The 133,490-nt window shown below is 40.3% G+C and overlaps 2 protein-coding genes across 2 annotated transcripts in view; one reads left to right on the top strand and one right to left on the bottom strand.

Moving 5' to 3' along the window:
- Positions 1 to 29,775: 29,775 nt before the first annotated feature.
- Positions 29,776 to 117,296, top strand: PDE8B (phosphodiesterase 8B). Its single transcript, XM_032205988.1, has 22 exons — positions 29,776 to 29,806; positions 73,339 to 73,395; positions 78,917 to 79,107; positions 80,236 to 80,295; positions 81,396 to 81,453; positions 86,112 to 86,200; positions 90,064 to 90,142; positions 90,622 to 90,762; positions 91,149 to 91,237; positions 91,891 to 91,951; positions 99,656 to 99,707; positions 102,746 to 102,823; positions 103,709 to 103,785; positions 104,711 to 104,875; positions 105,696 to 105,741; positions 106,169 to 106,304; positions 108,279 to 108,477; positions 109,085 to 109,302; positions 109,713 to 109,848; positions 112,807 to 112,974; positions 114,577 to 114,706; positions 115,263 to 117,296. The coding sequence occupies exons 2-22, from the start codon at positions 73,369 to 73,371 to the stop codon at positions 115,373 to 115,375; spliced, it is 2,313 nt and encodes a 770-aa protein (XP_032061879.1). The 5' UTR covers positions 29,776 to 29,806; positions 73,339 to 73,368; the 3' UTR covers positions 115,376 to 117,296.
- A 4,147-nt stretch (positions 117,297 to 121,443) lies between these two features.
- WDR41 (WD repeat domain 41) overlaps positions 121,444 to 133,490 on the bottom strand; it is a 20,426-nt gene continuing 8,379 nt past the window's right edge. Inside the window, exons 4-13 of the mRNA XM_032206681.1 lie at positions 132,464 to 132,595; positions 132,040 to 132,102; positions 131,436 to 131,547; positions 130,568 to 130,630; positions 129,255 to 129,365; positions 127,917 to 128,101; positions 125,294 to 125,415; positions 124,247 to 124,335; positions 122,665 to 122,798; positions 121,444 to 122,018 (exon numbers count right to left, since the gene is read on the bottom strand). Of these exons, the coding sequence (XP_032062572.1) occupies positions 121,866 to 122,018; positions 122,665 to 122,798; positions 124,247 to 124,335; positions 125,294 to 125,415; positions 127,917 to 128,101; positions 129,255 to 129,365; positions 130,568 to 130,630; positions 131,436 to 131,547; positions 132,040 to 132,102; positions 132,464 to 132,595 (1,164 nt within the window). The 3' untranslated portion in view covers positions 121,444 to 121,865. The remainder of the gene's footprint in view (positions 122,019 to 122,664; positions 122,799 to 124,246; positions 124,336 to 125,293; positions 125,416 to 127,916; positions 128,102 to 129,254; positions 129,366 to 130,567; positions 130,631 to 131,435; positions 131,548 to 132,039; positions 132,103 to 132,463; positions 132,596 to 133,490) is intronic.

Raw genomic sequence — 133,490 nt, 5'->3', positions numbered from 1 at the left:
CTCCAGTCATCCTGATGGAGCGTCACTGCCTTCCTGTCCTGAGCATGTCTGTCTTCTGCTTGCTGTGAGATCATGGTGGGGTGTGGGTTGGGGCAATCTTACCTGTCCTGGAGAGCGTTGGCAGCTCTTCCTTCCAGCTGAGTGGTTGTGGGCAGTAAGGGAGGAGACTGTTGTGGTCTGGTCCCATTGTTGTGTGTTTCTGGCTGAAAGAGAAGCAGCAGCAAACGGAGCAGCATCCCCTGTGACCATGGGCAGCCCCTTCCTTTCTGCCCAAGAGTCTCTAGTGTCTCACCGAGCCTGTCTGTGTCCCGTCATGCTGAAGGAGCTCACTGCCATCCTGTCCCGAACGTGTCATCGTCCTGCTTGCTGTGGACCGGAGTGGGGAATGGTTTGGGGCAATCTTACCTGTCCTGGAGAGCGTTGGCAGCTCTTCCTTCCTTCTCAGTGGTCCTTGGGCAGAGCCCAGGAGTGTGCTGTGATCTGGTCCCATTGCTGTCTGAGTCTGGCTTTACTAAGAGAAGGAACAAACAGAGCAGCATCCCCTGTGACCCCGGGCAGCCCCTGCCTCTCTGCCCGAGGGTCTCTAGCATCTCACCGAGGCTGTCCGTGTCCCGTCGTCCTGATGGAGCTGTCCCTGGCCTGATGGTGTCAGCTGGCTGCTTGCTATGGGACCGTGGGAGGGTGTGGGTCGGGGTGATGTTACCTGTCCTGGAGAGCGTGGACAAATGTCCGGCCCCGTGCTGGGAAGGAGCGGCCAGGAGTGTGCGGTGGTTCAGTTCGCTCAGTGTCCTGTAGGGCGCTGAGAGGGCCTGAGGAGGGAGGAGAGAGGAGCTGAGTTCCTCTGGTTGCCTTTGTGTCCAGAGCGGAGGCTGGAGCCGCAGCAGAGGAGCAGGCAGCCGAGCAGCCTCCCCGTCAGCACGGGCAGCCATGGCAGGGCTGCCCAAGCGCCCAAGTGCCGCTGGGGCCAAGGCCGTCCCTGCCCCTTTGTGACATGGGGCACCCCCTGCCTGCTGAGCCATGGGCAGGGCAGCACTGCGGGGGGGTGGGGGGCAGCAGCTGATGCGGAGCCCAGGCCCGGGCCGGGCGCTGGACAAGGTGCCCTGGTGTTTGGGCAGGGCTGCGGGGCCGTGCCAGCAGGCTGTGGGAGCGTGCTGGGGTGCGGCTGGGGCTGTGCTGCCTGCCCTGCAGGGCTCGGAGAGCTCCCCGCCGAGGGGGAGAGGCCAGCAGCGTGCCCCGCTTGGGTCCCATCGCTGCCTGTGCGTGCGGCTGGAAGAGGAGAGGCCAGCAGAGAGGAGCCCCCCATTGCTGCCCCCCATTGCTGTGCAGGGGCACACGTCTGTTCCTGCCCACCATGGAAGCCCGAAGGAAGAAGTAAATGAATAAAAACAGTGAAAAGCCCAAAGCCACGCGTTGTGATTCTGGGGAGGGGAATCAAGTAGCTGCAGCAGCAATTGCAAGAGCAGCTGCTCAGCAAAGGTGAAGTGAGTTCATTGAAATGAACTTTATTTCAGCTAAAGAGTAGAGTTGAGGAAAAACTAAGAAATCCCAAAACTCTACTAAAAGTGAAAGCAGCTGAAGTGGTGTCAGTTTTATACATCATTTGCAGGGACACTTCCCTTAGAAGAAAAGATACTCCTAAAGGACACTCTGAAGGACATTGTTAAGATCAGTCTGACCTTTAGTCTCAGTTTGACCGTAATTAGTCCGATTTGGGGTCAGAATTCTGCCTGACGTCGTGCAGGGTGGCTCTGCTGAAGCCAGCAGAGTTCCCCATGCAGTGGGTTCCCAGCCCGTGTTCCTGCAGAGGGCCAGGCTAGAATAAAGCAGGCAGGTGTAATGGGAATGAGGGAACACTGCCTGGATGGCCTGCTGCCTCCCCGTAAGAAAGAGAAGGCATTACTATACGGAGCGCCCTGTATTTTCTCTTCCTTTCCCTACCCGCAAACGTCAGACGTGTAAGAGGAAGTCAGACATTTCTTCCCCAAGAAAAAGAGGGGGAAAGTGTGCTGAAGGGCATGGCACATTGCAGAGAACAGTGACCGATCTGGGGGCGAGAGAGGCTGCAGCGCGCAGTGGGAGGCACACGCGAGGCTGTCCAACTTGGCCCTGGGCCCCCCTAAACAAAACTGATGTCAGGGACATTGCAGCTCTCTGCAGGGGTGCTCCTGGCTGTGCCAGCCCCGGGTTTGCTCTTGCCTTGCCCCTCAGGGTTTAGCAGGCTGCGGTTTGCCACGTTCTTCGGCTTTCTCCCTGGAAAAAGCATTCCTGGCCTGGCCGTGGCTGGAGAAGCAGAAATCTTAATGACTTTATCGGAGCGTTGCCCGAACAGAGATGACTGGAGACGCTTTTGCGTCTGCAGGGGGAGTCCCTCGTGGCACCTTTGGCCCAGGCTGGGTCAGCTTGGGCACCTCCCCACAATCTGTGGGGCAGAGGGAGGAATGGCAGCCCTCCGGGGGGAGGCTGGCGGTGCTGTGGCATGCACAAGGCTCAGGCGGCTGGAGCGCAAGCACGCTGTGCAGTGGCTGCTGAACCCCTTGTACGCAGTGAGGTGCTGGTGGGTACTGTCCTTGCAAGGCTCTGCAGAGAAGTTCCTCTGAAGCACGTGTGGCTGCATCAAGCCTGCTGTTGTAATCCAGTTAAATTTAACTGGAGTTAAGTCCAGTTGGAGGCCGTTCACTAGTGGAGTTCCCCAATGCTCAGTACTGGGGCCAGTTCTCTTATATATCTTTATCAATGATCTGGATAAGGGCATTGAGTGTACCCTCAGTAAGTTCGCAGATGACACCAAGTTAGGTGCGTGTGTCGATCTGCTTGAGGGTAGGAAAGCTCTGCAGGAGGATCTGGATAGGCTGCACCGATGGGCTGAGGTCAACTGCATGAAGTTTAACAAGGCCAAGTGCCGGGTCCTGCACCTGGGGCACAACAACCCCAAGCAGAGCTACAGGCTGGGAGAGGAGTGGTTGGAGAGCTGCCAGGCAGAGAAGGACCTGGGAGTGATGGTGAATAGTCAGCTGAATATGAGCCAGCAGTGTGCTCAGGTGGCCAAGAAGGCCAACGGCATCCTGGCTTGTATCAGGAACAGTGTGACCAGCAGGGCTAGGGAGGTGATCGTCCCCCTGTACTCAGCTCTGGTGAGGCCGCACCTCGAGTACTGTGTTCAGTTTTGGGCCCCTCGCTACAAGAAGGACATGGAGGTGCTTGAGCGGGTACAGAGAAGGGCGACAAAGCTGGTGAGAGACCTGGAGAACAAGTCCTACGAGGAGCGGCTGAGGGAGCTGGGCTTGTTCAGCCTGGAGAAAAGGAGGCTCAGGGGCGACCTTGCCCCTATAGGTCCATTAAAGGAGGCTGTAACAAGGTGGGGGTTGGTCTCTTCTCCCATGTGCCTGGTGACAGGACGAGTGGGGACAGGATAAAGTTGTGCCAGGGGAGGTTTAGGTTGGATGTTAGGAAGAACTTCTTTACCGAAAGGGTTGTGAGGCATTGGAACAGGCTGCCCAGGGAAGTGGTGGAGTCACCATCCCTGGAAGTCTTCAAAAGACGTTTAGATGTAGAGCTTAGGGATATGGTTTAGTGGGGGACTGGTAAGTGTTAGGTCAGAGGTTGGACTCAGTGATCTTGGAGGTCACTTCCAACCTAGATGATTCTGTGAATCCAGTGGAGGGCCACAAAGATGCTGAAGGGATTGGAGCACTTCCCCTGTGAGGTAAGGATGAGAAAGCTGAGACTGTTCAGCCTGGAGAAGAAGAGGCTCAGAGGCATCTCTTCAATGTCTATAAATACCTGAAGGGGTGGTGCAAAGAGGAAAGAGCCAGCCTCTTTTCAGTGGTGCTCAGTGAGAGGACAAGAGGTAATGTGCACAAGCTAGAACACAGGAGGCTTCCCCTGAACACCAGGAAGCACTTCTGTGCTGTGTGGGTGACCAAGCACTGGCACAGGTTGCCCAGAGATGTTATGGAGTGTCCCTCCTCATAGATCTTCAAAAGCCACCTGGACATGGTCCTGGGCAACCTGCTCAGTGTGCCCCTGCTTGAGCAGGGGGTTGGACCTGATGACCTCCAGAGGGCCCTGCCAGCCTCAGCCATTACATTATTCTGTGATCTTGTGAACTTCCTTGGCAACCTCCTGACCTTTCTGTTTATTCTTTATCTACATAATGGGAATAATAATACATCTCCACCAAAAGTGCCACGAAGAACTGATTAGTAGTTGGATATTACAGAGATGGAGGCTATAAACATATCTAGAGAGGCAGAAAGTAGTCTTGAACAAACAGTTGCAAGAAAACCAAAAAGAGCTTACATGAGAGTGGTCACTTGAAGAAATAACATGCCATCCAGCCTACCCTTTGCTACAGGAACTCAATCCTGCCACTTATTCTTGAGGTTAGGATTTATGACCCAGAAGAGACTAAGCTGTGAGGAGAACAGCAGGCATGTGAAGAGTTTGATTGGTAAGTATTAAGTAAGGATTTTAGGAAGTATACAAGTGTTTAGTCTTTACTGTCAATGCCAACCTTCAGATTAGAAACACTAGAACAGAACTCTGACAGACCTTCCCTGAGGCTGTTTGTGCCACCACTGAGGTACAACACCCTCCTCCAGCTTGGCAAGCTCTGCATTCTTCTGCACAGCAACAAAGAAATTATTAGTTAAAAATAAATAAATAAATAAATACAATGCACAAGTGGCACAGCACTGGACCATTTCAACTTTTAAAAATATTGTCATGTGCTTTGTAAAGAGGAATTCTTCATTGCCTGATGCTGTGCAAACTCATGATGTTACCAAACTCTTGCTCTGAGGCAGGTCTGAACGGGACCCTCTACTCTTAGGCTATTGCTTTGTGTGATGAAGTCGATCCTCCAGAAAAGCAGTGGCAGGGAAAATACAGCTGTGGTATTTCAGAGGTATGTTTTATGTTCAGAGTTATTTTGAGAAGTTTTCTGACTCATGCCAACAAAGTTGTTTGTTGTTGTTGTTGTTGTTTTTTGTTTTTTTTTGTTTGTTTGTTTTGTTTTGTTTTGTTTTGTTTTTTGACCTGATTGCTGTGGGAAAGCAGAGGTTCTAGCTGGTTGGGTTATTTGATCATGGAATGCTGCTAAGCTTTCTGTAGAGGTCTGTGTGATGTGCAAATGGTAAACAAGAAGCATAGTGATGGAGTCCCCATTTTTGTTCTGGTTGAGGACAAAATAATAAAGTAGGCAAGGTCTCTGTATGGCAATTTCGAGTTTGTTCAAAGCACTCCATGAGAGGGCAAACATAGTTGGAATGTTTTTGAAAAATATCATTTCTTTGTGACAATTGTTCCATTTTTCAGTTCACCGTATAGATACTTCATTTTAGGCATCTTCTGTCTTTATAGAAAAAAGACATGATAGGGAAATTGCTCACAGTACCCATCAGGAGGAAATTACAAGTTCTTTAAAATAACATTCCCAAGTACACATCTTTAGTGTCAAATTTTGGAGGGATTTAAAGAATGATAGCTGTTCTGGTGAATTTGCAATACTTGTGCCTTGTTGGGTTTTTATGGTTGAGATATTTGGCATATATTTTGACTTGACTGAGAAATACATGTGGAAGATGAATGGGAGCTTCAGCCTTATCTGCTTTCCCACGTGTCTGTGCATATGGCACCCTGCAGAGACCTTGCCATCGGGCTGAGCATAGAAATCTGTACCTGACTTGCTCCAATGCCCATTGACTTGGAATTTTGTCACAGCAAGAATCCAGTGAAAACCGAATGCAGTTTTAAGCCTATAATCATTCTCACATTGGGTAGCCACAGCTTGTGCTTCCTCACACCCACGAAAACCAAGTTTAGCCATTTTCTCCCAAGGCAGTATATTTGGAGTTATAGAAAATGTGATGTGAGCCTGACGGGCTTCCTAGCTGTCCTGTGACTTGCTTTCAGGAATGTTTTTTCTTTCCCCTAGACGTGGCTAACATCTGGCAATGGTAATAGTGCAATTCCCAGTATTCACCATTAAAACTAATGAAGTGTTGAAGCCTAGATAAATCACTTTAGTCATTACAAATAAAGATTAAGAAGGCTTAACTGAGTGTAAGGCTGATTTTAAAAATGCTGGAGTAGATGCATTGTCAGGAGACCTTTAAGTTTCAGATTTCAATACACTTGAAGAGGCCTCCTGTAACAGCTGGCAGGATTATTAATAGCTGCCACAACTGATTTAGCTAAAGAATTGTTTTCTTGTGGGATTTTAACTAATGAGTCATGTCATTTTGTTCACCTTAGTTTTTATTTGTTTTGCTTTGAAAGGAAGAAGTTTTTATTATGCAGGCTGGATATCGACAGTGTATCCTGTTTTGAAAGCTGGGAAAATCATCCTACAAATTCTGGACTCTAAGGGCAGGAGTCTCAACTGGGACGTCGCTCATGTCTTCAGAGCGTGCATGCTAACCTGCATCAGATAATGATCCTGCCCCTGGTACTCATACTTACATTGTGTTAGTAAATGGATAGTGGACTGAACATTGGTGTAGAAATCCACACATACACATGTCCTAACTCTTAAAACCTGAGGAGAAATTAAAATGTTTATGCCACACATCAGAAGAACAACACAATCCCAAACTCAGAGATGTGTCCTTCTTTCCCAGCACCACTTTCCGAATGCAGTATTACAGCAATTAGCTGAGGAAGATTTTTTTGCTGTCATTCATTTAGGAGCCACGGTATGTTTGCTTACCTAAATGAAGCATTTACCCCCTGCTCGTATTCAGCATTTTGGATGGCAGCTGAACTAATAGTTGGTGTAATCATGATGTCAGCCAAATTGTAGCAAAGTTACAGGTGGCAGGGTGCTTGCTTACTTTCAAAACACTGCACATTTCATATTGCACACTTCTCATTTTAATAATTATGTCTTGTATTCCTTTTATTGTTAAAAATAGTCCAGAGCCTTAAAATTTGTAACTCTGACAGCTGCAGTGCTATGATTTTTTGCTTATTTCAGGTAGAGTGACTTAATCATCTGACAATTAGCAATGATTTTACAAAGCATATTTTGGACTCTAAAAGACTCGTTTGGAGTAAAAATCATTTTCTGCAGAGTGAAGGTAGGAGTCATCACTTCAGGCTTTCACAACAGTATTTTTCACCAGGTACTTGCCACTTTAAACTTCTGTTGATTATGTCAGAATAGGATATAATTTCATAGGTACTTGCATTTTTATTTATTTATTTATTTTATGACAGTGCCTCTCCTAAGTGCAGTTACTTGGAATTTACACTAGTATTAATAATAAGAAAAATATGTTCCAAGCCCTGGATCTCCAGAATGGGAGGCAGTAAAAAAAATATGTTGGAGCACCCTGATGTTTATATCGCGTACAAAATCAGCATGATAAGTAGATTGTTAACATTGCACTCAGGCCCTCAAGTGTAGCAGAAATGCAAGAACTACTGTTGCCTGAACATTTATCAGGATTTTCAGCTACTGAATGCTTAACTGCATGATGCTAACAGTGTTGTTTTAATGGAGTTTTCTTGCCTCATGATTTAATGTATAATTACATTCTTATGCTCTCTTTACTTCCAAAGGTCCTCTACAGCTTTTAGTGCACGGGGGGTAATATGTTTAGCTAGCAAGAAACTGAATTGGAGTTTTAACTTCACTGTCCCGTTTCATCACTCACAGCTCTTCTTCATGAATTCTGGCCTGCACCAAAAATCCCATGGGTTTCCTGTGACTATCCCTGGGGATTGTATCCATGGGGATTCCCACGTTGCTTCCACTGCACCATTTGCACTACACCAGTGCAGTTATGACTAGAGCATGGCATAAATCTGAAGAAGTCACCACAAGTGGTGCTAAAAGCTGAACCTTTTTATGATTTCAAGTTAAAGCAAAGAGTCACCTGCTGTTTTCAAGTGCATTGTTCAATCCACACTTCAGTACTCTGAAGTCCAAAGTAAAGCTTTAAATGGTCTGATCAATACATGGCTAGTGTCTTACTGTGCTGCCGTTTTACAGAAGAGATGAAAAGCCAAGATCTTAACCACTGAGGGCTGTCACAGTTTACAAGCAAGTTTCAGCACACACAGAAGTTTTTTGACCAAATTCTGACCTTGAGAATCCCAGCTCCATGTGACTAAGTTGTCCCTGCACTTTCTGATGGCTGAATTTTCCCTGTATGTTCCATTGTTACTTCTTGTCAGAAGCGGTCATACAGTAGCTGTGCACTGGCATACCGCTGCTTGATTCCTGTAGAGTAGCAACAGTATTACCAGGAGCGCAAAACATGGAGATCACTTTATCTCCAGCATGGCTGAGACAACGGGGACTGTTATCAGAGCGGTGGCAGGGAAGCACACCTGTACAACATGTCCCAGACACAGAAGAGATTTCTGCATTGAGCTGACATGAGCTGTTACAGGGAGCTGAGCCAGAGGCAGATTGAAGGGACACCAGAAATTTCTTCTCAAAGGTCTGGTGGCTTCAGCACCCTTCATAATTGCAGTGGCAGCTGGAAGTGCAGCTACATGTTTAGCTGGTGGTCAGGGGAACGAGCGACCTAGGTTTCCACAGGTTGGAAGAGCATCTTAAAAATCTCTGCCCTTGAGCTTCTGCAAAACCAATACTCTTGGTTTGCATGGAGGAGGAGTGCTAAAAATTCTGCAGAGATTTCACCAAACGAATGGCAGTGGTTTTTCTGCTCATTTATGGCTTCATCTAAGCAGCCTAATCATTTGCTTGGACTCCAAAAAAACTTTTTCTCTGCAACCCCTCCACCTACCCTGTACCATGGCAGAAGTTGGAAATGATTTGTAAGACCACAGTAAAAATGGCTAGAGGACTGGAAAACATGTCTGGGAGGTCCAGCTGAAGAATTGGATATGTTTACTCAAATAAACAAATACATAAATAAATAAATAGGAGTGAATATGCGTTGACACAAATTTTGGAGGTATGGTATTGAAGAGGTTGCTTTTAATCAATTATCTAAAGAAAAAGAAAAAAGAAAAAAAAAAAAAAAAAAGTATAAATGAGCCTAATATACAGCAAAAGATGTCTGAGTTTGGAAAACTTTCCCTTTTCATGGTGGTGAGATCTCCAGGCAGTGTACAAGTTTGTAATAGTGAGTTGAACAGCTGCCCCCAGGGGTCCTTGTCTTATACCAGGTCCAGCCTCTGGCAAGGCAGCAAGGACAGATCTCCTGATACCTCTTCCAGCCCTACCCTCTCTGCTACTTCATGTTGTGGGGAACATGTGCAGGAGCAACCTCGTGATGCTGTTGGATCACTCAAGTAGGGACTAGCTTGTGGGTCAGGTAGGTATCAGGCTGCTTCATCTCTTAAAATGCTCTCTACCATTAATAGTAAATTTTCAAACATTTGTGTGGGTTTGTTTTTTGTTGTTTTTTGTTGTTGTTTGCTTGTTTTATTATTTATTTATTTATTTATTTATTTATTTTAATTTTGCACTTCATTCTGTTGTTGGTACCTTTCTCATGCTCTGCCAGTGCAGACATTTGTAAAAGCTACAGACACTTTTACTTTCCTGAAAACTTTTTCAAAGTTAAATGAATTCACACAATTTCACTGACTTTCATACTGTGCAACCTTTGCATCTTGATGAAACCAGACTCCCTGTTTTGCATTTCATTTCAGTGCTTTCCATGAGACCAACTAGAACTTACTAGGAAATTGAATTTTTCTGAATGATTTTTTTAATCTATCTCCCTTGATCATATTTTCCATTTCTTCTCTGATTTCACATCTCTCCATGTTCTTGGTCACAGTCTTTCCTGCTGAGTGGTGCTGACTGCTGTGCAGCATACATTCTTCTTGCAAAAACAGAGTTAGAATGGTAAGCATTTCTCTTCAGTCTTCTCCTTGCATTAAAAATAAAAATAAAAAATAAAAATCTGTCTTCATATTTATCAAGAGTGAACGTGTCTCCAGCAGCCTTTCTTCAATCTAAGCTGACATGGAGGTTGATCTAACAACCTGCAGTACTGATTTAAGTGCTGCATCTGTTACTGAGAAAGAAAAACCTACTAAGTGAGCATCCATCTCAGAAAAGTTAACCCTTTTCTAAATACCTATTTGCACATCTAAAACATCAAAGCTGCTTTTGGCTGATGTAAACCAGTATCAATAATTTGGGGCTGGGGGAGCAGAGTCTCTCCCACTGTAAGCAAAGAGCAAGTTCAGGACCTCCTGATGTAACTTAACAACTACAAGTCTGTGGGTCCTGATGACATGCGTCCCAGGGACCTGAGGGAACTGGCTGATGGAATTGCCAAGCCTCTCTCCATCATATTTGAAAAGTCCTGCCAGTCAGGTGAAGTCCCCAGTGACTGGAAAAAGGGAAACATCACACCAGTTTTTAAAAAGGGTAGAAAGGAAGGCCCGGGGAACTACTGAACAGTGAGCCTCACCTCTGAGCCTGGCAAGATCATGGAACAAATCCTTCTGGTGGCAATGTTAAGGTACATGCAGGACAAGGAGGTGATCTAAGACAGCCAGCATGGCTTCACCAGGGGTAAATCATGCCTGACCAGCCTTCTGTGATGGAGTAACTGCATCAGTCAACAAGGGAAGGCCAACCGATGTCATCTGCTTGGACTTCTGTAAGGCGTCTGAGAGAGTCTCACACAACAACCTTACCTCTGAATTGTAAAGATGTGTATTTGAAGGGTGGACCACCTGGGGGATAAGGAATTGGCTCAATGGCCGCACCCAGAGAATTGTGGTCAATGGTTCTATGTCCAGGTGGAGACCAGTGATGAGTGGTGTCTCAGGGTCTTGGGAGCGGTGCTTTTCAATATCTTTATCAATGACATAGATGACTATTAAGTGCACCATCAGCAAGTATGCAAACAACACCAAGCTGAGTGGTGCAGTTAATACCAAAGAAGGAAGAGATGCCATCCAAAGGGACCTGGACAGGCTGGAGAAGTGGGCCCATGTGGATTGCATGAGCTTCAACAAGGCCAAGTGCAAGGTGCTGCACCTGGGTCGGGGCAATCTCAGACATGAGCACAGACTGGGAGAAGAACTCATCGAGAGCAATCCTGCAGAGAAGGACTTGGAGGTTCTGGTGGACAAAAGGCTCAGCATGAGCCAGCAGTGTGTGCTTGCAGCCCAAAAGGCCAACTGTGTCCTGGGCTGTATCACCAGACGGGTGGCCAGCAGGTGGAGGGAGGTGGTTGTACCCCTCTGCTCTGCCTTTGTGAGACCCCACTTGGAGTGCTGCGTCCAGGTCTGAGGCCCGCAGCACAAGAAAGATGTGGATCTGTTAGAGCCACAGATCAGAGGGCTGGAGCACCTCTCATATGAAGGTAGGCTTAGAGGGCTGGGTCTGTTCATCCTACAGAAGAGAAGGCTCCAGAGAGACCTCACTGCAGCCTTTCATTACTTAGAGAGGGTCTTATAAAAAGATGGAGAAGGATTCTACTCAGGTAGATAATGATAGGACAAGGGGGAATGGTCTTAAAATAGAATGGATTTAGACTGGACATTAGGAGGGAATTCTTCACCGTGAGGGTGGTGAGGCACTGGCACAGATTGCCCAGAGAAGTTGTAGATGCCCCATCCCTGAAGGTATTCAAGGCCAGACTGGATAGGGCCTTGGCCAACCTGATCTTGGCCATCCCTGCCTATGCCAGAGGGGTTGGAATTAGATGATCTTTAAGGTCCCTTCCAACATGAGCCATTCTGTGATAACCCCAACTATACGGTTATATGCCACCTATTCTGTTTTGTACCAGCCACTTTATTTCCCATTGGCAATCTTGTCTCTAACAATGTAGAACTACAATCAGTAGATCTGTGGTGCCTGTGTCCAGACTGACACCCGTGGATGTGGCCAAGCAATCCCTAGCCAGTCAAAATCTGTGGATCAAGATCTTCTGTCATCTTTCTCCAGACATACCCTTTAACATTGCTCAATATTGTTAATTAGTCTCCTAACATTGCTCAGAGTAAACAAATTGAACAATTTTACCTCCCTATAAAGCTGCCAGTGCTCCTGTTGCTGAGGTCCTCCATGAACCTAATGCCCCATCAGACAGTTTACAGAAATATGGGAGGAAGTGAATTACAAGAAGTTTTGCAGCTGTGGTAGCCTGAAGTCCATCATTTCTTTCAGACCTGGGAGCACATCCTGACTGCACATAACTGAGGTGGGTTGGTTAGAGCATTGTAAACCTATATGCAGACCTTATTTTAGTCTGAATGGCTTATTTCATCTTAGGTTTGTGCTTGTCTGACCTCAACCTAATAAAAATAAGCTGGAGTTAAACTAAAGGAAGACTGATTTTCACTAGCATTTTCCGCTGAATCAGCTACACCAAATTTTAAATCACACTTCAAAAGAAGCCCCTATGACTCCGCATGCAGGCAAGCCTTTAAGCTTCAATTTGTTTGTATGATATAAAGTCCAGAGAGTACAGAGGGCATCTTTGTTCCCCTCACAGCTCTGAGCCACATGTCTGTTTCTTCATTTGTTATTTTCTGCTGGATCCATGAGGTCATCACAGTTTGACTGTTCGTTTGTGACTGCAATAATAATTTTTTGGAAAACATCACCTGTGGTGAAAATGCCCATCCTAATACTGTTAACACCATAGCGAAAGACAGGCAGGTCCTTATCTGGACAGAGCTGGGAGCAGGCTAAAAGTGCTACTTTCCTTACCCGGGACTCATTTCAGTCTCAAGCCTCTGTGCCAATGTGACATGCCATCAGCTTTCCCAAATACTCAGAGGAAAGGTTTACACTTAGAGCTGCACACTGAGGAGTGTCCCCTTTGGTTCCCCTCCCCCAGTTCATTAACATGCATGTCTTCCCTTATTAGTGTTCATCATTATGTGAACAGCTGGTAACTGTTCTGTTTTGCTTCTCTTCAAAAAGAGGGCTTCACAGCCATGAGGAAAATTAGTAGTAGGTAAAAGCAATTTTTAATACTGACTCTAGGTCCATTAATTTTTTCATTATCATTATCATCATCGTCATGGCAAGGGTGGGCAGGTAGGCTGTGGGCCTGATTCTCATGTCACTCAAAGGAGTATAAAGGGAGAGAAAGTCTTCTGAAGGCAGAAGGGTTACCGATGCAAACCCAGGGTAAATGTGGATCAGGGCCTGACTCTCATTATATTTTTAATGGCTGTCTTTAAAATGTGAGCAATTTCTCTTCCAAATCCATTTTAACTGTAATTAACTGTAATGAAGATTTCTTTTTCTGCTTGTATTTTTCAGATATGTGCTCCACCAAAGATTTTGAATGACCCCTCTGGCTGTGTGTCTTACGATCAAGATAAGATTTTTTTCTCTCATGTAATGTAAAAAGATTAAAAAGTACAAGATAATTGTGAATTAGACATATTTTCTAGGATCTTCTCTTCCATTTTCCCCTCAGTAGATGTTTATTTAAGACAGAATGTGCATTTTTTAGTGGATTATGGCTGTATTCTGGGCCCTGAGCAATAGTTGGGTCACAAAACTTTGTGGACTCTCTGAAGCATCCCAGAATTAAGATCTCTACAACCAAGCTGAAGACCATTTTGGAGTGGTATTTCATCCTGGATTTTTTAATTACTTATCACAGCAATTTTCCTGCATACCTTTCATCCACAACATAAGATCTGTTCCATTTTCCCTTCTCCCTGAGAGCTTACTTATTTTCCATAGGAATCAACAGCAATGCATTTATCTACAATTTTACCCTGATATGGGAAACTCAGTTACACAGGGTAAGATGGGAATGGACTGGGTTTTCCATGCTCCCTGTGGGAGAAAAGAAAAAAAGAGAGGGGGAGGCAAGAGTCCTGAAACTGAGGACAAAACCCATTGAGGGGAAGGGACGTGTTCAGTTATGTGATTTAACAACAATGTGTCTCCATCCACACGACTTCACACAGGACAGAAGCGCCTGGGGATGTGATCTGACACTGCCTTCCACCTTCTGAAGTGACCAATTTTTTGTTGTTGCTAGTCAAATCTAGTCACTTGTCAAGCCAGGTACCAAAGACAGATATCTCACCTTTATTAATTTATTTACAGCAATTTATTTTCCAAACAAAGTCAAATAGACACTAAATCTTCCGCTTATTTGTTCCCTGTGGGATCGTATTTTTCATCTCTGGAGCTGTTTATTACCTACTATAAACCACTAGAGGGTGCTCAGATAGCAGTATTACTGGGAATTTATAAATCTCTGGGTTGCTTCTGGGTTGTTTAGATGTTTTTGCTTCTCTGCAGCTCACTGTGGCCTCAATTCTCATCTTCCTAGTTGCTCTGGCTGGTCCGTTTGCTTGTTTGTTTTCCCTCTCTCTGTTTATTTAGAGCTTCTGCAAGCTGAGAAACTGCTTCTGAATGAATTAGTAGTTCATCATCTTGATGCTATTTTAATGGCATTCGTCAGCACAGCACAAATAGTCTCACTGCATCTCTCCTCACGTCACAGCCAAACATGACTTACCACACCGCTAACGTGAAACCAGCACTAAACAACAGCTTTCAAGTGATTAAAATAGATGTGGTAGAATGCGGGAATCCAAGATTGTCTCCGGGTAAGCAAATCTGTAGTACTTTGCCCACTCCCTCCTCAATTCCCTCCCAAAACTACACATATTTGTATTCTCCAGACTTACAAACATATATTTCCTGTACAAGGAGACACTCCATGTCCTAAAGTTGCTCACTCAGTCACCCGTACTAAAAAGCCTAATCAAATACACAGCGCTTGCATAAGTCTCAGGCATGATGCATGTCACAACTGTTACAGTAAGTACACTTCACTGTGCTATGTAATATATCTGAAAGCCTTTGTAATGACTGAAAAAGAAAGAAAGAAAGAAAGAAAGAAAGAAAGAAAGAAAGAAAGAAAGAAAGAAAGAAAGAAAGAAAGAAAGAAAGAAAGAAAGAAAGAAAGAAAGAAAGAAAAACAACAACATCAAAAAAAAAAAAAAAAAAAAAAACCAGCCACCTTGAATGCACACTGTTTATAAACCCTCCAGGGGCAAGGAGAGGAAATTCTTAATTCTTAATCAGAAAAGCTGAATAGCTAGCAACCAGCCTTGTTGCTGAACCAGGTTGATCTGTGGAATATACCTACACAGTACCCAACAAAACACTGACAACATTATGTTTCTGCTCCAGTCTCCAAGACAGGTCAAGACATGGTTAAAAAAAAAATAAATAATAATAATAATTAATTAAAGGTAGGTTTGTGACTTTATACCTAGAACAAACAGTCAAAATCACCTTTCTTTTAGGGGATTCCTAGAGTAAATGGATTGGAAAGAAAGAATAGCAGATGGACAAGAATAAACACATGTGTAACTGTAAGCCATTTGCAATACTCAGAGATAGGTGGGGAAAAAAAAAAAAAAAAAAAAAAGAAAAAAAAAAAGGAGATAAAGCTTCCATAAAAAAAAGACGTCAGGAAAAGTCTGAACAATTTTTGGATACAGAGCTTCCGTATTCTGTTTCTGCTGTAGACAGTTTTGCAGGCATGTTGCAGAAAAAATTGCTCCAAGTCAACCATAGTATTTACTTACTTGGGCTAAGAATATAATCTTTCAGGGAAAAGACAAGGACTTTTCGTAGAGGTTCAATGAAGTCATTCCCCTTGATGTTCAGCTGTGCCTCAGATCCCTTTCTCCATTGGAAAACATGATTGCTGCTTCTCTGTGGAACAGGGTATTACATTTCTGCTGAAGCAAACATATCTATACAATGGTGGTCTTATTAAGTACAACCTGATGCTGAACAACTTGTAGAAAGGATGATGAACACAATCCATCTGCCTTCAGTATTTCCTATGAGTCTCATTTCAGAGCTATGTGAGTAAAAAGTAGCAGTAGTAGTAGATATGATCTTGCAATGGACAGGGAGTATCATACGAATGATATTTTCTTAGTCTAGTTTCAGATTTATTGACCTGCTACTTCTGGCCTTGAAGTAGGTTGAACATGCTATGGTGGTCTAAGGAAGAGACAGAACTGCTCTGGGATGGTTTTGCACTGTTTTTTAATTTTTGTCATTCCTCGTTTCCAATTGGTCTTAATTTTCCTGTATTTAGAATCGTATTCAATGACTGTGCTCAGATGACTGAGCAATCCCAATTACCCTGTGAGTGAATGGTCACTGTCACTATTTACTCTTCCAGCAGAATGGGATATTCAGATAGATGGATAACATGATCAACCTTTAAAAGTGCAATTTGATGGAACAGAGAGAAAGCATAAGTCAGAGGCTTGATTTAGAGTCACCACTTAATTACAGGAAAATTAACTAGAGAGAGTGAACAACATAGTCCAAGATTTTGGAAGTGAGAGAAGAACATGCAAGAGAAGGTAGAAGTTTGAAAATTGGTTATTAGAGAGAAGTTTTTTTTTAAATGGAAGACAAAGGTGTATCCCTCTAGGCAGGTGGACAAAAGGGTAAAATCTGTAAGAGAAAAATGCTTAAAAAGAGAAAAGGAAAAAGATGTGAGTGACAACAAGTAATGGGATGACTTTGGAAGTTTGGAGGCAAACTGAGTCAGGATGATTTCTGCAATAGCACATCTCTTTTTTTAATGAAAATTAACTGGTACTGTCATAAGCCTAAGTCAACATGATTTTTCCTGGAGTTTGTTTCCTTCTTTAGCTGAAGTTGTGGTATTCATTATCATAGGAAATTACACACTATGCAAGAAAAATCATTCTCATACAATGCAGTAAGAAACCCACTATGTCATTTTAAAGGTCAGAATTTAAAATGAATTTGAATTTGGTTTATTGATATAAGCCTGGAAATATCGCACGCAGTCATTCCTGACTGCGAATAAAGAATATTTTACCTACCTGACTTGTGGGTGAAGGTAGTCTGGGTCAGCAAACAAGTTGCAAATGGTGTTGCATGCTGGATTACAATAGAGGGGAAACAAACAAACAAACAAAAAAATGTTTTTTCACACTTGGAGTTAATTACATTTTCTAGAAGGAGTTTTCCAGAAGTCAGTAAGATTGTGTATCCTCTGCCCTGTGATTTCATATCCTCACATTGTTACTAGATGAGAGATTTATGGAGAAGTTGTAGCTTTCGTACCCTTTGTGCTTACATGAGAAGCCTTCGTACAACCGAGTAGTGACTTTGGCTTTCTCTGTGACTTTGAAATTTTAGAACCCACCGCAGCCTTTTATAATCTGCTCTTGTTTGAACTGCATGGAAGACTTCTCTGCCTTGTACGCAGATACCATTTTTACACCCTTACTACCACAGCTGGGAAGAGAGACAAATATTTTGAATATTTTTGTTGTGGATAAACTGTAGTAGATTCCTGAATACTTCTTCACAACACGAGTCATTTTCATTGCTTATGGAAATGAGCAGATTAAAGCTGTGGAAAAAAAAAAAAAAAAAAAAAAAAAAAAGTGTACTTCTGCCACCATATCCTCTCAGTAAGTGGTATGTTTTATTTTGGTTTTTATTTTCAAATTAATATATATATATATATATATATGCATATATATATATTGCTGCTTTTGTGTTCCCACTCTGGATTTTTTTTTATCCAAGTTTTGCATAACTGCAGCTAACTTTGTAGGCACTATGAAATAGGCATAAGTATTATAATAAATGATACACAATTTTATTGTGTTACATAGTAGAATGGTTCAGTAATTTTTTCTGTCAACTGCTGGATCTAGTTGGTCTTCACAAAATTTTCTAAAATTAACTTGTTCTAGTTATCTAGAGTCATCTTATGTTAGTCTTTCTTGTATATGGTTACACTAATTCATCCATGTGTATAATTGAATGCAAAAGGGCCAAGAAGATAACTGAACTTTCTAAACTGAGACTGTTTGTACATAGACATGATTTGCAGATCGGAATACCAGTGATACAGTGGCTCTGGGTCTGTGGCAGGCAAAGAAAAGGATTCTTCTGCTGCATCTGTCTCCTTAATTTTTCAGGAATGATTGTATTCATAGAGGTAGTTAACATGACTGCAAAGAGATGAAAAAATCAGAATATAATTCCCTAAGATGAGGTGAGTAGTGGTTTCTCTGTTGGAGAGATTTAAAACATTTGTATTCATACATATAACATCAGAGAGATTTAAAAAATTGTATTATAGCAGGTGCAGAAGCATTCATATGTAACTATCATATTAACACTATTTTGCCCAGGCATATTGTCTTTTGTCCCATAACCCCAACGAGCTTTACAAACAGTAATGACTCATGTGCAGCTTGTACTCATCATAGCTGCCATAGTCCTGTGGCTGTCCGTTCAGTCACAGGTGTTCCACAAATGCACAGTCTATGATGTAATCTATATATTTGATTGCACCAGTGTGCCGTCTGTGATGTAATCATTGTGTTTGACAAGGATTGCTTACAACATAGCCTGGCTGTAGAGTGATCTAAAAGAGTGGACTTCGTGTTTGTGTGTTTAAAGCATTACTCTGACAATTTATAGGCATAAAATGATTCCTGATACTTCCTTCTTTTTTGCCCTTGCCAAGTAGTGGGGTTCTGCCAACTATTACAGTTCTTGAAAGCCATGCTTTTATCTTTCCAGGGGGACAGATATCTTCAGTAAGCACACATTCTGCCAAAAAGAGTAGAAAGGGGAATTTTCCCGTGACTCCTTAGTTGAATATGCCTAATACTATGTTATAGCAAAATATATATCAGTGTCTATTAGACAGCAAACCCCCAATGCCATTAGTTGATATTTGTTTGTGGGGGAGACAGCAAGAAGAGCAGAGAACCATTGCTTGAACTAGAGAAGATTTTTGTTTCACAATGTTTTTAGTATGAGTTTGCTCTGCAATGACAAATTTCTGAAAAGTGCTATATTTTATGAAGACCGAGCAGTACGAATCAGGAATGACTGTTTTCTTTAAAACTGCATTCCAGTTAGAGAATGCATCCCTCATCTGATCTTAGGTGTGTCACATTTTGTTCCAGAGTCAAGAGAGGACTGTAAGATCCACAAAAGCCCTGTGTTTCCTAATCATGAGAGAACAAGACAATGTCTTAATGTGAACTTCAGTGGCAAAAGGACCAGCCCTTATGAGTCCTAAATTTACTCTAGAGAGCAAAATAGAACCACTGCCTCCTCCAGCAATTTGAACAGCATTTCTGATATACCTTCAGAGGTGTATGTTCCATATTCTAGCTGCAAATGACTTAGTTCTCCTTAATTCTGCTAGACTGGCTCATTGACTTGAGAGTTTCTGTATCTCTAGTTCTTCTTCAAAGTGTAGTATGGTGTTCTCTTTTAATTTGTGGTAAGTCTATAGAGAAGCAATGTCCCCCATGATTGTTTTCTTTGTGTGATTATGTGCTTTGTGGCTTTCTGGGTCGTAGTCTACAAATCTTCTTACACTAGAGTGTTTTTACAGTTCATTACTTTTTATTTACCTCACAAGAACATAAAGGAGACCAATCAGACTTTCAGTCGAAGACACACTTAACAATAAATTGATTGTCTACCAACCAAATGAACCATTCTAAGGCAATACAAGAAGCTACTGTCAACTTACACAATTTATAGCTGACCTAAAATATTATAGCATTGACTGCATACAAATATTACACTTAAAAGATTAACTAGGGCTAATTAAAAGCAACTTGATGCACTTTGAAGCCCATAGATAAAAACTAGATTAATGCTGTATCTTGCAGCCTTTTCCTCATTCTAGCAGTCCCAGACAAGTCAAAGGCTATCAGGACTATCTAAAGCCTGCTGGAAACTCTTTGAACTGAGACCTCTTATTCACCCACAAACAGTGGCCTCTTGCTATCCTCTTGTTGCTGCACACCAGACTCAGGAAATGGGACCACGAGTGACTCAACTCTTTTGTGCTTTTTTTTTTTTTCCCCAAAGTCCATGGAGGTGTATGTCTGTATGGGACAGAATTAGCCCTTCATTTCTCATGAAAGCTTTTGAGGCAGCATGAAGAAGGGAATAGTCTGGAAATATGATGTATATCCATGAACCAAGCACATAAAATGCAGCATAAAGCCCTCAATTTTATCAGCTTTATCTGTGTCTTTAAATGAAGTGGCAATTAACTGATCAGGAGTGCAAATCTGTTACTATTGTAGTTCTTATTGCTATTGTTATTGATAATTGTTATTACTACTATTATTGAATGATGGATGCTTCCTTCTCTGAAGAACAATTCTTTCTTAGCTAGTGACAAAAGCAATGCTTTTTTTGAGTACATGTCACATGACATACCTCTGTCAGGCAGTGTCCTATTCTCCCAGCTGTGTTCTGCCAGAGTATTGTTAGATATTTGCCTCAGCTTCTGATGTCAGCTTTCAATGATTTATTCTGTTTGACCTTGTGGTGACATGAAAACCTGAGGAGAGATTAAGCCAAAGTTTGTGTTTAAGGACTGAGTGAAAATAAATATATAATTAAACAAGGATGAAACAGTATTCTGTGCTCTGGTTTGGCTTGCAGTCTGGCAAATCATGGCCTTTTCGGTGTTAATGTTCTAACCTGTACATAGATTATGGGTGTTGGTTACAAAATATTGTTTGTTTATTTTAAACAGGTAGATTGGAATGATTTATCTATGAATATCTAGCAGTATTTTCAATGCTAGCCAAACATAAATGAAAAAATATTTTTTTTTGTTTAAGAAGCACAGGAATTCTACTCCTGCCTACAGTGAAATCAGAGGAGGAAACTCTAATGGTAGTGAAATGAGTGAATACCTTATTTGTGGGACTAGTTCTGTCTGCAAGACCAGCAATGTTCTACCACCTGCTTTGCTAATGCCAAACAGATGCTCAAGTGCAAATTTGGTTTGAGCTCTGCAGTCTGCTTGAGCCTCAGTCTAGAAGCTTAGTGCAGGAGCAAACCCTGGCCTTTGCAGTCTGGGCTGGAAGGAGTGTCTGAGGCAAGCATGCCTCAGCCCATCATCAGCAGGTGCCTCGAGCCTGGCTTTTCCTACACTGACGGTGGAGGCTGTGAGCTGCAGCTACAGCCAGGCTGCAGCCAGCTAAGGAGGCAGAAGTGGGTTATGGACCGTGCCTGTACCTAGGCCTGTTTTTCTGCTGCTAGAGTTTGTCACTGGATTCTGCAGAATGGTGAACTCATCTCATGAAAAGACCCCATCTTTGGTCTTATCTATGACATGGTCTTAGATACCTCCTTCAGAATGCCCAGAATCAGTGAAGTGAGCATTTTGCTTGCATTGGAAAGATGAGCTCTACTGCTGTCAAGGAAAAGCTTAGGCATGGATGATGTTACTAGGGCAAGTCCACTCATGGTGGCAGGCAAACACACAGTCTCTTACCATTGGCATAAATATAATAACTTCTCAGGAATGAGCTCCTCACAAACTGGTTTGTGGGAGAGATTAATTTGAAGGCAGATTTATGCACAGTGAAGGAAATCAAGAGGGCAAAATGTTTAGCACGTAACTGTCTGGTGTGGAAGAAAGAGCGAAGGGAACAGCATAAGAAAGAAACAAGGGACTCCTAGAGTGATAAAAATGTTGAGAATTACCTTCTTGATAGCAACAGAAGAAAGTCCCAAAGAAATTAATATGAAAATGTAACCCAAAGGAGAGTTGAAGTCCATATACATTACCCACTAGGAGGCACAATGTTTGCATACTAGAATTTAAAGTTATTACTCAGGACACTAGAGTGTACTTACAATGCTCTCAGAACACAGCAGAAGCAAATTAAGAAAGATTAAATAGATTAATAAAAACGCAAATAAAAAGGCTGTAAAGTTCAAATGAAGGGTCTAATTCCACTCCTATTAAAATATAAACAGCCACATTCCCATTAAGTTCAGCAGCAGTAGTATACTGAGCCTGAAGAGGGGTCCTTGCTGCATCCTAAAATCTATATACATGGAAAATGTAATGAAAAAGCACATGATTCACTTTTTATTTTGCTTCTACATCTGAAAGAAAAGTAGGTGGAATAATGGCCTTTACTAGGGCTGATTCCCCAGAAACAAAGACTTAGTTACTTTTTGTCTTCTAAATCACCGAAGTTAATGCCAGCAGCCCAGTCTCAAGTCACAAGTAAGTAAGAAGCAAGTGGCCTTGTGCCTGTGTTCCTTGCTCACAAAATCTGCTTGCTGGCAACAGAGCCACTGTAGGATGGCATCTTACGTTTCGAGCACACTCAAAATGCCATTTGCCTGCCACACACCGAGTGTGGCTGTTAGCGATGGGGCTAACCATGACGTGTTTCTTGTGTCAGCTTCTCAGCGTCTGCATGGATTTGACACTCTGGCTGCTCTCAAGTCCTCTTTCAAGTCCTGAAAAACTTTATCAGCCTGAAGGTGTGAGGAGAAACGCAGTGAAAGGCCTGGTGGAAACTGCCAAAGATCTCTGCAGCCTTACCTAAAACTTACTTAAAACAGTGTGAGCTCTTCTGAGTCCTTGTGTCCAGATAAGCACCTTGCCCTCATCCTGATGCCTTGTCTGGGTAAGATCTGAGAAGATCCCAGCCCTTTCTTTCCCTCATCCTGTGTCTCAGCTGGGAAGGCAGCCTGGCTGTACAGACTGGCAGGAGTAAAAGCCATCTTTTGATTAGTCTGTAAATCACCCACGGGAGGAGACCAGGGTCCCAGGGCAGGCTGCGATGCTTGCTTGCTGCAAAGCAGCCAGTCTGACAGCCCTCTGAAATAACGGTGTAGAGCTGACTCTGAGGTTTGCTATTAAAGTCTGGTTCACACCTGGCACTTGTGCAGAGGTGCTGAAGAGGAACATTTATACCACCGCTGAGACCATACAGGGGCTGCAGACCCAGGAATCTGACAGCATGGTTGCAGCTAACCTCCTGTCCACCACTCTGATCACTCTGCGACAGTGCAAAGGGCTTTGGCTCCCAGACAGCAGCTCTTGCAGATGTGTGGCTACAACAAGGTGGGTGTTCTGACCTCCTGTTAAGGACATTTTGATGTGTGCCCTCTCTGGGGTTTCTGGGGAGCTCCAAGAGGATTGTTTGCTGACTGTGTTTCTTCTCCCCTAGAAGTAGGGCAGCTCTTCACTATCCCTGGCCTCAATCTGACATAACTTGCTGACCCACACTTGTTCTTTTTTTTTCTCTGTAGAAGTGATTTACTGTACAGGTTCAGTGCTTTGGGGTTATTTTGTGTAGTGGTCTGTGGTTTTGTGGGTCTCAGGCTGGGTGGCTGCTGTGACTTGACCACCATTTGCCCCACGACTCCCAGTTGCCTTTACTGTTGCTTTGCTTTTGTGACATCCACACCTCCACTGTCTTGACTCTTTGTTGCATTTGCTGTGCATCCAGTACAGCTCCCTTGTTGAGGCATTTGGCTTCACTACCAAGCAATGACAGTGCTAAACATACTCAGAAAGTCCCAAGAAACAGCAACACTCCAAAAAAAAAAAAAAAAAAAAAAAAAAAAAAAAAAAAAGCAATAAGCTGTTCTTAAAGCTTGAAGGAGAGAGCAATGACGTGAGAGCTAAATCCAGTCAAGCCCAAAGATGTCATTCCCAAGGCAACGCATTCTGCCAACCTGGTACTTGTTGCAAACTAGCATATCACAAAGATGAAAACATGCCGTTTGAGGCATGTCTCAGGTCACACCTCTGACATTTGTGATTTGCTTTAGGTCATGGTAATGCTGCCTTCTCTCAACCCCAGGCAATTTGTCTTTCCTGTCCTTTGTTGCGAGGCTGGATTTTCTCTGAGGATCCTGGGTATAATCGCTGGCCACATGCTACCTGCTCCCTGGTGGGTGGATTTTTACCTCTCTCTAGGGCGTGTAAGGGTTTGCCTTTTCCTCCAAAGGCTACATAACTGTTAGCACATTGAAGCAAGCCCTGCTCTCGATTCACCATACTTTCCCCAAGCGGTTTTCCCCATTCTGAGCGTTCCCAACCAGGGCAGAAAACGACCCAAACCTGGCAGAGGACGGCGAGCGCGGGGAAGCCCCCTTCTCCTCCACCCTCATCGGAGCCCCAGAAGCCAAACTCTTTTCCTGGGGCTCTCGTGTGGCCGGGATCTCGCAGCCCAGCGGGACAAGGGCTTACTCGGGAGCGGCCGGCCCCCGGGGAGGTGCCTTGGTCGGAGGGCTCCGGGGATCCCGCCCCGCTCACCTGGGCCGCCGCTGCGCTGCTCCCGGTCCCGGTCCCGGTCCCGGTTCCCGGAGGATGAACGGGGGCGGCTGCACGCCGAAGCTGCGGACCCAGCCCGGGAGGGAGGTGAGGAGCGGCTTGTGCTCGGCTTGTGCCCGCTGCGGGGCTCCGGCCGTGCCTGGGGGGCGGCGGGGGGACACCGGGGGATCCGGGGGCAGAGCCGGGGGGGGTCCTGACAGCGCCCCGGACGTGCTTGGAGAGGGAAGGCTCCCGTGCGGTGGTGAATCCGTGGAGAACCGCTATGTTAGTAAAGTTAGAGCAGGCTAACAGCAAGCTGAGTGTCAGGAAGTTGCCGCTGAAGTGTTGGCTGGGGGACTTCTCAGTGGAGGCAGGGATCCGCGGCTTGCCTTTGGCTTGGAGTGCTGTGAAGTGCTTCGTTCACCCCTACTCCAAGGCAAACCAAACGGCTTGGTGGGGAACAGAAGTCTAAGCCTTTTAGCTGTGGTCTGAGCACTGCTGCCCTACAAAAGTTGCCTGTAACTGGTGGTATCTGGCCAGTGTCCTGCCAAAAGTTCTGCTCCTCGAGGGGATTAACGCTTACACATAATGCTACTGCTAGTGACCGAAGCCCGTAGCTATGTATTTCCACACATTACTCTTCCTCTTCAAAGCCAAAGGGTGTCTCTCAGGATTGTGCTGATACGAAGGACAGAGCCAAGTTAGCCTGTCCAAGGAAAAAGACTGCAGGTGTCTGTTCCCTGGAGAGATTCTGCATCTCTGGGTATTCTGGGGCAGCTTCTCACTTGGGCTTCTGTCCCGGTCAGCACCGAGGTGCAAAAGCCCAGGACTGCAGCTTTTCCTGTCCCTGGGGAGAGAAGCAGCTGCAGAGGGAGGTCAGGAACTGCAGCGTTTCCTCACCCTCACACAAAGGCATGGAGGTGAGACCTGGAGGAGGGCTCCTGCCCCTCTGTGTGCTCAGCGCAACCTGTGCTGAGCAGCATTTACAGTGATGTGGGCTGTGAACGGGAAGGCACAGCACTGAGTTCTCCCTTCAGCTCCACTTCTTTGAGTGGTCTTGGCAACAGAGTGCTTCAGGACTCAGTTTCCCAACTTGCAAAATATCCACAGTGCAAGGTCTTTTAGGAACTTTTGGTGAAAACTGACCTTTCTGTTATTGTCCAAGCCGTTGGGAGACCTTTATTCATAGCACCCTCAGAATGTAGTGTACAAGCAAAGTATAACAAATCCATGATACATTAAAACAATTTTGCTGCAACGCTTTTTAAAAGTTATGAAATAAAGGAGCTTTGTGAGGAGTAAAGAAATAAAGGGCTTGATTTGCTTTTTGGTTGAACTGGAGAAAGTTCATTGCTTTCAGTGAAGTTACTCTTGGCTACTTTGGTGTGAGCATCCTCAGATTTGTGGCCTGAAAGATACATTCTGCTCTTCTTCAGAGGAAAAAAAAAAAAAAAAAAAAAAAAAAACAACAACAACAACAAAAACTTTGCATCATGTATTTAACATCTTTCTCTTTTCCAATCAACATGATTTCTTGTATTATTATAGAGTTGGTCGTGCTGTTTTGTTTTTTTGTTTGTTTGTTTTTTGGTTGGTTGTGTTTTTTTGTTGTTGTTGTTTTGTGGTGTGGTATTTTTTTTTTCTTTTAACAAATTTGAGGTCTACATAGAAGGCTTCTATTCTATTTACCATGATTATTATTTTCTTCGTATCTAGTTTGAGTTTAAAACATAGCATGTGGTCTGGATAATTTAAATTAATTTTTGGGCTTTTACTTTGTTCTAATCTGGGTACGCATGTTAGTTTTTACTGTAGTTTTCAAATTTGATGGGCCGATATGAATAGGTCCATCAAATTTGAGGGACGAATACAAAAGGACAGAGAAACTGTTGAGCCTCCTAAGAGTCTAGTATTTATATATATATATATATATATATATATATATATATATATAGGCTTATTTATGCCTTCTTAAACTGGTGTTACAGTAAATGAACCATGAATTGAGGTAACTGTCTTCAAGAGCTGGCTGTCAAGTACCAGATTTTTAAGTCTCTGTAAAATGTGACCTCTGAAGTACTATATTCTTACTGCAATGAACAGGGATTTACGGATGTTACTTCCAATAATGCCAACATAAACTTACCAATCTACTCGTAGTACAGAGTCTTCGTATTGAGGTCAGATTGAAGCCTACGACTAGCTTTGGAAAGGATATAAAGTTTGGAGGAGAATATTTTCCTTGTTGAGGAGAGATTTGCAGGTGTAAATGGTGTAAAGAATTCATATCCCTTCATTTTTACTGGGAAAAAAAAAAAAAAAAAAAAAAAAGAAAGAGAAGATGCATCAGGATTCCACTGACTTCTTCAGGAATCACTCATACACTTAAATTTATCATGCTGAAATTAGTCATGTGTAGGAAATTGGTTTCCTGTAAGTGTAAAATTTGTTAGGATTTGTACAGTTCCAACTAAAGCCCATGATGGCCCTTTAATAATGGAAAATGCGGTGCATGTGAATATCGTGTTGGATGCACTGGCTATATGCTGAGGTCATGCAAAATGTGCATTTCTGAGGGTAGAGTCTACTTCATTACTTGTGATAAGTGTCCCTCCCATAATTCCTTGGTTGAAGTTGTATGTGCTGCTCACAATAATGCCTTCCATGTTGGTAGGCATCAGTCAGGGCAGGCTGCATCCAGATGACTGCAGGAGTATCATTTGGTGGGGAAGTAAGCCATAAGCTGTGGTGTAAAGGTGCATGAATGTGCATTAAATATTCCCCCTTTGCCTTGTCCAATAAATCCATGGCTGTATTCTCGTAGGCAAGATGCAGCAAGAGAAGTGATGCTAGTAAAAGAGAACTTTTAACTTACCCCTTCATTTCTTCACCTCCCATTTCAGCTGTAGACAGTCATCTCACTTCTCTGCACTTGCGCCCTTTGTCCCACTCCAGCCTCTGCTCATGCTCTTCATCACTTGCTTGTACTGTTTCTCATTAAACTACTCTCCCTTTTCTGCTGCCTTTCGGCAGCCCACATGGTTCTCCATCCTGCAGTCCTCACTCCTCAGTGCTCTGGCACCCTGTACAGGCAACTTCATACCTTGCAGTGGTGTCCTTCCCCATTAGCCAGACATCAGCAGCACAGTGAGAGCTACTCAAGAGCTGCATTTAGTAAAGGTTCTCCAGAGCTGTGACTTCTTATTCCTATGGCTTATTCTCTGACATAAAACCCACATGTTATATCCAAACAAGGGAAATCAACTTTGAGAATGGGCAGGAGCCTGCAATGCTCTCTAAAATCAATAGCAAAGTTATCACAGAATTCAGTAGGAACAGGACAGAACCCTGAGCATTGGGAAGCTAAGGAAACCTAAGTGTTGACTGACTGATGAAGTGACTTATCACCAATATGTATTTAGAGGAATGACCTGTGAATAGCTAACAACATAGTCTAGGGTGTGACATGACATTTCCACCAGGATCATTCTTCAAAGTCAAAATACAATCTGCCTTCATTTTCTTTACTATGAACTGAGTCTCAAACTAGGTAGCTGACAACTCTGAAGTCCTTATGGGCCAATTCATTTACAATGCACATATTGATTCTGCGTGGAATAATCCTGATCCCTGTTGCTGGCTTTGCTGTGGATCTCTGGCGTGGTCTACAGCAAGTAACTCAAATCCTCAGCTTGGATTCCCATTCATTAACAGAAAGCTTAGTTATTTAGTATAGAAAGACTGAAATAAAGAGGGACTTCAATAACATTGCAAGAAATGAATACAACTTGTTGCTCCATTGATATTAAATGCAGTTGTAGGAGACATTCATCTGCAGCTAAGTGCATTATGCTTTGGTAGACTGAAAGGTTTTGTCCAGGAGAACTGCAGCCTAAGCAGCAACAAAGGCTGCACAGGTAGGTGACGAAGAGTTGCTTGCTTTGCTTCACCCATACTGAGCTTGGCTTCATGATGGTCTTTAGAGACAGCCATCAGCAGGGCAGTGTGGCACCATGCAAACACACAGAATATGCCGGATATGAACCACAGCTTGGTTAGTAAACTCTGACAACAGGAGGGGGGGAAAATACTGGGAGAAAATTTGTTGCTAGGGCCACACAGGCTCTCTCTGGTAAATAGCAAACCACAGTTTGTCCAATACGTTGATGATCTCAGTCCAGTGCTTGATGGATGAGTGAATGTCCTTGTTGCTACAATGGACACAGGGTGGGTCAGCACAGAGGCTAAAAGCTCAAACAGTGTTGCTGAAATGAGGCATTTTAGCTGCGAAGCCATCACTTCTGTGGCAGTGAACAGATTAGTCCTGTAATCAAGAAAGTACTTCGGGAGCATCAGGACCTGAAATAAAAAGCTCAGAGCATTTTGTCGTTCAGCATCACAGTCCTCACACCAGCCATTCTTTGTGCTTCTAGTGGTTGTACAACACTTAGTAAAATCTAGGTGGAGAAGCAGTGACCAAGTAACACTCTGAGGAGAAAGGTGTATACACAAACGCTGTTTGGTAACTGGGTGTTTGGTAAATGCTTTATCAGGCACTGAGCATAGTGCTTGGATGACATTATCAATTCTTGAAGGGTTTATAACATGTCGCTGAGAACAGAGGGGTTTAAATTAAATTTTTGCAAAGACTTAAAATCCATGTGTTTAACTATACACCCTGGATGCAGTTTCACTGAGGTCAATGAAACTGTTCACAGCTGAATGTCAAGATGTGTAAATCCCTGCAGGACTAAACATTTATCTTGACTGTCTCCTCAGGGACTGGAAGTGAGGACTGGCAGCTGTCAGACATGTAGGCTAGAACAGGGGAGACAGTTTGTCTCTTTGAGCACTGGTCTAATTGAAAAGCAGCATTAAAACCTGCTGAACAATCCTGGCCTCCTTCCTATACTTGCAGCGGGTCTTGCACAGCTCCCAGCCCTACCTTCCCACATACAGTCCCCCAGAACAACTGGCATCTGCTTACCAGTAGCTAAGAAAAGCAGGTGGTGAAGGGTGTGGAACAGAAGTCCTATGGGGAACGGCTGAGGGCACTGGGGTTGCTCAGTCTGGAGAAGAGGAGGTTCAGGGGAGACCTCATTGCTCTGTACAGGTACCTGACAGGAAGGTGTGGGGAGCTGGGGGTCGGCCTCTTCTCACAGGTAACTGGTGATAGGACTAGAGGGAATGGCCTCAAGCTGTGTCAGGGGAGGTTCAGGTTGGAAATGAGGAGACATTTCTGCTCAGATAGAGCAGTCAGGCATTGGGACGGGTTGCCCAGGGAAGTGGTGGAGTCACCGTCCCTGGGGGTGTTCAAGGAAAGGTTGGACGTGGTGCTTGGGGTCATGGTTTAGTGGGTGACAGTGGTAGCAGGGTGATGGTTGGACCAGATGACCTTGGAGGACTCTTCCAACCTTTATGATTCTATCTGCACTTTGATTTTTTTCCACACAGGCGCTTCCACCGGCTTTATAACATACACTCCTTGATGCCGTGGGTGCTCTTTGGTGTGTGAGGGGGGCAGGCTCAGGAAAGGGGCTGCGCTGGGACGAAGCCCCCCAGGGCCCCGAGGCCGCCTGAGGGGGGCGTGAGGCGCCACCGGCGGCGTGAGGGGACGGCGGGACGGGCCCGGGAGGGGCGGGGAGGGGCGGGCGGGGAGGGAAGGGGAGGGGAGGCGGAGCGGCCGGGCTCCGCCGAGCCGGTGCGGAGGTGCCCGGGAGGCGTTGCGGGGCGAGGTAGGCGCTACATGAGGCGGGAGCGGCCGGGGCAGCGCCACAGGCTCGGCGGCGGCGGCGGCAGCGGGGGGAGGCGCCGCGGGGAAGCGAGGCGCAGGGCGGCGGCCCCGCGGGGCTGGGCGGCAGGTGGCAGCGGGACCGGCACCGGCACCGGGAGCGGAGCGGGGCGGGGCGGGGTGGGGAAGGGATGGGCTGCGCCCCCAGCATCCACGTCTCGCAGAGCGGCGTGGTGTACTGCCGGGACTCGGACGAGCCCAGCTCCCCCCAGCAGAGCGCCGCCGCCCTGCACGGCCTCTTCGTCAAGACCGAGGCCGCCGACTCCATCCCCGCCGTCCTCGCCTACCGCAGCCGGCAGCCGCCGCCGCCCTGCGCCGGGCCCCGCCGCAAGGAGCGCGGCCCCGCCCGGGCCAGGGCGCCCCGCTGCTGCGGCATCGAGGCGGAGACCCAGACCAGCAGCGCCGGCCGCCAGGTAAACCGCGGGGCGGGGAGGACGGCGCCGAGGGGCCGAGCCCCCCCCCGGCCGCGGCGGCGGTGCCCGCAGGGGCTGCACACCCCGGGGCCGGAGGCTGGGACCCAGCACCGGCGCCTCAGGGCAGGTGCGGCCGCAGCCCGCGGCTCAACAGCATCCGTCAAGTTTGGCAGGCAGAAGAGACGGTTGTGCTGGGTTTGCTTTTTTTTTTTTTTTTTTTTTATATACATATGTTGTAGGCTTTTCTGTAATCTCCCAGAATGTTTTCTAGGAATTATGCTTTGCAGCGCCGTTCTAAAGCTTGTGCTCAAAGCAAGCGGGGTCGTGGTCCCGGCTGCACCTCATGGGGTACTTCTTTGTTGTAATAATAAAGCAGGGTATCGTGTCATAAGTAATCCCCTGGGCTTAACTTGATCTTGGTGTTTCGTTATAATCAAGAAATTAAAAGATTACTGGAAACCTTTGTAATTTTTATATATGTGTGTGTATATATATATACACCTAAGGAAAACATAAGTGAAAGAGATCAACAGATAAAAAAAAAAAAAAAAAAGTAAAAAACCCACCTCAAATCATAAGGTAAAAAATGTACATTTCCTTGGATTTTTCAAAGGTTCTCTCTTTTTTTATTATTATTATTTTCCCATTTATGAATGGGATACTTCTTGAGTCACAGGTGGAGTCACAGAATAACTCAGATTGGAAGGGACCACAGGAGGTCATTTAATCCAGCCTTCTGCTTGGAGCAGGTAGAACAAGAAGTCAAGCATAGCCTTGCCCAAGAGCTGCCTTATTCTGTGTGTACTGTTGCTCAGGCTATGAACATCGAGGCAATGTCAGTGAGTAACTGCTCTTGTCCCTCCCAATGAAATGCAATGGTTATCTCTTCAGTGGAAAGCTTTCTCTTAACCAACCCCTCTACCCCACCAGTGAACTTCAGAAACCAAGTATGTAGCCTGGCTTAAATTGATACATGTTGAGTTTTTTGCCCAGTGCTCTGCAGATACTTACTCAAGGAGCATCAGGCAGTGTGCCGTCCATCTTTAGTTTATTAGATGAGAACTTAAACTAATCCAGAATGTTAGACACAACATGATGGATATTTGCTAACAGTTCATAGTCTGTCTCCTGCAAAATGACCTGTCATTGTTTTTTCCTTGCATTCTACCCATGCCAAACTTTTTTTTTTTTAGGAATTTTATCTGCTTGGGCATTTCTCAGCATTTCATTTTTCTTCACATCTGCAATCAAGTGCATTTCTTCAAATTATTTGGACTGACATTACCCTACAGATAGCCAAACCCATGTTGTTTTTCTTGTTATTGTTTTGTTTTGCTTTTGTTGTTCTTTTTATTATTTATTTATTTTTATAATTTGCCAAAGCCCTAATTCTTAAGTTGTAAAATGTTCTACTGAACTTTTTTAAATGTACAGGAAAGAAAAATAGAAATTGTTGACCAATTCTTTAAGTTGAAATGCATAAAAAACAAATCTTTAAGTGGTAGTACTGTTTTCTGTTCTTATAAATTGTTTATTTTTTGTTTATATTTTTATTATTACATCATGTGCCATTATAAGCAAATATATTTGTCAACTTTATGGTCATTAAAATTGAACATATTTCAGCTGTTTTTGGACTTCATAGTTGGCACCCTACTATTACTTTGGATTGCTTCAGTTCCTTGGACATTTAGAATCCCAAGCTGAGGGAAATGATGCTTTAATTTATTTAACAACACTTCCAATGAGATAGTAGAAAAATCTCTGTCTCATATGCACTAAGATCTGTAAAATACTTTGTGTCATTTTTAAATCAAGTTAGTGCCTCCATTCTTGCCGCTACTCCTGGCACAATTTCCTACAGGATAATATGTTCTTGTGTGACCAAAGTAAGGTCTGAACATTACAGAACTATCATAAGGGCAAGATAATACTTGATATCTGTCTGGCTATAAGAAATGGAATGGCATGAACTACAGCTCTTCAGTAGCACATGATGACAGTATTTATTTCCATAGAAGATGAAAGTTGAAGAAAAAATAAGTGGTTTTTTTTGGAAAGGAAATGTGTCTGGCAACACCCACGGCTTTAACTGATATAGTGTTTGGTTGCAGGTAATAGCTGTATTGAAATCTCATCTATTTATGTGAGGAAACAAAGACACAGGTCAAATGGCTGCTAACCTTATTATAAATTAATAAAATATTCCTGTTGTGTAACTATTGAACCCACTTAATGATGCTGCTTCATTTGTCTTCGTTTTCTGCTCTAAAATGTTCTTTACTTGTTTACACAATCAAGTGTTGCATTATTTGCATTTGACCCTATAATTATAAAATGCTTTAAAACTCATCCACATCACAATATTAACCTGGCAATGAAAGAAAACAACCTGTAATTATTTCAACCCAATGTAATAAATAAAAATAAAATTAAAAACAACAACACTTGTTTCTTAAAATGCCTTGCCTAAACCATAGTTTTTAAGTACTTCTAATCTGTGCTCATTGGGGTGAGATCAGTGTTACAAAGATAATTTCTTTTGTTTTCTTTAATAAAAAGTTCTGAGTTGTTCCATACATTCAGGTATGTATATCTGCTTATAACTGGTTCTGAGTAAACATTTTGTATTTCTAGTGTGAGAGTATTTCTTTGTGGATCTCAAAAGCTTGGTACCAAGTACCTACAGATTAGTTGACAAAGAAGTTAAGTGAACTTGCTAAGTATTAGAGAAGATAGAGATGACAGTTTATACTAGGTGAGTCTGTGCCATGATTTGAAATAGGACCCCCAGTTTCTGGTTCCCAGCCATATGCTGTATTATTAAAGTACTTGTGCACAAATGCTGAAGTAAAAAACAGCCATGCCATGCCTGTGTTTACTTCTTAATAAACACGTGCTTACCGTATTGCCTATGGCCAAACTCATAATCATACATACATACAACATACATACAACTGCTGCAGATTGCAGGTATATTCTTCCATGTTGACCCTGTGACACCAAATCTTTCCTACAGACTATGCAAATGGTATCATGGCAGCAAACTATTAACATCTCATACCCTATTTCAGTTTTTTATAAAGATACAAGGCAATTAGTTTACTTAATTGAAGCATAACATTGAGCAGGAGATGATACTGCATGTTGTGTAAGGGTTGCTTGACCCATTGCCCAACTATTGCCGGTTTTGAAGGGCAACAGTATCAGCTGTTTAGCAAGAAATGAACAGCTTCTTGAACACTTTCTCAGTGATTTGAAAAGATACAAAAATTAAAATATTTGCACTGTAGGACTTGATGCAAATACATCTTTTAATTATGGCCAGTAAAGATCTTAAGCAAAAGTGTGTGCATAGGTAACACATTTCTTGAACACCATGATACTTAAGCATTAGCCAAAGTTAGTCTCCAAGAACAAACAAGCTTTAAAGCTCTTGTTGCTAAACCATAGGAACATATGGGAAAACAAAGAAATAACTGCAGTTTTCTATTCATTGATTACTTTATTTTTATTTTTTTTTCTTGAAATGACAAGAGCACAGGTGTAATGGTTTGGTTCTTCTTGTTCTTTGTGGAATAGAAAAATGCATTTATAAACCTTCTCTGAAAGTCACACTAAAAACAGTTTTTGACAGTTTTCAGGCATTTCCATATCAAAATATGGAAAGCAAAATATAGAAGCAAAGCTCAAAAATTAGAAGAAATGGATTGGGACAGTATCACTCTTCTTATCCACATGGGTCCATATTAAGTTATGAGGTGGAAGCACTGAGGAGAAGGATGCTCCTCAATATGTCAAGCACCCAGTTTTTCTGACTTTATAAAACTTTTTTATTATTATTTTTAATATGGGGGAATATAAGAAGTGATGCAGCTGTCAGTTACAAATCAGAGGATATCAAAGTACTGTGGAGAGCTCTGAGAAGTCTAGGTACTGAGAGAGTTGTCTCAGGTCCACAGGCTTTGGAGAAGTGCAACCCTAAGCAGTGCCTTGATCTAAGATATGTTTCTTCTCTTTAAAGCAGTATTGTGACCAAGAATGCAAAAAGTCACTGTACTTTTTGTACTTCTTGTTTTGTTTGTACTGTACAGTTTTGTTTAACTGGCTGCTAGTATGTTATGTAGAACGTGGAACATACTAGATGTACAGTGGAACATATTAGACGTACAGGAAACTTGGAAAATAACACTGAAGACTGGCAAAAATCACCAGTCTTCACAGTGAAGACTTGGTGAAATCACAGTGAAATCACCGTACTCTGTGACTCAGTGTGGAAGTGATCGTTTCACAACTTGATTTGATGGTTAAGGCATCAAGTCCCCTTGAACATATTGTGGGGCTGCAAAGCTGGCAAAGAAAACCTGGGGGGCAGGCTGAGAAGTGTTAGTACATTGAACTGTGTTCCAGTGCAGAGCCTTTTCAATTTAGCCCAGCTGGTCTGTGAGAGGTGCTGGCCTGAACAACACTTGCCATAAAAAAGGTTGCTAGTAGAGGAAGTGCTTTTCTTGGACTAAGCCCAGACATTTTGAATGAGCACACTAAAAGGATTTTTACAAAGGTTTGCTGCTCCATATTTGATATTCCATTCCTCCTTCAAATAGTGCAGGTAACTTCAAGAAGCACTGTGGTTGTATGCTTATGCAGTGCCTGACAGAGAAGTGCATGGATTGAAGTGTTAGAGCATGGAGAAAACCATTTCCTCAGACAATAATTAGCCACTTGGCAAAGGAAACGGAGCAGCCTGGTAGACTGAATTTACTTGGCATTGAGTCACACAACATTCTGGACTTGCAAAACTGTTCTGGGCAATAGTCAGTTCTATCATTACATATAAACATACCTGCTTTTTTTTTTTCCCCTTCTTCTTTTTCCTTAGCTTGTGCAGGAAAATGGAAATGTTGTGAACTTGTAAGAGGTCAGTTTGTCTAAGTCATTTAGGCACTGAGCGTCAATAGGCATCTCAGGACTCCTGCATCCCTGTAAGTGCTTCAGTAAAAAGTTATTTTGGAAGGTTTGCTCTCAGAGCCCAAAGTTAAACTGTTTCAGCTGAACTGAGTATTAGTAGCTTCTGTTTTCTACCTTGTACCATTTGCAATGTGCAAAATAACACAGATGTTTTACCTTATGAGGAGCTAAATTTGGATCTTTTGGTAATTTCTAATACTCCATGATAGCACTGAATGCAGAGCAAAGGGATTTCAAATAAAACTGACCACACAGCTGAAAGAAATAATGCAAACTGAAAAGTTGTACAGTATGTTCTGGGAATAGTGCGTGTCCTTGGGGTGCAGGAAGTAGGCTTGAATATCTGCACCTGAGAATATCTTCTAATTTATCTGTGCTTAATAATCACAAGGGTGTTGTACAGAAAATGGGCACATTGTTTCAACCCCTGTCTCCAACAGGAGAGAAATAACCTAGCAATCATACTTTAAGTAGTGATTTAGATACCGAAGCAATTGAGCAGTTTTAGGCTGTGAAACTAAGCCTCACACCTGTTCTGTGGGTAGTCTGAAGACTGGCAAGAATACCAAACATCTAATGTAAGCACTTCCTAACAGCTGGCTTGAGTGCCCCCTCCCAGATGGGGCAGATGCATGTGCATCTGTCTTCTGTTTGCCCTATTTGATGCAATGAGCATTTAAGCACCCGACTCACAAAAATGTTTACTCTTTCTGGTGAGGGTCTTTCAACTTCTCAGGGGAGTTGTCATTTCAGACAGGTTGCTGAACCTCTTCTGTCTCCTCGAGAACAGTTGATCCTTGATCAGGTATCTGCACGTCCAGGAGAATAAGACTTGTTGAGGCTAAGTAGTAAAGTTGATGCAAGGAGGAACCAGAGGTGAAAAAAACAACTATGCTTTGGGTTAATTTTTCCTCTGGCATCACCTGCACTGCTGCCAGATCTCAGGGTATTTCATTTTTTGTAGATAATTCTCTGCTTGTAATTCCTATTCACCTGTTGATCACTCCTTTTTTTTTTTTTTTTTTTTTTTTTTTTTTTTTTTTAAGATTCAAATCTCTATCAGTCACGGGCTTCTTTAGTGAAGCCCAGAGTGAAGGATGCATGTGTATCTGAAATCTGTTGAATTTTCTTTAATGTACATGTAACTTTCTTGAAAGTGCCTTCGGCAAAGGCTGTATGTACCTGTGTGGTTGCTAGGAGATAACATGTGAAGTGTTTGGTGGTGTAGCAGAGTGGGGGGATTGTTGTCAGGGTAACCAGACCTAGAATTTTCTGGACTTCAGTATAAGTCAATGGTGGTAGGATTATGGCTTCAGAAAATCAACAGACATCTTTGCAGGCATGAAAATAAAAGTTCAGAGCATTGTGGAATGCAGCATGTGTGTTTAAAGTGCATTAGTTTGTGATTTGGGGCATGAGTTTACAGTAGCGAGTGCTACCTGATGATTTCTTTTCTGTCACTGTCTCCCTCTGGCCATGTTTAGTAGTTGCATTTCTAGCAGTTGCATTTCTAGTTCTTCTTTCAGTAAGTCACCTGTCTTGCAGGGCAGCAACAGCTGACTGTTTCCTCTCTTCTCTGAGGGCATCTTCTTTGGGGCAATTCTTACAGGCTGTGAAGAACAACGAGCTTATTCTGTAGAAGCTCCCACTGCTCCCCAAAACACTCTGGTGCTTTAGACTTCTGCAGCTTGAACCACCTTTCCTTTTGGGTGAGGAAAAAATGCTATCCAGAGATATATTAATTCTTAGTGAGAATTAATATCACAGCCTTTTGGAGGTGCTGTTCAATGCAAGTAACTTTCTTCACTTGAGAGAAGCATTTAGTCCAGCTCATGAGACCTGTTTTTCCCCTGCAGGTCAACCATTTGTGTCAACCACTGCTCCAGCCTTCTGCATTCAATTGTTTATATATTTCTTTCACACCTGTATTATCAGCTATAAATGAAAAAAAAAAAATGTATTAAAGACATTCTGTTTCTGCAAATAGAGAATTACTCTGAAGAACTGTTAAAAAAAAAACCACTATATATCTGTACCCACTGATTTGCCTACCAGGTTCCAAATATTTTGTATCTTAAATATAGAGCAGATAGAACTTAGGTTTATTTAAAGTAGTCCCTCATCTAAATGGTGTTACCTGAGAAGCAGTCTCAGAACGAAGGTCTTAATAACTTGAGTTACTCCTTTGAAAATACAGAACTGGTTTTGAAGTAGATTTACAATTTGTTGATCTCTTGCCCTGGATTCCTACTTGCCTCTGAAGAGGCAGTGTTATTTCTAAAACGGTGGGAAAATTGGACCAGAGTGAGTTGATTTCATAGCATGGAAGAGAAGAGAAGGAGTTGCAGAGATATTGGCCACTGGGACTCCAGCACGTCAAATCCCAAGCAAGTCCGCAGGAATGTGGTGGTCAATGGCTCAATATCTAGGTTGAGGCTAGTGACAGGTGGTATACCACCCCAGGGGTCTGTCCTGGGACCAGTGCTGATTAATATATTTATCAACAACATAGTGGGATTGAGTGCACCCCCAGCAAGTTTGCAGATGACACTAAGCTGAGTGGTGCAATCAATATGACAGAAGGGTACAAGAGGGGATGCCATCCAAAAGGACCTGGACAAGCTGGAGAAGTGGGCCCACATGAACCACATGAGGTTCAACAAGTCCAAGGGCAAGGTGCTGCACCTGGGTCGAGGCAATTCTGGACATGAGCACAGACTCGGAGAAGAACTTAATGAGAGCAATCCTGTAGAGAAGGACTTGGGGGTTCTGGAGCACGAAAAGTTGAACATGAGCCAGCAGTGCATGCTTGCAGCCCAGAAGGCCAACTGTGTCCTGGGCTGGATCAAGAGAGAAGTCAGAAATTTTGGGGAGATGATTGTCCTGCTGTACTCTAGCGTTGTGAGACCCCACCTGGAGTGCTGCATCCAGGTCTGGGGCTCCCAGCACAAGAAGGATGTGGATCTGTTAGAGAAAGTCCAGAAGAGGGCTACAAAGGTGATCGAAGGCTTGGAGGACCTGTCCTATGAAGAAAGCCTGAGAGAGCTGGGGCTGTTCAGCCTGAAGAAGAGAAGGGTCCAGGGTGACCTTATTGCAGTTTTTCAGTATTTAAAAAGGGCTTATGAAAAGACAGAGAACACCTTTTTGCTCATTCAAATAATGACAGGGCAGCAGGAAATGTTTTTAAACTAAAAGAGGGGAGATTTAAATTAGTTGTTAGGAGGAAATTCTTCACTCAGAGGATGGTGAGGCACTGGCACAGGTTGCTCAGAGAATGTGTGAATGCTCCATCCCTGGAGGTGTTCAAGACTGGGTTGGATGAGGCCCTGGGCATCTTGATCTAGGGGGTGGCAACCCATGGCAGGGGGGTTGGAACTAGCTGTTCTTTAAGGTCCCTTCCAACCCAAGCCATTCTGTGATGCTATGATTCTATGAATGTCACAGAACCACTGTTTCCCCCCTGTTTCCTGTGCATTTACAGAGTATGTAGACAAGTTTGAGCATGTGTATAGATATTACAAAATTATATTTAAATAAGAAATCCAAAGAAAGGGCAGTTAGATGAGAGACTGTGCATTAGCAGAGTCAGTAATGTCTACCATGAGGTAAGGCAATGAGATAAAATAGGCAGAATGGAGCTTTGAAGCAATGTAGCTATTGGAAAACAAGCTATTAAACAGCTATTTATAAGCCTAGGACAAACTGTGCTCATAGCCAGATTTCATGTAGAGCTGTAACCTGTTAGATTTAATTGCAACTTATTTGTTTATTTTTGGAAGAGCAGGGTCTGATTCCTTTCTTATTTTATGCATGTTTTAATCTAAATAGTGGTATACTTACCAGCGGCATATGGTCTGGTGCTATACAAAAATAAATAAATAAATTAATTAATTAATTAATCCAATGTGGAATTGGGCAGAAGGTCTATGAAATTAACTTTGGAGCTGCTTCCAGCACTCCATTTTCCTTTCTTTGTAGGTCAACCACTTTGCCACAAGGACCATAAAAAAGGCTTTATCCTTCCCCTGTTACTGATTTAAAATGCTGTTGGAAGGCACTGGGAACATGAATATTGTCAATGATCCTTCTTCTCTTGCAGTTATGTTTAATAATTATTGTGTCTGATTATAAAATACAACTTAGGCAGTGTCCTAGCCAGAGAACCAAGAAATCTCTTTTAGAATAGGGAAAAAATAAGGCTTTAAATTTTGTATGTGTTCATTTTTGAAGTGAAGCAAATTTATTTTGAATCTCTGAAACAGACTTCCCTCTGGGTCAGTGATAGCATGGTGGTTGGGCTGCTTTCCAGAGATGAGACACTCAGGTTCTGTCCTCTGATCTGAAAGAGTCTGAAGTGGTCCTCCTATGTGAGTCCCCAGTCTCCTGGAGTGATATCAATTCTGGATTCTCCTTCTGTAGTTTCTTGTGACAGCTTCCCTGAAATCCATCTGTTTGCAAAGAGTCTTGTCCTGATGAATCACTAGTGTCAGAAAGAAAAGAGTGACCTAGGCAGCTGTTTAATTGTATTGGAAAATAACACAAGCTTTCTGGAAAAGGTGGTATGTCCCACTTCTGAATGAAACTATTCACCATGTTAAATAGTTAGGGCTGTGTTTATGTGCTGGGCTGTGTTGTGATGGATAGAAGAGCTGAGTAAATGGCACATAGGACACCTTGTCACAGCCTTGTAGAATCATAGAATATCCCGAGTTGGAAGGGACCCAGAAGTATCATTGATTCCAGCTCATGGCTCCACACAGGACCACCCAAAAAATCCAAACCATGTGTCTGAGAGTGTTGTCCAAATGCTTCTTGAACTCCATCAGGCTCAGTGCCATGACCACTGCCCTGGGGAGCCTGTCCCAGTGTCCGACCCCCCTCTGGGCGCAGACCCTTTCCTTAACCCCCAGCCTGACCCTCCCCTGTCCCAGCTCCATGCTGTTCCCTCGGGCCCTGTCGCTGTCCCCAGAGAGCAGAGCTCAGCGCCTGCCCCTCCGCTCCCCTCGTGAGGGAGCTGCAGGCTGCCATGAGGCCTCCCCTCAGCCTTCTCTGCTCGGGGCTGAGCAAACCAAAGGGCCTCAGCTGCTCCTCATATGTCTTCAGATTGGTGGTGATTGCTAAGCTCTCTGTTTTCTCAAGATCTCTATGCAAGGCCTCATCCCTCAATGAAGTCAACAGTTCCTTCCAATTTAATGCCATCTGCAAACTTACTTCATATACCGTCAAGTCCTGCATCCAAGTTATTTATTAAAACATTAAAGAGACCTGGCCTTAGAATGGAGCCCTAGAGAACCCCATTAGTGACAGGACACCAGCCTCACCAGCCTGGTGTAACTCCATTACTATAACCCTTTGAGCCCAACTTGTCAGCCAATTGTTCACTCATTGAATTATGTATTTATCTAGCTGTGTGCTGAACATTTTGTTCAGAGGGATACATGAGAAACCATACTGAAAGCTTTACTGAAATCCAAAAAGATTTGGTTTCCCTTGGTCAACTAGATGGGTGACCCTGTCAAAAAACGAAATTAAGTTGGTTAAGCGGGATCTTCACCTTGTGAACCTTTGCTGACTGTGACCAATGACTGCGTTGTCCTTTGGGTGTTTTTCAATAACTCCCAGAATTATTTTCTCCATAATTTTACCAGGCACTGAAGTGAGACTGACAGGTCTATAATTACCGGGGCCTTCTTTCTTGCCCTTCTTGAAAATTGGAACAATGTTTGCCAGCTTCCAGTCAACTAGGATCTCTCTAGATTCTCAAGGCCAATGAAAAATAATTGAGAGGTGTTGCAGTGACATCAGCCAGGTCTCTGAGTGCACTGGGATGAATCCCGTCAGGTTCCATAAACTTAACATGCATCTAGCTGGAACAGCAAGTCTTGCACAAGCACAGGGGTGGCTGGGAGTTCATTGTTACTACAGCCACAGTCCTCCCACGCATGGCTCCAGGGTTCCCAGAGCCCATCATTTGTGTTGAAGATGGGCAAAGAAGGCATTAAATGTCTCTGCTTTGTCTATATCCCTGTTTGTGAGATGACGATCCTCATCAAGTAAGAGACCAGTATTTTCTTTGGTCCTCCTTTTGCTGTTCACATATTAAAAAACAAAACAAACAAACAAAAAAAAAACCACAGTACTGGTCAGCTTCCACTCTAACTGAGCTCTGGCTACATGAATTGTCTCCCTACAAAGGCAAACAGCATCTCTGTAGTCCTCCCATGTTGCCTGACCTCACTTGTAGTGGCCATACGCTCTTTTTCTACCTAAACTCTAGAAGATCTCTGCTCAGTCAAGCCCCTCCTTGTTCACCTGCTTGACATCTGACATTTTGGAACTGCCTGTCCGTGTGCTCTTAGGAGGTGGTATTTAAACATCGACTGGCACTGGTGGACCCTGATTCCTTCAAAAGCAGTTTCCCAGGGGACCTTCCTACCTGAGCAGCCTGAAGTCTGCTCTCCCCATATCCAGGGTTGAAGTTGGCAGGGTTGGCAGTTTTCCTCCCATCACCAAAGAGTTTATACTCCACTACTTAATGGTCACTTTTGCCAGGTCAGCCACCAATCACCACTTCACCCACGAGACCCTGTCTGTTCACAAACCACAGATCTAGGAGGGCACCTTTCCTAGTCAGCTTCCTTAGTACCCGCACAAACAAGTTATCATCAAGGTGTTTTAGGAATCTCTTGGACCTATTTGTATCCTCTGTGTGGTACTCCCAGTTTATATGTGGCAAGTTGAAGTCTCTCATAAAGACAAGGGCAGGTGATCTAGAGGTATCTATTAGTTTCTTAGAGTATATTTCATCAGTGTTGTCATCCTGGCTGGGTGGTCTATAGTAGACTCCCATGGTGACACCCCCTTTATTTACTTGTTCCTTAGACCTTACCCAGAGGCTCTCACATGTGTGAGACAACTACAAGCTCCATACAGACCATCTCCTCCATTACAGACACTGCCACCCCTCACCTGCCCTGCCCTGCCCATCTCTTCTGAAAAGCATGTAACTCCAACACAACACACCAGTCGCAGGCCTCTTCCCACCAGGTTTCACTTATGCCAATGATGTAGCTCTCGGACTGAGCCAAGGCTTCCAGCTCCTCTTGCTTGTTCCTCATGCTGCCTGCATTGGTGCAGAAACATTTAAAATGTACTTCATTGTAGCCAGCACCTCCTGGAGTGGAGTGAAGGATCTCACTAGCATGCAGTCCCTCAAATTTTGGCATACCATTTTGATGGTACTTTGGCTTATCATTGGTGTGCCTGTTTTTATCCCTTTCCCCCTTCAAATCTATTTTAAAGCCCTATCAGTCAGCCTTGCTAACTCCTGCACAAAAATCCTTTTCCATTCCTCTCAGAGAACACAGCAAGAGAGACCAGGATGACAAAACATCTCAAAAGTTTTGATTTTCTAAGTACTTTCAAACTTGGTGAGGTGGGGGCTGTCAGAGGCAGCAGCTGCTGGCCAGCTCACACATCTCAGTAGTACTCCATAGGGCAGCCATAGTGTCCTGTGAGTGCTGCCTTTAGGAAGACTGAAGAACTTGCTTAGATACCTTTGTGAGGTTTGCAAGCATGGAAAGATCAGCTAAAGCACTAAAACGTATGAGGGTGCAGTAGGTGATTAGAAGAGAGAGTGGAGATGTGAGATGTTCTAATTCTTTAATGCCTTTTATTGCCTCGGTATTTAGTGGTAACTACAGATTGTGTGCTGCCTGGATCTTGAAGTTGGAGGACCATGACTGGGGAAACAGTAATTTGCTTTCAGTGGTTGTGGAGATTGTAAAGGAACAGTTCAATGTTCATAAGTTGTTGGGGCCTGACAGGATTCACCCCAGAATGCTGAAGGAGTTAGCAGACATTATAGCGTGACCCCTCTCAACAATTTACCAAAGGTCATGGGAGCCTGGGGAGATCCCTGCTGACTGGAAGCCGGCCACCAGAACACCCATCTACTGAAAGGGCCTGAGAGAAGACCTGGGAAACTACAGACATATTAGTCTAACCTCAGTCCTTGCAAAAGTTATGGAGAAGCTTATCCTGGGGGATGCCGAAAGGCAGCTAAAGAACAAAGCTATTATCGGACACAGTGACAGTTCATCAAGGGAAAGTCCTGCCTTAGTAATCTGATCTCCTTCTGTGATAAGGTCACCGCATACTGGATGAAGGGAAGGCAGCAGATGTAATCTTTCTGGATTTTACTAAGGCCTTTGATACTGTCCTGCACGGCATCCTTATGAACAAATTTTGTAACTGTGAGATAAAAAGGTTCATTATACACTTAGTGATGAACTGGCTTGACAGTAGAGCTCAAAGTGTTGCAGTGAATGGGGTTACATCTGGCTGGCAGCCAGTCACCAGTGGTGCTCCCTAGGGCTCAATTCAATGGCTAGTCCTGTTCAACATCTTTATCAGTGATCTGGGTGCAGGAGTGGGATGCATCTTCAGTATGTCTGCCGATGAGACTAAACTGTGAGGTACTGTTGGCTTCCTGGAGGAACAAGAGGCCTTGCAGAGGGATCAAGATAGATTGGAGCATTGGATGATCATCAACAGCATAAAGTTCAGCAAAGGAAAATGCTGGTTTCTGCACCTGGGATGCAGTAATGCCAGACAAAGGAACAGTTTTGGAGAAAAGTGGCTGGGGAGCAGCTCAGTGGAAAGGGTTTTTGGGGTGCTGGTTGACAGCAGGCTCAGCATGAACCAGCAGCATGCCCTGGCAGCCAAGACAGCAAACCACATTTTGGGGTGCATTTAGTACAGCATTGCCAGCTTGCAGTTCTGGGCTTCACAATATAAAAAGGATGTCAAGTTACTTGAAAGCATCCAGAGGAGGGTAACAAAGCTGGTGACACTGTAGGAGGGCGTGTCCAGTGAGGAGAGGTTAAGGACACTGGGGTTGTCCAGTCTGGAGATGAGGAGTCCAAGAGGCGGCCTCACTGCTTTCTGCAGCTTCCTGAGGAGGGGACATGTAGAGGGAGGTGCTGGCCTCTGCTCTTTGGTCACCAATGACAGGACACATGGGATTGTCACAAAGCTGTACCAGGGAAGCTTCAGACTGAACATTAGGAAAAAAATAATAATTACTGTGAGGATGGTCAAACACTGGAACAGGCTTCCCAGTAAAGTGGTCGTTGCCCCATGCCTGTCAGTGGTCAAGAGGCATTTGGATAATGCCCTCAATACTATGCTTTAACTTTTTTTTAGCCCTGAAGTGGTCAGGTAGGTGGACTAGGTGATCTTTGAAGGCCCCTACCAACCAAGCCATTGCATTCCATTCAAAGCAGGGCATAATTGTACAAAAGAAAAGCAAGTAATCCATCTAGTCTGGATTGGGACACTTCTAAAAGGAGCATCTCTTACAGGGTGGAGGAGGCCTGGATCGAGAAGTAAGTCAGAGGGAGTGAGGCTGAAGAGGCACATGGGTAGCAAAATGTTTTGGGAAAAGAACTTGATGGCACAGAATGCTGATGACACTTGGAAGTCCAATTCAGATATTCCTGTACAGATCTTATAGCTACGCAACACAAATATAGTTTGTGACTTGGTGCTAAAAACTCTGTGTTTTATAGCAGTCTTCTTGAAAATACAACTTCTGAAATCTATTTGTGGTAGTCTTAATGAGCTTCTAAAGCCATACAATTTTACACCTGTTTCACTGCAACAGGGAATGCATACATGGGTCCCACTGGTGCCTAAAGTCATCTAGTAGTCTGTGCTTTTCTTATTTTTTTCACACTCCACAACAATATAAGACTACACAGGCTGTATCACCTTATATACATGTATGAGAGCAAAAGAGAAGTATCTAATATTTATCCAGACAAGTTCAAGTCTACTAACCAGTCTTTTTGCAAGCTGTGCACTCTTGAAAGGCAAGTCTTCTCAGCTTCACATATTTTTTCATTTGTCTGGAGTGCTTTTCCAGACAAGCCATACTTGGTCATGATACCTGGGGGAAAAATGTTGGTAGCTGGATCACTGCTTTTATTATAAGACAGGGAATGGAGCTTGCTGGGAGGTCTGTAGACCTGAAGTGAGCTTTGTCAAAAGCGGAGGTGGGGGAGGGAGGGGAGAAGGAAAGAAAAAACAAACAAACAAATAAACAAACAAACAAACAAGTCAGGCGTAGGAATCAAAATTGTTGTAAACATGAAGATACTTCTGGTACTTATGGTACAACTTTGCGAAATGATGATATGGACTCCTGTGTTCCATCCCAAAGGGGATATTCCCAAGAAACCACTAACACGATCTATTTATTAAATCTGTGGAAATTAATTTAATTTTAATGGCAGCTTTTCTTTCAAAAGTGACTTTGTATTAATGTTGCTTTATCTGATGCAAGAGTTTCTTTTGTACATTCTGGCATTACTGCTCATTCAGCAGCAGAGCTACATTTTACTATTCTGGTCATTCAGGTTAGCTTGGAGTGAGGAACAGAACTTGTTTATTGCACCATTAGTACAATTGTTCATATTCCAAAAAGATTTTCTTTTCAAACATGATTGAAAACCACAGGTTTGATTATGAAGGAAAGGCTGGAGACAAGATTTGTTCCAGTCTTAAAAATATTATACTTAAATTTTCATAGTTTTAAGTTAGATTTTTGCTTTCTGGTTTTGGAATCGTCAGACTTTTCCTTCAGGCAGGCGGCAAGTTTAGTTATTTAACTGAAATATGCAGGTGTGAAGTCAGATAATTAAGGAATTAAAATATCTTAACATTAGTGATAAAATAAAAACTAGTGAGACTAATCAGTGTTACACTCAGCCAGAAGGCATGAGGAGATTGTATGGCCTCTAGTAAGTTCTTGCAGTGGATTATATTTATACACTGCTCTTGGGGTTTAGGTCCTCACCACTTTATGTGGAACAAAGTTTTGTATTTCTCTGTGTTCTGGATTTCGTCCTAATATTTATTGATTTGTCCTAGCACATCTTTACAGACCTGAGGGGGGAAAAAAATAGCAGGTGGTGAGAAACTCTCTTCAAAAATAGCTCAAACCAACAGTTTTAGGCTTTAGGCTTAAATTTGTTTATTTCTTTCCTACCCTATCAACTTAGAAGGTTCCTTTGTTGTCTCTTCATAGATATGCATTAACTGAAACAGCTGATACACATCCAGATCTTTTTTGGCCCTCTGGCATTTTAGTGGCTTAGGGACTATCCATATAGTTCAAAGAGTTCAGTAATGAATCATCTTCAAAGAAAGGAATCCTTTTCATGGGTTCCACCAAATTCATACAAGAGACTATTTTTAGATCAAGGATTTTTTTTTTTCCCCTTGGAACTTTAAGGCATCTGTAGCCTAGCCTTAGGTTTGAAAAATCTGCTGTGCTGAAAGTAACTTCTTCAAGGCCATCCTTTCATGTTCACGTTATTGTTATTTTTCATTTAATTGAAAATAGTCTGCAGATAGCTTCAAATGATAAAGGGCTCTGTATTACTATAGCGTGCATGTGAAACCGTATCAGACTAGTTTCCTGTATGGTTAATGTGGATGTCTGCCTTTGAAAGGACAATACTTAATTATCATGCTCATATTTATTTTCTGGTGTCAGTGTATGATGCATTTAACTATCCAAGTCTGAGATACATGTATGTTTACAACTTTGTGTTTTATGATACACATACAGTTTTTTATAGCTTGTTAAATACCATGTGAGTAAAGAATGTCTCAAACATAGCTTTGTTGCATTTGGGAATTTAAATAATGCAGCTGCACAGGATCATCTGGGACAAAACGGAGAAGGTTGCAGGCAACTTCCTCACAGTTGCAGGGTGTTTCATTTGTGTTAATGATGTTTAGAAAAGTATAGTGGAGATACACAGTTTTTGAATTTGGGCAGGAAAGCTACTCCCACAAGATACTGCCATCTTGCACATTTAGAAGTATCCCAACAGCAAAGAAGAGCAATGCATCTCTGTGCTCTTCAGAAAATTAGGAGAGAGATGAGGTTAGATTTGATTGTGGACATACATTATTAAGAACATTTAACATGAAACAGAGCTAACTTTCTAACTGAACACTAGAACATGAAGATGAATGTGATTATTTTTTTAAGGTGCTTACCAAAGAGTAAACTGGAATTTTTGTGTGTCACTTCTATCGTTTAAGGAAGAACAGTATTAAAAAAAAAAAAAAAAAAAAAAAAAAAAAAAAATTGAAAGAGCTTAATATATGAACTAGCATTCAGTGATACAACAGTAAAATCCTTGTGCCTTTTTCACTTCTTGCCCAGTGCAGAAACACGCAATTCACACATGTAGTCTGGAAAGAACAGACAAATATGAGGTTCACCACATATTGGGATACAAATCTTGCTTCTGGAAAGACTCCACTGACATCAGTGAGATGGAGATGTGGTCTTTTTCAGATAGGAAGACAGCAACAAGTGAAAGGCTATCTATATTCTCTGAAAATGTCATTATGTTTTGGTTTTAGTTCAATGGAAATAGATGATGGGATCCTGGTATCTCCTCTTCTGGTTAATGGGCAGTCAGGGTTCAAAACCACTTATCTCCTTAGCTGTTTTAACTGTAGCTAGTTGTTGGAATGGGCAGTTCTGCATCCCCAGACATGTTCCTAACTCTCCCTGATAAGTGTTCTGCATTTGCTGATGAGGCAGTGGCATGCTGTAAGGGGCAGCATTCTAGCTTTGCATTGCTTGGAGATGTCAGCAATACTTCTAGCCACCACTTCCTTTTGTTGATCAGCCTTATAGGATTTTTATTTTTCACTCATTCTTTCAGTATAGAATTACTGGAGAGGGTAGTCTGCCTTTTTTGGATGATGGGAGATTCTTTCGTATGTTTGTATGCAAGCTTGTTTTATGTTTTTCTGAAAGCTGGGTGGGCCATCTTCTGGTATCTCCACTCCAGTTTTTGTGTTTTTTATGTTGTTATTGTTGTTCTTTGTTGGCTTCATTTGCCCAGTTGCAGAGGTGCTTCTCTTGCTGAGAATGGAATCAAAGTTGGATACGTTTAAACATATGGATTTCTTGGTTCTTTCTGGACACGGTTCACATCCTGTACCTACTAGCCTCCAAGTCTTTTCATTCATTCTTTGACAATCAGTCACTTTCTCACTCTGGAGAGCAGTTCTTTCTGTTTATTCCAAGTGTTGTGGAAACCAATGAGTATTTGACAACAATAGAACCAACGAGTGTCTGAAAACAATAGGAATATCTTTTCTCCCACCAGCTTCACACTGGACAGCATCAGACAGGAAAAAATCACGTTACAGATATGTGGCTTTAAAAAGTACTTTCATTGCTAGCCATCACTGGATTAAGCATAAAAGAGGAATGATAATCTTCCATGCATCCTGTCTAAACTCCTTCCAAATTTTTGGTGCTAGTCTGCTCAGAAATTTGCTTGGCATCTGACTTGTGGGCTAATGGGACGTTTGTGGTAAATGGATTTCCTGTGTGTTTGGAAATGTCACTTCAAAAAGAGACATATTTCAAAGATAAAATCCTGGAAATATGTTTCAAATTGATCAGAACTTACTATAGTCAGTCTTGAGTTCAGTTTATATTTTGATAAAAATTCTACCTGAATTACTGCTTCTGCAAAAGGCTTTACTTCTTAGACATGAAAATTTTCTTGTGGAAAAACTTCCAGGTGTCTGGTAATGCTAACTTCACTTCATGCTGCAGCTGGGAGGTCCAAAGACATGTTACAATAGAGATACCCACAGTAATTTTAAACCAACTTTAAATTACTAAAGCTTGAGGGCTAATGACTAGAGCCACATCATCTGCAAAACACATACTGGGAAGCTGATACCTAGCTGAGAACCTGATATGTTTCAGCACCTGGCTGCCCTGTGTACAACAATCTAGAGCCAGCAGTGAGTGTTTTGGAGCTTGGAAGCAGAGGATTGAACTCGTAGTTCTTGCTGGGACACAATCAGCCTTGTGCTAAGGGGTCTGACCAGATGCCTAAGTATCTCTGTTGTGCTACCATTGTGGAGGACAAATGGTATTTGACAAATAGTTCAGATCTACAAAGGCCCATGAACTCCAAAGATAGGATTGCATGACTTGCTGCTATTCCTTTTAATTTGGTAAATAGCTTCATTTTTTATCTTTTGCCATGATGTACCCTGCATCTTTGGTAGAGGTTGAGCTGTTAGATCAAAATTCAGAGTGAAAAATAAAATGAGTGATTATTTACTCTTCTTACAGTCTGCCATAACATCATTTGTGTTGTTAACAGATTTGGCTTCACTTCTGCGTTTAATGCTATGAAAATATGCTCAGTGAGCAGATATGGGAATGACAAATCCTTCCCTTTGAAAGAAAAGACGAAGTGGAGCACTAAGGTGAAGAATTTAGCAAGCTATCCTTAAATAAATACACTTTCTAACTTGGTTTGCATCTCAGTCTAAATCAGTCAAAAGAAGCCAGCCAAGGTTTTAAATTGGCCTGCTAGGCTTCTGCTCAATCCATTGTTGTTATGCTTCTTTCCATGGAGAACGTAGTCATATAAGGAAGCGTATGAATGAAATGGTTATCTGAAATTACTGTCAGCAACAAAAATGTAAAGTGACTGACAGTCAATGGTGTGTGTTCTGCTGTACATAAAAATTCATGGAGACTTCTGTACTGCTTCATGCTGTACACATTTCAGTGATAAGTAATAATCTCAGAAGGAAATGTCTGCAGTCTACCTTTCACCAGTAGCATAGACAATCATTAAACCAAGCCATCTTAAATAAGATAGACGTTCTTGCAGCTGTTTCATTTTCTCAGAATGAGTCTTTTCACTAGAGCTCATTTATAAGCCCTTGCCAAGTAGAGTGTATTTATTCTGCTTCTGTACACAGTTGCAGCATCTTTACTAGTCTTCCAAGAATAATAAAATAATTTATGGTGGCTACCAATGAAATTCGTTTGTTCATAGTATATTCTAGTTACTTGAACCTGCATACATTTTCATCACAATTTATAGCAAGTGTCTTATGCAACAAAGAAAAACTCAATTGAAGTCACTGCCATGTTTGAGAAATGAAGGAACAGTTCTTATTTGCTGAGACCATAGGTAAGGTTTCCACTCTAATGTCATATTTTCACTTTCTTAATCTTATATGGTGACCAATAACTACAAAACCATAGGTTTTATTAACTGTAGAAATATGGTAACTTTTCACTCATTCTGACATATGTGAAGTCAGATCAAGAATTGTGTGTCCAAAATTCTGAGATGGCCCAATGTCTTTAATGTTGGGGCTTTTGCCTCCTCTGAGATGGCTGGCTGGAAAGAGAGTTCCTGATTTACAGTGAGGATTCCTGAACCATCATAGAAGTGGGAGGAAGATTTTAGCTCACTCCTGCTTGGACGAAAGTATAGTTCCCAGTCCAGAGATGAGGAGCCCGCTTTGGAGAAAAGTAGGAACTGTGGCTAGAGTTGCCTTTAGATATCCTCTGGAAACTTCCAGATTTAAATTCTGTAGCTGTCTCATGCTAAGTGTTTTGAGTCATATTTTTAAAAGTGTGTGATAAGATTTACTGAATCGATAAAAAGGGTATTTATATGTGCATCATAACTGAAATGAAAATATCTGAAATGGGTCAAAATCACAACCTTCTATAAACTCTCTACAGTTCTTATCACCAGGAAAATGACTTCTCACCTTTCTCACCCTTGGTACTAACTGTTTTTGGACTTCTTTCCTAAGGCCTTCTTAAAATCAAGTAATGATCCTAATTTGGACTTGAGCAGCAGTATTCACATTCCTGTAGGGAAAAAAATCACTGGGCAAGATGCACATAAGTGGTGTATCAAGGCCATTTTTAGATTACACCAGGCAAACTCCCATTTCAAGACTCCCACCTCTGCAAGCTAAAGTAATCATTCTGTCTGTTAAATTGCCTTAAAGGCGATTAGAGCTATTGTCTTAGACCAGATGGAAATCTAGAAATATGTTGATTCACACTAACTTTGAAAATATGACTTTATCTACCTTGAGAACTAAAAATGGCTTTGCCTTTTTTTTTTTTTTAATGGAAGTTTTCTGAGTAATCTGTGCCCTGTATATGGTGGTTTCTGTGAAAAACATAATGATTGCAAATCACAAAATGTGCCAGACTGTGCTTTGCTTTATCCCTATAAATACAGAAAGGAGGTAGTATTCCACAAAACACATAATTTGAGTTCATTGGAACACTGAGAAAATAAGTGAGATATCTTCTGAGGATTGATAAATCAAAACTGACTTTCGTATATTTGGGAAACCTCTATGATTTTTGCTGGGGATAGATGCAGGAGGATGCACATGTGCTTGCCCCCATCTTACATGATTATCCAGTGTTGACCATTCTCAGAGATACGATATTAGTTTGGTGGTTTGATCTGACCCAGTACACCTGCTGTTAGGTATTTGCAATCCTGGCCTCCATTGAAGCCTGAAGTAGTAAAACATTCAAGTATGCAAGTGGAAGCATCCAGCTTGACTGGAAAAACCAGAGCACTTGGTGGACTTACATTTCCACAGGGTCATTGCACTCAGAAGAAGCCTAAAACAACCTTGGAGTGGTTATAACCTGTGTCCGGCAGCTAAATATAGAACAGCCGGTTAGCTTTGTGTCACTACAAAGGTCTAAACAGGAGCAGTGTTGAAAAGTGTTATTTCCCTACAAAGAGTTGCATGCGTGAAAATTTCTTTTTCAGATAATGCAATGTGGTTCTGAAGACTTGAGGCTTAAATTCTGTAGTGAGCAGTACTAATATATTTGTAATGCCATAACTGAAATAATCAATGACACTCTTGTTACTCAAAGCCAAGAATACGGCTATCCTTACTGCACTATCAGTTAATCACAGGGCTTCCACAGATGTGACCAATGAGCTAGTCAGACTGTTTTATGTATGGCCACAAATGGGCTTTTTATGTTCAATGACTGTAACGATTACAGATATTTCATTACAGATGTATCTTGTTAGGAGGCCCCCAGCTCAATGTCTCATTTATTTCTGGAGAAGCATTTAAACTTTAACAGTAGCTTGCTATGTGAAGCCAAATGCAATTTCTGGAAAGGATTATCAGGTCAGAGAGCAGGCCCCTGCAGTTGTCAGAAGTCACCTTCTATAATCCCTTTAATTTTGTTAGTTTTAAAAAAGTTTACTTCTGGTCTTCTCTTACTTCACTGATAGGAGTCCTGGAACACCATTTTGAGGAACAGAAGCTTTCTTTCACTTTTTAAGTCTCTTTTTCTCTCCTTGGGTTACCTCTGCTTTTTCTGTTATGTTCAGCTAAGAGGCTTCTGACATACAGCAGCAAACCTAAGCACACAGTGCAGCACTTCATGTTATTTGTATTTCATCCCATTTCTACTACTCCTGCCCTCAAGTTTCTCTGCTACCCTTTTAACTACCTTACCATTCTTCTACCTCATTTTCTGTAGCTTTTTGGATGCCTTTGCCATCCCAACAAAAGCCTTCCTAAGTCTTGAACAAGACCAGTTCTATTAACTTTCCTTTATTTAGAAAAATCACCTTGCTTTTATCAGCACTCACCTTAGACTGACCCAGTGAGTTGAATTGTGTCTTCTGTTCAGTATAACTCAAGGACTTTGGTCCTCTATACAACTCTACACCATGGTATACTCTGCATACTCATTACCGTGCATAACATTATGATGGGCCTATGGTTGCACAAATCGCTTTCCCAACTCTCTTGGCAGCTTGTTTCCCCCAGGTTATGTCAGTGAAATATTTTTCAACTTCTCTGAAAACTGACTTGTGACTCAGCAAGAAATTTATAGAAGTTACTATTTTCTGTTGTCATATGCCCTTGTGAATAAGTAAAATAATAAGAGGGAAAAAAACATTATTTCTCCTCAGAGCCCATCCAAAGACAGCTATAAAATGAAGAGATAATTGAGAAATTTGGCAGTATAATTTTTCTGTAGTAATCTCATGGACTGTAGTGTTAGATTATGGGTAATTTATGCGTAAGTAGGTCTTCAGTGGAGCTGTATGTAATACTGAATCTAATCCACTAAAATGAAGAAAGGATGCTTGAATAGAAGGTTTTTTATTGGTGAAAACTTTGTCAGTGAATTGGAATTAAAATCTTTCATGACATGCAGAGACAGGATTTCTAGATAAAGGTGATTGGAAAGTGTCAGAATTTGAACTGATCTCTTGGAGAGGAAATTAATATTCTCCTATAGTTCATTATATGTATGTAGTTTATGTAGTTCCTGTTGCTTAATAGTTGCTTTTTTAGTTGCTTTGCTAATTCTGAAAAAAAAAAAAAAAAAAAAAGAAAAGAAAAAAAAAAAGGATGACCATTTGGATCACACTACCTTTAACCATACCAGAAACCCTTTTTGTCTACAATGATAAACCTCATAAAGAAAAAATAAACAGAATTGAATCTGTGGTGCATAGAATTAAGCTTCTGCAATATAAAGTGCATTGAAAATAGCAAGCTGTAAGTATTGTTTAGGGAGAGGAAGTGTGGTGGTTGTCATTGCATTCAGCAGCCAGAACTTTGTCTTTCAACTCATGAGCATGTAAGTTCACATGATGTACATGTGCTGAGTCTGTGGGAGGAGATAGCTGCTGAGACATATGTTAGAGAATTACGTTTTGCTCTCTGTGGATAATATAATAGTGTAATGTTTTATTTTCTCAGTCTTGCACTGATAGTGAGTTGCGTAACATCCTAATGATGTATTGTGGCATCACTAGGGAAGTGACTATAGTGAAGTGACTACATTCAGCTCAAGTAGATGTGCCAGTGAAAACTGGCACAGCAGTAAGAACTCTCTGTGGAATGCTTTCATGGATTTGTAATGCTGGTTGTAGAAAGTGACACCTGAACATGGTTATGATTCTCCTTTTTAAAACTGGGATAAAATGTCCAAAAAGTCTTTTTCCAGTAAGTTTTTAATGATTTCCTCCCACTAAGGGGAAATACTGCTGGATAATACAGAAACTGTTACTGTTTATTGCATAAGTAATTATTTGCTCTGGTGCAGCAGGCCAGCTCAGGAACTATGTACTGCCTTCTTTCCATACTTTTGCAGAGCTTATTTGGATTGCAGCTGCATGCAAAAGTTAGATCCTCACATTAGATGCTAATCCTACCAGTATTTGCATGAATAGAATAGGGGCAGTGAAATTAGTATGACTGAATTCTGGTGTGTAAGACCAGGTAATTAAGTTTCCAGATTTGTAATACTGTGTAATTATGTTTCCAAGATGATCAGGGCAGTTCTTACTTTTGCAAGATATGAATACTTCAGGTATATCTAACATCTGCTACTCTGTGCTCATCTGGATGAAACTTTCCCCTTCATCTGACCACTTCATTTGCACCACTAAACCCACCTTGTGCAAGTATTTCTTCCACTCTTACCCACGTTTCATCTTTGTTTGGGTAGTGCTTATAGGATCAGTCAATCTGTGTGCACTACTGTATGAGGTATTATAAAAGTTAGAGGTGATCTTTCTCTCTGAGATTTATAACCTAAATAGATGAGACAAACTTCATAAGCACTTTAGTCTTGAATGACAAAATAGAGAGGTTAAAAAATGCTAGTTCTGGGTAACATCCAGGCAGCTCAGTTGGATGATTCACCAGTGAGCAAGGCATTGTGCACTTCCCAGGAGGTGATATCCAGATGTAGGTATCTTACTCTCTTAGATTCATATACTACTGCTACTGTCTGGATTATCTGCAATGGCTTTGTCAAACTTAAAATAGAAACTTAAACTGAAATAAATGTGATCATGAATTATTCAGTCAGTCAAAGCCTCTGAGTTGTTCACTTTGATGAACATTTGACTTTGATATTTGTTGTCTGCACAATTTTTAGTGTGAGACAAGGCAGACTTTCATATTGATAACTTGTAATGCACAATAGAAGGAAGTGTTGAGCTGGAGATTCAATTTTTATGTGAGAGAACCTCACTCTTGATACTTTAGATGATAGAGTCTACCCTAGGAATAATTCTTCTATCTGTATTTCTGTTAAAGAATCAACAGCAAAGTAATTGATTTTGACATATATTTAAATTATAGAATCATAGAATCACAGAATGGTTTGGGTTGGAAGGGATCTTAAAGATCATCTAGTTCCAACCCCTCTGCAGGGACACCTCCCACCAGACCAGGTTGCTCAAAGCCCCATCCAGCCTTGCCTTGAGCACCCCCAGGGATGGGGCATCCACAGCTTCTCTGTGCAACCTGTTCGAGTACCTCTGAGTAAACATCTCATCTAAATCTACCCTCTTTTAGTTTAAAGCCGTTACCATTTGTCCTATCACTATCTGCCCAAGTCATTCTCTGTCTTTTTTATTGCACCCTTTTTAAATAATGAAAAACTGCAATGAGGTCTCCCTGGAGCCTTCTCCAGGCTGAACAGCCCCAGCTCTCCCAGTCTTTCTTCATAGCACAGGTGCTCCAGCCCTGTGATCATCTTTGTGGCCCTCCTCTGGATATGCTCTAACAGGTTCATATCCTTCTCATGCTGGGGCCTCCAGTCCTGGACACAGCACTCCAAGTGGGACCTCACAAAGGCACAGCAGGTGGGGACAATCATCTCCTCCATGTGCTGGCCACTCCTTTGTTGATGCAGCCCAGGACACGGTTGGCCTTCTGGGCTACAAGCACGCACTGCTGGCTCATGCTGAGCTTTTCATCCTCCAGAACCCCCAAGTCCTTCTTTGCAGGGGTGCTCTCAATGAGTTTGTCTCCCAGTCTGTGCTCATGTCCAGAATTGCCCCGACCCAGGTGCAACACCTTTCCCTTGGACTTGTTGAACCTCATTAGCTTCTCAAGCTTGTCCAGGTCCCTTTGGATGGCATCGCCTCCTTCTGTCGTATTGACTGCACCACTCAGCTTAGTGTCATCTGCAAACTTGCTGAGGGTGCACTTGTTTCCACTGTCTGTGTCGTTGGTAAAGATATTAAACAGCACCAGCCCCATGATGGTCCCCTGAGGGAGACCACTTCTCATCAGCCTCCACCTGGACAGGGAGCCATTGACCGCTGCTCTCTGGGTATGGCCTTCAAGCCAACTCCTTTTTCACTGAATTATCCCCCTTTCAAATACATCTCTCTCCAATTTAGAGTTAAGGATTTTGCATGAGACCATGTCAAAAGCCTTAGAGAAGTCCAGACAGATGACATTGGTCAGTCTCCTCTTGTCAACTGGTGCAGTCACTCCATCACAGAAGGCCACCAGATTGGTCAGGCACAATTTGCCCTTGGTGAAGCCATGCTGGCTGTCCTGGATCACCTCCTTGTCCTGCATGTACCTTGACATTGCTTCCAGGAGGATTCATTCTGTGATCTTGCCAGGCACAGAGGTGAGGCTCACCAGTCTGTAGTTCCCTGGGTCCTCCTTTCTACCCCTTTAAAAAATGGGGGTGATGTTTCCCTTTTTCCAGTCACCAGTTTCAGACTTCACCTGACTGCCAGGACTTTTCAGATATGATGGAGAGAGGCTTGGCAACTCCATCAGACAGTTCCCTTAGGACTCTGGGATGCATGTCATTGGGCCCCATAGACTTATGTCCAGTTTCATCAGGTGGTCTCTAACCTGCTCTTCACTTACTTTGCTCCCCAGCCCCTGCCCAAAGTTTCAGGGAAATGAGAGACGTGGGAAGCCTGACTGGCAGTGAAGGCTGAGGCAAAGAACCCAGCCTTCTCCATCTCTGTTGTTACCAGCTGTCCCTTCTCGTTTATCAGAATGGGTACACTCTCTTTGGCCTTTCTTTTCTGGTCAATGTACCTATAGAATCTCTACTTGCTACTCGTTACATCCCTTGAAAAATGCTATTTCTAGATTTTAGAGTCAATGTTAGATTGTAATGGAAAAAGTGTACATACACTTTTACATGTGTATATTATCATGGAAACTCAGGAAGATAATGATTTTTGCTTTATTTGGTGATGGTATTATGATTTGAAATTTGGAGGTTTGGATTTTTTTGGAGGGTTTTGTTTATTTGCTTTTATTTTAACAATATCTAGGTATAATTTCAGGGCATACCTTTTGGATGCTGAAATTTGGATTACAAGGCTGAACTAATTGACTCAATCTATCTGTCCCCAAACTCAAACAAGCAAGACAGAGGAACTGCAAAGCAAACACTGCCTGGCTTCATGACAGAGTTGAGAAGAGGGACGAGACAACATTATGTTTTTGAAGAAAGTGAGGAATACCCTATTCTTTAATTATGTTTATTTTGATATTTTTGTACAACTTAGATCAAAGTTCCTATCTATGTTTTCTAAGGGAAAGAAAATTCAGAAAGCTTCAAGAAGTGACCAGCACTCAGCACAACATCTTTATTCCATTTTTGTGTTTTCTGTGTCCCAGCAAGAGGAATATTGTGTTGACTTTGGTCTGAGATAATAAGTGGATGCCTTTTGGTAGCTGGCAAAAGAAAATAGAAATGGACCTTGCTCAACCTGGAAGGTGGTCTTTTCAGCTATGCCCACCTGAGATATGAGATAAGTGGAGGTGATACTAATCAAAGTTCTGATGCTGGTGTTCGCCATGCGTCTCTGAAACAATAAGTCTGCTAATTGCCCAACCTTAATATTGATAGATAGTAGGTAGTATCTGCATTGAATAACACTGGAGAAGAGGTAGACTAAAAGCCATGCATACCTTAGGGGGAAAATGTTGTCTTCCTTTTAGCCTTTGATGTAGAGTTCACAATACCTGTGTGTGCATTTGCAAACCAGTACTTGAGGCTCTGCTCCCAACTGCTTTCCGTATACTGAGAGGCATAATCTTAGTGATTTTGAAGGGAAGAAAGAACCTGTGAATTCTGGTTAATCTGAATTTAATGATTTTCAGTAAAATACTGTATAGTTTACAATAGATGAATAGTGGAAGCCAAAATAGCTGAAATTTTCTCCTTGGGTAAGAAACAAGGTAGGGTATCTACTACTGTAAGAGCAGGGTTAAATTGTTTAAGAACACACTTGTCAAAATACTCTTAAATTAAAAAAAAATCCTCCAACACCAGTAGCCAATGGCAGTGTTACATTGAATTAAGAGAAAAGAGACAGATTTCTACTTTTTTCGTAAAAGTAGAGTTGTGGAAAACCCCTGAATTATATATCATATTAAAATATTTAACTTCCTTCTTTGCTAACTTACAGGAGGAATTTCAAAATGATATCTGTCTTCCAGCAAATTCTTACAGACACTGTAGAGTCCAGTAACACAGCACAGAAACTTGAAATCTGTTTTGATAGTTCAGTGGGAGATGGAGAGAGCAGAACAGGCTCTGGAGCAAATGCTGAGCAGACCACACTTCTAATGTATGCCTCCTGATGTTTTTATCTCTTGGCCAATCTTTGGAAAATTTTTAAAATAATTCTGAGTTGTGGTTATGATCCTACTGTCATGTTTCTTTCATGGCAATACAGGGAACTACCTTTGGTAAATTTTGATCAATTGCTTTTGAACAGCACCCTCTCCACTGGCCTAATAATTGAAGTGAAAGTTTTGTATTTATTGTATTGCGAAGAATATTGGTGAGTCATTTGTCATACAGCTCTACAACATTCATGGTTTTATAGATGCCTATTGTGTTCCTCCTTGGCTACGTTTCCTTCTGGTGGACAAAGACTTGTCTTTTTAGTTCTCTGGGGATGTCTTGGAATGTCCATGGTTATTCTTGTTACTTTCTCTCTATTTTTTTTCTATTTTTTGTTAACTTAAGGGAACAAAAGATGACATACAGTATTGAAAGTGTGGGTTCGCCTTAAATCTAAGTGGAAGTACGAAGTTGTTTGGTTCGGTCCTTTGTTTCCTCGTGGTGGGTGCTTTTTTGACTAGCTGAACTTGCAAAGGTGAATATAAGATTGATTTTAAAATCTTGCTGTGTCTATACTTCTGGAATTTGCTCTTGTCTAAACACCAATGTTTCTCTTAAACATCAGTATTTCATATCATACTATATCATATTTCATATCATATTTCTGAAACAGTTCAGACTTAGTTGCTGTGGTGTTCCGCAAGATTGATGTAATGAGGTTTGACTGGATATAATGTGTGTAACTCATTTTCTTACTAACTTGAGAGTGGACAGTAATAACAAATCAAATTACAGCAAGAAGTCTCTTCATGCTGAGATCCACAAGTCTTGGGCGATTTCTACTTACTTTGACAAACATTTGAAAAAGTTTGTTTTTCCTGTGTCTAGTATCCCCCTGCAAGCACACTAACATAACCTGAAATGTTATGTGCTAAGTACACTGTCGGAGAAACTTATGCTGACAAAGTCAGCATTCAAAATAAAAATGTGATTGTGAACAGTATTCTGTAATTGGTTTTATTTCCACAAGTCTAAAAACTATGCTGTTTGTGAAATGAATTTATTACTTGTTAATTCAATTTATTACTCTTTATTACTTGTGTGCTGCTGGATTAAAGCATGGAATTGTATTACTCTCAAAGAAGGCATCGTCTGTGAACTTGCCCCAGTAATTATACTAAGAGTTACTGAAGATTCATATCTCTAAAGGAATCCATAGAAGTTCACTATTCATTTTTAAAAGGACTTTAAAATGAAATTTGTTTTCATTTTTTGCTAAAGAAAGTGCAAATTTGGTCAACGTTATAGGTAGGTAGAAGGAGTGAAATACAGCGGGACTACATTATGATAGCAGATATTTCTCTCTTACACAGTAGTTCACAAGTTAATGAATGCCGTGTTGGTTTTACCCTGCTGGGCAACTAAACTGTGCCGTAGCTGCTCCCCCACTCTCCTCAAAAGAAGAGGGAGATAAAATGTAATGAAAAAAGACTCAAGGGTTGAGATAAGGACAGGGAGATTGCTCACCAATTACTGTCACAGGCAAAACAGACTCTTATTAGGGAGATTAATATAATATATTACCTATCATTAACAGACTAAAACAGTGAGAAACTAAAAGAAAACTAAAAACATTTTACCCCCATCCACTGTCTCCTACTTCCTCCTGTCAAGTAGCACAGGGGAATAGGGAATGGGGGCTGTGGTCAGTCCCTAATGTTTCGTCTCTGCCGCTCCTTCACAGTCACCCTCTGCCCCTGCTCCACCGGGGGCTCCTCCACCCATGGGGGGGCTGCAGCGTGGAGATCTGCTCCATGTGGGACCCATGGGCTGCAGGGGGACAGCCTGCTCCACCAGGGGCCTCTCCCTGCACAGCCCACAGGGGAACTGCTGCTGCCTGCCTGCAGCACCTCCTGCCCTCCTGCTGCACTCACCTGGGGGCTGCAGGGCTGCTTCGCTCATACTTTCTCACTCCTCTCTCCCAGCTGCTGTTGCACAGCAGTTTTTTCCCCCTTTCTTCCATCTGCTCTCCCAGAGGCTCACCCAGTGTTCCTCCCTGGCTCGGCTCTGTCCAGCAGCGGGTTCCTTTTGGAGCTGTCTGGAGCTGGCTCTGATCTGGCATGGGGGCAGCTGCTGGGCTCTGCTCACAGAGGCCACCCTGCAGCCCCTCACTACCAAACCTTTGCCTTGTGAACCCAATACAAATGCTCTTGGACAGTCTATGGATTTTAATTCCTTTCTCATCAGTACAGTCTAGGAGGTGATGGCCTGAGCAGCAGTCATGCTGAGAAGGCGTAGACAAAGGCATGGTTGACCTGATCTAGTGTTATGATAGCACCAGTTGAAGCAATTTGATAACCTTCAAAGGTCCCTTCAAGCCAGTGATTCTTTACTCGTTGGGATTACATCAGGCATCTCTAAGCATTAGTTGAGGCCCTTCATTCTATTCAGGTTCTGAATACTGCAAAGGAAGAGAGGAAGTTTCCTCCTGTTGCAGACCTTGAGACCCTGTAGATAGTCAGTGGGGAAAGGTATGCTCCAAATTTTTGTGCTTTGCTGCTCTGTGAACAGGAAAACCTAGTCAAAATTCTTAGTCAAAATACTGTTGGAAAACAAGGCATTAGATTTTTGCCTTGACTTATTCCCTGATAAAAATGACTTGTGCCCGACTCTGTTGCAAGGTAGAGTTGTGTTTTTTTTTCTGTTGCTGATGTTTGTTTGTTTGTTTGTTTGTTTTAATGAATTAACAGCATCTGTAGTAAGTAGTACCTTGAAATGACACCTTGTCACAGTCAATTTGGTTTCTCAAATATTGTACTTCTATAGTACAGATATCTAGCCAGTTCTAAGTAAATACACCTTTAAACTTCTACTTAAACAGATGACTAAGAAGTTTGCAATAGCTAAGATCAGTTTAATGTAAGAAGGAAGCTTTCTCATCAAAAGTTAGTAAATTAAACATTGACTTGGAATCCCATTAAGGAATACGATTTTTTTTTTTTTAAATCAATGCTGAATTTAGAGCAAGAAAGATAGGATCCATCAAGGATAGAATTTCTTGAAAGAAAACTATTTGGTATCAGAGTGTGATACAATAGTTTGCATTTAGATGTTTTCCTGGCTGGGTATTTTACCTACTAAAATTTATTTATATGAGGGGTAGGTCCTGCCTAACAAATTTGATTTCCTTTTATGATAAGGTCACCCATCTAGTTGATCAAGGGAAACCAGCTGATGTGATTTTTTTGGACTTCAGCAAAGCTTTTGACACTGTTTCCCATAGGATCCTACTGGACAAACTGTCCAGCATACAGCTAAACAAAAACGTCATCCGATGGGTGAGCAATTGGCTGACAGGCAGGGCTCAAGGAGTGGTGGTTAATGGGGCCACATCGGGCTGGTGGATGGTCACTAGTGGGGTCCCTCAAGGCTCCATTTTAGGGACAGTCCTCTTCAATGTTTTTATAAGCGATTTGGATGTAGGACTAGAAGGTGTTTTGAGCAAATTTGCCAATGACACCAAACTTGGAGGAGTTGTAGACTTGGCTGAGGGTGGAAAGGCCTTGCAGAGAGATCTGGACAGATTGGAGAGTTGAGCAATCACCAACCACATGAAGTTTAACAAAAAAAAGTTCCAGGTCCTGCGCCTGGGAAGGGGCAACCCTGGCTATACGTAGAGACTGGGCAACAAGATGCTGGAGAGCAGCCCCGCAGAGAGGGATCTGGGGGTTGTGTTTAACAGAATGTGGTTAGCAGGATATGAGCCAGCAGTGTGCCCTGGCAGCCAGGAAGGCCAACCATATCCTGGGGTGCATCAAGCACAGCATTGCTAGTCGGTCGAGGGAGGTGATTGTCCCACTCTACTCTGCGCCAGTGCGGCCTCACCTTGAGTACTGTGTGCAGTTCTGGGCACCACAGCACAAGAAGGACATTAAACTGTTGGAGAGTGTCCAGAGGAGGGCGACGAAGATGGTGAAGGGCCTAGAGGGGAAGACGTATAAGGGGCGGCTGAGGTCACTTGGCCTTTTCAGCCTGGAGAAGAAGAGGCTGAGGTGGGACCTAATTGCAGTCTACAACTTCCTCGTGAGGGGGAGTGGAGTGGCAGGCACTGAGCTATTCTCCATAAACACCAGTGCTAGGACCCGTAGGAATGGTGTTAAGCTGAGGCAGAGGAGGTTTAGGCTGGACATCAGGAAGAGGTTCTTCACTGAGGTTGCACACTGGAACAGTCCCCAGTGAAGTAGTCACTTCATCAAGCCTGTCTGAATTTAAGAAGTGATTGGACTGTGCACTTAGCCACATGGTCTAAACTTCTGGGTAGACCTGTGTGGTACCAGGAGTTGGACTTGATGATCCTTATGGGTCCCTTCCAACTCAGGATATTCTGTGTTTCTGTGATTTTTGTTATAGTTGTTATGGCATTGGTATAAAAACATCTCTGATAGTGAGTAAGCTGATAATGATAACTACATCTTTTGAGGCCGTCTCCTTCTCAAGCAATGCACATGACTGCTGACAAGTCATCTGAGCCAGCTGTCTTCTGGGCACACTGCTCTTGAGAGACATTGGAGTAGCAGATCTAGGGATGCAAACCTGTTATTGTTCTGCTGTGGGGAGGAGGAGAAGGAGGAAATATTGCCAGGCATATTACAGAATCACATATTTACCCAGGAATTCAGAAGGAACATAAATCTGAAATTGCTGAACTACTAACTACTAACTATGATGTGTCATCTGTTCTTTAAACTGGTGTCAGTGACAGAGGAGTGAAAATTGGATAATAACATGTTAGCTTTCCATAGAGGGTTCAAAAAATCATGTAGGAACTACGTTATGTTTCCATCTGAGCAAGATGCTATGTCTATCTATAAAATGTAACACAGGTAGGTGTCATAGGTAATTGGATAATACGGTGTGCTGGAGAAGAATAAGCATGGCTTTTCTGTAAGGAAAGCATAAGCTTAGATGAGCTATCAGTATTGAGCTTAGAGGTATATAAGGCACAGTGTCATTGTGCTTGCCCTGTTCTCCCTTTCTTCAGTTTGTCATCTCCTGTTGGTCACTTCTAGAAATAGGATGTTGGGGCAAGATAGATTTGGTAGGACCAATATTGGCTGTTCCTGACCAAGCCTTTAAAAGGACAGGGGTATACGTTTAGAAATCTTCCCCCAGATATTTGTAGGTTTTCATTAAGGTATGTCCTAATCAACTGGGTTTAACCGACTGCGGAGAAGTTGAGTCTTTACTTGGACAACAAATCTATTTTTTGCTAACATCAAGAACCAGCATCATGGCGTTAGTAGGAATAATGTGCAGACAACGGGCCTTCAATCCAGAAAGAAAAATGTGTGTGGTAACACATTTTATGTACAAACCTGGGGGATTGGTTTCAGATTCTGATGAAAGTATTAATTTACAAATTATTGTAGTAAATGTGACACAGGACAGTATGGACTGTGGGATTTTTATATCTTGCCTTCCCTTGACAGATCTCAAAGCAACTATTGCTGTGAGCAGTATGTGCTCACATACTGCTGTGAAGAGGGCAAATGGTCAAATTAGCAAAGTAATCACCAAGCTAGGGTGATTTACACTTTATACTTACATGTTCTGCTTCCTCCTATGATAATGTATTTATAAAGAAGCTGCTTACCAATATCTGAACAGAATGCAGAAAGTCCTAATATAATATTCTTGCTTCAGTTTTAATTTTATATCAGTTGTACATTTGTTCTATTAAAGCCCACAGAATTATATCACTAGTGTCACCTTGCTTGTTCAAGAGTTTGGCTAAAATCACTAGCAATTTGCTGCTGGTACATTTTGTCTTCCTCAATTCTTTTCCTCTTAAGGATACAGGTTTTGTGACCTGTTTATGCCAGCTGCCCTCATCCCCCCCTCTCTTCCATGTCTTTCATAGGTTTAGTGCATCTCATTGGTTTGCTTTCCTTCCTTTACCTTGCCACTGATTTTAGATTGAAACAGGAAGATTGTGCTCTCATGATTGTCCATAATTGCTTCAAAATAGATGAATTATTTTGCAGGGGAAAAATAAGCTGAGAGATAAAGAGGAAACAAATCTCTGTTTTCAAATCCTTATTTTCATAATTTCTTAATTGAGATACAAGCCAGGAAAACATATCAAGTGGAATGAGGATGAAGGAAGAAAGATAGAAATCTTAACATCTGTTCCTGAAACTGCCTCTGATCAGACAGATCTTTGTAGCTTTGCACAGGATCAGTTTTAGGAGCAGACTTTGGGAACCAAACTCAAAAAAAAAAAAAAAAAAAAAATCTTAATCATCCAATATATGTAATTCTACAAAATTCTGTTGTAGACATGGGACATGCAGGGACAGCAGCGGGCTGGTGTATCTGGTATATGGTAGCCAGTGCCCAGCCTAGCTTAAACATTTCAAATTCCTCTCTTTGAGATGAGTGCTCACCTACAAGGCAAGGTGAGAGGGAGGTGAGAGAGAAAGTTAGGCAGTGCTTAAGGTCTCTGTTCAGGCACAGGTCACTGCGAAAAAGGAATGCAAGGATCATGGGTGAGGGAGAGGATGCAGTGAAAGACATGCTGTGTATCCTAGAAGAGTGGTCATGGAAGGGAAGAGTTTTTAATAGGAGGCATTGAGAGGGCTTCACCCTAGTTATGCTTGTGTTGGGAAAGCAGGAGAACCAGCTGCACATTCATGTTCTCTGTATTTGAGCAGGATGCATGAGACTAAGAGAGAGCCTGCCAGACCTACCTGTCTTTGTGGATTTGGGTCTCATTTTATTGCCTGGGTACTGAAGTTTTTTAATGTTGTATGCCTCAGTTTGTGGAGTCCCGAGCTGACGATTTGCCCCACTTGTCACTGAATAGTTGTATGCATGATAGCTAAGTAAGTAAAATATGCATTTTTTTATTTTTATTTTTTTAACTAAGGAAATTTTGAGCTCTGTGGCTTATCAATAAAATCATATATAGTGTCTGTAAGAGGTCAATATATTGTGGATCATGAGTGCTTGCATATATGTGAAGAGTATGTTCAAAACTGCACAGTAAAATGTTCCTGACTTACAGATAAGCTTTATATGATTAAATCATTAGATGCATGAAACGCTACACTATGTGAATTAAAACTAAGTTGCCTTAGTTCTCAGGCCTCCTAAATAAGAGCTAAATTAATAGTAAAAAACTATGCTTATGTTAGTGTTGTGTTGTGAAACTGTTTAATACTACTTTTCATGGAGTATATTGTAAAACAGGTGTTGATATGTTGTTTTTTTTTATATAGCATTAAGTTATAGGAGGTACTACATTTTAAATAACACCGTCTTAAAAACAAGTGGCATTATGCAATCTAACCAAAAGAATCAGAGGATGGCTGAGGTTGGAAGGGACTTCTAGAGGCAGCATGGTCCAACCCCACTGCCAAATAGGATTGCCTAAAGTACAAGGCACAGGATGGCATCCAGGCAGGTTTTGAACGTCTCCAGAGATGGGGACTCCACAGCCTCTCTGGGCAACCTGTGCCAGTGCTCTGTCAGCCTCACAGTATAGAAATGCCCTCTCATGTTCAGCCAGAACCTCCTGTGCTTCAGTCTGTGCTCCATCCTCTTGGCACCCTTCCCTCAGCTATTTATACACATTGATGAGGTTTCCCCTCAGCCTTCTCTTTTCCAGGCTAAACAGGCCCGGCTCTCTCAGCCTGTTCTCATATGACAGGTGCTTCAGTCCTCTCATCGTCTTCATAGCCCTCCTCTGAACTCACTCCAGTAGCTCCATGTCCTTCTTGTGCTGGGCAGCCCAGAACTGGACACAACACTCCAGGTGTGGCCTCACCAGGGCTGAATAAAGGGGGAGGATCACCTCCTTTGACCTGCTAGCAACACTCTTCTGAATGTAAAAGTTTTGGGAACAAAAAAACAGACCTGAATTTCAAGCAGAAAGATCCCATTTGCTGCAATGTGGAAATGAACAAATGTGAATAAAAAAGGAGATTGTTTCCAAAAAATTCACAAATTCTCTTAAAGAGGCTCTGATTGTATTTTCTGTAGTAATAAGAGCTGAACTGATAACAGAAACCATGGGAAATACCACTTTTGTAAATATTCAGGGCTTTAGTATAGAGTTTTAGTATATCTATGTTTGAAAAAAGTTGGTTGTGTCTTCCATCCTTAATGCTCTATACCAAATATATGTGAATATGGGTTTTGCCTTTTTTTTTTTTTTTAACTATAAATTGCATTAACATTTCCTTGGACTGAAAAAGCATAAATTGGGATAATAAATTTCAGTGAAGAATCCAAATATGCAGATACTATTTGAAGAAATAAACCTCCACCAAAAAAAGATGTTACAATAAAACCTTTTTTTTTTTTTTTTTTTTTTTTGGCATATACTGACTCTGGGTGTGTTTGTTTTTCAACAAAGCAAAAAAATACAGCCATAAATATCTGCTGTTATCCTTATATTATCTGTGTGAAAGACCAAGACACCATTGTTGAAGCACCACACAACACAAACTGTAAATCGTATTGCTGCCTTCAACAGAGTATCCTGCAGTTGTGACAGAGTGTTAACAGAGCCAGAGATGAGAGGAGTGAGACATTATTGTAACCTTGTGAAATCTACAAACAGTCTAGCATTTAGGGACATTGCTTTTTGGGTTACTTTCTGTTGTTGTTTGGGGGCATTGTCAAAACACAAAGATCATGAAAACCTGTAAATTTGCAAACTTACTGGTAGACTCCACTGTCTGACATCCCAAGCAAAGGGCAAAGATAGGGTGAAGGATGGGGTGGTAAGAAGTAGAAGGGTTTACAATTACAAGGAGCTGTGTTTTTGAAGATTTTTTCCTTTCTTGTGATCAGGGAAAAGGAGAAAATCTATGTTTTCTATTCCAGATAAATGGACCTTTTGGTCAGTATTTTTAAGGTACGATCCCTGCAGTGATATGTATGGAGGCAAAAACAGCCTGAGACTCTTTGCCAGAGTTAGAGGGAGGACCTTCTGTGAGGTGGAGAGAAAAGCAGAAAGGGTCTTAGGGTAGTGGAGATTTCTGAAAGCCAGGGTAGGACTAGATTTCAAGCAATACAGTGACAGTGGTGTGAAAGGCAGCAGATGTGGGCTTCAAAGAGGACTGTGGAGTACTGCTGACCTTTGACTCTAAAGAGAGACAGTTAAGAGATTTCTGCTTGAGTGGAGCTCAAAGAGAAGCTGAGCTCAAAATAGCTGAGGAAGGAAAGGCATGTGAGTCTCTTTATGCTGAAATGAAAGCCTGGACAATTTAGTGGTCATTGCAGTAGATGCATGAATTTGTAGTCATTGATCTATACCAACAAAAACTATGGCATACATCCAGTTATTTCCACAGCATTGCCACAAGCAGAAGCCTGTGAATGGGTTATTGATAGATTGTGGGTATACAGTAGCCTTGGTTTCTTGGTTTCAAATACATCATGAAAAGTTGATGCTTGCTGTTTTTGCAAATATTTGTGACTTATGCAAAGGTTATGTCATATATGTTATTAATAGATTAGCTGTACAAAATGTGTATGATTTTTATTTCTTTTTTTTTTTTTTAACAGTTTCTGTGTATCTGCTGCTTAACACTGAAAAAGCTGTTCATGACATACTGATGTCAGCCATTAGCATCTCTTATGGATGCCTGTAGAGTTTGCAGTTTGAAGTGGCTAATCAGCTAAGTCAACAAGGATAAAACCTAATTTCTTCTAAGTACTATATGTGTTTGGTCATTATCTTCTCTTAATAAAGTGGCATGACCTTACCATTAACCTTAGGGTTGTGCAATCCAAACATTTAATGCTCCTCTGGACTCCGTGGAAAGGTGGCAGCTGGCTGGCACTGAGGAAGGCAGGTTGTGGAGCGGAGCGGTTTTGCAGCCCTCTAGTGGGAGCCAAGGAAGTGCAGGGTGTAAGCACCTGGGGAAGCCAAGCCGCTAATCAACTGGAAGCCACAGAAAAGGAAGAATAAAAAGTCAAGTGGGAGCACTCTGAAAGGCTGTGGGGAACGTAACAACAGAGGTAGCAACTGTGTTGGTGGGAAAAGGAAATTAACTGAGGCAACTGATTGAATGAATGAATCAGGGAAGAATGGTGCTTGGGAAAGCCATGGAGGTCATGACAAAAATCATCTAGCTCAGGACCAAATCTACAGCAGCAGGAACCCTGGGAGGAACATGTTGTGATCTATCCTGTTTATTCTCCCAGCCATTGCCAGCTTATGATTAAGGGACTTCTTGAATCAGAGGCAACATCTTAGTGAAAACAGCTCTTCATTTTTCTCCTGTAAGTTTGCTCCTACTTCAATCCACATAAATTGCTCTGCAGGTCAAGTAATATCCCCTGTAACAGTTGAAGCTCATAAAGGAAGCACATGAGAGAGTCCAAACAGAGAAAGAGTAGCCTAAACTACAGGAAAAAAAAAAAAAAAAAAAAAAAAAAAAAAAAAAAAGATTTGAAAAAATAATAACGATAATAGAAGAAAATTTAGGATGTAGTTCTTCTAAAGAACAGACAGATAAAAGAAGAGAAAGAAGAGAGATACATAACACTGGTGAAAAGCAGGAGAGGACCTGGCTGCCCCTCTGTCTCTTAAGGGAATTCAAGCCTCTGAGAGAATTTAAAGATGAGACCAGTGCAGAGGTCACATTTGATTGTAATCCTTTTCAGGGCCAGTGTTTGGACATGGGGGAAAAAAAAAAAAAAAAAAAAAAAAAAAAAAAAAAAAAAAAAAAAAAAAAAAGATTGAAAATAGTGGTATAACAGATTATGGAAATGGTAAAAGCCAAAAGACAGGCTGAGCTATCAAACCTCACCAGAGATATGGATGGGAAGTGAGCTGGAAAGAAATGTAAAGGAGCCCTGATGAAGGGGAGATGGAGACAGAGGGTTGAAGTCATGTGGTAAGAGCTAGGCCTGAAAGAGAGGTCAGTTGAGTAACTCATTAGAAACCAAAGGGACAGAGGTGTGAAAATGAGATGTGAGGGAAGGGCTGTATCAGTATGCAAGTAGGTCCAGTGGCTGATAACGACTGTCAGTAAGTAAAAGTGGAAGAAGACGTAGTGGGTAGTACCTTCAGGACACAAACAGTGTCAGCAGCCCCTAGTGTCTGTTTGATGATATAGAGCATCTCAAGCAGTGCATCCCATGCCTTTCCAGGAGACTGGACTCCCAACAAATATGCTTCACAGCTTGGCTGGCTCCAGCTGCTGTTGTTTCTCTGGAACAATGAATAATTATCCAAGAAGATTTTAATGTGCTAATTAGTTTTTATCTTTACGGTAGTTGTGTTTTTAATTATTGATGATTCATAAACTGCAGGGGCTGTTGGTCTTCAGTCACATGAGAGGTAAAGATTTTTGTAGTGGTGATATAAAAGGATGGACCTTTAGTAAAGTGGTCTGTCCATTTTGCTTAATGGTACTGCTATGATAGTAAGGTAATTGATGATCACTAATTTACATGAAAAGAAAGGATTTAAGAAAATACCATTGACTTTCTTTAATTCTTTGTTTAATATAATTCTTTGATTAATAGTTGGTTCCTCTGGAGGTTACCTAGGAGGTGATAATCATACTGGAAAAAAATATTGAACTGTTTAAAATGTTAGAACAAAAATTTCTTCACTGTTTTTAAGCTCTTGTCATTCTGAGATAGCTGATTTATAATTTCTTTGCTTCTGAAATTTGGATTTTTTTCACTGACCTCCTTGGAAACAGGCTCCACATGTTTTACCAGGAAAGTTTGTCATGAAATTCTGTACTAATTGATTTAGGTTGCAAGTCTATTAGTAGTCCTTCCTGCCAGTCAATAAAATAATGAGAGATTTATTTAAATTGGAAATCATCAGCAATAAGATACTCACTTAAGCCAGGAAATGAGCGGAGGTATGGTCTATGGTCGTGGAATCGTTAATACATGTATGCAACATCCACATGGTCAGACTCTTCTGGGAGTTAGAAAGTTGTTAAATAAGTTCTTTCAGGCCCAGGAGAGATGTGTGCTACTTTACAAAGGCTAGGCACTCATGTTACATTCCTGCTGCCTCCTCTAGCTGTATTTTGAAAGACAAAAGTGAGCTAGTCATTTGTACCAAAAGCAATTCAGGCATACAAATCTGGGGGGTTGAGTGAGCTTGTAGAACAAAACTCAGAACTCAGAAAAGAAAGTCCAGAAAGGAAGACATACTCTGCTCTATCTAAGGTGAAGGTTCATTAATCCTTCCTATGCTCGGGATCATTACCATTCTTCATCTGAGGGTCCCCTCTGTTTCTATGTTTGGTATAAGGAATGGCTTAAAGGTTATAGATGTCAATCTAGATAGAGCAGCACCATTTCTGCATCCCTCTGTGGTAGTGGTTGGAAGTAAATCATGTCTGCATGGAGCAGGACTGTGACAAGTTCACCTATATTGGGAATCTCGGATTTTCTAATCCTCAGGAAGCTTTCCTATCATTAGCAAAGACAGGAACATGCTAAAATACTGAAGTGGGGGTGGAGAAAAAAATAGGACTCCTTGATTTTCAGGTCCGTCCATCCAAGTATTTTCTATTTATGATGCTGACATGGATGTAGCACAGGGAGAAGTCCCAAGTCACAATTGCATGGATTTTTATTTTGGCATTTTAAATACCCATGTTAAGAGATATGAAGAAAAGAAATCCCAGAGTCAGACGGACTAGCCTGCATAGATCTATCTATTAGGCATAGTTATTCCATCTTGGACACAAAACTGGGTAACGAAAGCTGGATTACCCCTGAAGTGGTAGCAAAGCAGAAAACAGTAATTTACAATGTCAATTCATAAGTAGCATTAATAAATGGATTTAAAAAAATGATATTGGTGTCCTAAGCATCCTTTGTGAAGAATCCCAGGCTCTTGATCAATACATTTGGGAACTGTTGGAGTTGTGCATTTTAAAAAATAAGCTTTTGAAGTGATATAGACCCAAGCCCATTGTGTACCTGTTATTATTCAGCTCACTAGAGATTCTTCAAGTGAGACGACTTAAAAAACACTTATCTAAATCAAAGTAATTCAATATTAAAAATATATTTATATATTTAAAAGTTTCCCATATAATACCACTGGAATGTGAATGTGTGTTGTGGTTTAACCTGTGACACACTTTTTTTTTTTTTTTTTTATTTTATTTCTGGAGGGAGGAAAGAACAGTTGGGAGTTTGGGGAGAATTCTGTTTCTGTAACCTCATTCATTAGTTCATGGCCGATATTGTGATAACCCCTACTTACATAATGTTGCCTTCCAATATGGCAGGAGATCAAGTGGGAAGTGAAGCTTTTGTGTGAGGAAGGGAGAGGTTAACTATGCTTATACTGGAGGCAGTTTTTGCTTTGGAAAACCATGGCATGCTTTGTGGTTTAGTTTTCTGGAGTACTGCCCGCTGCTGCCTTCTGACGTACATTGGGCTCATAAGAATCAGTACTTGGAGATGAGTGAAAGTCCAACATATCAGCTGTATCTGTATGTAATTCCACTGTCTTATACGCAGGCAGTGTTAAGTATTAACACGCTATTGTATTCTCTGAGGAAGAAACATCATCCGTGTTGAACATTTATCCACGGTCCTTTAGAAAAATAATAAACTGAAGAACAAGGAAATACTCGGGTAAAAGGCTTGAACTAACAAGCAATGCAGAACAGAATGGTGCAGAAACAAGGGTCCAGGATTCCTAGGAGTTGAGGAAAGTCCTGAGAACATGCCTGTAATTAGGTTTTTGTTCCAATTTGTAACCTGCAGGGCAACTGTTTTAACTCACCTACACCAGTTTTGTAGAGTAGCTAGCATCAGGAAAACAGAAAATCTGTCCCTACAGAGACTGAGAAGTTGTAAGTAATCTTCTGTAGGGTGAGAGGAGTGATATTTTAAGGGGTTCAAAGACTTTTCCTTAAGTACATACATCTGTGGGAAAGCACAGGTATTGTTCAGTTGCCTGACAACAGTCTTTAATTAATTATCTGAAGTGAAACAAATCAGCTGTGTATAGGAGGAGTGTATTGAAATATATCAGTACACAGAAAGTATGAAGGTAGTCCAACTCTTAGGAAATATGGCAACAAAGCAGCTAAAGCCAATGTTTGCTGACTTTCTTGCCATAGCTTTAAATTACTGTGTGGTCTCAAGTCTTCTGAAAATGATGTGACTCACGTGACAGCAACGTACTGTTGTGTTGTTGTTTTTTTTTTTTTTTTTTTTTGTTTTGTTTTGTTTTGTTTTGTTTTGTTTTGTTTTTTCTACAAACTAAAAGCTATAGTTCTGGAAAACCATTTTAAATCTATATTCCAAACATGTTATCTTGTATGAAAAGCCACTTTTTTCTAACTGACACAAGTAAAATATTATTACCAAATATCTGTTACAAAACCTTGGAGGCCTGCTTACATTTAAATTAATAAGGCCATTTTTGGTTGAAAAAAATATTTCTCCATAGTCTTAAACATAATACAAATCCTTTTTAATGAAGGTGCTCTGATCTGGGGAAAGAGGAGAAAGGAAGAGTTGTTTAGATTTTTCCCTATTTAAAGCCCTACAATGTTTAACTTAGGGGCAAATAGAACAAAATTGTGAGTTTGGTAAAATATGTTAATTGAAGATACATTTAACCACTTGACAGCAATGAAATAAAGGCTGCTGGTCATATGGCCTTCCTTTGACAGTCTTACTGGCTATGTCTGATCTTTCATTCTTGCTTGCAAAGTGCTACCTTGATAAGAACCAGACTGGAAAAAAAAAAAAATCTCTATTACTCTTACTTTGCAGGCTTCAGCTATAGAGGTACAAATTGGGCCCATGAGACTGACACAAGATCCAATTCAGGTAAGATGTTCTTTCAGCTTCTTGATACAGTCAATTCAGTGTTAATGGGTGAAGAAATTAAGGTTCAGCATTAGGAAATTAAGGTTCAGCATTAACTCATTGTTAAGTATAATGTTTTCATTTTACTCGTGTAATGGCAGTGAGATGGATAATTGGTGTTTTGGTTTATCTGAGTGCCTTTGAAGAGACCTGTGGGTAAATTAAATTGGCAAACAAGGTGCTCAAATTTCCATTAACATCAAATCATTTATTTTATATGTCCTGTCAGTACAAGTGTGTGTGTGTGCATTAGCAAGTAAAACAGCTGCCTCTGAATGTTAAAAACTGCCGAGTTCTGATATGGCACAGCTGAGAGCACCATTGTAAAGTTTAGGTACCAGGTGAGTTTCACTGGGTTTTGCACAACAGATCAAAGAGCTGTGCTTTTATAGGTCACAGATGCAAGAAATCACATGTTCCAACAAGAACACTGAACTTTGGCTTAGCAAGCAACAGCTCTTACCCATAGTTGCTACTGTTTCTGTACAACTTGTTCCTGTGTCCATAAACAGATGGATGCCAAGAGTTATTTTTTAGCTTATAGTGTGTTTTAGAGCTCTCAGATGATAGGAAATGATATCATCTTAGTCTTTAATATTTCTCCTGTGAGCAACATTAAAAGTTCATTTGAGCTAACTTTTTGCCTTGGATCAGTTAACTCTCTAAATTACAGAGAAATTTAGTCAGCAGTCACCCTTTCTGGTTTTTGTTTGTTTCTTCTTCTTTTTTCTTTTCATATTTGGCTACAAAAAGAAAAACCTACATGTGGGATATATGCCATTCCTGAGGTCAAAAAATAGTGTATATATATATATTATAAAGCTTTTAAAATTTTCTTTCTGTTTGATAATACAAAATAAAGATTTTTTTATAAAACACTGTATAACGGTGACTTCAGCAAACAAATTTCTTCATTTTTGAAGGAATTTCTAAATAAATATGTGGAACATTTCATGGAAAAATGTTCCATAGACTGTGATCATCATCAGTAAGATGGTCAAGAAAATAATTAATTAAGAATATTCACTGTTTATGGCAGCATTGGTTTGCCTTGTATAAATTGGATTTGCCAAAATATCACAGTATCTGTGTTAGCTATTATGATATAAATTAAATGAAGATTCATCATAGAAGAAGGGGGATAGTTTTGTTTTTTGTTTAGAAACATGGTTGACATTCCTCTTTTTATCTAGTTAGGTGTGGATGTTATTTTGTCCCAGCATTAGTAAAGAGACAAACTGTGCTACAGAAAGCAGACTTTAAGTAAAACTTCTACCTGAAGAGCTTTTCATAAAGACTTTGTCATGCATTAACTAAAGGGAAAATACTTTATATAAAATTCACTTCCTATGTGGAACACATATGTGCAAGGATTGCACATATCCACTCATTTTAAAAATGTGTGCTAATCTTTTTTTTTTTTTCCAGCTTGAAGACAGAGCTACAGCTTTCTCTGCAGTGCAAAGAGCTACTAAACACCACATTTTAAATATCTATTTGTTGGTGCTTAATTGTGTCCTTAATTGTCTGATAAGTTAATTCAGTTTGTTAAAACAATTGTCACCAGAGTTTCTCTTAGCAATGTTCATTCTATGCTGGTGCATGTTTCAAACTGTCATTTGGGACTGAACTTACGCCAGCCAGTAAATCGCCTGTATTTTTTGTCTGGGAGGTGACCTTTGTTGTGACTATGACTTGCCATAAACCATTTAATAGATTTCACCCTAGACTTTATGACCATTTGTGTTAGAGGACAAACCTGTTGTGGTTTGTATTAGATCACGACCCAGGTGCTGCAGGACGTAGGAGCGGGGGTGGAGAACAGTCCAAAGCAAACATACCAGCTCCTACCCTGCAAACGCCCTCGCAGTGTGCAGCTTATGTGTCTGCCCAGATTTTGTACCAAGGCTAGGGAATGGGCACAGTCTGGTTGTGAGACCTTAGAAATGACTCTGAAGGAAATACATATAAGAGTGCTGTTTCTCCCAAAGACACAGCAGAAAGGTGTGTTGTAAACAGTCAGTGCACATAAAAAAGCTGTTTTACCCTTTTGCAGAACTGTTTACTAGGGCTGACAGAGGTTTGTATGTGGGCCTTCTTTATACAGTTTTTAAGCCAGTGCCCTACATCATGTAAAGATCAGAAAAAAAAAAAAAAAAAACAGTAAAACAAGCTAGATGATAGCCAGGGAAAACGAGTAGATATGAACAGTCTTGAATCATCTCTTGTGTTTGGCACTTTGATAGAAGATGGTCTTAATGGCCAGGAAGATGACTTGCATGCCATTCAAGCATGCAGTCAAATGGATTGAAGTGAAACCTTTTCTGCTTTACTTGTGAACCAGACCAAAGATTTAAAAAATAAAATAAAAATAAAAATAAATTTTTGTGGAGAACCTTGCAAAACAAGAAAACAATCTATATCTGCAACATTAATAACTGTTAAAATAAGGCCAGAGAGAGAAGGGCAGACTAGGTCATGTTTCAACATCCAATCAAGGTGTTTTTTAAAGCAATGACCAATGGAAAAGCTACTGTGGTTTTATTTTTATGTTGTATTAGGTTGAAGCCATGGATGTGCTGTTGATTTCCCTGACAACCAACAGGTTAGGGGTTTGGAAAAGAAGAGAGAGGTGAGGCAACGCACAGAAATTTAGTGATGACCATTCCTAAAACTTACGTTAGCATTTAAGGTGAAGTTTGTCACCATCTCCTTGCAGCATTTAATACACTGGAAGTGAACTAGATTGTGTATTAGAGTAACTGAGGCATTTTTCTGCATTCATGGGTTTAATGATGAAACTGAGATGATTACACTTCTTTTTCCACTGTACTTGTCTTGCATATTAGTAAGTGCATTTCCTTCTTGTCTTAGCATACACTTCTTGCTTTCCTTTGGAAAACATGTGTAGAATCTGTCTGCCACCTGTGATCATTTGCTCACTTTGTTTTACCACAAAACGCTGTCCCCCAATCAAATACTGTATTCTCTCCCCTCTTAAGACAACCATTGGTCATCATTGCAGCACCATGTTTGTTCTGATGATGATTGTCTTATCTGTTGAGCTGCAACCAAAACATTAAGACGCCCAACATTTAACCATTCGCCATGCCAATTTTAGGTGTCACAAGAGCAACCCCCTGACTATTAAAATTATTTTGCTAGGATGCCTGCAATAACATAGAAATGCTAAGATAACTTGTTTTATGACTACTATTTCTAATTTTCTCCTTGTCTCCTTCTGGTACCATGGATCTGTACCCAGCTGTTGTCTCTTGGCTGTATTTTGAGATATTTAAAGTAGATCTCTGTCCATTTTCTTTGTTTGTGTGATAATGTGGGAACAAGACGTGCAGCAGCTGTGCAAAACAAATACTCAAAAACACTGTAGGAATTCCAGTACATCACCAAAAATGCAAATATCTCATCAGCACAAGTCCGTGGTACTCCTAAGACAGAGCAGTGCTTAATAAAATGTTCAGTTTACAGTGAAACTGACATATTATATGCCAAAACAAAACAAAACAAACAAACAAACAAAAAAAACACTGGTATGTGATTTCCATCAAGAAACAAAAATTAAATTTAATCTTTTCCTTGACAGTGTGTTTTATGTAGATTGTTATATTTTTGTATTGATTTGGGAATATATCTTGCATTTTTTTTGCATATAGTTATGTTATATAACTATATAGTTATTGCTGCTATATAACTATGTTGTTACTATAGTTAATTCTTTACTTTCTATATATTTCTATATATTCTTACTATAGTTTAATTCTTTACTCTAAACTTCATAAAATTTTCCTGAGGAAGTATGGTAGTAATTCATCAATGTTACTTTTTAAAGTTAATATTCTCTGAAGGATTCACACACTGATATTTAGCTGCTGATGGAGGATCAGGTGGTTCAGTTAAGCTCCTTTATTTTACGTCTGGTAAATGACTGAATTTTGTAGTCCTTTATTTCCAAACTGAGAATGCTGAGAGAAGAAGATATCAAAAAAAGCACAATGAAAAACCTGTTTGCTGACCTCATTGTACCAACTAGGAACAAAATAAAACTAACAATAGATGGAAACAAACAGAAGATTGTATCAGGGTAAAGATTTTGCCCAGGTGTCTGCAAAGGTCTACAGCAGAACCATGTAACTGCTTTTGAACACTCCGATAGCTGGAAAAAGATAGGGATTAGATTGAGTGACAACTGTCACCTTAGATGGCAAGTGGCAGAAACCCAAATCTGCTTATCATTGAATGCAATTAAGAATACTCTTTCTAGTAAACTAAAAGTTTCAGATGTATTTCTTAATACCTATGGAAGTTCCAAGCACATAATTTTCTACCACTGCTTAATGAAAACTTGAGTGGTAGTCCTGCCACGGTAACATTAATGGCTCTGTTTACTGTTTAGAATTGAACAATGTAGACAGCTCAAGATAGAAGAAAAGTTATGGTCACCTTGTATAGCTTCTAGGCCAATGGTACTATATTTCACATGGTAACATCACAGATACACAGAACAGCATAAATAAAAGGTTATTAACCTTTTTCATGGACGTTTTGGGCAACATTTGCCATATTCTACTCAGACAGATTATTTCAGTGAAGTCAGGGATGTTTCTGATTTGTGAAATTAACATAGATTATAAATTATTCCAAGGCTGCAGCTTTTCTGTGCAATGCAAATAGCTGTGGATGAACTTTTGACTTCTTGAGACCTTTCCTTTTCACAGCATTTTTGCATCAAAATAATCTTTTTCTTTATCTGTCACATAGGGTGGCATGGTTAGTGATCAACTGTGATGTTTGAATAATTTTTTCTGCAGCCCAGCCCTGTCCATTCCTGTTGTTCTTTTCAGTTTTGAAAGAATACAGCTTAACTCCATTTTGGTGTACATTGAAGGTGGGGTAGTGAGTAAAACCATATTATGTTAATTGGTTGTCCCTGAAGAGTGATAATTAAGGCTGATACATTTCAGGAAGCTCCTCCTTACAATTAAAAATATGTGTAATTAAAAATATGAGAGTGGTGGTGGTGTTTGAACATTTACTCATCCAGTCTGGGTACTGATGGAATTTGAACACGAGTTAGAAGAGACTCATCATCTGGCAGCTACTTGGATAGCATGCATGACAAAACCACCTTAACATAGGAGTAATGTTCCTAAAGCTGTGATGCTCAAAGAAGGAGCACGGCAAGGTAACCTATCATCACCTAACACATTTACATCCAGAACAATCACAGCTTACTCGAAAGCAGTAAATATCAGTCCTACACAGTTAATGCTCTGTTGATAATTGCGCCATTTATTAATAAAGTTGTCCTACTGTGTCAGTTGTTTTACAATCTGTAGTCCAATATTTCCACTTTCAATGCAGACTCAATCATTCTTAGAGAAGTATTAGTTAAGATTTGCACCATGCAGGGAACTATTTTGTGTTTTTTCAAATTGATTATGCTGTTTTTTGTACTTCTCAGGTTTTGCTGATCTTTGCAAAAGAAGACAACCAAAGCGATGGTTTCTGGTGGGCTTGTGACAGAGCTGGTTACAAGTGCAGTATTGCCCGGACTCCCGAGTCAGCACTTGAATGTTTCCTTGATAAGCAACAAGAAATAATTGTTATAGATCACAGGAACTCCAGATATTTCGATGGGGAAGATATATGCAGGTAACCAAAGGATCTTATGCTTTTTTTGAACTTCAAAACATATTGTACAAAACTGACCCTTACAATTATAAAACCAACCTCCCCCTGGGAAAAAAAAAATAGTACAGTGGAAATTTGGACATTGGGAACAGGAATTTTTCATACATCAGTAAGTACATACATAAGTAGATAAGTTTGTACATTAGTACTGCAGCAAGGTTTTAAGCTGCAGGACTTCAAAGTAATGCTATTGTTTGCCCACTAGGTCAGGTATGCTGCACTAAGAGCTCTTTACAGAAGTTCACATCACTCCTCTGGCACACATGGAAATGGAAAATTAGCATGCATTTTGTACCATACACCATACTGTATTAGTCCTTCATGAACTAACAGTTCCAGTCCTTATGACAAGCTCAAATGCTTGTGCTTATGGAAGTACTTCCAAAAGGCAAAAAATGAATATGAAGACTCTTCACTCAGAAAAGCATGACATGTTTGAAAAATAATTATCTTTTGCCAATGAAAGATAAGTGGAGTGATCTTCAGGTGGTCATGCTTTTTTCAGTTCATCAGTAAGTGGTGAAAGTTGTAAAATTTTGTTTGCTCAGCATTTCATAAATGTCTGTTGTAGAGATGTACATTTGCTATACCTTCTTTTCTTTTTACATGCCCAAAGGCTACATTTTGTAGCCTTTCAAAAAAATGTTACAATATCTAGAAAGACAATGGTAAATATGGTAGAAGATGGAAAAGATTCTTGTTTAAATTAGATAATGAGTACTGAAAATGCATTGTATAGACATTGTGTCTCTCAGCCCATGTGTTCAGGACAATCTGCTGCAAATGAACTAGGTAAGCAGGGCAAACCTGTATTAGGTAGACATAAGGAGTTGTGGTTCCTGCCCTATGCTTTTGGAGCTGTTGCCTCTGAGCTGCATTATGTTGTGCAGTACAACATAGGAAGAATCTGGTAGCAAAATGGAAATGGAATGTCGAAGTGAAGGTGGGTAGGTTTTGGCAGCGTGACATCCTATTTTCTAAAGTCAGCAACATCCTTCAGTCCTGGTTTGTGTTTATATTGTCTGCAAAGGTGTTGTGAGTAACATTGAGAAAGCATGTGGTGTAACTGAGAAAATTTTGTTTTCTTAGGTCTATTCGTGCCACAAAGCCATCAGAACACACTGTAATACTTGCTGTGGTTCCACGCATGTACGTTTTACTCTGTTTTGTGAAATATTTTTATTTTACTCCATGAGAACGTTACATAAAATAGTTATCTAATAAGAGAAGGTATATTATTATTAAGCCTTATGGAATAAGGTTATTAGTTATTTTTACCTGAAATGGGTAAGTGATGTATGTGGCCTATATAAGTATTAAATAACCTTCCAATTATATAGAGAAATATATCACCTTGTCTTCAGGGGATCATAATGTAATGGCTTGGATACTAAGGAAAAATAGACACCTATGTGTTAGTTTCTAAAATGAAAGAATAGAAAAAAAATGTATTATTTTCTAAAAGGAATAACTAGATCATGTAACACACTGTGATTATTAGGGAACTTCATAATGGAGTAAACTTCATTAACTTCATTGTACTTAACTCAGCAGAGTGTGGTCCTAAAATCCTGATTGGATAATTCTCACCCTATGTATTCAAGGCAGAATTCTTCCTGATTTAACTACATGGTTTATCAAACACCTTAGAAGAAGAGAGCTTTCCCATTTTTGTTAAAACTCCTATGCACTGCTGAATCCATCCTAATTTTGTTAATTTCCTAGTTAAATTAAAGTATTAGCAAATTGAGTGGCAGAAGAGGAACTATTCCTGCCAAGATTAGGAAATGGATTCAGTTTGCTGCTGAACAATGCTTTACAGCTCATTTCACATTTTACTTAATAACACTATTTTAGATTCTTTCTTGTAAGATATGACAGCATGTCTTTTATTGTCTTCATGCTTTTTTTTTTTTTTTCTTTGTAACACCTTTTTGCATCTGTGAAGAGACAGGTGTTCTGTAGAATACCTATCAAGTTTGCTATAGGAATTGTTTTCAGGTTGTAGAAACAGCTGCAAAAATTTACAAAAGAAGATTGTGTCATCTTTGACATATTCAGAAGATCAACTTCTGTTTTATTATGCTTTATATTATGCTTTTATATTATGCTTTATATTATGTTTTATATTATGCTTTTGTATGTGTATTTTATATAAGACTGTTATTACTACCTTATGTTTAAATAACTGTCAAACTGATACCATCTAGGTCTTTCACGTTGAGTGACCAACATGTTTTATTTTATAGATCTGCTGATCAAGAAGAGACTTCTGTTCTTCCCCTACTTAATGCAGGCTTTGATAGGGTATGTCTTCTTTGATAAATTACATGTTTAATGTAGTACCTATAAATGCTTTGTAAATTACAGACACTTCTTTTTCCTCAAACTTGAAATGAATCCTCCATGTGAACTAGACGTTTGCTTCTATTCCAGATTTACTGATGAGAAAATAGTGGCAGCTGATTGGGTATTCTTCTTTTCAATAATGTTTTGGAGAAGCATGTGAAATAAGAGACTCTGTGATCTAGCTAGTCCTTCCAGAATAAGCAGGAATGTCAAGAGATTAATTCCATGTGGTCTGGGCAGATGGTGGGTGGGTTTTGTTTATGAGTGCATTGGAAAAAACAACGATGTGGCTCCCTGATTAATGTATGCTGCATGTAACAACATGCTGCCTTGTCATCTGGACATCTCTGTGTCTTTGTGACTGCTAGGATTCCTCTTCCAAAAGGAGTACCAGCGTAGTCGAGCACCTGCTGAAGTGAAAAAGGATTATTTATTTATTTATTTATTTATTTATTTATTTAATTGAGGTTTGAATTGGGTTGTTTTGTTGGCCTGAACCCTCTCTTTTCAAGAGAGCATTAAAAGTTGTTCTGTACTGGAAGCAGAAGGGAACTGTTTCATTCTCTTTCGTTGAACAGCTTTGTAGGTGAGAGCAGGAAGGCAACACTGTAAATATAGCTTCAGTTGCTTACCATCTTCTAGCTTCTAAAGTCTTGTTTTCTCTTTACAAAAAATGCAGGACAATGTATTTAGTGGGCTGTATTATGACTTCAAGTGCAGTATTGAGTTCAGACATGGGAGACACTGTCCTACTGAGGTGTGTTTTAGTGTCATGCTTTCTTCAAAAAAAATAAGTTTGTTGGATCTTTTTGCACCTGACAGCTGTTCTGGCAAGTGAAGAGAGAAGATTCTGTACAGTCTCTAACCATTCCCTCTAGCTGTCCCACATATATCGGGGAGCTTGCAACATATAATAATCCCCTACTTAAATTATTCTCAAGCCTTTAAAACATATCTGGTGTCAGAGATCCTGTTTTCACAGAGGGGAGGCTGTAGGATATTTTTCTGCTTGGGTAGAGATTTCTAGGGCCTAAACTCACAAAACAAGATGAAACTTAAAAATATAAATTGAATAATAATAATAATAACCCCCTTCTCGAAGTAGAGAAACATTACCTCCAGGGATCTTCTCCTCAGAAGTATAATAAAATTGATAACTGATTTTTGTAAAATCATATCTGCTAAAATTATATTGTTCTCTTCACTAATGCTATTTTTACAGTCCATCTTTTCTGGAAGCTTTATTTTGCATTATCACTATTCATTGTATTGGTGTTTGTCATGTTATTTCCTCATCTTCCTCCACCCCTTCTCTCAACAAAACATGGGTCTGTCTGGTGGTATCTGTCTTCTAAATGCATCTCCAACTTGACTAATAAAGTGTATGATCATGCAGCCAATTAGTCTGTCACTTTTTTCTAGAGTTTTGTAGAAAAAAAAAAAATAATGAATTTTTACAGCAGGTTTAGGATCTAAAGATTCCCAGGGCTCCTTTAATGTACTTAGGAGATATGCTTGCAAATGCATCAACCCTAATGTTTTTTTTATGCTGTGAATAGCTGATTATTTTGCTTTAAAATGTTCTGTTAACTTTTTTGTGTATGTGTGTTATGGAAATATCTTTCTATGTTTATGTGTATATACATAATATGCCGTAAGTATGCTTGAATAATCACTTCATTACTTCTAATGAAATCAATGAAGATTGATTGCCATCCGCATCTGGATCACTAAAAGATCTTATGACCACTTTCCAGAGAAAGATTTCAGGAATCTTTTGACTTTTTTTTTTTTTTTCATGCTGAGTTTGCCATGTTTTTTTTTCTTCCTTTTTCTCAAGAAAGTAAATTATTACATGTCTTCTGAATGTTTTTCCAGTATCATTAATAGCTTTCATGTTTGCATATTAATGGTCTTGTTAATGCATTACCTTCATTATGCTGATCTTTCCCCCTAAGTCTCATGAATATAATAGAAATGGCCTCTTTAGGATGGACTAAGTTAAGTAAGTGGTTTGACTTCCTGACTGATTTTAAACAGTGACTTAAATCACTAAAGGAGGAAGCCTTGATTTCTGCAGTTGCTCAACTGCAAATTGTTTTGCATTTTGAACTTTAGTTCTTTTTCTAAACAAATGTTGATTCTGTTGACCTGTTACTCTTAAAACTTGTTGGTTTGCAACAAAGCAAATCTTTAACACTAAACCTGGTACTTCTTGCTAAGCAAGAAGAATGATGCATTTTTATTTCCTGATTAATTTTGTGGCTTGCATCAAGTTCTGTATGGGATGATAGTGGAATCTGATTAAAATGAAGTCAATGTAATTTAAAAGTAAATGTTAGTTAAATAAAAATGTACTGTATAAATAAGAAACTTTTTAAAAAGAAGGTATTACTGTCAGCATTCTAGTATTTGAGAGGTAATAGATCTTCCTCTTCTAGTGCCTTGTTTATATGCACAAATTAGAAAAAGGAAATGTTTTCTGCTTTTTTTCAGGTCCAAGCGGGTTTCTCAGGTTTGAGTGAACTAGCACGTTTATAATATATTAATATTATAAACTTAAATAAAGAGATTCTATGCACCTGCAGAAAAATATATGCAGCAGTTAAGAGCAGGCTTAACACTTCAAACAAGCTGCAATTCTTGGTTCCTTGGCATTGAATCATACCAACATAATGTCTTCATTTTCTTTTAAATTTTGTCAGTAAATGACAATATGTTAAAATTCAAACTGAAAAGACCTTTAATATGTTCTAGGAAATTTAGCTTGTAAAATCAGCAGCCATCAGTGCTTAAATAGTATGTTATTGATAGATTTGTATTTTTATTGTTTTAATTTTCCTATAAGTATATTTGAATCTTTAAAACAGCACTCTAAAAGTGAAAATCTAAATCTTCAGTGCTGTAGAAGAAAAGTTTGCAGGCAGTTTGTTTTGCAAAAAACACATCTTCATCTGAACCCTAGCTTCTACCAGCTTTATATTGTGCCTTTGGGTTTCCCAGACATTCACTTAATAAGCAAAGTGACAGTTATAGGAATATTTTAATATCTTAACATTATAGGGACAAGATAGACCAATGTTAATAGTTATTTTTAAATTTAATTTTTACATTTTGCTGGCTACTTGGGATTAAGCTGTTGATCTCCAAAACACAATTTTTCAAACAGGAGAGAAGCACAGATTCCTCAAAAACATTCTTTGTTCTTCAGTTTTGACTGCTGGCTCTTGACTCAGCATGCAGCTGTACTGTGAGAACTAATGACATCACAGAGTATTTTCTGTGAAAAACAAAGTCTGTGCATGTATTTATAAAGCAGTGATTTAGCTCCTTAGAGCAGAAGCTTACTGATGAGCAGTAAACTTTAACTGAAGTCAGAGAATCTACTAGTACTTTTGTGATGAACATGAAGTTTCTGATTTCAGCCTGACCAAGCACAATACCTTTAAGCTTACTGCCTTTGCCTAACAAGTAAAGGACATTCTTTCCATATGAAGTATATAAAAATCTTGTTAGCTGCTGCCAGCATGTTACTTACTTTATATAGTTTTCTGCACTTCTGAATTCAAAAGTGGTGACTCGGTGAGATTACTTGTGGATCAAAGTTACTACAACTTGTGCGTTTTGGATGCAATATTTGCAGAAAAACAAATGAAATGCCAGATGTCATTACATTTTTTCCTTTTTTTTTTTTAGCATGAAAGTTTTATATCTCTAAGGTATTCCTTTTCTGTTCTGAATTAAGACATAGCTGTTCAAAAGGAAACATCCAAATTATACCTGTTTTGTTTGAGACTGTGAGTTTTTTTTTTAGATTATCTATTTCTAATTGAATACCAAACACCAAGTGACAAAATTCACAGTTGTGGTTTTAGCATATTTTCATGTTTGCTTTGTGTTTAACTAGTGATGTTGTCATAATGACTAGTAATCATTCCCATGGAAAAGATGAGTCCTGAACAGAAAAGGTACAACTAAAGTTTTTTATTTGTACAGGATCACAGAATGGGTGAGGCTGGCAGGGCCCTCTTGAGGCTGTCTGGTCCAACTCCCTGCTCAAGCAGGGACACCCAGAACAGGGTGCCCAGGACCACGTCCAGGTGGCTTTTGAAGATCTCCAAGGAGGGAGACTCCACAGCATCTCTGTGGCAGTGCTCAGTCATTCTCACAGTCAAGAAGTGCTTCCTAGTAGAATCATATAATTATTTAGATTGGAAAAGACTCTTAAGATCATCAAGTCCAATGATCAACCTAACACTCACAACCTAACACTCACAGTTAGTGTCAGGAGAAACCTCTTGTGTTCCAGTTTGTGCCCATTGCCTCTCGTCCTGGCACTGGGCACCACTGTACAGAGGCTGCTTCTGTCCTCTTTGCATTCTCACTTCAGATACCTTGCAGAGATCTCCCCTGAGTCTTCTCTTCTCTAACCTGAACAGTCCCACCTCTCTCAACCTTTCCTCAAATGAAAGAGGTTCTGGTCCCTTAATCATTTTTGTGGCCCTTTGTTGGACTGTTGCCAGATCTCTTTGTCAGGTTAGTTTTAGAAACAGGAACAGGAATAACAGATTTAAAAGCTTCCAGTCTATTTCATGCACTGTTGATTTGTTTTCCAGCGTTTCATGGAGAATAGCAGCATAACTGCTTGTTACAATGAGCTGATTCAAATAGAACGTGGAGAAGTGCGATCTCAGTTCAAATTACGGTATGTAGAAGTGTAAGAAAGTGTGGGAAACATAAATTGTTTGGTGTGCATTCCCAGATATGTATGTATATGCTTTGTATCTGTATGTTAGCCAATTCCTATAGCCTTATTTTACTGTTCAGTTAGTTTGTAACAAATGTAAGTGCTTTAGTAACTGGTACCCTCAAAAAGCTTCATTGGTGTGCTTCATTCATTGGTGGTTTAAATTACAACTTTCCTTAATGCAAAAATCAGTACATGTCCTTTATTCTGATACTTGCTTCTGTCCGTATGTCTTGAGGCACATATATTGAATTTGGCAATGTTACAGCAACCATTACTGGTATCACCGCAGTCACAAACTTTAGCAGAAATATTGCAGAACAATTTCTGCTCACTTAGTTGCAAGGGTAGCATTCCACAAATTCTGTCCTGTGTAAGATTTATGGGCTGCAAATGTATAGGACAGGACATTTTCGGGAAATCATTCTTGCTCTCAGATGTGTGAGATGTCATATCTGACAGTTTGAGCTGAGCACCATCTTAAGCTGGCTCTTCATACCCCAGAGTTATTACTTTCCTGTCTGTGCAAGACTAGACAGACCAATATCACAAATTTTTATCTTAGTGAGAAATATCTAATTGTCTAATTATATGTTTCACTAAGGTAAGAAGAAACTAAAGACTTTCATTCCATTATCACTTTAATATGACTAATTTTATGTTTAATACAAGTGCTTATATCTACATGTAAATATCTTTGCAATTCAGCTCTATGAAAAAGGAATCCTTGAAGCTGTCATACCAATAAATTGTAGTTCTCTAGATCTCATGAGTTCCAGTTCCTTTGACATAAAACACTATTGTTTGTTTACAAGATTCAGTGTTTCTGGTTAAGCAGTAGATTTTTCTATGATCCTGTTTGCAAACCAATATCAAAGAAACTTAATGTTCAAGTGAACATGTTTGTGTATACAAAATATGACTATAGTAAAATCTGTGGAAAAAAAAATAGGATTCAGGCTTACACAATGTTTAATAGGTGTTTTCCAAGGCTCAGCAGAAAAATAAAACAACAGTGAAATTTTAGAAGTTAATTACATGTTATGGTGGTCACAACTTGGTTCAGTAGTAAACACAATGTGAAATGTGTGACTTCTGAATTAAGTCGTCATTGATGAGAAACACCAGTTTATGTATAAGATTAAGATGTCATTCATACATGCAAAACCTGTAGCTTATGTTTAAGTCCAATAAACCAGATTTTGTAATAACAAGGATACTATGGAGAGAAAGGAAACTTTTTCAAGATGTTAGATCTAGTTTTCAAGATTACTCCCAGTTTAACCAGTATTCCAGTTGCAGAACTTTGTTATCTGACAATGTCCAAAGTCAGACTCCTAAGACAAATCAGGTCTGTGCAGATAGCCTCCTTAATTTCTTAGCTGAGAAGTGTTACAGCATTCATTGCTTTTTATTCTGTATGTAGAAGCTTTTTGGCATTCCCATCACTTACTGTTTACCAAAACATACAAGAATTGAAATTATCCTTTTGTTTCTTTAAAATGTTGACAAACGTATCAGTGGTGTCTTGTGGTACGTTTTGTTTTCATTTATTTATTTTTCTAATAAACTTTATGTTCTTCTCATTGAAAGCTTCCTGCTTAAACACATGGAATAATTCATTTCAAGAACTGCATGCCAGTACAGTTTGAACATCTCTATATGAGTGATACTAATTACAAATGCAGATAATTAAAATTCAGAGAACATGATTTGTTATTGGCTGCCATGTTTTGCTATGAGTTTATTTGAAAATGCACTCCTCCAAACAAAACAAAACAAAACCTTAAAATTTGAAGGAAACAGTGTCAGTCCCCAGAAGCATTTCATCTACTGATAAGGACAATAAACAAGTAACATTTATACTAGTGTACTACAATGGTATAAGTAGCGTTTTGAAAGATAAACCTTCTGAAAAAGAATACTTGTAACCTGGAGAAGCTGATATTTTGCAAAAGAGGATTTCTTTCTATTTTTGCCCAGTTAGGCAGAGGCTCTAAATGAATTTTCCATAAAAAAATAACACAACTAGTGTTGCTATTTGGTTACAATTTGTTCTCATCTGTGTGGTTTGATGAAATGGGGGTGAAGAAGTGTTGCTCCTTATGTTTACCCCACTGGGTTCCTAGTCTCTGATCTGTTTGCTGTCTCAATAGGTCTTCAGTACAGCTTTGTATATGTGGAAGGAAAGAGATTATTTAATCAATAGGACTAAAAACAGGGTATTTCAGGTGTTCACATACAAGAGAAACTCTGTGAGAATGTAGGACCAGCCCAAGAAAGCGGTATTTAAGGTCATTTCAGTGGACCAAAGTGTCTCCTATTCCACGCAGAAACTGCTTCTTATCATAGCTTTTCTGCTTCTTCTGTTAGGCAGCTTGGTTGGGCATCTGTAGGAGATGCATTAATCAAAAACAGCATGGCCCATTTCAACTTTTAATTTTGATGGCTTGGTTGCCAGATCAAATTATAAAAATAGGGCTTTAATAGTGCAAACATTGCTGTGTTTCCTTGCAGGAAGTTTGCTTAATGACTGTTGTTAGCTGTTGGTATACCAGATGAGTATCTATCACTGAGGTAAATTAATTGTTTCATACAGCACAAAATCACACCATGGAGCTGGCTTGGACTGCTAGAGCATCCTTAGTAAAACTATACTGAGAGCTCCTTTTATTGTATGAACTGAAATACTACTGTTGTATTCTGTACACAACACTTCTTCCTACAAATCTTCATCCACACAACTGCACGAGTATGTCTTTGTTTATAGTTTTTTTGTTTTCTGTTTGTTTCTGTGTTACTTCCATGATAAGCAAAGCTGGCAATATCCTATATTTCTTAATAAAGAGGCAGAATACTTCTCTGTTAATGATTCACTGGTCATCAGTATTAATTCAAACCCCACTATGCAGTCTGTGAGCAAGATGTTCCTTTTAGGTAATAACAAGGATGTTTATGCATGATGCACTTTATGCTACCTGCAGCAAGAAGTACATAGCAGATAATTTGTTTGTGTTTAGTCCACATCAAAGATAAAGTACTGGCATCTATCGAAGCAGGTATATCTGAGTTGTCTCTTTTTGTATATGCTATATATCCATAGCTTCCTTTCTTATGCTAGGAGCCTACATCAATGTTAATCCCATTCTGTGTGAATTATAAGCAATTTGAATGCTGTAGCAAAAGGGCAAGATTTTTGTTTCTCCTATGTTAGATGATAGTCCTGAAAAAAAGGGGAAGTAGAGCTTAATTCTGCCCTTAATTAAGATCAGGATGTATGGAGATCAAATTTCTGAATTATTACTTGGAGGCAAGAAAAGTGATGTTTTTCTGACTAGGATTTTGACATGGCTTAAATTGTTTCCTCTTACTATGTTGCATTAAAACTTCTTTGACAGCAGAGATCTTTTTTCAGTAACTTTATATGTGTCTGTGCTGTGGTGATTTTTTTGGTTCCCTATCTTTAATGATCACAAAACTTTCTATTGTAATGTAACAGCCATTTGCTATTTTTACAGCTAATTGTTAGTTCCTGCTGTCTAGAGCATGTCTAGAAAAAGCAACATACTATTAAGTTGATGCAGTACTCATGAGCACTGCAGAACACAAGTTACACTGTGAACTGCAGAAAAACACGTGAACAACAGGAATGTCTGAAGATGAATTGCTTCAAAAAGTTATAAGGGAGATGGGTACTTGGTTTAATCATAATGACATTCTGGTTTGTGATTCATCTACTGATAAGTACAGTGTAATAATGCATTTATGGTAAGCAAAATATTCTAACAGTAAAACTAACGTGAATCATTTACTAATTTCAGGGCATGTAATGCAGTGTTTACAGCATTAGACCATTGTCAGGAAGCCATAGAAATAACCAGTGAAGATCATGTTGTTCAGGTATGGAGAAAAAAAAAAGTTAATCATTTTGTAGAATTTGAAGACAGGAACCCCAAAGAGATCTTTTCTCAGTAGTTTCTCTTCCAATTCTGTATTTTAATTTTGTTGCTGCAGTAATTCTGGATGCTGCATGTTGACACTTGCTGAATTTTTAAGACTTTTCTTTTTGTACCTTTATTTAGATGACCATTTCCAGTGAAGTAATATTACTTATAGTAAAACAGCAAAGAAATCCATAGCAGCACTAGATAACCTGTTCAGTAAGGGGTTTTTGTGCTTTCTAATAACAGTTTGTATATCCCATTCTGTGTTCAACTCCTCATGTAAATTAAATGTTTCTCCATTTGCATAGTATTTTTACGTGACAAACACCAAACTGTAGGGCTGTGTGGTTATGGCTTTGGATGTATATCCTGAAATACTTAGACAGTTATGTGCAAGTAACTGTCTTTTAAAAGTGTGCTCTTCTTGTTTGACAGTATGTTAATCCAGCCTTTGAACAGATGATGGGGTATCACAAGGGAGAGGTCATTGGCAAGGAACTCATTGAAATACCAAAAAGCGTTAAAAACTGTGCAGATCTTTCAGACAGTATCAATACATTTATTAAAAAAGGAAAGGTGAGTAAAATTAAGCTTGTGCAATTTTGATTTGGATTTCCAGACTGCTTTGTTTTTAATACTCCAGGTTTAAAAACACAAGATACTGCTTTCATGAGTTGCATATATTTGACCAGAATTCTGTTCCTCTGGTTCCTAAACTTCTTTGTAAATATTGGGTACTCTCTCACAAGAGAAATATATGAAAAAATTTATCTGTCCTTTGGTAAGCAAATATCTGTTAAAGGTGGTACTATGTACATGTATTACAACATTTTACACTGTTTTAAAAATACAACCATGAAATAATATGTATTTATTACATAAAATTTATGTAATAGTAAATGAATATTTGACTGCAAGCTAAATATTCTTAGACACTGTCTCTGTTATGTGTGTTTGCTTAGGAATGGCAAGGGGTTTATTACACAAACAGAAAATCAGGAGACAGTATTCAGCAGCATGTGAAGATAACGCCTGTGATCGGTCAAGGAGGGTAACTAACTTGTACAGAGCACAGTTACTTTCTGTTTTTTGGGGGTCCTTCTTTCTGCTTTCTCTACTGGGGAGTCTGGTATGGACCTCTATGTATTTAGGAGCAGGGTGGTGATAGAACTACTGATTTTAAGCAATGCAGAAAGAATAAGCAAAATTAAGAAGGCCATGTTGTTTACTGACGTTTGTCTATTTTGTTGTCTTCCTACACTGGCTAAAAGGACTGTGAATTCATAACAATTGGTAGTGTTGCTCAACTAGGTACCTAAAAAATGATGTTTAGGTTGATGTTACAATACATTTTTTATGAAGTTATTCTACAGTATGCAAACTGTTAACCAGTCAGTTGGAAAGATCATCAGCTACATGATTCTCTTGTGATCATGCTTGTATGTGCTTGCACTTTTACAGTGTATTGTGTGTACGTTGCCAAATTATACTCCCAGATGTGCAGGTGAATTCCTGCAGCAGCAAAAGAATCATGTATCCTAGGACAAAAACATAGCTGTAACACTGGAATGCTTGTTGCTCAATCAGCCATTTGGTGTTGGTTTTGGTATCTTGTTTCTTAAAAGCATCAAGAATTCAGCTTTAAAAAAATAGCAGTGTGTGATACCGTTTGGTGTGGTAACAATAGATTATTTCTGTTGCTAGGAAGATAAGACACTTTGTGTCCCTAAAAAGGCTGCAATGTACTAATGAAAACAACAAGCAGGTAACTGTTTTCCTTCCATGTCTTAATTTTCATCACTTTTACTGATTTTTTGTTTAAGAAATGAATATAGATCACATCCTCTTTGAAAACCATTCTCATATTATCACTGCATGTTGGATCGAGCAAGAAAACTTTTTCATTTGCTTAGCCTTTTTTTGCTGGACTGTTTTCCTTTTGTAGGACTGCTGAGTAGAGAACGCCTTTTATTCACTGGAACTTAGATATGACAGTGGATTTTGTGATATTGTGGAGCAGCACAGACTATAATGCAAAGGGAGTTCAGGGTATTTTTTTCTATAACTGCTCTCGCCAGTCTTATCTGACGTACTTAGAGCTGATAATGACCTATGCTCAGCTGTCACAAGGTTTGCAAATGCATGGTTCTTGAATAAAGTATAAATTGAATAAAACGTTACCTGCAAGTAGGACCTGAGATATCACGTACACCACAGAAAGTGTGCTGTGGAGGGGTGTAATCCAAGCCATAGTTCAAAACACCCTCAGTGATCCTTGGCTGCATTAGGCAAAGTGTCAACAGAGGTGATCCCCTCTGTTCAGCACTGGTGAGGCCACACCTGGAGTTCTGTGTATAGTTCTGGGCCCCCCGGTACAAGAGGGAACTGGGCACACTGCAGAGGGCCACCAAGATGATAAAGGGACTGGAACACCTTTCCTATGAGATAAGGCTAAGAGAGCTGGGACTGTTCAGCCTAGAGGCTCAGGGGAATCTCATCAATGTCTACAAATACCTGAAGGGAAGTCGGTGGTCTCCATTAATGGGATACTGCTGTAGGTGTCCCTGCCTGAGCAGGGGGTTGGACCAGGTGATCTCCAGAGGTCTCCTCCAACCTCAGCCATTCAGTGATTCTGTAACCCCAGTGTCTGCAGTCCAGGCACATATCCACCTAAGCAGTTTCTGAAACAAATCTGGTGGCATGAGAAGCCGTTCGATGTGATCTACTCCTAGTTCACTCCATCTGAAAGTGGCTCTGAAGCAAATGGTTATATTTCATGTTTTGCCTCAAAAATACTGTAGTACATGGCTTGAAGGAATTCTGGGCTTCTCTGAGCTGAAGAATGAATTCTATGGTCTGTAGAAGTAAGAGGTAGAAAGCAGTATGAGGTCAGAGCATGAAGAGTAGCTGGCAGCATTTTGTGGAGTGAAGATGTACTTGTGAAACATGATAAATTTCCTATCGTTTCCATTTTCCTTAAAACAATTTTTTTTAGGGATGGAGTTATGTATCTTGTTTTGTCTAGAATTTAAATGTGCTTTTATCTGTCATGGGGGTAAAGGCATTTGTGCATAAAAGTATGTGGAAAGTCACTATAATTCCTAATTGTCCTTTTTTTTGGTATAACAAACCTATAATACATTATTGTAATACATTATTGGAAAACTACTCTTGGAAAAAGTTAACAGGTAGTATTCTGTTAGTTGAAACCATGTCCTTGGCACTGTTTTTTGTGTGGGCAGGTAGGATCAAGTCAACTGAGAAATCTTAGCTTCTGGAAGAACTGAAGCTTTACCACTTAAAGACAAAGCTTGAAATGTTTTAACCTTACCTCATATTTTGATCAAAACATACATTTTAGTATTGGCAGCAACGTATCGTTTACAGTAGCAGGATTTCAAAAGTGCTCAGCCTGGAGTGCAGGAGATTTTTGTAAAAGAAGTAGTGTCAATGTTACATTTATTTCTTTTTTTAAAGTCATTAATAAAACCACATAGTTCATATTGTTTCATTTACAGCTGCTTTGACATTGATTTGGGATTGAGATAGCATTTGATGTTTTTTCTGTAACATATACACAGCTGAAAGACTGGTGCAGGACAGTGTAAATGTCATACTGTTTATACAAGATCATCAGTACAAAACAATTGCAGATTTTCAGTCATCTAGGAAAAGCACCAATAGGAATATAGGTAAAAGTGCTTTTGTTTTCTGTTTTTAATCTCCCAGTACTTTGGATTGCTTAAACCAGTAAGCTTAAGACCAAAATTATAGGAACATGTGTCAAAGGCCACATTCACACTCTTCATACTGTTGCACTGTTGGAAAGCACCATCAATAAATGCTTTTTAGTACTGAATCATGAGCATTTATTAGGAAATAAAGCCTGAATCCAATGGGCGTGGGCAGCCTTAGAGTTCTGGGGAGCCCAGGTTGTATGAACTCTGAAGGGTTCTGAACAGAAGTAGAGATCTGCTACAAAGACTAAAGATCACAACCTAACAGAATATATGGTCTATGAAGATTTAAGATACTTAACAAAAATAAAAAAATAAAAAATAAAGTGTGGCCAACAAAACTAAGTTTTTGCATTTCTCTTCCATGGTGGAAGTCTCTCCTGCGTATAGCAAGTACAGTATCAGGTATTTCAGCATTGAACAACAGTGTCTTGAGGCTTTGGTTTGGTTTCTTACTCATTTTATATGGGTGGTATTGGTGACATATAAGAATATCTATACAATATTCATAAGACTCTGTACGGTTATTTTTGTAGAGTTACGGTTATGATGGTATTAGTTGTGATCAGCATGTGGACACTGCAGGTTACACCATCTGGTGGCAAAGAGAAGTTCAATCAAAGAGAAAACATTGTGTAGCTGCCAAGCTCAACCTGAACTTTGCAGAAAAGCTTCATTTTCTGTAGCAGTTAATAGAACAGACTAAATGTCCGTTAAAGCTTGATTAAAATTAAAATGAAATTTATCGTTGAATTAGTGACAAAATAGTGTTAATAAAATGGCTCCTGGGGTTTTACATTAGCTATTGAATTTCGTTCAGTTAGTTTTGTGGTAGCCTCTATATTTCTAATTCTCAGTAAACTGCAGTATTTTAAGACACAGTACACCATCCTGTTGAAAAGTAGAGAAAAGAGGGCAAATGTCTCACTGTGTAGACTTTCTGCATTTGTGCAATTGAAATAAATGTTTTTAGGGATTGAAGAATTAAACAGTTAATAGCACTCTGTCTGCATCTAGAGAGTTGAGGTAAGGACCATTATTTGAGCATTTGCTGAGATGTAGCCATTTTCCCTGTTCCTAATGCATTGAGGATGTGCTGTCTTTGGGTTAAACGAGACTTTATCGAAGAATAATACAGAACAGTCCCAGAAGTAGTCAAGCCCATCACAGACACTCCTGTTCTTTGGTTTTGGAGCTAGTAATCTCTTTCTTCTATTCATTTAGACCTTTCTGAAGTCATCTTCATGTTCTGCTGTAAGGCAGTCCTTTTCTTTCATCTTCCGTTTTGTATCAGTACGTTCCTGAAAAATAAATTTACCTCTCCCTTGACAATACAGGAGCTGGGTGAGATGATCATGTGCCTTCAGGCACTGTAGATTGCTTAGGGTGCGACAGGATGCTGCTTGATTTTTCCACGTGGTAGGGCTTGAATAAACCAAATAGTTCAGGCTTGACTTGGCATCTCTTCAGGAGACAGGCCACCTACAAACCATGAGACTTCAGCATTTCAGCCACAGCTTCTGGTAGTTGAAAGCCTATTGGAAATATCAGAATATCCTGAGCTATTGCATCTTGCTGAGCCATCTTGTCCTATCCAGATGGTGGTGTCAGTGCTCTTCATGAAGTTTTAACCTTTTGGCTCTCTGTGGTGTGATCCCATGCACTGGTGGGGGCACAGACTCTTTGTGTTGATGCACTGAAATAAGCCTGTCTGCAGGTAAAGTTGAGGACTAAATGCATGGAAGGAGTAGCAAGGGGGAAGAGGAGGCAGTAAGACTGCAAAACCTGTAACCCAGAAGGAGATGAGGGTGATGTTTGTCATCCTGTAAGCAGTACTTGCTCTGCTCCAGGAACATTTGTTCATCCCCCACAGCCCACTCATGGTCATACTGTGCAATTTCCTAAGTAAAATACCATCAGGAGTTTGAGTGATTGAATTCCAGTGTCAGTTATTTCTTTTAGAAAGCTGGCATAGGTTCACAAGTCAGCATGATGGTGTTATATATTGAATTCTGTATGTCTGTGGTCTTTATTGCCAAGAGATCTGAAGATTAAATGAGGCTTCAGTTCTAAAATAAATCATTTGTTGCATTTAATCACACTTTAAATAGAAAGTGTTTTGTTATAAAACTCCTTTTGTTTTTGTTGTTTTTTATTATTTTGTTATACCTCTAGCCATGGGGACATCTTAAGCAGTGGAGCAAAAGATCACCACATTTCTTAACACTTTTTGTTAACACTTAATATTTCTTATTTTGCAAAATAAATCTGGAAAGACCTTTTTTGTGACAAATACAATGTTTGCAAGGTGTTTTTTTTTCCTCCATCATATTTTTCCTCCACTTCAATTTGTATCCAGCTTTTGCTGAGGATTTTTAAAACTTATTCTCTCAAAAGTACCTTCTGGGGAACATTAGCCCATATGGCAGTCATATGCTTGGTAAATCCCGGAATCCATTTCCGAATACTTGCATCCTAGAACTTTCCTCCACACTAAAAAAAAAAATAAATAGGTTTTTCTTCAGATCAACGGTAATTCTTTATGTAATAATAAAAGGAAAACAAACTAACTATGTATTTAGTTATAGGGTGGTAAAATCTGATACGATTAAAATTTTGATCCAAATTTCTGTTTCACTTCATCAGTGTAATTATAAGTGGCTTGATCTCAATATTCAGACACTGTATACAGGCTGAAAAACATCCTTACATTACTGTATATAGTTTCATAGTTAAAAGTGTAGACATGTTCTTTGGCATTACTGACAGACTCTCTAAGGAATATCAGAGTATTAGAGATTACAGTATAATCAGAAACCACTGTAAAGAAATTTTCATGGATTTCTGTGCCAGATTTATTACATACAAAAATCAACTAGATTTATGTACAGAAAATAATACATCTGAAACTGTAGTAATTTTTTGTACAGAGGAGATCTATGAATGCGAATTGACTTTCATGTGACTATTTGCGTGTGCTGAAGCCTGGCTAATGATTAATTCTGCCTTTATGAATTGAGACCTGGAAGGATAGAGTCCAGTGTTTGCATGTATGTAAATTTATAATGGAGGTGTTGTTTCTCTTCTTAAGAGCATACCAGTTCAAGATAAACCATGTAACTGCTCTTATAACTTATCCTACATCTCTCTTTCAGGTCATGGCTACAGAATTAGTAAGAAAGTATTCATGGATTTATTTATTTATTTATTTATTTTATTGGCGTACTTAGAGGAATGTGCCAAGGTTTTCTTACAGCTGGGGAGCAGAGGTGGATATCCAAGGACTAAATGCAGATCCAGTTTGGGACCAGAATGAGCAGTTCAGATGAGTTGTATCAGTTCATAGAATCACAGAATGGTTTGGGTTGGAAGGGATCTTAAAGACCATTGAATTCGAACCCCCTACCATGGGCAGGGACCCCTCCCAGGCAGGGACTAGGCTGATCCAAGCCCCATCCAACCTGGCCTTGAACACTTCCTAGGATGGGGCATTCACAGCTTCTCTGGGCAACCTGTGCCAGTACCTCACCACCCCCGAGTAAAGATTTTCTTCCTTATATCTAACCTAAACCTACCCTCTTTTAGTTTAAAGCCATTCCCCCTTGTCCTTTCTCTACACTCCCTGACAAAGAATCCCCCCCCCAGCTTTCCTGTAGCCTCCTTTAGGTACTGGAAGGCTGCTCTAAGGTCTCCCCAGAGTCTTCTCATCCCCAGGCTCAACAGCCTCAACTCCCTCAGCCTGTCCTTACATGAGGACAGCCATGTGTTCCAGCCCCTTGATCATCTTCGTGGCCCTGATCTGTACTCATTCTAGTATGTTCATATCCTTCCTGTGCAGGGGGACCCAGAGGTGAACGCAGGGCTCCAAGTGGGGTCTCAGAAGAGCAGAGCAGAGGGGCAGAATCACCTCCCTCGCCCTGCTGGCTATGCTGCTTCTGGTGCAGCGCAGGGTACGGTTGGCTTTCAGGGCTGTGAGCACACATGGCCGGCTCATGTTGAGCTTCTCATCAACCAACATCCCCAGGTCCTCATCAGGGCTGCTCTCATCAGCCCCAACTCCTCAGGGCTGCTCTCCATCCATTCTCCACCCACCTGTATTTCACCATGTTCACCACATATGACAAGCTTCCACAACCTTACTCTACTGAGACTTACTTCTCTGAGAATTCCTGCTTGATTTTAAGAGAGGTGTTTAAGCTTTTGAAATGAGTTTTCTGAGGGAGAGTGGTCTCTTCTAGTGCTTTGAACAACATTTATATGGAACATTAGTGCATAATTTCCCTTTCCTCTCTTAATTCTTATTCAATACAGTAAACCACTCCTGAATTCTGTTTGCTTTTCCTTTCCATTCACTTCTCTTTCTTTTTCACCCTCTTTATCTCCTGTCCCCAACAGCAAAAAGGAAAACAAGATGGAAGGGGTTCAAGATTGATGGAAAAAAGAATTTGTATGATTTCTTTTCTATCTTTCGTAAATAATTCCTGTAGCAACTCTACAGCATACTGTGTCTCATATGGACACAAAGACTGCACAAGTGCAATCTTGCTTTTCTTTGCTTTTAACTCACTTGTTGCAACCACAGTTTTGCAATCTAGTGCTTTGCTATAGGCAGACAGGCAATGGATTTGGTCAAAGGAATGATCCACCATAGGTTAGGTGACTGTACTGAATTCCAAAATGTGATGTGTAATGTAAAACCTGCAAGTGCAGTACTGCACTGTGCTTATTCACCTGAAGTAGATGATAAATATACTTTCTCTAGAGACTACAATAAAAAATGAAATAAGAGTGATGTGTTGTTTTTAGTCCTTTTCGGTGTCTTTATTAGCTCTAAGTAAGTAAGTCCTGTACTTTCAGAGAGAAGATTTGGGGAACCAAAAGTTCTGTTCAGTTTTTCTATTGACAGCAAAATACTTTATTGTAATCACAAAACAAAGGAATGGGGTAAAGTGATCAGCATGTAATAAACTATCATGTATTGGGCAGACTGTGCTTTGGTTTCTGAGCAGGATGGAAAAGCAAAGAAGCATTTAATCTCCTGTTGTATTACCAAGCAGTAGGTGTAAACTTTAAGATGATGGAAAAGTCCTACTTAAATTTTAGGAAAGACTAAAGTATCTATCAAAATGTTCAGGTGTTTCAGAAGCACAAGATAATAAGATTTTATATTTAACTTCTTCATTCATGGGAGCGATTAAAATTTACTTAGAAACAAAGATCTGATGAATAAGACCTGTCGTCCCCTTAGTGGCTGGAGTGTAGCTTTTGTAACTGCCCAGTGTATCACTATTTCATGAAAGAGTGCGTGCAAGCTTAGCTTAGAGAGAACCAAGGAAATGGTGTTAAAAATACTTGCAGAGTGCAAAAATGAGAAACATCTTAGGATTATTTTTTTTTTCTTTTTGCATTTATTCATGGAATCATGTGCAATTGGTACTTAAAACTTTATCTAAAATGGAACATCAGTTCTCTTACAGACATGGGTATTAAACAGCAACATGCTGTTAGTATTTAAAAGAACTATTGTTTCTGTGATTTCCTGCATTGAATGTCTGTTTACTTTCATATTATTTCTCCATGTCTAGTTACACCCAAAGAAGAGTCTTTGAGATTTTTTTTTTAATAACTGAACAGAAAATGTTGGTTAAGGACAGTGTTGAATGTAGCCCTTTTTTAAATCTTTTTGTGTTCTTTTCCCTTACAAACATGTTTTACTCTTGGTGCATCTTCAGCTCTGCAAGAGTCACCACGATAAGAAGTGTACAGGAGACAATTCTCAGTCAGGTTAGACTACTATCATTTACCTTTATAAACTTGAATGTTTGAAGTTGTGACTAGGTTCTTTGCTGGTATGATATGTTGTCTCTACCCTCTGTTGAGTCTGTGGTCAGAGAAGATGGACAGTGACTAATGCCAGCTGCTCAAATGTTGCACAATGATTCAGGCTTGTAGCAGGCAACAATAATTTGATCTACTGTAGAGATCTCTTGCATTAAGATGCACTGCTCTTCATTGTATTAAAATACCATGTCTGAACTGAAAGCTGATGTGTCTTGTCACTCCTTACTGTTTGAAATAAATGTGGAACTGTGCTGATTTATGCCAGCAGATCTGCCAAAGTGTTTCAAAGTTTAGGACCTGCCAGCAGGGGCTGTTAGTTTTGGCCCAGCATGAGGCTAAGAAATGTGTCTGTAGTGCCCAGGCTACAAGTAGTCATAGACAGTCAGCATTGAGCATGATGGTGGTGTTGTGAGGTGTCTGCACAACCCTTTCTCTTTGTCTCAGGCAGCTTTGCTTGCTTGCAGACAGCACATTTAAGATCTTGATCGAAAGCTACCTGCAGAAGTTACTAAAGATAACTTTGGGAAGGAACGTAAGGGGATAATTACATCTTCCAGTGCTGTTTGGAGTAACAGTCTTCCCTGAAGAAAGAGACACTAAAGGCCAATTTAAAATTTGTAATGGTCTTCTATTGATCTGACCTAGATGCAGCACTGCTGTCTCATTCTGAGAGAGCATGTTCTTTCAGTCTGTTACCTTTTAGCACCCAAGATCCTTCCCACAATAAAATACTGGGCAACGTTGCTGTGCATTGTTAATCATCTTCTGATTTTCACATACTAAGGGTGTGGGATGTGACTGCTTGACACCCCTTGCTTTTGAAGTAGCATAAGAGTAAGAAGAAGCATTGGAGAACTTTGTGGTGCAGAATAATAACCACCAGAGAGGGTGGGAGTGGGGAGAAGAGACAAAGTTTGCAACTTACTACCCTCATTGCCAGTGTTGCCACTAGAACTGACCCATGGTGTGTTAAACTGCTCCTGTGTCCTTGTAATAAATGCATTTCTTCCTTCCCACTGTTTCTTTTCTGGCAGTGGAGTCCGCTGAAAGGGGAAGGAGAGAATGCCTGTGAATTAAGTTGCAGAACACTTGTTACTAGTTAACATGTTGTTATTAGTGTACTAAGGTGCTTTACAAGTTGTGGTGAGGCATTTAGATTTGCTCATTATTGTGAGGGATTTCAGCAGGACTGGGAAGCCACATCACATGAAGTGAGGTTGATGATTTCAGAGGAGGCAACCTTTAAGTCACACCTATGTGATGCTGGTTATCCTTCTCTGGTGTCCATGGTTATGCTTCAAGAATAGATTTGTAGAACCAGTTTGTGATGAGAGTAGAAAAATAGCCCATGTATATTGTTCTGTTTGTGACGTCGTTTGTAACAAATCTGGAATGGGAAACACTCCACTCATCCAGTGAAGGGTAAATATTTATTTAACTATTTCCAGCAGAAACTAGTGTGATGTAGAGTTGTAGGGTTTTTGTGCCTGTGACTCTCTAGGTGGCACTAGCAAAGTTTGAAACTGGCTAGGCTGGAAGTTTAGGAAGTAACAGAAGGAGAGTTATCCTGTCTGCTACTGCCACTTGCAGCTATGTTAGTGTATAAATGTTTTCTCTCACTCAAGTGCTTTATGTTAAACTTCTGCAAAAGTTAATGCAGAAAAGAGGTTTAAAAGAGGAGTCCTACTAAATAAATTAATAAAATAATTTATCATGCCTTATTGATGCCCAAGTGTCATTTATCAACATCAAGAAATCCTTCAGTTTCTCCAGTATGACAATAACAAAATTTAAAAAATCCAAACTTCCTTGTAAATGTGTAGTAAATAATTCTTAAGACAGAAACTGCATTCCAGTCATTTTTAAGAATAATCTATTTTTAATTCTGGAAGACTCTATACTAACATTTTGTTGTGTTACAGACAGGTTGTCTTGAAAAAGGTTATGTGAGTTGGTCCTAATGTTAAGAATATCAGTTTTACAATATTTCTGATTCTTCACGCAGTGGTTACCTCCCTTTGAAAGCTTTCAGTGATCTCTGACTTTTGAGAGCCATATTGTGTACTCTATGAGTAGACACTGTGGAGATTTTCACAAAGAGGTGCATAGATACAGGGTTGTTGTTTTGAAGCATAAGGGAGAGTGCAGACCATAATGTTTTGGAGAAAAACGGATTTTTACTGAGCCTTTTTTGTTGTTTAATCGAGACACTGTCCAGGCATTTATATGGGTTGGTTTCATTTCCCTTTTGCATTTGTCTGGATATTATGATTTCACTTGTTTTTAGTAAATGGAAGTTTCAAGAATGACAGCTTGGTGTGTGGTTATTTTTCACAGCAACTGAATGGATTGGTTCTCAGTATGTTGGATTTTTCTTAAACAGTGTACAAATAATTATTGAAATTAAAAGAAAAAGTTGTCTGAGCATGAAGAGGGAAGATTAAACCTCATGCTGGCTTTGTAAGAGTGTTGACTGAGATGGGATTTCTCCTCCTTAGCTAAGTTTCTGAGCAGCTGAACTGACCTTGTTCAGTGGTCAGTGGAGAGCAGAGGGAACTTGCTGCAGGGGTTCAACCTGCCTGCCTTAGGCATCGCTCCTAAAGCAGAATGACTCATTCTGCCCCTCTCTATCCCCATTAATGGGAAGGGATCTTTGTCAGCTCCCTTAGGCAAACACAAGCTGAAAGCCTGCTGCTTTTAGGCAGCTAAGGCTAGGTGAAGCAAGTTCCCTGTTCCATAAATTGTTTTGCCTTTCTTCCAAAATAGCTTCCCAAGTGACCTTAGGCAAGTTGCTGTAACTTGATGTACTCTGAATTTATATCAAAGTCCCTTATTCTGACACGTAGAGATTACAATATTTCCCCCCACTTACACGGTATCATGAAGATTATTTTATTAATGTTCAGAGTTTTGGATGGAGAAGACTCTGTAGAAACATTTATTACTGACACATTTTTAAAGCTTTTGTTTTATATTTACAGAATCCCATTCCTTCAAATGCAAGAACAGAAGGAAAGATTCGGTTGATGTTAAGTCAATAACTTCTCAAAGTGGTGATGGTAAGAAAGTAAAAAACTGTCAAGAATAAGGTTAGAAATAAAGAACAGACTTACCACAGGCAATGAAAGCAGAGAGTGAAAGAGGAAGCAGACAGGTTCACAGGTGATTAAATAGAGATTTCTTCAGTGTGTTATAACTTCTTTAAAATTTCTTAATTCTGAATTGCAAAGCAGTGCCCCAACAGGAGCATCCATGTAGCTGTGTGATGCATGGCAGAGCTTGGTGCCCTCACGGGGAGGAGCAGTGGCTCTGCCACAGGATGGAGGGCAAACTGTTAAAGGCGTGTGTGATGAAGCATCAGGCCCTCCACTAGCAGAAAGCTGCAGGTTCTGTTCCCTAACCAGTGTTTTGGCTTCATTAGTTTGGGACATGATGGGATTTGTTGCTGTTGGTTACTTGAGAGCAGTACTTCTGCGCCTAGTCCTGCCTGTGACTGCCTGCCAGGCCTGGGATGGTGGTGGCAGAGATTTCTTTCTGCCGCAGTAAGCAGTGAGAAGCACAAGTTACAGGGTGCAGTAACGTGTTTCCTCAGAGCAGCAGCTCTGCTGAAATGAGAGGAGCACGTACAGTCACAGCAGAAGCTGTCTGACAGTAATACGTTGGCAAGCAAGAGGGCAGGGGGAGGTGCTGGGCATGAAGTTCAGTACGGCTTAAGTATACAGCAAATGGACAGTAGCAGTGAGAGGTGGCTGCAAAGCAAATACACAGTGCTGCAAGAAAATAATCAGTAAAGCAAGAATTTGCAGGAGGGGAGGTACAGGAGAAATGGGAGTCAAGGTTGGGGTCTGTCATGCTGTTCCCTAATGACAGCCTTTGGCGCTCAGTAAAGAGGGTCGGATGATTCACACTCTGCAGCATGTAATCAGTGCTCTCTTTAATGACAGCTCCAAGCTTACAGACCCGACGGTACTCCTCAATGGCAAGGATCCACTCAATGACAATAGAAGCTCCTATCACAAAGGTGAGCCCTGAGCCTTTTGCACAGACTCAGGATTTTTTGTTGCGCTTTTAGGGAAAAACATAGCTTGTGGCAGTACAGCCAGGAGTTTACTTTCTATTTAACAGAATATTTTAAATCAGACTTTTTTCATAAAACTTTATGCATCTCATCATCTCATTCCAAGTCCTAGTCATGAAGAAAAAGGTAAAAAGGGGAAAAGGGTGTCCTTGCTTGTGGCAGGAAGAGGACCCTACTTTGTTGGTCTGTGCATGTATTTCCAGTCTCACCTTGGCTCTTGACATTGGTATTTATGAGATAGCATGCAGAAGAGGTAACATCTGCATCACATTTTGTCTCTTGCTTTCCTGCTTCACTGTCTGTGTTACACATATTCTGCTATCACAAACCAGATGCATAATCAGTTGTACCACAAACCATGGTGTCCGCCAACTCCCATCCTCAAACCATTTTCTCTTCTCTCCCCATCTTCTCGTCATCAAGCTCTTCACTTCCCAGCACTATCTGCCCATTACAGCAGCTGACTCCTTTCCTTTTCCTTCTCCCCAAGAATAGCCTGTAGTGCCCCTGCAGAAGCTTGTGGATAAAGCAAGGGCTTTAGCCTTCTCAGTCCTGGCAGTGCCAGGAGCAGTCCGTAGTGCTGCCTTAGTGTCATTGCTGCTTTCCCAGATTGCAGCTGAAACGCATTGTGGAAGGCAAAGAAAAGCCATCCTCTTCTCCCTCAGCCACAGCCCAGCTGTTGCTGCTCTCTGCCTTTTTTTTTTTTTTTTTTTTTTTGTATTTAGAAAATGAATTGCACAGGATTTGGGGAAATTACACAGGATTTGGTACATGGGAAGTAACAAAATCTAGCCAATAGTGTTTTGTAGCAAGAAAACAAAAATGTGGTATTCACTCTACCTTGCCTGCCTCCCTACACTGCTTTCAGGTTATTAACATAATTAATGCTGCCCAAGAAAACAGCCCCATCACAGTAGCAGAGGCCTTGGACAGAGTTCTGGAAATCTTGCGGACAACAGAACTTTACTCCCCCCAGCTAGGTACCAAAGATGAAGATCCTCACACAAGTGATCTTGTTGGAGGTCTGATGACTGTGAGTAAAATTAGTAGAGATGAAATTACTGTTACCAGTGTCCTGTATCACAGCTCAGTGCTCTGCTGAGCTAAAATTTCACAAGGAATGGGAAGGGGAATTGTAATTCATCATTGTTTCACTTAAGTGTTTGGCATCTCTACCATCAGTAAGCACTGAGATGTTGTAAGATATGGCTATGTCTCAGTCCATTGCATGCATTCATCCTCATATATAAGTGAACGTGGTCACCACTAGAAACTATATCATCCAATCTGCTTTGTCTCAAGGAGGTACTTTTTAGAAACCCTAGAAACTTAGATGGAATTAGAGGGATTGCTCTACAGCTACTCTACCTGACAACTAGATGACAATAGCAAGAGTAAGTTTTACTTTCATTGGGTTATGACTTTGGTCCCATAATGGTAGCAAAACTGTCTGCCAGAGACAGATTACCCAGATTTCATCATGGATTACCTCATTTTTTTTAACAAACAGTGAGCTAATTCTTGTCAAAATAATGTAAAGGAAGTGAAAGATAAATGGTGGTGGTTAATGTGAATGATGAAATGGTGCAGGTACCAATAAAAGGGTCAGGGAGGTCAGAACACTGTATGGTTAGTAATATCCTTTCTGGAGATCTCATACTAGTGTCCCTTGAAACCTTTCGCATCTGTTTTGAAATACTTTAAAATATGGATGGTGTTTATGATGCTACAGTAGGAGCAGTACTTTCAGTATCCAGGAATAGGACCTACAGAGAAACTGTAGGTAATATTTTTACAAATGATGCACAGGTGCTGTTTTTGCCTAAAGCTTATAATAGACTTGTTTATTTCAGGATGGCTTGAGAAGACTGTCAGGAAATGAGTATGTGTTTTCTAAGAGTAAGCCACCATTTTAAAATTTTCTTTGCATGTGTTATTTCATTTGTAGATGCTAGTGACATAGAACTTCATGCTAATTTGCAGTGAAATATTTGTCTTTGGAAATAGTCATCTAAGTGACTGGAGAATAAGTGCTGTACTGCCTCAATTTTGGACCTGAAGCAGATCCAAATAATTAAAATAATGCATTTCAAAAGGTAGAAAATCAGACCAGAAAATAATAAAATTGTCATTCAAAGAGCTGTTCACTGATCTTTCTGGTTTATTTCCAAACCGTTGGTAGTCATATAATATTACAGGCTTTTACAGACTTTTTCATGTAAGAGAAAGAATTGTTTTTCTTTAAAAGAGTTGTTTTCTAAACTGAATTCTGCATGTTAAAAAATAAATCCATAAATGTTGTAATTGTCAAATTCCATTTCAACAGATATGAACCTGAGCCATAGTCACCTTTCAGTGCCAAACACTATCAGTGATGTTCCACCTTGTATTGCACAGCTCCTGGATAATGAGGAAAGCTGGGACTTCAATATTTTTGAACTGGAAGCTGTTACAAATAAAAGGTACCTGACTCCTTTTTCTGGGTGCTGGTAAAAGTGTTGCTGAGGCTCTGTAGCTGAAAGTGCTCTGCTCTAGAAAAAGTAAAGAAAGACACTGAAAGTCTGTGAGAGCTGCCTTCCTGGCTTTTGTTGTGTGCTCACTTCTATGCCTTGATAGCCCACGTAGAAAGAAGCCAGGCACACACCAGGGTCAAGATGCATGTGCAGGCCATGGAGAACCCTGTGCAGTCTGTCCTCTTCCCTGACAGCATCTCCAGCCCTCCAAGATTGCTTCCTGTTCAATTTCTACCTCGTTTGACTCCCATCTGCTCTACTCAGGTCACACTGTTTGGCACAGTCCACTGTTGTTACATTCTGTACGTCCCAATGATGCCCTTTTTCTTAGTGCTGCACAAGTGGTCAGGCTGGAAAAAACAAACCTCTTCCCTCCATCACCTCAATCACCCTGTGATTTTGTAAGCTGTGAGGCAACTGTGGCTTTTGATTATAGCAGTAAAAATCTGGGATAAAGGATAAACCAGCAACAGGATCAAGGATCAACAGGAAAGACAAGGATCAACAGGATCTTTCAAGATTTTGAAAGATTTAATGAAAGAAGGCATCAGGAGATTTGATGTCATGTAGCCCACAAAAATAAACATGTTATTCAGAGAGAAAAGTGATTTTCATTCCAAGATGCAAGTGAGTGGGAAGACTACTGATTCTCTTGTGCTCTGTTTAAAGAAAGTAGCCATTGTCTGAATTTGCATTTGCCTGATTTTAATTTGCAGATGTTGGCTTTACTGTGTCACACACTGGCTCATCACTCCCCTGCTCAGCATTAATTCACTAGACCTCAAATTCCCTCCCCATCTGGGAGATGGCTGCTGGTACAGGGGAGGCAGGCAGAAGGCTGAGTTGGTTGCAGCAGCACGGTTACCAGCCTCTGCCATCACTGTCCCTGGTCCCCAGGGACATCCTGTCATTCATCTCTGCACTGCTCTCTGATCTCTAGCATCTTCCCCTGCTTCCAGGATCTTTCCTCCAGCCAGATTCTTCACCCACTTCTTTCCAGACCCCCCTTCTTCTTTCGAGACCAATGCTATTTTGGGGGAACCACAGTCTTTCATCACTAGCTCTTTTTTTCAGCTGCTGTTTTTCCCAGTTTACATAACCTATATGTGGAAGCACAGCCTCCTAACTGGTGGCTTTGTCTCGTGCCTCTTCATTAGCTGAAGGATTCAGGACATGACACTTCTGTTTCGTCCATCCCACACAACTTGGAGCTAGAAAGTGTGAGGCTTTTGGTGTTGTGTTTTTTTGGAAAAAAAACTGGCAGGCTCCTGTCTATTCTAGAAAGTGCTCCAGTCCTCCTAAGCTGGAGCAGGTTATGTGAACTAGTGACCTGATGCTAACACCTTCCCCAAGAAGCGCTGACATGCTTTGCGTATTGCCAGCTCCAAATATTCAGGAAGTAGGAATCTGTACGCCAAAAGTCCTAAGATAATTTGAACCTGTAAATGTTTGGCACTTTGTCATTTGTGCCTTGGTCGCCTTTAAGATGTGCCTGTGTAGTGTTCAAAGTGTGCTGTTTCTCCTCAAAATAAAAGATATTTTTGAACGGTTGACAGATAATCAAAGCTCAAAAAAAACGTGCTTTTAAGCTTTTTTTTATATATATATATATTATTTGTGGCTTCTTGAAGGCTAAGATAAAATTATAGGAATTGGTGAAGCTATAATGGAACTGTGCCATTTCTGCAAAATGTATTAAGTCTGAAAGGATGGTAAAAGTAGTAATTTGTAACCTTGACTATTTAGAGACTATGGAGTCTGGCCAGGCTATTTAGAGATTATAGATGTGCAATAAAGATGTTTAATATTCCTCCCACCCTTTATTTCTAAGGTCTTGTTCATTTCTTTGAAGAAAACATCATTCTTTAAAACTGTAGAAGTTCCTCTTTCGCAGCAGTGCTATTTTCTAACATTGTTTTCTAGGCCATTAGTCTATTTGGGCTTGAAAGTTTTTGGCCGGTTTGGGGTCTCTGAGTTTTTAAACTGCTCAGAAGCAACACTGCGAGCATGGCTGCAGGTGATTGAAGCCAACTACCACTCCTCCAACTCCTACCACAACTCTACGCACGCAGCCGATGTCCTGCATGCTACCGCCTTCTTTCTGGGGAAGGAGAAAGTGAAGGTAAAGCTGTCACCTGGGAGCTCTTTGGGCTGGGATTTTGGTGTGTTTGCTCAGGTGTCACTCTGGAGTGCCATTTCATATGTGTCATCCAGCAACGCGTTTGCTTAAATAATGGCCCTGGCTTCATCAAGTTGCTCTGGCCTTGAGGTCTTTTCCTGTCATGCCTGCAGCCCACACAGTTTCTCTGAAGTAAGGGATTTGCACTTGTAGCTAGCAACAATAGGGGAAAAAATCTTTTCTATCTGTTGGTAATTGACTGTTAGTTCTTTGTAAGCTTTGCAACACACACAAGGTCTGTAGAGTGGAGTCAGAGCAGAGTCATTCAGAAAAATGCACCAAGTGGAGAACACCTACAAGAGGACCTAAAGCAAAGACAATGCTTAGATGACAGCACAATAAAAAGCTGCATTAATGAAGCAGGTTTTGGGTGAGGTTGGGAAGGGGTTTTGTACTAGGTTATCCACATGCACAGTGAGTGGAAAATGATCACAAGGAGGTAGGGTCCCTACACTCAAGCTTACAGTTGCATATTTGTGGGTACACAGAAATGAGAAGAAATTGGTTTATTTTATTTTTTCTGACATGTCATGATCTCTCTCTTCTGTAGGGAAGCCTTGACCACTTAGACGAGGTGGCTGCATTAATAGCAGCCACCATTCATGATGTAGATCACCCTGGACGGACCAACTCTTTCCTGTGCAATGCAGGCAGTGAATTAGCTGTCCTCTACAATGATACTGCTGTGTTAGAGAGCCATCACACGGCACTGGCATTTCAGCTTACAGCTAAAGACAGCAAATGCAACATTTTCAAGAACATTGATAGGTGGGTTTGCTGGAGAGAGGGAGCACGTGTGTGTGTTTGTGTGAACTGGTTGCTTCAGGACTTTAGTTTGGGGACGATCGAGAGCCTACCTTCTAAACCAGGAAATATAATTTGAATTGAGACATTAAATATTTAACCTCTTCCGGAAAAAGGCTGTGATATTTTTCCCCCATCCTCTGTTCTGTGTTTTGAGGCATCCAAGTTTTGTATTGCTAGGAAGCATATAAAGATAGTTGCTAGTGTTTTATGTACTGCATTGGCATGGTCTGGTTGGCAGCCCCTCCTCCAGCCAGACCTTTCATAAGATGCCTACTCCATTGGGTGAGCCCACGAGCTGTGTTTTGCAGTGCTGCCTGGGAAGGAACAAGGAAAGGATAGGCTGGTGAGCAAGAACTGTTTTTCTTTCCTAGAAATCACTATCAGACGTTGCGCCAGGCCATTATTGATATGGTTTTGGCAACAGAGATGACAAAGCACTTTGAGCACGTGAACAAATTTGTGAACAGCATCAACAAGCCAATGGCATCTGAGGAGACCAGCTCACATGTAAGTGCCTTCAGGACTTTACGCCTCTGGGCGTTTCAGTGAAGTTTTTCCCCGATAACTTTAAGTATCATTTTCATTTGCATTATGGTAATGCCCAACGCAATCCACAATAGGATTTATGACCTCACACCTCAACGTGTGAAAAAATACTTCCTTAAACTTTCCATGTCTGGGCTCTGCCTTTAGGTCATTTAAACACCTGTCCACCTTGTTTTCAAAGCTATTTTGTGTTCATAAAACGTGGAAGTAGATGTTTTTGTATATGCAGTACTCTGTGCAGGGAGCCAGGTCAGCACCTGTGCCTGCAGTTATGTCTCTGAGCAGTGGGATTTGCCTAAGCTTGGGGCTCTGACTGAGGAAACCATGTAGTTTTGTTCCTCTATGATCGGGAGGAACACCTCTGTTGTTTCATGAGATCTCTCCCCATTCCTGGTGGTGCCAAAAGATATCTCGGCCATTATTCCTGTCAGTTACATGCACCCTAGTGCTGTGTTTCCCATCCAGGCCCCTCATAGCCTTCTTTTTTTTGCTTCTCAAAGTCATCTCAAAGCTCAGCATCTGACAGGGTTCTCTACAGCAGTGTTACCTAAACAAAGGTGATCTTATCACTACTTAGTGATAATAGTGCTTTATTGCAAGCGCACACACACACAAAATCAGACCAAAGTGAAGTTCAGTGGTACTAAAAAATAAAAGTGTCTTCTGTTAGTTCTCCACAACTCAACCTTTTGCTCTGTAGACTGACATGGATACAGAAACCAGTCAGGACTGGTGGGGCTTACGACTTCTGGGGCAGCATCATGTTGGTTTAACTGACCTGCCCTAGGGACTGCTGAGCTCCATTCTCCCAGCATTTTGAGCTGGAAATCACAAATGCAGCAGAACTTCACCGGCTCTGTGGGCACTTTGTGTTGTTACTGCCCAACACTTCCATCTCTGGAGGGCTTGCTGGAAGTGGCACTGGATCTGAATTTGCCTGATCTATCCTCAGTGCCAGCACTCCCATGGGACAGAGGGATGTGATTTGGGCACCAGTGGGGGCCTCTGATGCTGTTTCTGCTCTGTGCTCCCATCCTGACACCTCAGGAGAGTATTTCATGGGTTTGCCCTCATATACTGGCAAAAACAGGACAGCAGAGATCCTACTTCAGTTTAAAGCATGCAGGAAAGTAACATCCACACCAGCATGCCTCGCTGTGTAGGATTAGCTGCTTTCAGATTTCCCTGCCTGTACTTACCTGTGGGCCAGACAGCCACTTGCTCTGGACCCAGCAATTACTGAAATGCCCCCTGAAGTGGCACAGGGAAATCTGTGTTCTCAAACATCATTTCTCCCTCTGACAGGTTGTCTTCTGAATTTCTTCCTCCACCTCCCCTGTTTTGAAACCTCTTGTGTTCTGGTATCCCTGCCTTGTGCTGTAGGACTTAGATTCACGAGTGTCACTGAAACCACAGTGTTTCCAAGCTCTGGATGTATTTTTGGGGAATCTCACTTTTATCACATGCATTTCTTCTAGCAGTTGCTAAAGAGCTTTTAAAAGTTCTCCATACGTTTTGTTGCAGCCAATATTTTTTAAGCTACAGAAACCATTTTCTTTGATTCATTCTCCTTTATCTTACCATCTTCTGGCAGAGGCTATTTCAAAACTTACAGGAGTTGGAGAGTAATAAAAGTGCAGCACAAATCACATGTATTACAGATTTGTTTTTTTCACTAATATGAGGTTATTCTGTTCGCTATTGTTAAAGGTGGCTCTTCCTATTTTTGATCTTGAACAGCAGTTTAGGAGCAAGTCTAATCTGGCAGCTCATTGTGGGCTACCCATGCTGAAGAAAAATTAACTGTTAAACATAAAGTTGGAAGATTAATGCCTGAATTGGCAAGAGTCACTGCGAAATATCTACCCATAAACCTTCAAAGACATTAATTTAGCAGTGGTGGTAAAAAGTATTTATGTTCAATTTTTGACTCAGAGTTGAATTTAGCAGTGAAGGGAGGCCGTAATTACACAAATATATTATTTTGAGAATAGTGTTAATGCCATGTTGAGCTGAGGTGGAGGCTTTTTATTACTCAATAAGGAATATAATATACCTGTGCCCTTCTTTAAACTACTCAAGACCCAGATGATGTCACAGCAGACTTGTCACAAATACTCTGTTCTCTGCACCCATTCTCCATAGTGGTGAGTAAGTAGTTCAGCATTTGACTGCAGAGCAAGCAGAGACATTCTGGAGTCAGTATGCCACTCCTGTATTTTCCTACTGTTCATCTCCTAGATTAGCTGATACTTAATTTTAGCTGGTAGCAAAGACCAACAAGTATTCCAGGCCTAGGGTACAAATCCAGCACAAAAAAAAATGGCAATCTTAATTAAAAACATAATGGAACCGAGTGGCATATACTTGGTTTTCTGCCTCTGTTAAGAAATTTCAATTGTGCAAATCAAATCACCATTCTGTTCCTGCTTCAGTTTTCTCATCTGTGAATGAAAAAGTGAAAACTGCACTGTAAAAACTCACCTAAATCAAGCAGTCCCCTACCACTCCTGCACCAAAGTTTTAAACACTTAGCAGAGATGATGCTGGTTTATCAGCTTGTAGTTTGTGGATGACTCCCCCATCCTGGTCCTGTTCCCTAAAGGCAAGGCTGGGATGCAAAGAAGGATAACCTACCCGAGCTGATATGGAGCCGTGACTCCTCTGTTTCACAAACTTGGCTATTAATGCTGAGAATCTCCCCAGCTGCCATGTGGTGGCTCTACCATTACCTACTTCACACGGCTGCTGTTCTCAGCCATCCCTTTCTCCTCCAACTTCCTGGAACACTGCGTGGAATGAGAAGGCATCAGGCTGGGTGCCCACTTACTGTATAAGCACTGCAGAGCTAATAATGATGCATTTACTTCTGATAGCAGGGATGCTGGCCACCAGCCCTCATAACCAACTCTGTTGCAGAGTGAAGGCAGTGACTATGAACGTACAGCCAACAGAAAGAATTTTCCAGATAACCAGACACTGATCAAGCGCATGATGATCAAGTGTGCAGATGTAGCAAATCCGTGTCGCCCCCTAGAGCTATGTATTGAATGGGCAGGGAGGATTTCAGAAGAGTATTTTGCACAGGTGCGTATATTTTTATCATTTGATTATTATATTATTTAAGAAAGTGCATGTCAACTGGTCTGCTGTTCTACATGGAGTCTGCCTGGCATCGCCATGCAGTCCAGAAGCATAATTTTATTCCCCAGTCAGAATGGGACCTCTTCATGCAGAATAATTTTCTCCTGTCAACACTAGCCAATTTGCTTACTGGGAAGCTTGTAGTACAGAATGGTGGAAAGCTTTTACACTTTTAGTTTTCTCCATCTAAATGAAACAAAGTGACTTGACCAACTTTTGCAAATTTATTTAGCTAATACTCAATCAACATCATCGTTCTAGCTTCTAGTTCCAATCAATACCTCCCTTGAACAGAGCTTGAAAAAGCAATTCCATTCCTGCTGAACCCCTCAACTGAATCATTGGGCTGGCCCTTCCTCTTTGAAGATGGCACCTAAACAATCATTACAGTTGGCAGATGGTGGAGCAGCTCAGTACTGCAGAAAAATGTTTATCCCATGGGACCTTGAAAAACAGAACTGGAAGCACAACATCCTTTCTTAAAACTCAGTTTTTCTAACACAAACACAGCAATGTCTGTAAAGTGAAACACTCTTCTAGTGATCTGAACAACTCAAAGCTTCTTAGCTTTTATTTGCCACTAATGGCATGAAAATCTGCACTTTGGGCTCAAAAGACAGGTGGGTGTTGCTTGTATGCTTCCCATCCAAATTCAGATAAGAGACAATTTTTACTGGGGAGAAAAAAAAAAAAAAAAAAAAAAAAAAAAGTGTAATGCCTAGTACATATCTTTAATTTCATTTCAATCCTTGCGAATAAATTTGTTCACTTGCTGAGTAAGATCAAGCCTCACTTAGGACATACCTCCCTAGCAGTGAAGGTACCATGCAAGCAGTCAAGCTGGTTTTAAATTGCCAGTCTTGGGCACTAGCCTACCTGCAGCAAAATGAGGTGCTGAGGACGGCTCTCCTCTTCATTCACCTCACCTGGTAATTTTGGGACTGCTTTGCTGCCACTTCCAACATTAGCTGCTGCCTAAACTACTTCAAATGTATGTTTTAAATAAAGTCCTACTGAGTTGGTTGGCTCTTCCAACATACTGACAGCAACACAATCAGCCCTCTTCCATTTGTGGTCACATAGTTAAAGGACATACTCATACTCCTGTTAGTCTTTTTACATAATACAAGCAGAGAAAGTAGAGACAGCAACTTCCCTCTTACTTAAGAGATAAATGGTTTGGAACATCCTCCAGAGCTGTGGAAAAGATGAGTCTGACTGTCCTCTGCTAGAGGACTCTGAAGGTCTGTTTTCCAGTTTTGGCTGGTGTGCCCTAATCACCAGGTTATGGAGTTCTGTCTCACTGGAACTAAGAACAGTCACAGCAGTGCAGTAGCAGAGTACTTGTGAAAGGGAAGAGATGGTGATTTCAGTCCCAGTTCCAGAGGAAATAAAGCACAGGAAGCTAAAGCCATTCACCTCTGGGGTTCTGAGTTTTGGCTCAGTTTAGCCCCCTACTGCAATTCCTCTAATCCCCGGGCCTTTGCCATTCTAACATGAAAGCCAGCAAAGCTTCAGGGGCTAACTGGAGTTTTGTTTTCTTAGACTGATGAAGAGAAGAGACAGGGTCTGCCTGTTGTAATGCCAGTTTTTGATAGAAACACCTGCAGCATCCCCAAGTCTCAGATTTCCTTCATTGATTATTTTATAACAGACATGTTTGATGCATGGGATGGTAAGTAGTTCTGCTTCTTCTTCCTTGCAGACTAAAAATGAAAAAAACCTCAAGCTGGCCATTAATCCATTTTTCTCAGGGACAATACCTGTATTCAGTACACAGTACCGCACAGGACCTGAAGAATGATGCTGTTGAATCTGGTTTCTTTCACTGTACAGTGAAACACTTCCTACTTTGCAAAAGCTCAGTGCTTACCACTCTGTGTAAAGAAGGAAGGAGCAAGGCTTAAACTAAGCTTTTTCTATCTAGGTCTTTTGCTCCTTTAACAACGTATTTCTTCTATAAAGCAGAAACTGAGATCACAGGGGTTACGTGCTAGGCCTAATTGGCTGAACTCAACATACTTTAAGAAATGGATTTGCTTGAAAGAAAGACTGGAAAGAAAAAATAAAAAAGAAAGAAAATAAATAAAAAAAACTTTCCCCTTTTAGTATTCATTAGCTTACATCTGAAGGAGGGAAAGAATTAGGTGAATGCTAATTTCAGACAAGGCTAGGCTGTTCTGCTGCACATTCTGTGTATGTAGTACAACTGATCCTCCGCTTCATTTCAGCATTTGCACATCTGCCTGTTTTGATGCAACACTTGGCTAATAACTACAAACACTGGAAAACACTGGATGAGTTAAAGTGCAAGAGTCTCAGGCTCCCATCAGAAAACAACTGACACAAAAGGAAGAAAACAGACCTCTTGATCTACCAGTTTCACTGTGAATCTCCATGCTAATTTGGATACAAGAGGGACAGTGTTTCCTTTCATGTGAAATTAAGACTGTGTGGCAAGAAGGAAATATTTTATCCATCACTTATCCAACACAGACTAAGAGTCTCTGAATTCCACAGAAAAAAATGTTTTAGCAAAGACTATGTAATCCACATATGAATAAGAGCTCTTTGGAAATACCAGTTTGTGGCAGAAAAGGTACTTCTGAAACTAATTTCTAGTACTGAATTTGCATTTGTCAAATCTTGTAGCAAATACAACTGCATTTGCTAACAGTCCACACAATGGTTTCTCAGACATAAACATGATTTATTCACCAGTAAAAGAATAGGTTGACAAACCCATAAAAACTTCCCAATTATCTCTCACAAAAATTGTTCCAGTTCTGCTGATGTTCTTTAGCTCTTTCAACCATAGTTCTGAAGACAGCATGCAGAGTAGAACAAGTAAGCCTCAAGAACACATTAAAAACAAACCCCCTCTAGAGTATAAAACTGCTCTCACGCCCTTCTTTTCTATATAAAATTTCGGATTGAGAAGTCAAATTCCTTTAAAATTGGTTACACAATTGGAGAAAATAAGCACGTTCTGTATAGTTTGCGTCATCCACGTTTTTCTATGCCACCTTAGAGCCATTACCATGTGACGTTTTGTCAAGATTTACATGTAAACCATTGTGGCACTGGCCAACCTCCCTTTTATATAAAGTGGTGTTTGTACACACGGTCATCAATTTTATTAGACTGATCTAAATTTTATGACAAGGCCATATATTGTGCTACTTACAGAAAGAACCTGTAACTTTTTTAAACAAATGTTTTCAGGTTATAATTTGTAACAGCATTATAATTTGTACTGCTCTTTCCCTCCTAATAAAATGCTGTTTGATGATGTAAAAAAAGTATTTCAAAAGTTGTAAATAAGTAAGTTAGAAATCAAACATAGTTTGATTAGTTTTATTAGTTTTAAGATACAAAATTTATGCTAAAGCTTCCAAAGCACAAATGCGTATTTTTGTACATCTCATTTTAATCACATGCAGACCATGAACATGCGTTCAAATTTTAAACTATTCTCAGATTATTCAGTTAATAAATACTAGCAGAATTGCAGATTTTTTAACACTGTGCACTCAAGACTGCAGGCAAGGGTGTCAAATCTGTGACTTCAGTTGAAGTAGTCCATTGTTCATTAAAAGGAAAGGTCCTGAGGCAGACTCTTTACCACCCCCCTATACTGTATCAAGAATTGAACCAAGTAAAGTAAATAAATAAATAAATAAATAAAAAGCTTAGATTGCTGTGGAAGAAGTGACAGTGATTGTCATTTACTGCGGGTAGCTTGCATAATGTGCCAACCTTTTTGTATGTTTTGTACCAAGTTCTGAAAACAAAAGGAAACATTCGTAAAATGTATGTGCAGATAAATGTATATAAGCTATATTTTTGTTAGACTTGTAATAGAACCTTACTTTTGTCATAGCTATGGCAGGTTGCTTGCTATTAAAATGCTGCACTGTGTATATTTGAAGAATGGTGTTTCTGGTGAAGTACATATATTCATTATTTCTTATTATATATTGCAACATTTCCAATGGATTTTTATTCATATCCGGTGAACCTCTGATTTTGACACAGGAAACTGTCCGCTTTTACTATTACTTTATTTAGAACTAGTGCTCTCAGTGGTTGTATCTCATCTATTCTGATGACTGAATGCTCACTGCAGCTTGCATTAGAGAAAAAGAATTTCACAAGTTTCAAAGCTTTGGCATATTAATTTATTTTGTTAAATACAGCATCACTATAAGATCACAGCCATGTAAAACATTTCAATTCAGTATTTTTGTCACAGTACTGTCACAAGGAGGAAAATATCAATGGTAGAAGAAACCTTAGAAATAAAGTTCAGCCTCAGTTCTGTTACACGAGTTAAGGTGTTTGTGTGGAATCTGTATTTGTTGCAAGATCCTGTGTTTCTTCCCCCAGCCAGAGACTAAGTAAAATAGTAATTAGTGTGAAGAGATGTCCTGTTTAAGAGCAGAGGAAATAAGAATCTTCATGTACCGCTTTTGTCAGACTTCTACCTGTCCAGCAGGCTCACAGGCTGTTGTTTCATGCTACTGTCAGTGCACAGATACTTAAACAGCTTTCTCTCCCCTGTATAGATATTAAGGATATTTCTGATAGAGATACTTATTTTCACGAGGTGAAGATACGCAATTCTACTTTATTGAGCTGGAAAAATAAATTTAAAAGGAATCATAGAATATCCCAAGTTAGAAGGGACCCACAAAGATCATCGAGTCCAACTGTTGAGTCTACATAGGACTCCCCAGAAAATCAGACCATGTGTCTGAGAGCATTGTCCAAACACTTCTTGATCTCCATCAGGCTCGGTGCTGTGCCCACTGCCCTGGGGAGCCTGTCCCAGTGCCCGAGCACCCTCTGGGTGCAGACCCTTTCCCTAACCCCCAGCCTGACCCTCCCCTGTCCCAGCTCCATGCCGTTCCCTCGGGTCCTGTCGCTGTCCCCAGAGAGCAGAGCTCAGCGCCTGCCCCTCCGCTGCCCTCGTGAGGGAGCTGCAGGCCGCCATGAGGCCTCCCCTCAGCCTGCTCTGCTCGGGGCTGAGCAAACCAAGGGGCCTCAGCTGCTCCTCATACATCTTCCCCTCCAAACTATTCACCATCTTTGCTGCCATACCTCAGAGGCTCTCTAATAGTTTTATGTCCTTTGTATACTGTAGCACCCAAAACCACACAGAGTGCTAGAGGTGAGGCTACACCAGCACCGAGCAGATCAGGACAATCCCTTCCCCGATGCACCCCAGGGTAGGGTTGTCCCTCCTGGCCACCAGGGCACACTGCTGGCTCATGTTCAGCTTGCTGTCAACCAGAACCCCCAGATCCCTTTCCACGGGGCTGTTTCTCCAGCCTCTCATCCCCCAGTCTGTAGGTATAGCCAAGGCTGCCCTGTCCCAGCAGCAGAAATCCGCACTTGCTCTTGTTAAACTTAATGCAGCTGGTGATTGCCCAGCCCTCTAACTAGTCAAGATCTCTCTGCAAGGCCTCTCTGCCCTCAAGGGAGTCAACAGTTCCTCCTACTTTAGTATCACTTGCAAACTTACATAGTATGCATTTGAGTCCTGCACCCAGACCATTTATAAAAACACAGAAAAGTACTGGCCCCAAAATGGAGCCTTGAGGAACTCTAGACAGTGGTGGGCCATGATGTAACCCCATTTACTACAACAATTCAAGCCCAGCTCATCACCTAATTGTTCACTGTATTATGTATTTATATTATGTATAATATACGGGCATTTTGTCCAGAAGGATACAGTGAGAAAGCCTAAAAAATTGCTGAAACCCAAGAAGATCACATCAACTGGCTTCCCTGGGTCAACTAGATGGGTAACCTTGTCATAAAAGGAAGTTAAGGTAGTTAAACAGGACTTTCCCTTTGTGAGCCCATGTTGGCTATGACCAATGACAAAGTGACAATGACAAAGGACACTAGATGGAAGTACAATTTCTAACCTGGTCTCCAATTCTGCTCACTGCACTTATCAGCGAGTGTCAAATTCTTATTTAACCAGAGTCAGCCAGTATCGCCCTACAGTGTTCATCGTTACTCTCAAAGTTCATGTGAAAAACAACTGTTCAATTCTTTCAACACAAAGAACTCTAAAGGAGGAGTCCCTTAGGAGATCTATTACCAACAACGCCTAAGAACAATGGCACTTTTGGTAGATATAAATATTTATACATGCATGTAGGACTATTTAAGACTGAATTACATCCCTGTAAAATGCACAATGAGTTTTGTGACTAGAACTGTTCAGTGAAATAAGTTTGTATCTGTACCAGGCATTCACTCAAAAGCAGTCACATAAAGATGAAATAGTTCTCATGGTAAAGGGAGAAAAGGTAATAAAAGATGATGTTCATCCATTCTAGTTGTAATTGATGATAGCAGTAGCCTCTCAAAAAAAAGAACAAGAAAGTTTTATAAGCTTTCACTGTAAAGTTTTAGTAACAACATATATACACACTTTATGAACAACTAAATTATTTCCCAGTGGAAATGAGGAAAAAAAAAAGCCAGAGAAGCTGCTCTCCCCCAGTTTGTACCTTTCACAGAGTAGCTAAAAACACAACACTTGCCAGTGAAGACCAGCTAAAACAATGCATTAGATAGAGACCAATGGGCAGACCTGATGAACTGGTATTGTCTACTTTTCTTTCTTCCTCTAACCCTTGGTGTAACTTCATATGCAAAAATTCTATGAAAACTTTTTTTTTTTTTGGTAGAAATTTAACTATGAGCCATCAGTGACTAAAGTCTTTCAGACTTCAGGTGTTAAGAAATAAATTACATAAAGCAGAATCACAGAATCATCTAGGTTGGAAGAGACCTCCAAGATCACCAAGTCCAACCTCTGACCTAACACCAACAAGTCCTCCACTAAACCATATCCCTAAGCTCTACATCTAAACGTCTTTTGAAGACTTCCAGGGATGGTGACTCCACCACTTCCCTGGGCAGCCTGTTCCAATGTCTAACAACCCTTTCAGTAAAGAAGTTCTTCCTAACATCCAACCTAAACCTCCCCTGGTACAATTTCAGCCCATTCCCCCTCGTCCTGTCACCAGGCACATGGGAGAACAGACCAACCCCCACCTCACTACTGCCTCCTTTAAGGTACCTGTAAAGAGCAATAAGGTCGCCCCTGAGCCTCCTCTTCTCCAGGCTGAACAAGCCCAGCTCCCTCAGCCGCTCCTCGTAGGACTTGTTCTCCAGGCCCCTCACCAGCTTCGTCGCCCTTCTCTGCACCCGCTCAAGCACCTCGATGTCCTTCTTGTAGCGAGGGGCCCAAAACTGAACACAGTACTCGAGGTGCGGCCTCACCAGAGCTGAGTACAGGGGGACGATCACCTCCCTAGCCCTGCTGGTCACACCGTTCCTGATACAAGCCAGGATGCCGTTGGCCTTCTTGGCCACCTGAGCACACTGCTGGCTCATATTCAGCCGACTATCCACCATCACTCCCAGGTCCTTCTCTGCCTGGCAGCTCTCCAACCATTCCTCTCCCAGCCTGTAGCTCTGCTTGGGGTTATTGCGCCCCAGGTGCAGGACCCGGCACTTGGCCTTGTTGAACTTCATGCAGTTGGCCTCAGCCCATCGGTGCAGCCTATCCAGATCCTCCTGCAGAGCCTTCTTGAGCAGATTGACACATGCATGTATCTTGGTGTCATCTGCAAATTTACTGAGGGTGCACTCGATCCCCTCATCCAGATCATCGATAAAGATATGTAAGAGGGCTGGCCCCAGTACTGAGCCCTGGGGAATGCCATTAGTAACCGGCCTCCAACTGGACTTGGCTCCATTCACCACGACTCTTTGGGCCCGGCTATCCAGCCAGTTTCTAACCCAATGAAGCGTGCGCCAGTCCAAGCCATGAGCAGCCAGTTTCTTGAGAAGAATGCTGTGGGAGACGGTGTCAAAAGCCTTGCTGAAGTCAAGGTAGACCACATCCACAGCCTTTCCCTCATCCACCCAGCGCGTCACTTTGTCATAGAAGGAGATCAGGTTCATCAAGCAGGACCTGCCTTTCATAAACCCATGCTGACTGGGCCTGATCGCCTGCTTGCCCTGCAAGTGCCGTGTGATGACTCTCAGGAGAATCTGCTCCATGAGCTTCCCTGGCACTGAGGTCAAACTGACAGGCCTATAGTTCCCCGGGTCTGCCCTCTGGCCCTTGTAGATGGGCGTCACATTTGCTAGCTGCCAGTCAACTGGGACCTCCCCCGATAGCCAGGACTGCTGATAAATGATGGACAGTGGCTTGGCCAGCTCCTCTGCCAGTTCTCTCAGTACCCTCGGGTGGATCCCATCCAGCCCCATCGACTTGCGTACATCCAACTGCTGTAGCAGGTCAACAACCATTTCCTCATGGATTATGAGGACCACATTCTGCTCCCCACCCCCTTCCACCAGCTCAGGGTAAATAAAAAAAAAAAAAAGCAGAAAGCCTTCCGTTCATTCTTGTGCCTCTTTTCCACACAGAGCACTGTGGAATAGCTCCAGCTGCTTCAGTTATCACCCAGCTAAGTATTTTTAACAACTCTTAATTTTGACATCCACCCATGAATTTTTTAAACATTAGGAATAATACTAGAAACTATTTAATGAGTTGTCGTTATCTTCAGTCGTTTAAGGGAACACCATTTCTGCTGACAGATAAAGCCAAGTAAGTTTCAACATGCAAAATTCTCCTTTGAGAAGAGTAGTAGCCATAAAAATTCCAATATAATACATGACATTAAGTGTAAACCTTATTGATAGTCACATTTCCAGTAGCTCAGAGTTTCCTTTACACTCACATTTAATGCACATCCAGTTTATGGATATTTAGCCTGTATTCAAGCTATTTAAAATTTGAGCTGCAAATCACCATTCTGTGCCAATTTTTGAAATAACGTTAAACTCCGTAGTCTAGATTCCCGTTCACCATCCTTCCACAAGATAATGAGGTGGTCAGCAGAGCATGTAACCAGTCCCAGTTCACCAAAGTACAGGAACATCTGCAAGAAAACCATTACTATTAGCATGGTATTCACATGATATTGTCAGCTGGCTTAAACATTCAGTGTAAAGCTGGACTAAACAAGTACATGTATCTGAAATGGTTCTGTTTGAACATTAGGTATCCAAAATTATAGCATATACTTTCTGTATGTTTGAGATGTCATGAAATGCCACATTAGGCTAAAATTCCTGAATAGTTTTCATTTTTCTATAAGCCTATGTTTAGATTGCAAACTTAAGATGAAATTTGGAACAAACATAGAGTTCCCAGTTGTAGTGTTTGCAGACTACAAAAAAAAACAATATGCCACCAGATTTTCTGTGGTTTTTACACGTACACCTATAGACACAATCCTCACGCATCAGTCATTGTTTGAGTTCTCATTAGAACTGTAATTTACTGTTTTCACACTGTGCTATATATACCACATAACCAATGTGCACATTTACTGGTCACCTCGTTTCTGGTGAAGTTAGAAGGACCTAAAACCCAGTTATCCCACACAACTCCACAGTGTGACAAACATATTCCCAGCCTCCAGAGCCAGACAGCCGAAAAGTTACAGCTGCTTACGGAATATTTTGAAAATTACATCAGTAAATGGAATTCACTTTTTCTTCTTCTTACTAAAGCTGACCAACCTGCACAGCTGATGAATGACCGATCAAATCACCAACCAGCTCCAAAAAATGCATAGTTGTGTTCTCCTGTGTCTTCTTAGCAGCTTGGTTTGCCTGTTTGTTTGCCCTTCCGAATCCCCACATGTTGAAAAATCCTGGGGGTTGGGAGGGGAAGAAACAGCTTTTATTTTGGAAAAAAAAAAAAAAATCACGTAAGATGTGTATCTTCTAGCTAAGAAGAGAACTATGGGAGTCAGTTAAAATCTAAAAGCAGGACAGTCTGCATGGCAAAATAACAGAAGCATTTTACTGCACAGCATTTCTGCATCAGAGTTATTCATCCTGAGGGTGGAGGGAAGCATAGGTACTTTGACTCTCGTTCTTACTTGCAATATGGCAAATATTAAACTACTCATCTGAACAAGATGATATGTGCATTTAGCAGGAAAAACAGGAAATGCTTAAATGAACTAACTATTCAGGGAAGGCAGATGCAGGACCATAATGCTCTGTCTTCCTAAATTGACTAGCTGTCTCTTGTCCTCAGAAGAGGGACAAGACGTGCCAATCTTTTCCCTGCATGTCCTGCACTAATGCGTTGATTACTGCATAGAGGTAGCAAGTAAGTTTCTGGTATTGTTCATTTGTACAAACTGTCCACTGACTTCTCCTTCAGATAATTCCACAAGAAAACACTTATCTGTGCCCCAGCACATGAACAGCCGGGCAGACTAAATACATCACCAAAATCACTCACAGCTCTAATAAAAATATTTGAGAAGGGAGAATCCAGGTTGGATGGGGCTCTGAGTAACCTGGTCCCTTCCTGGGAGGTGTCCCTGCCCATGGAAAGGAGGTTAGAATTACATGATCTTTAAGGTCCCTTCTCAAAACTATTCTACACTCTATGAGAATAATCCATGAGAAAATAGCTCCTTACTGTTCCCAATCCTTAATACCAATTATGTTGTACAGACCACCTCTCCAAACCCACAACTACCAGTACCAAGGGAAGCTGCTGGCCTGGTCAAAGAGAAGCAAGCACTAAGCAAGCAGTGCCTATGCTTAGGAAAACTGCTTCCTAAAATAATAGCAAGTAGCCCTGACGACTGCAACTAGAATGCAAGTGAGGTTGGGTACAGTCTCCAAGTGAGTGCCAATGTCCCTGCAAGTTCAAGGAGAATTTGTGTGTGTGTGTGTGTCGGCTGCTCATTTTCAAGTTTGCCTTTAGCTTTCCTCTTAAGATCTTGCAACTACTTACTCTTGCCTGGTAGGGTACCCAGTACAAGCAGAAGTGGATCAAAGTTTCCAAGGAGACGTAATAATTTTTCACCAGCTAATACAACAGGAAACCCTAGATAAGGTTTATGGCCCATAACTGCTTCAGAGGACCTTCTAAATTCTCAAATCAGACCTTGGAGGGCTTGTATGCCTGATGTCTTCTCTAGTTTCCCTCCCACACCTGTCTCAGTTGTTTGAACATATTGACTTTATCGCTTCTTGCAAAGCCTTCAGAAGCCTCTCTACACCTGTATAGAGTTCCCTGCTTTTCCTCTTCTAAATGCTCTTTTCACCCCACCTCCCAGCCCCACTATAGACAAACCTGTTGGGACTGGTTCAGCTGGCACCTGCTGCTTTTCTCGGAGCTCCCAAATGCGAACACTGCCATCTTCTGAACAGGATATCAGCTGCCTGTCAAAACAGTTGATAAGCAACACTAGCATGGATACTTATCTGCACAAGTCACCTGGTGAAGTTTTTATAAAAGACACAGGAAGTTTGTCAGGTGTCTCTCCTATGTAGCAGGACATCCAGATGTTCCATACAAAATAAACTATTTGTAACAGGACAAAATATAATGAACTTGCAAAATAGGTGGAAAATAAACACATTTTAAAACACATTTTTAAAAATAAGTACCACTCTAAAATGAAATACACATCTAGACTCTGCAAACAAAGGCACACAGACTGACTTTCACTAAGCAAAACCATATTTTTTACATATGGAAAAATAACAAAAAAGTCCTTTTCGTTACATATAAACAATATAGAATAGTGCATGCATTTACAAGATCAAGACCCTAATTTTTAGCTTCTACTACATTTTTGCTTCATAGACCAAGACTATAAAAGGATCTAAAAATACTACGATTGGATTATTAACAAGTTGTTCATTTTATTTTCACGAATTTCTAACTTAGCTGTCACAAATAAGTTCAAGCCAGAAATTCAACACTAATGAGCAAAGGCTTGAAGTTATTATTTTGTGTTAAAACATTTAGACAGTGCTGAAATATTAAATGAAAAATATTTTCTGAATCTGCCATAGGTCTTTGCTTTGTAGAAGCAACATGACGTTAAGCTGTACTTTCACAATGCAGACAAAAGTGTGTTTGAGTCTGATTTGCAAATAGCCAACACATTTTACTTACAGTCTGTGCATCAAGCATAGATTAGAGTTGTTTCACATTGAATTACAATTATTTATTTTCAAAAACTAATCAACAAGCTCTACATTATGAAAACAGATCAAACTAAAGATCAAGTCCCTGCCCTAGAAATTAGATGCAGCTTTGCAGACTGTATCTAGCCACCCTTCCAAATTTTGCATTTCTTTATTGCATGATAAAACGTATCATGACTTGTACCTGTTTGGAAGCTTCTCAATGTGCAGTACAGAGGAGTCATGAGCAGTTCTCTGGCAGGCAATCACACGCTTCATTTGAAGATTATATACGTATATGCCTTTCCCAACAGCAGCAAACACACACTGGAAAGAAAATTCAATGGAACAACTTACAAAAACAGACACTGAAATATCACCCTGCATGTTATTGATTTCCAGCAGTGCTATGATGTCATCTTGTCAACATTATCTGGCTAGTTTCTGTCCTCATGTTACTGCTTTATGACTTACAGAAACAAGTTATAGAAAAAAAATATAGATTTTTTTGTGGAAATGAGAGAAACCCATCTACATTCTACGCAATTATTTCATTTCTGTATTTTCATCTTATACTTTACAGTATAAATAGAAACCAAGAATACCAATATATTAAAACATTTCTACAATTAAACATTCTTATATTAAAATAATAATCAATGTTTTGACAAACTCTTGTTTTATCACAGAAATTCCTGAGAATTCAGGAAGCTGTTCTGTGGTTTTGGCTTTTTTTTTTTTTTTTTTTTTTTTTTTTTAATTTATCTGGAGGTTCACACAGGAGTCTTGCCCAAGGGCATGGGCTCCACTAAGAGAAGTGTAGAAAAAGAACTCTCTCACAGAAAGGTATTACAATACTGTGAAGAGCTGGAAGGATTTTACATTCAATGCTCTCCTTCAGCAAAGCACAACAAAGTGCAACTTTGAACATACAATAGCTCAATGCTCTGTCCAATTACATTTTTCTTCTCATGTACACCCGTGTTGGGAGATCTGATACCTCTGAAATTAAGCACAGATTTCTAATAGCATTCTGACAAATCAAGGAGAAAATGCTAACCCCATTTTTATTCTTTTCCTAGTTTTGTGAAAAGGTCAATTCAATGTCCTTTCCACATCACTCTTTCACTCCTACATCTCAGCCTTTTCTCCTTTTGTCTTCCACTTTGAGACAGGTTCTTTAGTTTTATATAACATTTTAACTCTTGAAAAGGTGCTCTTCACAGATCATGTTTCTTTTTACACAAACCTTGGCAAAACCCTGGCCATGTTCAACCCCATGAAAATAACAGATGAGGAAGAAATGAACTGTAAACTGATCTTAACTGGGAAGTTAAAAACACACATATACATATTAGGATAGCAGATACACTCCTCAGTATTGCCAAACCTTTACCAACCCATTTCCTTCTGAATGATGCTATGCCTACAAGCCCAGTAACAAATGAAACAAGTTCTTCTCTATCTACCTAACTACCACGCCTGCCAACAAGGTACCTTGACAGACAGATCTCCCCTAAATGCACATTCTCTTTCAGGATGTAGTACCACCTTTCCTTCATGTAGTCTGAAATTCTGCAGCAATTTGTGTTTAGTTCAGTTCCACGAATGCAAGAAAGTCCTCAATAACCTCAGTTTCCATCCCATTCAATGTTCTTAACTACTTCTGAACTACTTCTCAAAATTCCTTTTCCCTCGTAGACCCTATCTTGTGTAGCTTTCAAGCAATGAGTCAATGGTTTGAATGAAGCTCAATCACAGAACTTCTCATGAACAGGACTGACGTTTACTCTTTCAGGACTAAAGCACCCACAAAAAAAAAGAAGAAAAAAAAAAAAAAAAAAAAAAAAAAAACAGGAAATCCTACCTTTAAAGACATTAAAGACAACTACACTTACTTTCCCTCATCCCCATTCAATGTTTCTTTTTCTTTTTTTTTTTTTTTTTTTTTTTGGGGGGGGGGGAACCCTCTTTTCATAAACATACAAGTACCTCAAGTGACTACTTGGCCCTCAGACTATGTTGGGGCTTTTCCACAGCTTTTATTCTGTTTTAGCTCACGTCTTTGAATCTATTTCCAGGAATTTCTTTCTTAATAATTACTCAGTAATGCACATACAGGCTCCAGAACAGAATTCCACTGTACCACAACAATGAAACATCTTTTCTTTTCCCATTAATAGTTGGTACATTTCACAAACATAAATAATCCAAGAATTTTACTGCTGAAGCAACAATACCGCTGCACAATAACTGGGTTCTGCCTGAGTATTCTGACTGAACACTCCTAGGACAACTCCTAAGTATGATTACAGGAGACTAATACATTTTGGACCCATCTTTGTGCTATTCCCAATTAAGTATAGCCTGCCTGAACAAAAGCAGTGATATTTATTTACTTCTGTACACCTGCACATGCCAATTCTTTGATTCATTCCACAGTGCTCTTAGCTGTAACTGTTCAAGAGATGCATTATTTTGGAAGCTGCATGTTCAGAACCATGGCACACAAAATACATATGCCATTGCAACGCATTCTCTTATTTTTCTAGTGGTACTTTAAACAGGTAATAAATTTTCATTTGTTAGTCAAAAAAGCTGTTATGTTAGCTCCAACACCACCTGCACCTTACAACCTTCAGTTACCTCAATGATTAAAATTTTGTATAAAAACTGCTGATTGCATAAATACAGCTGTGTACATTTTAAAGAAGCTTTTTTCTGTTACTTAGAACAACAACCAAACTAAAAATGCAAAGCACTCAGATTTCTATGGTAAGGTCATGCTAGCTCACTTGAAATAGTATACTCAGTTTAAAGCTTTTTACCTCCTCATCACATGTTAAGTGTTGAACTGAAGTTTCATTTGGACTTTGGGATAACTTTATTTCTGTCTGTGAATCTGGATGGACAGAGGAGTCCCAGAAGTTGCACTCAGAAGCTTGCTTTGTCCAGTCAATTGCATCCCAAACTATTAACTCACCCACATGTGAACCTGTCACAAAAGTCAAATCTATAGGGGAAAAAAAGAAACACACAGAAATCATACTATATAAAATAATACATCCATTTCACACAACGTCAGAACCCTGTAGAGTAAGAGAGCTCATGTTAAGAGTGAAGCTACATAAAATGTACAGTTAGTAACTGACAGAACAAACTGAGTTTGTTCTCACTCTTTGAGAAGATACTCATTTGATCACTTAGAATAGCTTAGGTGATCAAAAGGAGATGAGATCTCTCCTGTAAAATTTTAACTACCATAGAGAATATTTATCAGACACAAGGCACAGTATGGCAAAAGCAAGGATCACCACCAGAAGTGTGTACAAATATTTGAAATTCATGCTGCCTATATGTAAAAACCTTCTATTCATTGGATAAGTTTATCAGTACCTCTCAGACACAGCAAACCATGTCTCAGCCTCAACCAGAAACACTAATGAGAAACGAAACAGATGAATTCATGGAAAGACTGAAATAACTGCTCATGTTTTGTTCTGTTTTTTTTGTTTGTTTGTTTGTTTTGGTTTTTTTTTAATCACACATGGAAAGGAATTGCTTCAGAATACTTAAAACAGGTAGAATATTGTCTTTTTCTGCCCATTATTAACTGAATCCAAGTTTTCTTCTTTCCAGCTTCTTACAATCTCTATACCACAGATCCCATGCAACAGACAGGCCAACAAAAGAAGACAAAGGACAAATATCCACTCTCTATCACAGTGGGAATACTTTGTCCTGGGCTCAGAGGGAACTCCAAAAAAAAAAAAACATAAAAAAAACAAACAGAGGAGACAACAAAGTAAAAGGGATGGGTACCTCCAGTCTTTGCCTAGACAAAGCTTCAGATCTGCCATGATGAGCAGCACAGATTGCACCACCATCTTCCAAAGCTTGTAAATAATGTACCTAGGTGCCAGCCTATATCTGCTTATCTTTTGAGCTTTTTCTGAATCATAACCTTCCTGGCTTCATTTCACCATTAATCCTTAAATAAAGCCGTTATATTTTCACATTTCACTACCTTCACAGCTACACAGAAGGTTCAGCTACTATTTTTGAAGTTTCGTTACAGTTATTTGTTTGGTCCCAACGAAAACTGCATAGTTGAAATATCCCACCGCTAACTAACAGAACAAGTAATACTGTAAAACCCCTCTTACCATTGACACTGACCAATGACAAGATGTTATCATGATGGTCAACAAGGCGTTTTACTTCAAGGATATTCCAACCTTCAGACTTATCACTGGAAGCAATCAACCTAAAAATGACTTCCAAGATAGAGAGAAATTGTCTAAGTAAGCTTTATCATTTATCAGAGTAAAATATAGATAGGCTTAAGTAAAACACATCATTTTCAGACAGACTCAAATTAATGAACATTAAAAATGAGTCAGTGCAAGATCTGCAAAGCTACTTATGACCATCTCTTTAACTGCTTTTCTTATAACACACAAAATTGGAATAATTTATTACAGTGTTATTCTTCAGGTCTCTAGTTACAGCCACTGTAGAATAAAACATTTTAACCTAGCAACTTTGAAATTGAGAAAGTTGGTCAACATCAGAAGTTGTAGAAAGCAGAAGTGAAAAGCGTTAGATAGCTTTATTGATACGTAAGCTAAAAGAGAAACATTTGTCTTTAAGACTTATCTGACTGAAAACTATTATTCAAAAATACGCAACAGTATCTAATGAGGCAAACAAAACTTCCAGGGATTACGACTTTCTTTTAACCAGTCTTGATATTTCTTTATGCTAACTCAAGGGCATTTCTGAAGATCTATGGGAACTTCAGAAGGAAGTTTACATTGTATACCTAAGTCTAAATACAAGAAGACCATTTTTAATTTGCTCCTGATTCTTTGATCAGAATTTTTATCTACTGTTTTGTGAACTCAGTGCTATGCTTTTTCTCTTGAAACCTTTTCTATATTTTGAAATTTCAATACTTTCATAAAATACTCTTAGTAAGAAACTCCCTACCAACAGCTAGCAGATGATTTAGTGTTTGCATACCTAGAAAAGCCTGTCTCCTAAGTGAACATCAGAAACTATCACATTGTCTCATTATAGGTCTGCATATTATTTCATTGGCAATATTGCACGGTCTTGATCTTGGGATACAGAGGCTGTAGGGAAGCCTAGTATTTAGCAGCTCTGAAAACGAGTTGCAAACTTTCTCCAGGACAAATGTTGATATCCACAATCAGATCTAGACAGATGACTTTAACAGTAGGAACAAAGAATTGAGAAAAAAATTATCGTGGCAGATCTCAATGAAATTCCTGAAGGAGATCAGTACTGTCTGCTTTATTGTCACATTAGGGGAAAAGGAGGAAGATCGCTAATCGCACCTTGGTACCACTCACTTGTCCAATACAATTCCAGCAGTGTGCTCTTTACAGATATCTCTGATGAACAGTCAATGACAGAGGAACATGAAGACTTAACATAAAAGCAATATACTCACTTAGTTCTTTGCCAACAGCAGCCGCAACACAATTTTTAGGCAATTCAACCAAAGTACTAATACCTTTGAAAAAAAAAAAAAAAAAGAAAAGAAAAGGGAGAAAACATTTATTGTATTTATTGACCAGAATAAAATACAGTTAACTGATACATCAGAAGTTATTAACAGAATAAAAACATAACTCACTAAGTCAAACAGCACTGGAAGTGAATAGATTACCTCACATGGAGGCAGAGGCAGGAGGTTTGGTCCAGAATATAGCAGAATTCTGAACACTGAACTTGAAATAGGAGTGGAAGCTGGGAACCAATAATCTTTTTATTTTAAGTAGGGCTGAGATGTCTATGTCCTAATACAGCCAATATTAAGGATACTGTGGTAATTATTGAGACTCTAAACACATGCAGAGCTAAACTTTAATAAGTATACTTATTAAAGTTATTATTAAAGTAAAGGTACTGATACTACCACAGTAGAAATATTAATTTCTCTCCTTCCCAGAGAAAGCAAGCAAAGGATCACCCCCCACTACAGCAAGCATGTATAAATCAGTAACTAAGGTCTGTAATATACCAAGTTAATCGGAACACACATTATTGTAAAATATTATAAATACAATGTTATAAAATTGTAAAAATATTACAGTTACTGAGATTTGACATACTCTAAAATTCACACAGCACAGGAGATTAAAAGCAGTCTTAATTTTGAAATGGCTGAGTTTGACATTTGAAAAAAAAAAAAAGAGGCTCTAATACATAATGTTATCATTAGAATTAAAGAGAATTTGTCAAGTTGGTTTTGCATCATTATACAGATCCATTTTACTTGCACTTTAACAGCTATAATGAGTCATTTACATTTTTACCTGCATCAGTAAGATGACTGGTCTTACACAAGAGATCTAATTTTCGGTTCCAAACACATAGATCACTCCCTCCAGACAACCATACATCCAGTCTTTGAAGAACTGTCAAACACTGCAGAACAAAAATCAGATATATGTCCCCTGCAAAAGTTCTACAGGGAATTTTTCAATGAAATTATCATGATCTTTAGTGGAATAAAGCTGTAAGTACTAAGAAATGCAGTATTAAAGTGTTAATTTCTTGAGAAGTAAAGAATTAACTACACATTGCTTTTTTTCCAGCAACAATGCAAAACCTAATTTTTCAATGAATCTTTCTAACAGCATTCAAGAACTAGTTTGACTGTAGGTTGCTTTATCCAATCCAGTAATAAAACTAAGCCATAAAATGACCTTTATTCTATAGACTTTCAAAAAGAAAATCAAGGTACTAAGAGTTCCAAAAAGAAACTACAATTTGTGCCTAATTCTCAGTCATTCACTAAGTCACTCACTTAAACCAAATACTGCTGCTCATTTTAATGCACCTGTCCATATGTCTCACGATCCATACAGAAAAGATTGCACACAACAGACTGACCAGTCTAGGGTTTCCTTGGCTTACCTTTACTGTAGAATGGAAACATGACACTTTTTGAACCTGTCTGCCAGTAGTGCAGTCCCAAACCTGACTTAATTCATTAAGGAAGACAAAACAATATTATATACTATAAATGTAACTGCTGCGTTCTTAATTAAATGAAAGTTTGGGATATAAGAATGTGGGGAGACAGTCTTACAAATCCTGATAGCCTTTTCAATATTTGGCCAAAATTACAAATTAATAATGGCCTCTCATGACCATGGATCATTATTCTAGTAGGGCTTACATCTGATTAGATTGCACTAGAATTCTTCTAGCCGCAATTATACCTACTGAATATTATCAGCCAATAAATTTAAACAACCTGCAGCCTGTGTCAATGCTAGCAGTAAAAACAAACAAACAAAAACATTTTTTTTTTAATCCTCTCCAGATCTAAGGATACAATAACTGTTTTATCAGCTGATGCTGTTAAAATCAAATTACTTTTTTCTTTGGAAGCATCTGATGAAGAAAATGGAGCTATAGCTGTAATTTTTTGTGTATGTCCATGAAGTTCAAAAAGTTTCTCTCCAGTCTGAAACATAAAAACAGAGGAAATTAAGGGTAAAATTTGGAAAATACCTACTGTAACACATGACATAGGTGCCAAACTACTTCTGAAAGCAAGAACTTCTAGGAGTCTAATATCCCAATTTCACAATCAAGTGTGGATTTAATTCTTCACTAGACCTTTGACACACTTCAAGATCTTACCTTAACAACGTATTAAGTATAAATACAAATAGTGCTACATAATAAAAGTTACCATAAGTGTAAAAAGTCTCTGGAAGCACTTAAAAAACTGTATATCATACTAATTTCACTTTAATGGAAATACTGGCCATTCATCCTATTTAACCAATACTATAGTAACTCTGATTTTTTGACAAAGCCTCTCTTAGAAAAAGTAATTTTTAACTTATTTGAAAAAGTTAATCTATCTTTACAGCAAGCACAGTACTGTCAATTTGCTGATAGATTTATTTACATTATCTATAGTTTTACGCTGGTGGTTTGCAGCTACTTCTGCTCCATTTAGTTAGATAGCAGAACCTAACAAATATTCAGAAGCATATTGGTGCTTCAATCATGCAACTAAAATACAGGGTAGTTACAACACAGAAGTGTAAAGAAATTAAATTAAATTAAATTTTAAATTAAAACTACAGAAAGATTTGTTTAAACAAAAATGTAATGAAGATCCTACAGAACCAGGAAATAGAACTCTGTTCCTAAATGAGTTCTACATCTATAAACTGCTGACATCTCTAAGTACATATATACTCACATACGTGTTTGAATATTCAGAAATTATCTCCTTTTCCAAATTGCAGAATCATAAGAGGCCTTCAGCAAAGCACTAACAGAAACCACTCAAAAGAGACAAAGAGTTTCCAGTTCCTCCTTCCTTATTTTAAATTTACACGACC

The sequence above is a fragment of the Aythya fuligula genome, chromosome Z (assembly GCF_009819795.1).
Source record: "Aythya fuligula isolate bAytFul2 chromosome Z, bAytFul2.pri, whole genome shotgun sequence".
NCBI lineage: Eukaryota > Metazoa > Chordata > Aves > Anseriformes > Anatidae > Aythya > Aythya fuligula.
This window is presented reverse-complemented; position numbering and strand designations above follow the sequence as displayed.

Excerpts from the sequence above, each read along its gene's own strand:
- PDE8B (XM_032205988.1), top strand. The coding sequence starts at position 73,369 with ATGAGACTGACACAAGATCCAATTCAG. Across the intron at positions 102,824-103,708 it reads AACTTCTCAAAGTGGTGATG|CTCCAAGCTTACAGACCCGA; the intron begins GTAAGAAAGTAA and ends CTTTAATGACAG. Across the intron at positions 112,975-114,576 it reads CAGAAGAGTATTTTGCACAG|ACTGATGAAGAGAAGAGACA; the intron begins GTGCGTATATTT and ends TTGTTTTCTTAG.